Here is a 144,179-nt window from a genome sequence, read left to right on the forward strand (position 1 = left end):
AAAGACGATGAAGGCTGCTGGCGAACTAGAGACACGAACAAATGGTTGCTACCTGACTCATACCTGATTCCCATGCTGACCATGACACACTCCCCCACACACATAGGGTCTGCCCCCATGATTGAACTCATCTCCAAAGTTTGGCACAATGACAAAATCCCAGACTCAGCTAGACGCCTGGTTCAACAATGTCTGATATGCCTCCAACACAACCCTGGTAAAGGAACTGCTGTACCCCGGGGAGGGTTTGGGGTTCCTAGTCACCCCTTTGAGGTCCTACAGATGGACTACATTCAGTTAGAAAGGTGCCAAACCCTGAAGTACGTGCTTGTCGTTGTGTGCGCCTTCAGCAAATGGGTGGAAGCCTACCCAACCCGCGACAACACTGCTATGACTACCGCAAAAGTACTACTGAAAGAATTCTTCCCCCGTTACGGCCTTTGTCGAATTTTGTGGAGCGACAACGGCCCCCACTTCGTAGCCGAAGTTATCCAACTCATCTTAAAAGGGTTGGGTGTAAAACAGAAGTTTCATGCGGTCTTCCACCCCCAATCTGCAGGCTTGGTTGAGCGACATAATGCCACATTGAAACTCAAACTAGCCAAAATAGTTGCCACCACAGGACTGAAATGGCCAGACGCCCTCCCACTAGCATTGCTATCAATGCGTTTCACTCCTACCAAACACCACTTAACCCCCTACGAGGTCGTCTTCGGGCGACCCATGAACCTTTGGACTGCACCAAAACCAGCATCCATTCACGACGTCCCGGACGTCCTCATGTCTGACTATCTGTACAATCTAACTAAAACGTTGTCTGTTATCCATCAGCAGGTGCTGCAAGCCATTCCCGATGCTTCCAGGGGCCCCGGACACGACATCCAAACCGGTGACTTTGTCCTAGTGCGCAACTTCCAGCGCACCAAGAGTCTGGAGCCCCGGTGGACGGGCCCCCTGAAAGTCCTGATCACCACCCGAACAGCTCTTCGAGTGGAGGGGAAACGTAATTGGCTGCATGCACACCACTGCAAGAAGGTATCATCGACCCTGACGACCGCCGACAACATCACCGCCCAAGAGGAACTTCTTGACCAAGACCGACCATTCCTGAGCTGCTACCCGAATACAGAGACACTTGAATTGACTGAATATCCCGATCCCACTGTGCCATCCAAAGAAGGGTATAACCTACGACGAAAGGAGGGAACTTCGGCTAAGCAGACCACGAACTAAGTTGAAATCTCAGAGCGGTAGCCTAGTCACCTCAAAGGCCTCCAGGAGAGAAACTAAACAAAGTCTGTGGTTCTGCCCGCTACCGAGTCCCTTGAAGGTGATGGAAGCGCCCGACATGAAGATGATGGAAGCAACCGGACGTCCGAAGATCCACTACAAAAACCCAAAGACTGACAAAATGCACAGCTCAAAGACTATTGCACTTTTTATTACCCTTCTCCTTTGCCTCCTTCTCATGGTCACTTTCTGGATCATGGAAGAAAACGCACCCGCTCATAAGACATTGCTGACCACTGCTCAACCCACCACCATGAAAGAACACCATCTGATTTCACTTTCACCCCAACTCCAAGAAAGACGTAAGGAGTTCTGGAATAACTCTTTTGTGCAACTGCTCCACCAACACAATCTTGCCGCCAATGCCACTAACTGCTGGATCTGTGGATTGCTACCACATGCCACTGGACATTCTATCCCTTTCATCCCTTCGCCCTTCTCTGTCCATGGCTCCTGCCTCGCTTGGGTAATCCTCCTGCAAGAAAGTTACAAGGACAATGCCACTCCCGGCAAAACTGTGTCGCACTTCTATCATGGGTTCTGGCTGAACAAAACTGGAAAAACTTCTGCTCCCTTTTGTCCTCTGAGATCAAACACCTCTTTCCATATGGACATCCCTGCCAAGGAGCGAGTTGAAATGCAGGTGTTCAACAACCCAGCCAGACCCACCTTCTCTTACCTCCGGAAACGAACGGCCGCCACCCTAACAGTGGCCCTATCCGTCGTCAACATCACAGGTCTGGTGTGCCTCGAAGGCCTAGGAACACAGCCGGTAGGCCACAGTTCCTGTCTCATCACCCGAACATTGGACTCAGTTGACCCACCCTCCTTTGTTACCTCCCCAAATATGTACTTCGTCTGTGGTACTAAGGCCTACACCTGGCTTCCGAAAGGTTGGGGAGGCACCTGCTACATCGCTTTTATCCTTCCTCCAACATATGTGGCTCCAGCAAACCATCACCGGCAGAAACGTGCAAAGGACATTGTACAAGCCGCCTCCACTGGAGCACAGTTCATGGATGCAGTAAAGGGACTTGTTCCACTTTGGGGTCCAATGGCAAACAGCCGTGCCATCCGGCACTTAACCCAGGCAGTCGAAACAACAATGAACATTACAGCCGGCATCCTCGCCAACAACACCGCCGAGCTTCAGGCCATCCGCCTGGTGGCTCTCCAGAACCGCCTTGTTCTAGATGTGGTTCTGGCTGACCGTGGAGGAGCATGCCGCATCATTGGATCCAGCTGTTGTACCTACGTACCGGATAACTCACCCTCAGTCTACAAGGCGATCGAACACCTCCACAGACTTTCCTCAGAGGTTCATCAAGAACAAGAAGGATGGTCGCTTGGGAGTTGGGTCTGGGACACACTGAAAGACTGGGGGTGGAGGTTGTTTTCGTTTATCCTAATACCAATTGTGATACTATGTGGATGCTGCCTGGGTATTCAATGCTTGCCCCCTCTTTGTTCACTTTTCACGAACTGCATTTGCCCTAAGACTCTGAACTTTGAAGCAGAACATATGAAAGCTCTGTACGAGGTAGAAGTACGTAGTATTATGGGGATAGATCCGAACTAAACAAGCTGGCGAGATATGTTAAAAGGGAGGACTGTGGAAATTTAGATCGTAACTGAACATTATCTGCGCCATCTTGTCTCTCTCCAGCGCCGCACGCAGAAACACACGGCGGCCATTTTAGGCACCATGGCCCCTCTCCCCGCTCATTGCCGATCGCCAGCACGTCCCTCTGGCGCTGCGAACATCCCCCCGCGCGCTGACCACCCCCGCTCTCTCATGCATAGGCCATAAACCCTCTCCTTCTGCGCGACCCTGCCATGGAACCACATCCCGCGCCTGACCAACACCTCCTTTCATCTCATACATGGTCATACATCCTTTTGATAACCCCCTTCCTCTGCGCCCGATTGTCCGGGCCGATCCCAGGCCATCACCTAGCCCTGCGGATCCAGTTTATTGCCCCTACTGTAAGGGAAACATCTCACTTCAAATGGATTACAGTTGATCAAGGCTCCCACCCCCTGAGACCCGACCGGTTGCACACACCCCCGGGAATTGGCGGAATGTCCAGCTGTGTGATAGCCATCTCCTACTGTGGGTGGGGTGGGGACTTCCACTGTAGTTATGTGTGGGAGCGGATCCGAGCCGGGAATTCCGAGGATGCTCTTTCATGTATCAAAGCAATCTCAAGAATGTGCCATGTACAATAAACCGTGTAATAAAGCAATAAACTTGTGTATAAGAGGCCAGGCCTCAGAGATGTGGTTAGAGCACCTCGAGACGATATCTTGCTGTCCGATCTGACGTGTTCTGCTCCGACGGAATAAAACTTTGTTTCCTGCCTTCCAGTCTCCGGCGCCTGCCTCTTTTGTTGGTTAGTCTTCGAATGGTATAAGAGGCGATTACCGCCGGGCAATACTTGAAAGGTTATCGACTGAAGCTGCCTCTACCATTTAACAGGCCTGCCCTTGAATCACCCGTAAGATAACCCACCATGTTGGCATATTAGTTATGCAAATAAACCTGCAGCAATTTTCTCCACTAAAAAGGTGTTGTGTGGTTTATTTATGTATTTTGCTGTACGAAAACTGAGAAGGTGTCTTGTGGTTTATTTATGTATGTTGCTGTATAAGAACTGAGAAGTGTTGCCAATATTGGAACTAAGCATAGTACTTTCTCTTAGCGTTGGGTGCACTCTAGACAAAACATTAGGCCAGCGTTTCCCAAAGAGTTGGTGTAGACCTACTGGTGAGTCACAAGCTCATTTTTGGTATATCCCGAAAGGCTCGGTATATGTCTCATTTAAAGCTTGTGCTTGACTTGTAACTCACTCCTCCACCGTCCTAGTGGTGAAATACTTTGTTTACAAATCAAACACAACATGACACCAGCAGAGAGGCCACTCGTGTTCCAGTGGCCTAACAAAAGATCCCACAGCCCACGCAGTGTGGGGTGCCCCGAGCTCTAGAGGGCCCCCGCAGCAAAAGTTAGATGGGCTGGTATGGGAGGGGGGCACACCTCCGTGTACTTTGCCAGGGGGGCTCCCTCAAGTTTCGTTATGCCACTGCCGTGTTCCCAGTGAGTCGTGTGTTCACTGCATTCCCTGAATTGATGTGAAGACGTGGAAACATGCCAGTGGTTAATCTGCTGTAGCATGATTTAAATAGGACAGTGCCGAGAACACACACCCCTGAGAACACAAGCATGGCTCTCCACTTGTCATGTTGCATTTACTTTGTAAACAAGGTATTCTGACCATTGGACTGGGTAGAAATGAGTCACAAATCTAAGCTTTAAATGTGACTAACTGAGCCCTACTAGCCTTTCAGCAGGTAATTATATTAAATATTCTACATAGCCGCCTCCTCCTCTAGTTCTGAAGAGAGTCGGGTGCAGCCGACAAGACCAAGACACTGCAGTCTGCAGCCCAACCTCAGGCTGAGGCAATTATGTGACCTAATGTGGCACATTTTGTGAAAGTATTATTCCATAATTTTGTCATTTTATATGTTTACACTGTATGGGCAAAGCTTTCACCTGATTAGTACCAATTTAACATCTAAATACAGTAATAAGCAACTGAAAGATGACCAGTCAACCTTTGCATAGGGTATTCCACTGCACACCAACATGGGTCCTTACAATAATAGCAAAATGTTGATCTTTTCGGCGCATAAACAATTTTGTTTTGTTAAAATATGCAGATTATCCGGCGGATGATGGATTATGCACAAATCCATAATTTTAGGGAAAACGCTGCTGAATCACATTATTCCAGTAGCCCCGGCTACACCTATAAAGTGTTGTCTGTAACGTGAGTGGAAGAAAGTCCCTTGGGCTCAAAAATCTTGTTATGATCTTCCTGACTGTGCATGAGAGTGCGTGCCATAGAGCAACACCTTGACAATGCACAGAGCTCCCCCATGCACCAGCCAGCAGGGGTCGCAATCGCAGGAAGTAGATTTCTTTCTTTACAGTAGAGTCTCCACCCCTCTCGTCCATTAAACCTAAGAGGATCGCAAATGTTCTAAAACTTGGGTTGTCGTTCTAAAACGTTTTGGAAGCACTGGTTTAGACAAAACTATCTAGTTTACTACAAATCTGGCTTGTGTATTCATGAGGGAACCAAATGTACAATGTAAACATAGGCGTAGGACTAATCAGTGACATCACATGGCAGCTGATTAAGTTGTACTTTGAAAAGCGCGAGATTCAGCGAGCACGCCCTTAGGGCCCGGCCCCCTGGCCCACGCCACACTCCCATAGTCCGGCCATGTAGCCCGATTGGCTACCGGCCAAGGCAATTGCTTCCGGGTTTGCCGTGACGTGTTTCCGGCTGGAGCAGGCAATGAAGGGGGGGGGGGCTATGTAGGCCTAGGGTCCACCATTAAGCACCCTCTTTTTCCCGCACCAGGCCCCAGGATCTTTTCGGGGTTTTAATCAATCTCCCACCCACCAGTCCCTGATATTAGTGGTTTGGGTAAGGATAAGAGGGGAGAGTGGCGGAAAAGATGCCACAGAACATTGATTTGCAGGGTTAACGGGAGGCTTTCTTACATACTCCCGAGGCCAGCACTGAGGGGAGAGACGTAAGCTCTCCGCAGGGAGAATGGGGACACCGGCTGGGGAGGCAAGGGTGCCAGGTCAGAATCTAGCGTTACAACAAACAAATGATGGACAGAATGCTGACAATGCAGACATTCTCCCCCAGTCAGGAGATCTGGGTTAAATCCATCGTTCTTTTGCCCCCTACACCACCCCAGTTTAGACATGGCCATATGCAAATCAGTCTTGACCCTGTGCCTCATGGGAACAGTCCAGCCCGAACTGCCAAGCCATGTCTTCCCTGAACCGGAATCAAGCATCCTAGGACCGGTTTCTGGCAATCAGCCGTCATCAGCCAGGATAGCTTGACTCCAGTGGCGTAGTGAGCACGGGTCCCACGCCTGGGAATACCCATCCCACCTAGGGCGAAAAGCGTTACAACAAACAAATGATGGACGGAATGCTGACAATGCAGACATTCTCCCCCAGTCAAGAGATCTGGGTTAAATCCATCGTTCTTTTGCCCACTACACCACCCCAGTTTAGACATGGCCATATGCAAATCAGTCTTGACCCTGTGCCTCATGGGAACAGTCCAGCCCGAACTGCCAAGCCATGTCTTCCCTGGACCGGAATCAAGCATCCTAGGACCGGTTTCTGGCTATCAGCCGTCATCAGCCAGGATAGCTTGACTCCAGTGGCGTAGTGAGCACGGGTCCCACGTCTGGGAATACCCATCCCACTTAGGGCGAAAAGCGTTACAACAAACAAATGATGGACAGAATGCTGACAATGCAGACATTCTCCCCCAGGCAAGAGATCTGGGTTAAATCCATCGTTCTTTTGCCCACTACACCACCCCAGTTTAGACATGGCCATATGCAAATCAGTCTTGACCCTGTGCCTCATGGGAACAGTCCAGCCCGAACTGCCAAGCCATGTCTTCCCTGGACCGGAATCAAGCATCCAAGGACCGGTTTCTGGCTATCAGCCGTCATCAGCCAGGATAGCTTGACTCCAGTGGCGTAGTGAGCACAGGTCCCACGTCTGGGAATACCCATCCCACTTAGGGCGAAAAGCGTTACAACAAACAAATGATGGACGGAGTGCTGACAATGCAGACATTCTCCCCCAGTCAAGAGATCTGGGTTAAATCCATCGTTATTTTGCCCACTACACCACCCCAGTTTAGACATGGCCATATGCAAATCAGTCTTGACCCTGTGCCTCATGAGAACAGTCCAGCCCGAACTGCCAAGCCATGTCTTCCCTGGACCGGAATCAAGCATCCTAGGACCGGTTTCTGGCTATCAGCCGTCATCAGCCAGGCTAGCTTGACTCCAGTGGCGTAGTGAGCACGGGTCCCACGTCTGGGAATACCCATCCCACTTAGGGCGAAAAGCGTTACAACAAACAAATGATGGACGGAATGCTGACAATGCAGACATTCTCCCCCAGTCAAGAGATCTGGGTTAAATCCATCGTTCTTTTGCCCACTACACCACCCCAGTTTAGACATGGCCATATGCAAATCAGTCTTGACCCTGTGCCTCATGGGAACAGTCCAGCCCGAACTGCCAAGCAGAACGATGGATTTAACCCAGATCTCTTGACTGGGGGAGAATGTCTGCATTGTCAGCATTCCGTCCATCATTTGTTTGTTGTAATGCTTTTCGCCCTAAGTGGGATGGGTATTCCCAGACGTGGGGCCCGTGCTCACTACGCCATTGGAGTCAAGCTATCCTGGCTGATGACGGCTGATAGCCAGAAACCGGTCCTAGGATGCTTGATTCCGGTCCAGGGAAGACATGGCTTGGCAGTTCGGGCTGGACTGTTCCCATGAGGCACAGGGTCAAGACTGATTTGCATATGGCCATGTCTGAACTGGGGTGGTGTAGTGGGCAAAAGAACGATGGATTTAACCCAGATCTCTTGACTGGGGGAGAATGTCTGCATTGTCAGCATTCCGTCCATCAATTGTTTGTTGTAAAGGTCACAATCTAGGGCATGGGGCAGCGGCCCCTGGTTATTCCCTACTCGCCTCCTTGGCAGCCTGGTGGTGGAGGGGTGGGCCCCCTAAATGCCGGACATGGACCAGAGGGCTGGGGGCTCACCGCTCAAGGACGCAGGTGGGTTGCACCTTGCGTGGTTCTCAGTTAAGAGATGCGAGCCAGAGGGCCCCTTGGTGCTGGAGCAAGTAAATATTGCATAACCGGTGGTTTTGATCGATGATGAAAATTGTAGATATTAAAAGTGTAAATATTGAATTTATAAATGTGTATTTTATAACTGCATTTTTGTCATGTTTATGAATGTTGACTGTTATTAAACATGGCCGCTTTTCCCCACATTCTTGGATTGGCAAGTTTTGATTGTGGGATTTCATGAGGTTGGGGCGGGGGACATCCTAGGGGGTCCGGTCTCTATGTAAGAATTTTACGCGTTGTAGCTATCAATGGTGCAGGAGGCGCAGTGGCACCGGGGGAGAACGGCCAAAACGTGCTTGCACCAGGGCCCATGATACCCTGGTTACAACACTGGTATAAAACACGAAACTAGCACATTTTCAATAAATACTAATTTTGTTGAATGGGCTACGTGCCCTAAACAGTACATTTCTAAAGAAGGCCGAAGGAAGAAAAGAGGGATTTTACTTCACACAAATTATAAAACGCGGTGCACTTAAAACAGTAAATTATTTGCCACTTCAAAAACCTTAGCTGCTGCCAAGCCTGAATGACAGTCATTCCCTAAGTTACGGAAATGAAGATGGTAGGCAGGTAGGGCAACAATCCATTCTTCTGCAAATACACCTCCCTAAAATTTCTTGATTGGCGTGTGAGCTATCTTTAAAGTAATTTCAAAAGGATGGAAAGTGAGCGGAACTACAATTCCCATGCGCCCCTTGCACTTCCCGCTCACTGACGCGGCTCATGAACAGTTGCCATGGAGATATTAAACAATATGGATTCCTGCTGCATGCAGCAGATAACTGCGCCTATCGAGTGAGCCTGTCACCAGGGGACGAAGGAATTTTCATTAAACTTTGCTGCTTACTTTGCATGGCTAGCATAAGGTGTTTTGTTTATATTAGCAACATTCTTTTCAACCTCGGCCCGTAAAATACTTTCAGCGGATTGTAGCGCCTAAAACGCTAGAATGTCAGCCCAGTTCGATGAGGAAACTCTGCATGACCTGTATGCCTGGGTCGACGACATCCCTCTGTCCCGACCGAAGAAGAACATCGCCAGGGACTTCAGCGACGGAGGTCTGTACAACTCTTTATAAACTATCTATCTGGAGCTGAAAAAAACACGCTGTTTTTAGTGAGAGGGGAAATCTAAATGCTCATTTTTAACTGCTAGTTCACACTTTTTGTGTAGATCTGGACCTCGCGGTTTGTCAGATGAACAGTGACCGTCTTTTAGCACTACCTAAAATATGTATTAATTGTTGTGCAGGTATGTTCTGCTCCACCCCGCCCCCTTTTTATGCATGTGAATTGTGAGGTTATGAGACGCACTGACGGAGAGATCCGGTTACATCACTGTTGAATGCAGAGTAACTTAACACGGTGTTGTTGCAACGTGCGTGTGTACTTGAATTCACTGTTGTTGTGTGAACGGTGATCGATATGTCCCCAGTGCTATCTACACAAGGTGCTCTCTAGCTTGAGAAACCTAGAGTAACGCAGCGCAAATCGCTGACCCAGCGAGGGGTTACGGGTGGGGCATGGGTGTTCCCACGCTTCCACCCATGGATTGTGGCGCATTCCCAGGTTTACCATTACTAGTAGACCTAGGAATGCGCCAAGATGCTACCCATCCCCAGGGGAGGTGGAACCAGGATAAATATCTTTATTTCTCCTCGTTACTTTCTCTTTCTGTGTGTGATGCGTTCACGGAAAATGCGCCAGAGGATTGTTTTTGTGCAGGAGGATGTCCCTTCCTGCACAAAAACAATCCCGCTTATAACGCAGGCCCCCTTGCAGCACAGTGTAAGGGTCCTTGCATGGGACGAGGCAGCACATTGTGCAGCAGCGCTGGGAAAATACAGGAATGTGCCGTATAATGTTAAATACGACGCATTCTTGCCCTGTCCCTATCATGCAGCGATGCAAGGTGACATGCTGTGCTGCGTGAGCTTTTGATAAATGTGCCCCTTACTCTGTGCACACTGATAGCCAAACTCCACCCAACACCACACCCTGACCTCATGGTGCTACAGCCTGCCCTCTTGGCACTACAGCCTGCCCTCTTGTCACTACAGCCTGCCCTCTTGGCACTACAGACTGATCTCTTGGCGCCAGAGCCTGCCCTCTTGGCACTACAGCCTGCCCTCTTGGCGCCAGAGTAAACCAGCCGTTCTCCCACCCGCAGAAGGACCCCGGCACAGGTATGCACTCAGAGCTGTTAGCCTACTCCCGTGCACTACTGGCTACACTTTTCAGCACATATAACATTATTTCATTTCAACCCTGTATAGTTCCGCAACAGAAACACATTTTGTAAATTATTTTTTCAGCTACTCTGACACTTTTTGAATTGTTTTTTGAAAAATTATTTCTGCAGCTCTTAGCACCAGGGGGTCCAGAATGCTGAAGCCATTTTGGTAGCTAAAAGTATACTTGACACAGCATGTCTCGTGTTTACGATTCACTTCTCTGGCTAACAGGGATACCTGAGTGGCCTTCCAGACACTGCCTGCCTCCATTGGAAGACCCCTCCTTCCGTCTCTGTGCTGGTGCTCTACACTTCTGAATGCTTCTACCGCTCACCTAAGGGTTGTTCTCGAGTTCCCATAGGCACACTACAGGTCAAGAGCAGGAAAACACCTCTTGGTCCAAGGACCACATTTATGTGTTGTGTGCCCTGTAAGTATCTGCCCTGAACCACACCACCTATTTTTTTGCAGTTTTGTATAGCGCAAACTCGAACCGAAGGTATTGGAGCGCTTTACATGAGCACTAGTTACATTACACAAGGATACATTCATTTTTGGTAGGCACAGAGAGAGTAAGGGATTTGCCCAGAATTACAGGATGTTGAGCTGACGCAGTGACTCCAGCCGACGCAGTGACTCCAGCCTGAATCCCCAGTTCCGAAGTCGGCAGCTCTGCCCTTACACCACATCCTCTGCTTCTGTAGCTCCAGCGATGAAAGTTCAGAAGCTGTTGTTCTACACAGCACATTAATAAGAGATGGGTGACAGACTTCAGCTCACTGCAGATGGCTACATAGATACGGCCTGTGCCACCGGGAGGAGGCTGGGCCTGTGGGCATTGACATTTACTGCTTTCTTTGCTGTGTGCATTATTGAGTGAGGTGCCCAGTGCAGCCCTGCATTTTTAACCTAGTACTAGAACATCAAGTTTCAACGGTGACAATACACAAGTGACCGCTGTCCCCTGCACTTGGTTCATTGATCTAGCTGAGAAGAAGGATTACAGCCACTCCAGTGCCCTCCACATGTTCTTAAGTTTTTACCAGAGCATAGATGGCATGTGCGCCCCAAGTGGCCAAGGGTATGTCTTTTGCTGGCTATTCCACTGGATTCAAGCTAGCCTGGCTGATGAGAGGTAATACCCCAAAGCCGGTCCCAGGATGCTTATTTCCGGGACAGAAGGACCTGGCCTTGCAGTTCGGGCTGGACTGTTCCCATGGGGAGCAGGGGCAAGACTGATTTGTATATGGCTGGGTCCAGACTGGGGTTTCATGGCGAGCAAAATAAAGTGCAATACTTACAGGAGAGTGTGCGTGCCTATGGGGCGATGGCAAAAGAGACGCAAGGAAGTACATCCGTGAGAGAGTGAAAAGAGGGTGCTGAAGAGGAAAGAGATGAGGTGTGAGATATGCAGGTGGAGATTTCAGGAGGATGTTGGGAAATACCAGTATAAGCACCTAACGAGAAGACTGCAGAGGAAAGTGGTGTGAAGGAAAGAACAGGCACGCTTAAGACTCGGAAGACCACTACCCCTTCCACGTCCCTCAGTAATGTTTAACTCACACTCTGATATTTTCAGACTTGAAACATTTTCAATTATTCACAAGAAAAACATTGTTAATCATTTACCTTATAAAGCTAACCAGCATTGACAAAGCCAATAGATCTGGCTTGCTTGAGGTAAATGTCTGGATGCAATACCAGAAAGCTCACTGAGGGTACCAACATACTGGTCGGCTGGCACACTATGGGAAGCACAGGATTTTAGTTTACATGTTTTAAGCACACCCTTAATTACATAAGCCACACCTCTTGGGAAGATTCCTTGCTGAGTTGAGTAGGTCACACCCCTTTTATAGACCCCTCACTTTTTGTATCCCACTTAAAGCCCTGGTTACCTGCCTTAAAGACACATAAGACAGGAGGAGATGGGCTCATTTCTGCAGCAACCTCATAAAATCGCTAATGAAATCCTGAAGAGGTACAAATTTACCTGTGGTGAGAAGGGCAGGAGCAAAAGAGGCTGGAGGAAGAAGACAATAGTGACCGGCATGGTAAGCAGGCCTGGACTGGACGTAGTAGGCAACGGGCATTTTCCCGGTGGGCTGAAAGGGTGGGGGCTGGTTTTGGAGCAGTCGGGCCGCTTTTGCAGCTGTGGTGCAATTTTGGCCCCCTGTAACAAAAGCGGCAGCAGTACTTCAAACTAGCCCCCCCTGCCGCACCTCCGGGTCCAGTACTCCTCACCAGCACCCAACCCCCTCGGGGCCGGTCCAGCTAAATTGCCAGGGGTGGTTTGTGTTCCCAGACCGGCCCTGATGGTAAGGGCTAAAAGAAAGGCAAGTAAGGGGGCGTCGCTAAGGAAAGGTGAAACCTGTGTTTTACCACATGATTTCCGTGGTGTAAAAAAGGCCGATGAAAGGGAGAGGAGGGTTCCTGTCCGCTTCCTTCACGTTAAAAAAAGAGGAAGCTGGGTACCAGGTGACTGCAACACAGCACAGTCACTAAAAGGATCTGCATAGATAATTGTCAGGGAAATACACCCATTATCTGTCCCCTTTCAATTGACCCAGATGCCGAGCTAGTCAGTGACATATACCAGTTTTCTGCTTTGCAGTGGCATGAACACACATGTATTACTACTATATAATGTACCACTTCTTATCAGCCACTGAAGGATGATACCTAGAGCCCCCGCTGGGATTTTAAGCTGTAACCTGCAGGCTATACATAGTACTGAGCGATACCAAAGGAGATGAATGACGGAGCGTTTGAGCAAATCAAACACTCACCCCCAGTCAACTGATCTAGGTTTAATCCATCATCATTCTGTAGCTCACGCCACCACCCCGGTTCAGACATGGCCATATGCAAATCAGTCTGACCCTGTGCCTCATGGGACAGTCCAGCTCAAACTGCCAAGCCATGTCTTCCCTGGACCGGAAACAAGCATCCTGGACCGGTTTCGGGTTCATAACCCGAAATCGTCTGTGTCTGTGTGTCTTTTGCTATACATAGTACTGAGCAGCAAGTGCTGAACTCACTGAGCTATCTCTCTCCCTCCTACTTTCAGTCGTTGAAAACGGCAAGGGAAGCTTCATGAATAAAGTCCATAACAGAATTCTGGGGTGAAACGTCATTAAAGTGTTCAGCAGCCGGCAGGCTCACCTGGTACACCATGCCGCAGCCTCCTGGAGTGGGCCACTCTGGAACTCTTTCTTGACTAGCACTTAGTTGTGTTCTCACACCAAAGATCGCCCTACTTATCCGCTCTCATGTATTTGAAGCATTCCCTTTTAAAAACCTGACAACCATCTTCGGTTCCAACCTTTCCCGGGTGTTTTATCGTGTCCTAATCGTGTCCTAATGTTATGTCTCCTTCTCCTTAATTTTTCCATCAGTATGGGTTATTCCGTCTGGTGTAGTTCCCCATTACCTGTCTGCTTTCGGGAGACGGTGCAGACACATGGAAATAATTATGACAGTGTGAAAAAGTAAGCGGGTCCAGATGATAAAACATCTCCCAAACCAAGGCAACTGCCTTACATACCATTATTTGTAAAGCGCACGTTCACCCATAGGTCCCTTGGCGCAGAATAACAGGTTTATTGTTACCCAACTCAATGGCACTCATTTTATTGACCTCAGAAGGATGAGAGGCTGAGTGGACCCACCAGGATTTGAACCTGTGACACAAGGTCGAACACAGGCCTTACAGACTGAACCCATGGCCTCACTCTACATCAACGTACATCTAACACCAAAACCAACATCTCTCCACGTTTAAACTCCTTTTCTGACTCTGGCTGTCAAGGACAGCTATGAACCAAACTTTAGCTAACACCTTACATCCAACACTCCAATCTATGTCACAACTCCACAAAATGCAATTCCATGCTCATGAAGGACAAGTGCACCCGTCGTCCCAGAAATACTGCTTTTCTTTCAAACAGATCTCTGCAAGACGCACCCTGCCTTTCCTGCAAGCGTTTCTCGGTGCTTTATTGACTTTTCAACACACACCATCAGCTGTCGCCGGTTAAATGCTGCCCTCCACACTTGCCTGCGAACCAACTTTGTCTAGATCACTCTAATCCCTTCCCAGAAGGCCTCAGTTTCCCTGATGCCCCCTTCATGTTCTTTAACAAAGCCAGCCCTTCAAGAGGCACCAAGTCCTTCTCCCCCAAGTGAACGATCAGCACCTTGGGGCAACATCTTCCTTTAGACAGTTTCGCGATCATCAGCTTTAACTCGCTCAGCTCACGCCTCTTTACCCCTCTATTATATGTACATAATTGTATCATCAGATCCTATTGGCTCGCCAAGCTGCCTTCACTCAGCTCGTTTCGCTGATCATTGGACAAATGAGTGCCAGCAGATTCATTGTGACGTAACCCGTGACGTTGGGCCTGCATCACAAGCTAGGAGAAAACAGCAAGAAAGAAAGAAACTTAGGACCCATTTAACAGTTGTGGGAAGGGGCATGAGCGCTTCATGCCATCTCAGCATTCTTTTGGTAAATGTACAGAAGGGCACATGCCAGGCACAGTAATCCTGCCAGGAAAAAAGGGGATAACCCAGTAACCCAGGGACCCGGGTAAACCATTAATTAGCAACACAACCGGTTCTTGTGGGGAAGTGTAGCCCTTGATTTCCACGGCAATAATAAATTAAGGAACCCTTCTTCCAAATTTGGGGGCAGATTTACAATAACTGGTGCATCCCTGCATAGCAGCAGGGATGCGCCAGTTAATTTGCATCACAGTAGACACCTCTTGCGCCACCATGGATGCGGCGCACCATGGGGCAAGAATAGACAGATGCATGATGCATCTGCTGCCGTAAAGGTGACGCATTGCAAGCGCGACACAGCTCCAGCAAGGCTCGGGGTGCCCCTATGCCTAACATGCTGCGTCAATCCTTACCCCTGCTTCAAGCAGGCGCAGGGTTTTGACGCAGCATGGCCGTAAAAGTGACTGAGTGAAATCTTGTAGATTTCACTCAGCCACTTTTAGGAGGCGTTCCTGCGCCGGAACGCCCCCCACTGCGCCGGAACGCCCACATGTGGCGCAGGGCTTTACAACGTGACGCATCTCCCTAGATGTGTCATGTTGTAAATACCCCGCAGCATGGCGCTGGCTTTGCGCCGCCGCTGCGTCACAAAAGTGATGCAACGGCAACGCAAATGTGGCGTACGGGGCTTGTAAATCTGCCCCAAGGTATCTATGTGCAATTAATGTATTTATTTCTCATTTCAAAAAAGGAGTATTATTATCTGAAATCAAGATGAACTTTTGATAATTTCAAACCTGACTAAGGTGCTTCTATTAAAGTGCCAGTGCAGTGAGCAAGTGATAATGTGAATTGATAGTGTGCTAGTGCTATATACAATGTTATGTACATGTGACTGACAGGGATAATGTGATGTTATTTATGACATTCGTATTGCGAGTGTCTCGATCCTCAATCAAATTTAATTTAAAAACAGTCCACATTTATACATTGTCGACGTTTCGACCCACTATGCCAAATGAATCAGATAAGGGTCATCATCAGGACCGAAGTTTGAAAGAGACACCGGAAGAAATTGAGGCTATTGTCCTACAATCTTCGTGGGTATATAACTCAAGGAAAACCTCATCCAAGGTTTGTTATGTGAAATGACATGCAAATGGGTAAAATTATTTTATAGAAAGGTCACGGGTTGGAAAAGGGCTATGTTGTTGTTACATCGATGTACGAAGCCTGTTGAATAGGAATCTCTTTTCATATAGTGCAACACAATAAAACCCATGTATTGTCGCCAATCAGTAATCGCCCACCTTGAACCGAGAAACCAAAAACAATTAAATCCAAAATCAGGAAATGCTGTCCAGAGGATCGGTGTATTTTTGTCCAAACGCATGCCGTGTCGGAATGAATCAGAGGTCGCTGTGTTAATTACCAAACACTGGTCCTCATTTTATCAACCTCAGAAGAATGAAAGCTTAAATTTGTCTTGTCATGGTTCAGCTGAAGCCTTATTTATTTATTTTATTTATTTTATTCATTTGTAGAGCACATGGTTTACCACCGGTGTGTCCCCGCGCTGATAAACATACTCTGGGGGGAGATAGCTGTCATCCACCTATGATGCTGGGGAGAGGAGTTGGCCTAACGGCTAGGGCGCTCAACCTTGGGTTCGAGTCTCGGTAATGACGGTAAAACATCCTGTGATTCTGGGCAAATCACTTAATCTCCCCGTGCCTAACAAAAAATGAATGTGTGTCCTCATGTAACGGAACTGGTCTGGTGCTATGTAAAGCGCTCTGATACCTGATTGGATTCGGGTCAAGTTTGCGCTATATAAAACTCTGCAAAAAAAAAAAAAAAAGATGCTATGCTGTGTTGAGCTCACTGACCTGTAAGTCTATCAGGTTTGCCTTGGAGATCAAATTCCAATCTTTGGAGCTGGTGCATAACCCACTGAGCAATTTTAGCATGATTAGAACTTCTGATCTGCAGGATACACTTCGATCTCTACAACACATTTTATTAATTTTCTTTATGTAGCACTTTTGCCACTAGATGGCTGCTTCACAGCACTTGTAAAATAAGATGGATTTAGAGACGCATGGTGGACAGGCGTGAAAGAGCGTATATGAACTCAGTAATTAGGCAAATGGATATGGTGTTAGGCGATATAACACAGGAAACTTAGAACACATTTCACAGTTGTGGGAAGGGGCATGAGCGCTTCACGCCATCCCAGAATTCTTTTGATACATTTACTGAAGAGCACATGCCAGGCACAGTAATCCAGCATTTGAACAATTAGAATTCATGTGTCTCAGAGAATGCGCGAAAAAAGTTCTATTTTAGAAAATATTGCTAAAGAATAATTTTATCATTATGCAGTATAACTCCACTTCAGCAATCAGCTGGAATCAACACAATTTCATATATACTTGTGCTACATAAAATGTTGATTAATTCCCAGTCTATATACACAGAGTTGTCAGACAACTCCGTGCCTGAAAGTCACACCATGAAATAGCACATACCAAGCACTATACAGAGTACCATGAAAATGATAATACAAATATATCCCATATTTTTCTAATTGAGTTATTCTCTCGGTAAGGAATTTATCAGACACAAGATTCCTATGCACAAGTGTAAGAAAACACCATTAAATAGACCATACCTGTAACAAAGCATCTTTCCCTATTCTGTAAGCCACGCCCTCTTTAGAGACCGCCCACCCCCTTGTTAGGCTCTCACAGAATGTGGTGAGACTCTCTACTGATGTCATGGGTTTCTAGCGACAACCCCAGCTATGGTTTCTTCGTCCTCTTATCTGTGAGGGACCCCCTCAGCTTCCTTGGGTGTGGAGTCACCCCTTGAAGATGCCTGGAGCCGGGAAGACAGGGACACTCCGCTTGCTTCCCCACTCCATCTCTGTACTGGCTAATCTGGCCCCGTATTATATATCAGACGCACTGTTCATGGTTGTGCCACGGCGCACCTTTAGGGAGGCGCAAAAATGAACAATGCGCTGGATTACAATGAATGCGCTGCCCTCAGAGCAGCGAAGAGCTCGGGCTGCCCTTAGGACATCGCATTCAGTGAAATATGAAGGGGTGCTTTAATCAACTGCTCCGTGTGTCACTGCAATGCAGGTGGCACCCGCACGCCCTTTAGGGAGGGGACAGAGATCCCCCTGCAGGCGGGTGCAGTGAGTGACTGCACCAGCTTCAAGTGGATGTCTTGGGGCCCATGGGACCCCCTTTGTCCAGAAACTTTTGTCTTCTGCTGACCTCCACTTAATCAGTACTGGAATCCGCGGCCACCATATTTTTAGACTCAAATTTAAAACTCCTTTTAATTAACAGAACCATTAAACATTTTCAATTTTGCTTCTATATATCACTTACATCTCATTAATCTGATTTAATTTTCCAAGCAGTCGCAGATGCCCTAAGTACGCGTTGTAGGCCCACCGGAGTCCCTGGACCACAGGTTAAGAACTGCTGCCCTAGGGAGTCACAGCATGGGGCGGCTCACGCTGCTAATTACAATAGACCGTGCCCTGGAATCATAGCGCCTAGAAGCCCGAGACAGCTAAATGTGTTGCATAGATATTATAAATATAAAGGCAAATAAAGGGAAATCCCAATGTACCAGAAAAATACTGTGAAAGATACTGAGCATTTCTGCAGAACTGTTTGTGTCCACCCCTTGCGAGACACACCATGCAAAGGTTGATGTTTTCAATCCACACACCACTGTATGAATGAATGAATGATGACTATTTATGTGGCACCAAATATTGGTATGAAGGCTTTCTCATGGGACTCTGAGTTTACCAAAGATAGACCACACTCGCATGACTGATTCAAGTGATTATTGTAGATATGTCCTATATTTACCTAGGCTAGAATAGCATTCAGTACCCGGGAGTAACCTCCCATTTAAAGCACTGCTGTATCCTACACCATATCAATGTAGCAGGAACAAATGCATAACATTAAATTAAAACTAATGTTCTCAAAAAGCATTCCCACCATTTCACTCCTTTCGTGATTTTCCCAGTTATACTATAATGTTACACAGCAGAACATAAATCCAGGTGCTTGAAAAAAGGTATTAGAGGGATTGTATAAATTAAGCTTAACTCACAATTCATTATTACAAGCATATTTTAGATCAGTATTTCCTACTTCATTCGTTACTGAAGGAAAAAAAAATCTGTTTTGTTTCCTCTAGTTCTTAGTACTATGCATCTTACCTATATAGAATTATCCTTAAAGATGGAACTATCCGTATTTACGCCACAAGTATCCTAGATTTATCTTAAACTCTGTATTCATGAAACAAAACAAACAAAATAAAATACTTAATTCTGTTTCACACCTTCACACTTCTTCATTCTTCTACAAAAGGCCTATCAGCTGACGAGTGTGACGGTTAGTAGTTGTGTTGGTACTTTTCGGCACTGTCCTTTGCGGCACTGGCGGGCAATTGTGGCGCTAGCTGAAGTGGCATCCTGACCAGGGTCCTGGCACACATATTTTTACGAATTAAGCAGTGGGTGCAATCTTCAGATTAGACAGAATTGCTGTTTGTCCTCTTAAGTAAGGAAAGAGGGGATTAGGAAAATGTATTTTACAATTGTTTTTCACACTCACTAAGTTATCACTAGCCTAGAGAGAGTTGCCAGCTGCATGTAAGTCTTTTGGGATGTCTTGTCTAAAAACTAACATATGAATATACAAAAAACTAACCACAGAAAGTTTACAAAGTAAAGTTAATGAACACAGAAGCCTTTCATGATTTTATTAGAAAGACAACCTTCCTGTTCCAATGTCCTACAGACCAGCATTGATGGAGTTCCCTTAAGTACCAGTGACTACTAAGGGAAAGTGGGACTTTTAAGACAGAAAATCTTCTTCCTTTAGTCAGTATTTTTTGTTTCAGATTGACGAGGGCTCAGCAGCTTGCCCAACAATAAATTTTTAAAAAAGTACAAGCACTGACAAATACAAAAAGCTGGCAGCCGCTTCCAGATCTACTGGCGTTGGAAGGCAGCCGCTAGGCTCTCATGTTAGAGTGTGTTTCAGAATCCGGTTGAATTGGGATACATTTCTAGTTCCTTTTGTGTCTGGTGTTAGCCAAGACATGCTGTTTTCCAAAACATTTTTTAGAAACACATACATATACACACATATGTACAGGGAGCTGCAGTAAGCCCTCTTCATTCATTGGTCTGTTGTAGTGTCATTCAATTCAGCTTCCACAGAACACAGCATACAGTTTGGAGCAAAGCGTCTGCCCTCCACAGCCATCAGTGCCCCTTTGTGTGAGTGACAGCACTCTGCCTAAGCCAGTGCTGTGGCGGCTCCGCCGCTAATGCCCCCACTGCTCAAAAGGGAAAAGGAAATGATACTAACGTATCGTTATAATCGTTTTATTTTCCCTATTGCTGTCAGGGGTGGTGCTGGCTAGAGCAGGGGAGGAGTGGTGTGCACGCCCGAGGTGCGCATGAACTGTTATGACGACCAAGCAGTCATGCCCACTTTGCATGTTCCTACCAGGCTGCAATACACAGCCTGTTCAGGAACATGCACAGGCTCCTTGTCCCCATGGACTGACGCTCAGAACAATCACAACGCTGCACTGTAGCATTTTGATTGGCCCAGGGGAGCCTGTCTGCCCGGGTGCTTCCTGCTGCCATGGCCAGGACAGGTTGATTAAGAGGAAGTGGACGGAGGAGAGGCTGCGGCCAGCCGTTAAAGGTAAGTCCCTTTTTAAAAATTACATTCCTTCACCCTCTCGCCTCACCCCCCCCGTCCGGTAGCAGCTACTACTGGACTAAGGACAGTGTGGTCATCCATATAGAAGAAAGCTCTTTTCCGTGCCAGAGTCTGGCAGATCAATGTGTTCTTTCTTTCAAACAAGTATTCTTAACCTTTCTTTGAACGTTTTGGGGCAGATTTACAAGCCCCTTGCGAGACATTTACGCCACCGTTGCGTCACTTCTGTGACGCAGCGGTGGCGTAAACCATGCGCCATGTTGCGCCTTATTTACAATGTGACGCATCTAGGGAGGTGCGTCACGTTGTAAAGCCCTGCGCTACATTAAACCTGCGTCAGGTTTAATGTATGCAGGGTGGGCGTTCCGTTGGAAAAAGCCTCGGAAAAGTGACGCAGTGAAATCTACAAGATTTCACTGAGTCACTTTTCCGACGCTGCTGCGTCACAACCCTGCACCTGCTTGAAGCAGGCGTAAGGCATGACGCAGCATGTTCGGTATGGGCAGCCCCTGAGCATTGCTGGAGTTGCGTCGTGCTTGCGACACGACTCCAGTAATGCGCCGCGCTCATGCCATCAGATGCGTCACGCATCTGTTTATCCTTGCGCCATGATGCGCTGCATTGTAAATGCGGCGCATCTGTGGTGGCACAAGGGTAAACTTGCGTGACGCATCTTTCCTGGCGCATCCCTGCTGATTTGCAGGGATGCGCCAGGAAACATAAATCTGCCCCTCTGTTTTTAATTTTGAGAGCCCAGCAGCTCCCCATATACTTCTCTCAGGCCGTCACAACTGTTCGCAATGTGCCGCACCCGCTGTGCCCTGCAGGTGGCAGTCATCTTCATATGGGCTTTATACTCAGTCAGAGATTGGTGCCCGTGTGCGCCCCTGCACATACATGTGCCTGCACAAATACTTATCTTTGAATGGTTTACCAAAGCCCATTCATAAGAAACAAACTTTGGCAAAGTCAATTGCTCAGCAGCCAATGACAGACCAGTTGGCTTTCCCCTCCACTTCAGAACTACCTCTTTCTGTTAGGCCAATATCTGTTAAATATTCAGTTCTCCCTCATGGTTTTCCAAAGTCCTACTGCCTCAGTACTTTATCTTTTGGCCTCATTTATCGGAATCCCAGTTCTTAGTTGGTGTTACGCTGTCCTTAGTATGATTCCATTTATCATGAACATTAACTGCATTAGGACAGAGACATTAACTTATAGACCAAGATCTTGATGTGTTGTACTATGCGTGAGATACTCAATATCACATTAGTTATATTGGTTCAACTACTTCCCAATCTCACACCTTCCCTCACTGAAATGAAATCACAAGTCCAACTTGGCCTTGTGAGAACAAGGAATTATTTCAATCGCATCCCTTCTAAATCTGGTATTCCTGATAAATCTGGTATTTCTGATAACTCTGGTATTCCTGCTACATCTGATATTCCTGATAAATCTGGAATTCCTGATAAATCTGGTATTACTGCTACATCTGGTATTCCTGATAAATCTGGTATTTCTGATAACTCTGGTATTCCTGCTACATCTGATATTCCTGCTAAATCTGGTAGTCCTGCTCCATCTGGTATTCCTGCTACACCTGGTGTTCCTAATAAATCTGGTATTCCTGATAAATCTGGTATTCTTGCTACATCTGGTGGTCCTGCTACATCTGGTATTCCTGCTACATCTGGTGGTCCTGCTACATCTGGTATTCCTGATAAATCTGGTATTCCTGCTACATCTGGTGGTCCTGCTACATCTGGTGTTTCTGATAAATCTGGTATTCCTGCTACATCTGGTGTTTCTGATAAATCTAGTATTCCTGATAAATCTGGTATTCTTGCTACATCTGGTGGTCCTGCTACATCTGGTGTTTCTGATAAATCTGGTATTCCTGCTACATCTGGTGTTTCTGATAAATCTGGTATTCCTGCTACATCTGGTATTCCTGCTACATCTGGTATTCCTGCTACATCTGGTTTTCCTGATAAATCTGGTATTCCTGCTACATCTGGTATTCCTGATAAATCTGGTATTCCTGATACATCTGATATTCCTGATGAAGCTGGTATTCCTGCTACATCTGGTATTCCTGATAACTCTGGTATTCCTGCTACATCTGGTATTCCTGTGTAGCTAGCACCTCCTGGTTTCTAATGGCACCACAGCAGCCGCAGCATAGCTTACAACAGGTTTCTCCAGTGAGTAGCTTATGAGCTGCCCGTAGCTCTCCAGCTACCTGTGAGTAGCTACTACATTCAAAGCTTTAGTTGGGTTGAACTAATACACGTATCTCAAAATTGAAAAGTGTGTATTTGAAATAGAAATCTGTGCATTTTCAGAGCCCATAATTTCCAAAATATAGTGAAAGTTAATGTTTAAGTGATAAATCATGCAGCACTGGGAGACATTTACTAATATTATTACCTTGGTGCCAGGGGGCAGCGCAGCTGTGTTCGGTCTGTATTACCCTGGTAAAGCCACTCCAAACTCACTAAGTCTTCTTTGTATTCCTGCTGGCAACTGAGGTGACCACGGCTGGTGATCTTACCCAGGGTGGCCACTAATGTAATCTGGTCTGATGTGTAGAACACTAATAAGATAAGTAGATTGGGATGATTTTCATTGAACATAATTAGCTCTTATTAGTGAAAAGGTAGGAGATCCCCGGCTTGGAGGCATTGTTGGTGCTGGCAGGCACGGAACGTTTGCCAATACCATTTATATGAATAAATAATTTACCACGATATGGACAGGCATGCAAACACCAGCATGCCAAGTACATTTATCCTGGGCACGGCTAAATAATGGTGGCATAGGTTGCTCTAGGTCCAAATAATATTGTCTTGTTATGTAGTTCCTACTAATCGATTAGATCTGCGCATTTGTAGGACAACATAAACTAGGGGCTTGGTGTCTAGACTGATCCCGGACACTTCTACAGGATATGTTGGCCTATAGACCAGCTAGCTCACAGTCCCACCACAAGCCCCCCTGACCTTACCAGGGAGTGAACAGTTTCTATCAACCACTGAACATGACAACCCTGACCCCTCAGGGATCGTGGATACAGTACAGAACTTTTTCGCTCAGCCACTCATGCTCACTTACTCTCAGAGAAGTGTACAGAGAATACACAGTGAGACGTTTTCTATACATTTATTGAACCAACGTTATTTTTGTATAAAATACATGTGCTGCAATGATTAATAGACAGAAGCAGATAAATATGACAACAAGCGCCAAAAGCGCAAATAGTAGATATAGTTCTACCATGGTGCTAAAACAGTGTATATATGCAGGCATATAAAACAAGGAAGTAATTGAGCGTACTCCTACGTACTCTACACTAAGTGTTCCTAGAGTGTGTGTAGGTATAAAGCCAAGAATGCCCCAAAGGGACGATCCAAACCCTATTACCTATGGAAGAGAATGAAGGACCCCTTCTTGGTCACAAACTGGACATCCCTCATGAGATGTCAGACCGCTGCATGGTGAAGTCTCAGCATGCAGGGACCCTCGGTGTCAGCTGAAGTGCCTCCTCTGCTAATCTATAGGGATGCTCATCTTTTATAATAGAAGGCAGCCTTGCGATGTGCGTATAGATTAGTGATGTTATATGTAGATAGCCCTGTAGCCCCGGGGATGAAGATAGAGATGACATTTGTACATAGTGCGAAAAGAGACAATGTACATGATGTTCAGGGCATTCTGATAATGTTGAGCGAAGCTAGATGTGTAAACCAGTTTAGTTTTGGGGAAACTAAAACATTGTCGTGCATTTAAATATGTGCAAAAGTTCACAGCTGAAATGTTATTGTGAGAACAATGTAAGAAATTAGCTGCTTCGCTACATGGGCCTAACCCGGGAATATAACAGTCTGGTCAGTTTCATAGTTTTCTTTACATGTAATTAACAAGCATTTGCAATGCAATAGGTCTCGCATTTACTCGAGTTTGAGCTATTGGCATTGTAAATGACAATACCTTTTATTTATGTTGTGGGTTTTAAAACATAAATAAAAGGCATTGCCATTTACAATACTAATACCTTAAGCTCTCACCTATTGCATTGAAAATGCTTATTAGAGGGTTGTAGGATGACGGGTGTCTGTAGGATGATGAAAAGTACCACTTCTGCAGTGTCGGCCGACGCAGCGTTCTAAACCTAGGCCCGCGTTCCTCTGCAGTGAGACATTTGGCCTGCTATTAAGGACCAGTAAAATCATACCTGCATGCCCAGTCCTATTCTGCCCTTTGCACACACTGTGCTTGCCACGGAGCGGCCGCATGTTAGAGAGCTGCCTACTGTATTATAATGATAGAGGCGCAGAACTGAACAGAAATAATGCATTGTTTCCCACAGAGACGCAAACACGGAGACCTCCAAAATCTCTGCACTTACCACACTATTAGGTGGATTACCTCATGGGCAAGGAATGCACTGCTCGGTGGAAGAGCACAACCCATTTCCTCTGTTGACCTTGGCAGGGTGTCCTCCGGCACTTTGTAATCACAGCAGAGATTGAAAAGGCAGAGCAGGTCTCAGCTGTCAGCCTAAACTAACAATTGCTTCTGCATACTTTGCTTGTAAACAGAAGAACTTTCTCTAATTTCTCTGAGCCCGATTCACAAAGCCTTATACTCACAGCATATTTCCTTATTTCCCAACTCCCTGCGGTGAAGTATTGCAGCCAGTGCTCACACATTTGAGTAAGGGTGTGAGAAGAGGCCACTCGCGCGTCCTGCGGTGGTATCAACTTACAATCCACAGCATGCCCCTTGGGAGAAGGACATGGAGGGGTTTGGGGGAAATTAGCGATGATGGGGGGGCATAGTGCAATGTGGTTGGATGGTACGGGGAGTGATCGACAGGAAGCGGGCAATCCGCCTCTGCCTAACAAATAAAAACGAATGGATCCGACCTTGTGCGTAACGTAACTGGTGCGAATGTGATGTGCAGTGTAGTTTGTGCTCACATAAAGTGCTCTAAAACCTTCGAGTCTAGTTCGCGCTATAGAAAGCTGCAAAGGCGGTCCCTAAAGTGAAAGAAGACCGCGCTGTAAATAACAAACAAGCGGCCGCGAAACTGAAAGTGATCGCAATCGCGATCAAACATCAAAGCGGCCGTGCGGCCGCGAAACTGAAAGAAAACGAATGCTTTCAGGCTGCCAAATGGTGCACGCGCCCGGAGCACATGCACTGTAGTTGGCGGCCTGAAATGCACTCGTTTCCACTTCCAAAAGTCGCTTACTATAAGTCTCGCCAGAGCAGCGCTAAAGCGCTGTCTCAGGCGAGACCTAAAAATGAGGTCAAATCTTCATTAAAATTGTATATCTTAGCTTCCATTATTTTTAAAGTTTACCATCATTTTTTACTAAAAAATCCCAGTGCCTTTAATTTAAAGTACAGCACTGATAGTAAATCACTTAAGGGTGTAAAGTTTCTTTCTTAATTACTTTCCTGATATCACACACATCTTTTCAAATAATGCTAAAAAATCTCTAAAAGTTCAACGATCTCCCTGTAGAAGAGAAACGCCCCTCCGACCTCCCGCTATGGCCCAGCAAGCTATGCATAGTTCTCCACTTATGAATTATTTCAGTTTTTGGAACATACACTGACCTGATTTTGTAAGCACATTTTTGTGGCCTTGTTCATTTACTATAAAATCTTAAACTGTGCTTACCCCTAAAATATACCTTTATGTGTATGCTTGATTCCCTGCGACCATTCCCAGACCAGCTCTGCTTAGGCACCCACTTGCTAACATGTTTATTTTATTGGTATGAAGCATTCACTATACTAATGCTGTTGCCAATTTATTTTGTAGAATTTTTAAATGTCTGTCTCTACAGAGTCTCCTACCTGTCAACATACCTCTCTCATTGCCTACTTGCACTAATTTTGCTAATAATTCATTTTAATAAATCGAGAATATTTTAGCTCTTGTCCTTAGATGAACTAGCAACTAAACATTTGTGTGGTAATGTCTATGCGGTGAATCAGCCCTAGAATGTATGTGACTTACAGTAAACACATTTCAAGTTTGAGATGCGTCTGTCATCCCACCGATGACGAAAGACGGGCTGTGAGTAAATGCACCCCAGCGTTTATCTCTCTCTCTCTGTGCTTTGATGCTAGTTCAGACGTCCATACAGAACGAGCAAAAGGGCCGTTCAGCATGTAGCCCCAGTCGGCCATAATCCTAAAACGTTTTGTTTTCATTCCAGTGCTGGCTGCAGAGGTTGTAAAACATTTCTTTCCAAAACTTGTGGAAATGCACAATTACGTTCCAGCCAACTCCATGCAACAGAAGCTCAGCAACTGGACCATTCTCAACAGGTAAACACAAGGAAGAGGCTTATTTGTTTCGCTTTAATCAGAAAATAAATTGCGGGCCTTTGTAAAGTCCGATACTTCAAACGGCCCTATGGGCGGTAAGCAGCTGGGCCTGTGAAACACAGAGGGCTTGCTGTTTAAAAGTTCTCGCTGCTGCCACTTGGACCCATGCCAGCGTTTTCTGGGCTTTTAGGCAACAGCTCTGTGCATTCTGGGATGTGTAGTTTTTCTTTTATTATAATAGGAATAGAACTGCAAACATCATGCCAAGCACTATTAGCCCAGTGAACCAGCTGCGACTGGAGGCTCAATGGATTGATGCAAGGTTCCCCAAAGTCGGTCCTGGAGGGCTGGATCCATGCCAGATTTTTAGCATATCCCCATTTAGATAAATGTAGTTATCTTAAAAATCTGGCATGGATCCACCCACCAGGACCAAAACTTTGGAGAACGCTGGATTAATGCAACCACTTAAGGGATCTTTGCTTGACCCAGGAGTCACTGGTTCAAATTCCAGTTGATCCTCCCGCCCTTTAACCATTCAGATTTTGATCAAATTAATGCTAGTGTTAACTGTGTTGTTCTGTTATCTGTCAACAGCACCAAGGTAACCCTTAGGGTCAACATGTTCTCTAAAAATACACACGTTATTGTTGATTGGTTGACGGCACCACAGCCAACATATTAAATATTCTTTGGAAGTAACATTTGGGGCACCTAACACCTAAGATCACTGAAAAGCCTGTATTTTCTTGAAGCTGTATTGAGCAAATATTCTGCTTCAGTGATAGCTGTCCCTAGATGATGTAATGAAGTTAGCAGTCTAGTAGTTGGGGGGCGGAGCGAGTTGGGTGGAGGGGAAGAGGAGGGGTCAGGACAGGATGAGGGCAGTTAGAGTAGGGACAGGGCTGAGGCTGGATGCAGAGAATAAAGCTCCAGTTGTAACTACAAGTAGTGTCTGTGATTATTTGTAGCGCGATGCTACAACTGGCGACGAAGGTGGGATGACCAAGCCCCACTGCTCACAGAACCCCACGAGCTGCCAAGTAAACTTAAGCTGCCGCCTGAGGAGAAGAGGCCAGCATCAGGGGACCTTGACCCCCCCAGAGACCGTGAGGGAGCCGAGAGCGGCCGCAAGAACAAGCGCTGACTCGCTCGAAAAGAATCAAGCTGATCGCGCCGAAGCGCGACTCACGCCAGAAGCGTGTGCCTTGGGTGAGGCTGGTAAGCGCAGAAGTCGGGAGCCCACTCCGACCCTGCCTCGCACCCGAGAGCGAAAGAGAAGTGCCCCCGCGTAGAGGACGCCGTCCCTGAAGGCCCGCTGGCGAGCGCCGCTGAGCGCCTTGAAGTCCGGGCTTGAGTGCCCGTCGATGTCGAAAGATCTCACGCCTGATGCGTGAGTCTTGGCACGCTGTCGCAAGAAGAAACGCGGGAATCTGCCGAATAAGGCGGGAGCCCACCCCAACCTCACCTGGTAGTAGCCGCCGTTGGGGAGAAGCAGGTCCTGATGTGTGCTACCCTCTGAAGCTGCCCGCCGGTGAGTCCAGAGTGAAAGAGGACCGAGTGAGCCATGAGAGAAAGCCTCGTGTGCATGCAGTGACAGCGGCCATCTTGGGGTCAGGCACTTTTCAAGACAGACCCCTTGATTGTTGTAGAGCGCCCATTTTGAAGTCAGGCATACAGCAACAGAAACAAGCATTGACAAGAACAAATAAACAAGCATTGGCGAGAAGAAATAAACAAGCATTGTCAAGTGTAAATAAACAAGCATTGGCGAGAATAAATAAACAGGCACCAACAAAAGGGTGAAAAGAAAACAACGACACAATGGTGACCCCCACCACCTCACCACAGCGGAAGCCTCTTGTCGCGGGAGGATCACACCTGCGAGCTCCGGAACCTCAGACCGTGACCACGGGAGGGAGTATGGGCCCCGAGTGGCAAGAATGGTTAGAAGACTTCGAAGATTATATCGAGGGATCCAAAGTGACGGAAGACAAAGAGAAGTTAATTGCCCTCCGCAACCTAGCAGGCCGGGAAGTAAGCAAAATCATCAAGGATCTTTCGCCTGCAGATACTGGAACCTATGACAAAGTGCGTGAGGCACTGAACAAGAAGTTACTCCATAAAAGAAACGTGGACTATGAGCGCCACGCATTTCACCAAGCGCGTCAAGGGAAAGAGGAAGCAATGAGTGCATTCATCACCCGGTTACGACGGCTGTCGAGACACTGTGAGTTTGAAACCTTCTCGCCTGACGCTGCCATCAAATCGCAAATCATAGCCGGCTGTCACTCAGAAACACTCAGGAGACGGCTACTGAGGAAACCCCACGAATTGGAAGAGATTGAAGAAATGACTCGTATATACGACCAAGCGGAGGAACACGCCGCCACCATTGAAACAGGACACAACGTCAGCCATGAGCAAGCACACCGCGTTCAAGAACAACCTCGTAGCAGAAGGAAGTATTCGCAGGAGAATAAATGGAGACCTAGTCCGTCGTCTCGCCAACGACGCCCGGAGTAAAGGAGAAGAGAACCAGGGCGAAGGGACCGAAAGCCAGAAAGGACTAAACGATGTTATTGGTGTGGATATGACTATCCTCATATAGACACCTGTCCGGCCATGGGTCAGCGATGCAGGAAATGTGGGCGATCCAACCACTTCGAAGCAATGTGCGGGGACTATCACAAGGAAAGGCGAAGTGAAACAACGAGATCGTCACGCTCAGACACAAGGAAACATCACATACGAGCTGTTCAAGGAGAGTTCATGCGGTCCCCAGGCTCATCACATTCCAGCCGGGAATCACGCAGGTCACGATGGGAACGCAGATCCCCATCTCGGGACTCGAGATCATCTTCCTCCAAAGACTCGACCTACACTGTGGAATACTTGAACATGATTGCGGACCCTGATCAACTGAAAAAGTATCCACGCCTAGACATTAGAGTGGGGAATCACGACACCAAATTTGTAATGGACAGCGGAGCCTCGCTGAACTATATTCCAGTTACGGAACACGAGAAAATGGTCCCGAAACCCCCACTAACTTTTGCACCGGTCCGCGTCTTCACGTGGATGGCCAAAAAACCACTCCCCTGCCTGGGTAAATTCCACACAACACTCACCCATGACGACATCACCATACAGGCGGTCATACATGTCATCAAAGGGCCTGAAGCCGACTGCCTACTTAGCCTCCCCACTGCAGAGCGTCTTCGTCTGGTGGAAATCTTATTCAAAGTCAACGACAATCAGAACTGTGTCAGCAAGTTTCCCAAATTATTTCGAGGCTTAGGCAAGCTGAAAGGTTGTCAAATTCGGCTGCACATTAACGAACAGATCAAACCCCTTGCGCAGCACCCACGACGTGTTCCATTTCATCTTCAAAGTGCCGTCGAGGACGAACTTCAGGAACTTCTATCCGCAGACATCATTGAGCGCACGGATGGCCCGACCCCTTGGGTGTCGCCGGTGGTCATCGTACCTAAAAAAGGGACTCCCAACAAGGTGAGACTGTGCGTTGACATGCGCCTACCCAACACCGCAATTGAAAGGGAGCGACACCCTGGACCGCATCTGAGCGATATGATTGCTGCACTGAATGGCGCAAGGGTCTTCTCGAAGCTAGACCTGAACAAAGGTTATCACCAGCTAGAATTAGACACGAAATCTCGCTACATCACCACGTTTGCAACTCACCTAGGACTTTTTAGGTACAAGCGGCTGAGCTTTGGTGTCTCGTCTGCCGCGGAAATCTTTCAGGAGGCAATCCGTCAAATAATTCAACACATCCCCAACACCTTAAACTACAGCGATGACATCCTGGTCTATGGGTCTGATGTTCGTGAGCACGACATCGCTCTTGATCGCGTTTGCCATGCCCTGTTGGATGCGAATTCGACGCTGAACAGGGAGAAATGTGAGTTTCACCAGGCCACTTTGAAATTCTTTGGCCACATTTTCTCAGACGAGGGCATGAAGCCTGACCCGGACAAGATCGCGACCTTGAATAATACCAAGAGCCCGCAGGATGTCAATGACTTGAGGTCCTTCTTAGGGATGGCCGGCTACTATGCCCGCTACATCCGTGACTATGCGACCATCAGTCACCCCCTTCGGATTCTTACCAAGCTTGGTCAACCGTTTGACTGGACCCCTGAGTGTGAGCGGGCGTTCCAGGACATCAAGCGCGCTGTAGAGTCGGCTGACAGCCTCTCATACTTCAACCCTCAACGGAAGACTGAGATCACCGTCGACGCCAGCCCCGTTGGATTGGGGACCATCTTGGCTCAATATGATACTGACTCTGACCAGAGGCGGATCGTTGCCTATGCCAGCCGCAGCCTGTCTGATCCCGAGAAGAAGTACTCGCAGCCAGAGAAGGAAAGTCTTGCTGTAGTCTGGGCATGCGAACACTTCCATGTCTTCATATATGGCAAGCACTTTACCCTGATCACTGATCATCAGGCGTTGATCACCATCTACGGCAACCCGAAATCCAACATGCCTCCGAGAATTGAAAAATGGGGTCTCAGACTTCAGGAGTACACTTTCACTATTGTTCATAAACCGGGGAAGGCGGAGAACCCGGCTGACTACATGTCCCGCCACCCTCAGCCATCTTCAGAATCCAAACCATCGATTGCTGAGGAGTATATCCACTTCGTGGCTGACCAAGCATTGCCACCTGCCATTCCCATGGACGTCATTCGGGAGGTCACCGCCCAAGACACTATCTTGCAAATGGTACTCCACCCGATCCAAACGAATAGATGGAGGTATAACCCGAAATAAGAAGACACAGACTCTACAATCCGGAAAGAGATACAAGCATTCCGGCACGTCTGCGATGAACTGTCGGTCACCACCGATGGAGTCATCCTAAGAGGTCAACGACTTGTCATCCCCAGTCAACTACGGCAGGGAGTTATCAATCTGGCCCATGAAGTCCACAGAGGAGTAGTATCTACGAAGCGAGCTCTACGGGAACGCGTTTGGTTCCCCTTTCTGGATCAAATGGTGGAGTCTACACTAAAGGATTGCCACCTCTGTCAGTTGACCAGCAAAGGCAATCCACCGGCGCCACTACAAATGACCACCCTACCCAGTGGAGTGTGGCAAGAAATTGCCATGGACTTTTATGGACCGCTGCAGTCTGGAAAATATGTGGTTGCCATAATTGACGAATAATCACGATTTCCCATCGCACAAATAATATCGTCTACAAGCGCCTCCTGCACTCTCAAGGTGCTAGATGAGGTATTTGCAACATGGGGTGTCCCCAAAGAAGTCAAAACGGACAATGGGCCCCCATTCAATGGACACGAATTCAGTGCCTTTGCGAAACACATGGACTTCAAGCACAGAAAAGTTACACCACTCTGGCCACAAGCAAATGGCACCATTGAAAGATTTATGGCTACGATCAAAAAGACATTTCAGCAAGCTACTGCTGAGAAGAGAGAACTGCAGGCAGCTCTGAATGAAGTTCTCAGAGCTTACAGGACAACTCCCCACTCAACCACCGGACAATGCCCTGCAACCCTCATGCTAGGGCGGCCAATGAGAAATCGCATCCCGACATGGGAAGGTGCCTTGCAAGCGGTATCGCCAAATCGCATTCACCAGGAAATGGCTGTGACTGACAAGCATAGCAAGGACAGAATGAAATCGTATGCCGATGCCAAAAGGAGAGCGAGGTCTCCATCCTTGCATGAAGGGGATCATGTCTTCATCAAACAGGAGCAGCAGAGAAAGACTGATTCCCGATTCCGTGACGAGCCACTGTTAGTTACCCAACAGAAGGGCACTATGTTGACGGCGGAATCTGAACAACGCAGAATCACCAGGAACATCTCCCACTTCAAGAGGTGTCCGCGAGACATAAAAAGACCTGGGATGAGCCCGACTGGCACTCCCACACTTGAAGAACCTGACCTTGGTGATACAGAAGGCAGAGGTCAGCAGAGTGAGCCCGTGCCGAATGTGTCCACTGGGAACATGTCATTGCGGCCACGTCGTGATATCCAGCCACCAAAGAGACTCATTGTAGAGATGGACTGAAGCACTGTTTGTTTGTTTTATTAAGAAAAGGGGAGATGTAATGAAGTTAGCAGTCTAGTAGTTGGGGGGGCGGAGCGAGTTGGGTGGAGGGGAAGAGGAGGGGTCAGGACAGGATGAGGGCAGTTAGAGTAGGGACAGGGCTGAGGCTGGATGCAGAGAATAAAGCTCCAGTTGTAACTACAAGTAGTGTCTGTGATTATTTGTAGCGTGATGCTACAGATATGACCCCTGACCCCACACCTTTTGCCTGTCTATGTAAATAGGGACATTAGACATAACCCGACCTGCTCAACACCAAGCCTACTTCCAGCTTGTCCAGGCTACACATTAAGACATCCTCCATTCTGTATAGCGTCTCTTGTGTCTCATTCAGATACATAGGGCCTGATTATGAGTACGGCGGTCCGAAGACCACCATACCCACGGGGCAGTTCGACCGATGCCTCATTGGCGGTCTGACCTCCTGATTACAAGGTTGGGGGTTGGACCATCACAAGCCAGACGTAAGACTGCCGCCACCGCTAGGATCCTGGATCCCGACAGGGCAAATGTGGGGAAAGCAGGGATCAATGGCGGTGGTGCAGATGCCGGCACCACCGCACTGATCACGACCTGCCTTTCCGACGACCTTTTTACGCCGACCATGAAAAAGTCGGCAGAAAGACAAGGAAGGGGCCCCAAAGAGGGGCCCAGGGCGAATTTAACCATGAGGATTGTGCATGGGGGCACATGTTGTGCTCCCCTCTGCTTGCTCTGTCGTGCGTGCACTGTGTGCCATGCATGGCATGGTTCATGTTACACAGTGCACCGACGTGCAAGCGGCGCTGCCATAGCGATGGCTTATGCTTCAGGCTCTATCTATGAGCTGAAGCATGCTGCCACCGTGACACCGCCAACACAACATTGCCAGCCCGGAGTTGTACTCATAATATACCAGTCGGGGTGCTGCCGGCTTGGCAACGTTCTGCTGACCACCACAACGGTAGTCCAGCCAATATTGTAATCAGGCCCTCCCTTTGTCCTAAGATGGCTTCACTTGGGTTTTTTAATCTCCTTCAGCTCTGACCCATCTCTGACCAAGCATCACCTCATGCTGTTGGGCATTGTCAGAGGGTTTCTGGTTGAAAGAAGACAGGCTTAAAGCTCCCAGAGACTGGCACATGCGCCCTCTTGGCGCATTCTCACATTCAGATTTCCCTTGGCTTTGCATCTTGCGCCACTCTCCACAAGTCAATAATATGTTTCTTCACGGACCCAAAACGTCTGGAAATTTGTAGAACATTTATATCATTATTAGTACATACGTAATTGATGTTGTAAAACTGAATCATTTTATATGGATTATATATAAAAACACTTACTAGCGCAAGGTGTTTTTATTTATTTATTTATTTTACATTCCATATCCCATCATTTGTCACTTTCACCTCCACAATCCCCCTCCCCCCCGCCTTACCGCGCTTACCTGCACGGGCCGCCACTGATAATAAAGCAATCAATATAGAATAATGTCCTATGTATCGTTGGATACAAGTTGTAGCCAGTACTGGGAAACAGCTGGTTCAAGCACCTTAAAAAGGGATATTTACAATCAGTTGCTACCTGGTTCTTTTTTTTAAGTGGTAAAACAAAGCTTTGCGACCAAATGCCTTGATGCACCTGACAATACTTCAACCCCTGTGGTAACGTTGACCATTTGCAGGAAAGTTTTAAGCCGACTGAACTTCTCCGTCCCATATGACGTGGTCCAGAAGGTTGCCCAGGGCTCGCCTGGGGTGGTGGAGCTCGTGCTGAAGACCCTGAGACAGAAAATTGATGAGAAACAGAAGCAAAGCAAAGAGACGGGGGACACTCCTCGGGTGAGTGAGACCTCTGGGTACATAGGGCGCACCTATGTTGCCTACAGCTTAGAGATATGTATGGTTTTCTGACTTGCTTGAGTCTTGCTGTTAATGGTAAAGATTTAGGACCTTATTTATGAAGGGCTTGCAAAGCAGTTCCGTAACTTTTTTGTGACACTGCTGCGGCATAGACAACGAGAAGGTGATTCTATTGAATTTTGAGCTTAGTTTCCCCAAAAAGTTGTAAGAATTTATAATTTCGGGTTTGAATTACAATGTTGTTTTCACTAGTGATTGTGATAACTGGGTATTTATTAAATTAAACGACTATTTTATGATAAACAAATTAGTTTTTCTTTGTATTTTACATCTGGTCAATTGATGTGTTTTTGAATGTCAGATCAACGTAGTTATTTTGCCGGGTCCATATACAGAGTAAAATATGTAGGGATAATATTTATTATCTCTTTTACAAGAATATTATCATTCTGGGGAAGTATAAACTGATATAGATAGATATAGCGGTGTAAGAAGCATCGCGTCTTAAATCGAATACTCATTTCCATCTTAAGCTAATGCAGTTTTCTCCTGAGTTCTGACCAATGGTGGAATTTTCTTCGCCCCATCACCAGGCGCCCCCTGCATTCTGTACCACCCGCATTTTGGCCAGTAGTCTTTGACAACCCTCAGTTGCTATCATCCAACCTGGTACTCACAAGTGGGCCTAGAAACATAGGTTCTAGCGTTGATGGGATAAAGCGAATTACACCATATTGATCGTTGAGCTGTAACACCTCCCAGGCCATTCAGATCCAGAGGCATTACCACCTTACTGTACAGGGTTTTTAAATAAGGCTTCTCAAAAATAGGTAGCCTGAGCCTCATGGTATCTGTATTTGGGAGCCTTTATAAGGCCTGGATCCTCATCTGCAAAGTCACTGGCCAGACGTCTCCGTTAGCTACCCGCGTAGGTCTTGAAACCCGAGTTCAGGCAGAAAGGCTGATGGTCAACACAGCTTCATATGTCACTACATAAATCCTCTGTGCTAGGAGGCGCAACAACAAACATTTCAAAGAATTTGGTAAACTAACTACTGTATGTGTTTTATTTTTTGCAGGAGCCAGGCCAAAACGCGGAAGAGAACAATCATGAAGATTCAGGTGAGACAGAATAATCTCCTCCGTAGTATGTGGAAGGCTAAGTAATGGCAACCACCCAGATGTTCAAAGCAATTTTGTGTTTGCAAACGGGCCCGTTTTCGAACGCAAAAGGGCCTTTTGAAATGTACAAATCCCTATTTGCGATTTGGTAATCTATTACCAAATTGCAAATTGGGTTTGCGATTTGGTATTAGTAAGGGGTGTGTTAAGTCATCCCTTCCTACCACCAAATCGTAGTGGTATGTATGAATATTTTGCGACCAAAACGTGTTTGCCAAACATTTGCATTTTACCACCTACTTCAAGTTCGTCATAACCCATTTGCAAATGGGAAGAGGTCCCCAAGGGACCCTCTTCCGCTTTGTGAATGTTTGTAAAAACATTTTCTAAGAGTAGGCAGTGGTCCCACGGACCTCTGCCTACTCTTCAAAAATGAAAAGAAGAATTAACATTTTTGTTTTTGAAACGCATCCTGTTTTCCTTTAAGGAAAACGGGATATATGAAAGATTGCTTTATTGAAAAGCAATCACAGACGTGGTGGTTTGCTGACCCCTGCAGGCCACCATACCTGGGATTTTTGTGATTCCCAATGGGTCGCAAGCCGATACCTACCTCATTAATATTTATGAGGTAGGACTATTTGCAACTCACTGGGAATCACAAAATGTGTAATATACACATTTGTGCATGTGTGTTTGTGATTACCAAATAGCGAATCACAAAAAATGTCTATTTGGGATGATTACTTATGTACATCTGGCCCCTAGAGCCTAACCTGCATGCCAATGTAATGGAAGGAATCAAAGGCACATAGCTTATCACTTCACAAGTACTTTAGCAAAACTATGACTTGGACGCAGGGTTTTTGACTTTGCTCACCCTCCTATGTAAGAAATGTGCATTCGCTGTAAAATGCAGGATTGTTCTGTGTGTGAGAGTAATTACACAATGGTTTAAATGGCACCTACTCATTTTTTATTTAATTCTTTTATAGCGAACGTGTCCCAGCATGGGGGGTCAGAATACTTTACATCACACACAGAGGCACAATACACCAAATAAAAAGTGTGAATATCGAAGCACAGGAAATGTTACATAAGACAATGAGCATTATAAGGTGTAGGAATTACATTTTGTCCATATTTATAGATATTATATGTTAAAAGTGAATGGTCAGGAAAAACAGATAGTCAGGGCATAAAACGTAATGCGGTGATCGAGGTTGTCTGTACTAACAAGACTTTATTTCAACCCAAAGGAACCCTTTTTTGCAAACTTAGAATAACATGAGAAACAATAAGCATGTACACCCATGATTTACACTTTGCATGTAGCTCCTTGATGCCAGTAAATAGATCACTGTGCTATATTACAAGGATTATGACTTACCAGAAGTAACAAAAGAATTTCAGTGTCAAAAGCAGTATGCCACTTACCTATCTATATAAAATACAAATCTGTGATCTTCATGTTCTACAATGTGCTTTGCAGCAGGCAGATTAACCCTCTCAGTTACTTTGTGAATCAAAACTGTGACTGGACAAAACACATAACTCTCCCAGAACTGCCTTAACCACCAGAGTTATTTTACTGCTTTTATAATCCACTTAAAATTTCTGGACACACATAGATCTCTGCAGCAGGTGTCAGAACCCTGTAAGATATTTTAAAAGGCCGCCTCTTTGTGGCAAATAAATCAAGCTAAAAATGATTTACTGTCACATATGTCCTTATTGACAATGTATTTGCAGCAGAATGTTTCTAAAGAGGGCATGAGCTTCACTCCTGATGCCCCCTCTTTCCTCTGTCACATCTTGCCCTCACTTTCCCTCTCGCCCCCAGCCCCCAATTAGTAAATTATAATCCAAGTCCAGCACTGGATATCAGGGATTCTCTGTGACAATTCCAACACTGGCCAGAATCTCTGCTTAGAATTCCTGTAATTATGGGTTACCCCTCGGAATGGGGAGTAACCGTAAAGACCTGGAATTAACAGGCAGAATTCCACATGATATTCACTATGTCGGGTGGTTTGAATGTCTACTAACTGTCTGCAATTACTCCTGTGCGGGAAGGGGTGGGAGGGAGTGATAGGTGAGTGGAGGAGAGTAGCAGAGAAGGGTTTTGCAGAATTAATTCAGAGCCACCAGTCTGCTAAAACTACAAACCTGCCTGTTTTCCCATCACACCCTAAGCTCCACTCCCAATCATAAGACAAGAGCAAGTCTCTGGTCATTCATTACACCCGGTATGGGACTGTGTGTCAATGAAAATGTGCCTACATGGGAAGCATTTTTTGTGTCGCGCACAAGTGACCGGAGAAGTGCTCTTGTCTTTGTCTTGGGGCGTGGCACTTAGGGCCCGATTATGACTTTTGGTGGTGCGAGGGCAGGAGGCACGCCACCGCCACTCCCCCGCACTACCAATCATGTTGAGCCTGAAACAGTGCCGCTGTGGGACCACCAGTGAACGTTCCTGCACAGGAAGAAATGCACCACGTTGTGCATTTCTTCCTGTGCAGGAAGTGGGGGTGCAGAAATACAGGGGGGCACAACATGTGCCCCCCTGCATGCACCCCTGTGCACAGGGGCTACTTTCCTCACCGCCAGCCATTTCATGGAGGAAGAACCTCACAACAGTACTGGCGATGAGGAACGTTGTAAATTGCTTGGCGGTGCCTCAGGGCACTACCAAGCATATTGTGGGCCTCAAAGTGCTGCGGGACCACCAGAGAACGGAGGCTGCGGCGGTGCAATGGCGGTCCGACTGGTGAAGTCCTAATAGGGTGGTCAACCACCACCGTGCCCCCGCAAGTCTGACGGTCCTTGGACTGCCACACGCATAATTAAGGCTTTAGTGTTGAGATGGATGATAACAATGTGAGAGAAAGACACCCTGGTTTATCATTGAGGTAGGCTGGTGGGTATGAATTAGCTCTGTAGATCTGAGTGTTTGTGATTTCCTACTTTCGGTAGCTTCCTGTGTGTGTTACATCACATGGATTCCCACCTTGAGATCTTATGCAGGTGACAATGGAGTTTTCGTGGAGTCTAAATGAGCCAGTCTTTGTTTTCTGGTCTGGACCTCTTCCAGTGCAGCTCTTCAATGTAGAGTCGTCTTCATTGCTGCATCTGAATATGTTATGGTAAATATTTATACAGTTCTGTTGTATTTTATTTTATGTAGGTTATTCACCAAAACAAAAAAACAACGCCCCAGTCAGCAATGCACAGCCTCCTGCGAAAAGTGAACCTGCTGGGTAAGTTCTCACCCCAACACAAATAGATTCACATAATTAAATGCATTTTGGGTACAACCTAAGAAGGTGAGCTATGGCTCCTGTGTTGGGACAAACATGAAGAAGTGAACATTGTGGTTACGCTGTGTTGCATCACGATCGTGTATTGTGGTATGTCATAGAGTGATTGTCCACAACAAAGGTGTCCCTTCCGTAGCCTCTTGATGTTGCCAGGCAAGAGAATGGGTGTGGAGACAGGTGATGAGAAGTCATTGGAGAAGAGTCAGGTCTTGCAATCCTTCCTGAGGTGCAGAAAACTGTCCCTACAATAAAGGTAGTGAATTCCATAGTTGAGCGTCAACAACACCAGAGGCTTGTCAACAAACGCCAGACAACCAACTACAAGCAACCTTATGTAGGATCCCAGAGTGGCCTGTGTCTGTCCAACCCACTCTCCAGGATTAACCTGTGAACTTGTATAGGCATGAAGTAGGACCTTGTACCCCTGCGGTGCATCCCCCCACCAGTCTTCAGTGTTGTCCTCGGTGCATCGCCTTTCTATATCTCGACTCTTTCGTTTTTAATCTCTCACCACCACATTTTTCAACAGGTCATCATTTTGTATTACCCCCAAGGAATTACACTTGTTGTGACAGATAGTCATAGGGCTGATTACTCCAATGTATTTGCAACTCTTTCATTGGGATAGTTTTAATCTCCAGTTCAAAAGGTGTAAGAAATAAATATTTAATGTTCTATGGCAAGCGTTGTTCAGCAATACTCACCTTAATGTTGAAGACATTTGCTCTTTGTGGGAGTGAGCAGGCACTCCAGGTGTCCATTTATGCAAAAATTATCCACTGTTATGGTAAGGCTTTCTGTTGTCAAAGATGAAAATGGGCGATTTCTTCTTCGTTATGCTGACATGCGAGCCCAATACTTACTTTCCCACGTACCTGCTTCCACAAACTAGATCTGTCCACAGCTATTTTGTTCTTCACAACTGCACATTTGACTGATACTTTGGCATATCCCACAGTTTTATGTTACCAAGTGTTAGGCTACATACATATCAAAACATATGTTATGTGTGTTTGTAAACCACACACGACACCCGCGAGGGTATCCTGGCGCTGAGCCGGTGTGTGCCGAGCCCGGTCTATGGCAAGTTGGCTCATTGAAAAGCCAGATCTTCTGATTCTTGAGGAGGAGGCTCTAATGTGGAGTGGCAGGTTATTCCTTGATACAGTAGCGATGTAAGAGAATGCCCGTCCTCCTGGTCGGGGTCTGTGTGCGTAGGTGTCCTGCGGAGCAGAAGTGTCTCGTTGGTTGGTGGAAGGAGAGAGCATCTCCGTGACCCCGCCTCTTAGACAACGCTACAGAGAAAAATAAAACAGTTATTAATACAGGTTCATTATCATTTTAATTTACATGATTTGGCTGCTGGTGTAGGGGTGACGCTCCTCTGGATTAGTGGAGGAGCCGTCGCTGCAAATACGTTGGGGGCATAGCAATAGTAGCTCACGGGATCTGAGCAGATGTGCCGGGATATATGGCTGCAACTTGTTAACATGGTCCCTTCCCATACAATGATTTAAAAACCAAACACATAAGTTTAAAAGGTGCACGCTTTGGGAAGCCAGTGGAGGGGCTGTAATAGAGGTTCAGAGGAGATCGCGGGGGAAGATTATAGACAAGGCGCGCTGGTGTGCTCTGTACAACCTGAAGTCTAGAAAAAAGGCCCTCATTCATTGCGACCATAAGGGAATTCCCATAGTCCAGGCAGCTCACTATCAACGCCTAGACTAGGGTTTCCCTTGAATATAAAGAAACCCAGTGAATGGCTTTCCTAAGCATGCACATCAGGCCGAAACGGGTCTCAGAGATAGATTTAACTTGCCCATTCATGGAAAGATTGTCGTCCAAAAGGACACCCACATTTCTTACCAGTTGTTTAGGAGTCGGGGACAATGCACGTTTGGATGGCCACGAGTGGGTAGACCAGACTGAGTAAGCCTAGCCAAAGAATAAGACTTCTGTTTTACTAGTGTTAAACTGATAAAAATTAGCAGTCATCCAGGAGGGAATTTTTAGCTTACAATAATTTTATTCTATTTTAGTAAATTCTAGATTAGAATCCATAGTGATGACAAGTTGCGAGTCATCAGCGTATAAAATTGTATCAAAGCTGCATGACATGATAAGCTTGGCCAGGGGATCCACATATATGTTAAAGAGAGTAGGGCTCAGAATCGATCCCTGTGACACCCCTTTATCCAAGATTATAGTTTTAGAGTTGTAGGAATCCATCTGTACTGTATTAGTTCACTCCGCTAAAAAGTTTTCCACCCATTGCAGAGAGTTTCCTGCTGACACCAATACCACCCAATCTCTGGATTAGGATTGAGTGGGAAATTATATCAAGCACAGTTGATAAATCAGGGAGAATCAGCATAGCCGAATTCGCCTGATCTAAGGCAAGTCTGATTGTGTCAGCGGCCTCCACTAACGCTGACTCCGTTCTATAAGAGGCACGGAAGCCTGACTGGGAGGAATCTAACAGGGAGTTTGATTCTAAAAAAGATACCAGTTGCTGATTAACCAAGGACTCTGTAACTTTGGCGAGAAAAGCGAGCAATGATATTGGTCTGTAGTTTTGCAAGTCTATAGGGTCAGCCATAGGTTTTTTGAGAAAGGGTCTGACCCGAGCGGCTTCCCATTTAATGGGAAGGGTTGCCAGATTAAATGAAAGGTTACATAGGTCTGTGATAGGAGCAAGAGGTATTGGAGCCAAGGTGACTATAATGTGAGGGGAAGGGATCCACAGGAGATTTGAATTTCATCCTATTAAGCAGATCCAGATACTTGTTCAGGGGTAGAAGAATTAAAAAACTTCAAGGTGTTAGGCTGAGTACTAGCTAAGATTTCCGGAAAGGCTTGTTTTTTCAACGCCTCATTATTTGAGGGACATTGGTACATGTTATTGAGCTTTTGTTAAAAGTGTACTGCAAGATCATCACAAAACACCTGGGATTCTGGGATAGTAGAGATACACATTGTTGCATTGGTCAATTCCTAAACATTTTTATAGAGCTCTTTTGAATAATTCCTTGCAGAGTTTATTCTATCAACTATGTAGGTCCTTCTTGCAGTATTGGTGTTTTAAAAATATTCTTAATGTAAATTTAAAAATGAGTTAACCCTCATCTGTTTTAGACTTTCTCCATTTACGCTCATTTTTCTTACATATGTTTTTTTCCCCTCTTAAGGGATTAATTGAACCATGGAGCTAGAAGGTTTTTTGTTTTAATATTACTCGATTTCAGAGGGGTGATAATGTGTAACTCCTGTATAAACATGTCCTTGAAATCATTTAGAGCAAGATTCATATCTCCATACTCCCTCAAAGGAGGGGGGGGGCGGTAAAGACAGGGGAGAAGACAGCAGGAACTGCCTTCCGATAAGGTCTGGTAGATTTTAAAACATTAGGATTGACAGCTCTTGATTTCTATAGGACCAGATGGAGATTTATGGAGATGTGGTCAGTCCACACCCGAGCAAGCGGGGGATCAACCACTAAGGGGACGACTCTGATCCGGGTCGGAAAGCACTCCGACCGAGTCGGATCCTGAGTGTTTTCCGACCGAGCCAGACCCCTACAGTCCGACCGAGCGAGTACGATGCGCACGTATGCTGTCGGACTCGGTTCGGTCGGACTCCCATAGAAGTCAATGGGAGCCAGTCGTACGACGCGTACATGGGCTCCCATTGACTGAATGGGTACGTCTCGAACAAGTGCACCCCCTATAGTGGGTACGCGTCGGTGCCATCCACACCGTACATGCCTGTGTTGGGGAGACCCATAGGTCTCCCCCTGTGTCCGAGTCGTAGGGCTGCTGGTGTCAGGGGATCCGACGCGGACCCCCAAATTCTGACTCCAGGAGCTTTTGCGAGCCGGACACTCCGGCTCACACAGGCTGTCCGACGCGTGCATCGTACTGGCTCAGTTGTAAATCGCATCCATTCCACGCCACGGTTAGCTTCCGACCGGGACGTACGGAGCGGTTCGGACCCGGAAACGACTAGGTCGGTGAATCTCATGTAGCTCGCATCATACTTGCTCGCTCGTACAGCTCTATGAGTCAGCCGGAAAACACGCGTACGGCTCGTAGTTTTTCCGGCCGAACCCGATTCGGTGCCCTTCCGACTGAGATCGGAATCGGCCCCTATGTGGGTAGGACCTACCATCTTTTGAGGGAGACCAAGGGATTCCAAATCTGCAAGTAGACTGATAGAATCAGGATCAGAACTTTTGTCCACATGATAATTAAAACCTCCAAAAATGGAAAAATTATCCGCTGCTAGAACATTCGCAAGGAGGTCGATAGACCAGAGCCCCCTTCCAGGTTAGATTTGAGGTAATTTCCAGTTGAAAAATAATCATCTCCAATCAGGTCGTGAAACAGGAGTTTAGACATTTGGGGCCTCATGTAGGTAGCATACCAGTTACCACTTCTAAAATACCGAACGATACCGAATCGGTATTTTAGAAGTGGTAACTGGTATGTAGGTAATGAGTCGGTATTTTTTACCGAATCGTTACTAGTCGGTAATTACCGAATCGGTATTTACCGATTCGGTAATGAGGCATACCTTCCCATTGATGGGAAGGTATGCCTCATTACCGAATCGGTAAATACCGATTCGGTAATGGGGGGAACACATACAAGGGTGGCAGGGTGTCACATTGACACCCTGTTGCACCCCTGATTCGGCCATGTGTGCACATGTGGCACACATACATGCCCTAAGGGCATGTATGTATGCCACATTGCACACTGCTACGCGCGTAAAAATGCATTTACACATACATTCATTATTTACCACCAACTATAAGTTGGTGGTAAATACCGACTCTAAAACACACACACACACTCCCCCTACATCTCGATTTTGCTTTCGGAATTTACCGAATCGGTAAAATTACCGAATCGGAAAAGTTACCGATACGGTAACATTACCGATTCGGTATTATTACCGAATCGGTAATTTTACCGATTCGGTAAATTCCGAAAGCAAAATTTGTCCCCCTACATACCAATGGCCAAAATACCGGTCGGTAACGGTAAAATTACCGAAAATCGGCCGTTACCGACCGGTATTTGGCTACCTACATGAGGCCCTTGATCTTTAATGGGCTTTGTGCAGCAATAGATACCACCCCTCCCACCAGTTCTCAACTGCCTGTCAAGTCTGGTTAAATTATAGTCATCAGGGAATAAAACTGCAATAGATGGGGAGGCGGTAGAGTGAAGCCATGTTTCAGTAATAAAACATAAATGTGGTTTGATAGCGTCTAGTGGATCCCAGAGCTAAGAATCATGCTTCGGAATAGAGCGTGCATTAAGATACAAGCCGTGTAATTGAAAAGAGGTATGCCTAAGAGTGTCAGGTGGAGTACTTATTCTTACAAGTTAGAGGGCCCTGCCCCCTGGTATGAAGAAGCTCAAATTTAGTTTGGGGGGTAGCATGAAAAATTGTCCCCCTAAAAAGAAATATTGACAACAGAGATAAGTTTTCAAACTACACTTAAGAATCTCAATGTTCCATCAGTCCCAACAAACTCAAGAAACTCAACGCCCAGTTTTGGTTTTATTTATTGCAAATAATATGCACATTATTCCTAGATAGGAATGTAGAACAGTTGGTCTTGACCAACAGAAAAGAGCACAAAAGATCCTGGCATGTTTTGTGGCTGCAATACAAAGCAAGTGCCACACTGACATACTGCTCAAATAAAACAGAGCCCAATGACTGGTACTGTCCTATGTGGACATGTTCAGAACACTAAGAATCCTTGGATCCACTGTGGGCTCTGCTTTACTACTGCCAGTCAATGGGGCAGAACGCCATAACCAATTAACTCTCAGCCCTCGTTTGCCATCTGCCCTAGTTGCTCTGCGACCCTGGCATGAGGTTGGACAGTTCAGCAACTGTGAGCCACGTTTGCTGACAATATAGTAAAATGGTTCACAAATCCAATTTACCAAAACTCGACCATCCAGCATGGAGGGGGGTCTTAAGCCATGCCCAAAGTAAACACTTAGGGTGTCAGTCGGCCAGTTTACAAAGTCTTAGGCGCCTATTAGGATGGTGGGCGGACTACAGCCCGCCCGCCACCCTAGCGGTGCTGGAACCGGCCACCAGTGGTGCGGCGGTCCCGCACCGGCAATTAGGATGCGCCGCAACCATGGCGGTCGCATCCCGCATATACAACATTGTGGCCAGCGTGGCTGTGAGCAGCACCCGTCACAATGTTGTAGATGCATGTTGTGCATTGGCATGCACAACGTGACAGGCACCGCGCGTTGACTGCCACCTTGTGCATGCCAATGTAGGGGGATACCATGGGTACCCCCACAAGTGCAGCGCCCCACCCTCCTGGGGGCCCACAACGGGCCCCCAAAGTAAAAACCGCATGCCTTTTCATGGCGGAGTCTCCGCCATGCAAAGGCATTTCCCCGCACCCATCATAATATGGATGGCGGTGCCTGCAAGGCACCACCACCATATTATGGGCCTTTTCCGCCCGGTAGGCAATCGTGAAGATTGCCTACCGGCGGAAAAGTGGCAAACGGTGTTTCCCCCTGCCATGCTAATGTGGTGGGGGGTAATACCGATTCCTTAAATGCAATGTAGGAAGCACATTAAAGAGTGCTTGAGCCTTAAGAAATCGATAATTACCACCAACTTCAAGTTGGTGGTAATTACCGATTTCCTTTAAAAAATCACTTCTTTGTTTTTTGTTAAGTGCCATGTGGCACACAATCATGCCCTTAGGGCGTGTATGTGCGCCACCTGTGCACACATGCACATTTCAGGGGTGCAACAGGGTGTCCTTTTGACACCCTGGCACCCTTGAAAGTGCTCCCGCTATTAGCGATTCGGTAATACCGAATCGCTAATAGTGAATGTCTTCACATTCATTCCTATGGGCCTCCAAGCCCATAGAAATTAATGGGTAGGTATTCCTTATTACCGAATCTCAATTACCGATTCGGTAGTAAGGAATATTAAGGATTCGGTATTTTTTACCGAATCGTTACCTACATAGGAAATACCGATTTCTTAATAGTGAATCGGTATTTCAGATTTCCCTACATCTGGCCCTATGACTTCAGAAGATGATATTGGAGTCATATGGATCCTGGTGGGTGGTCGACCACACCACTGAGGCTGTGGAAGTCCCACCTACACTAGCTAAGTGCCTGCCATGTTTAGAGATGCCTGTTAGCTGGTGCAGGTCTTTCCACTAAAAGTTCTCCAGCCAGCACTGGGGAAACATTTTCAAAAACAATGCTGGCTTCCATGTTGCGGTGGCCAGCCAGCATTTTTTGTTGAAGCTAAAGAACCCCAAAACCATTTTCCTTGCAAAGCAAAAATAGAATAACCCTGGCATGCTGGAAGCTTTTTCCCACTGCGTGGCTGTCATTGCTTTTTCCTCCTGTTCAAGAGGTGTAAGAAATAAATATTTAATGTTCTATGGCAAGCGTTGTTCAGCAATACTCACCTTAATGTTGAAGACATTTGCTCTTTGTGGGAGTGAGCAGGCACTCCAGGTGTCCATTTATGCAAAAATTGTCCACTGTTATGGTAAGGCTTTCAGTTTTCAAAGATAAAAATGGGCGATTTCTTCTTCGTTATGCTGACATGCGAGCCCAATACTTACTTTCCCACGTACCTGATCCACAAACTAGATCTGTCCACACCTATTTTGTTCTTCACAACTGCACATTTGACTGATACTTTGGCATATCCCACAGTTTTATGTTACCAAGTGTTAGGCTACATACATATCAAAACATATGTTATGTGTATTTGTAAACCACACAAGGCACCCGCGAGGGTATCCTGGCGCTGAGCCGGTGTGTGCCGAGCCCGGTCTATGGCAAGTTGGCTCATTGAAAAGCCAGATCTTCTGATTCTTGAGGAGGAGGCTCTAATGTGGAGTGGCAGGTTATTCCTTGATACAGTAGCGATGTAAGAGAATGCCCGTCCTCCTGGTCGGGGTCTGTGTGCGTAGGTGTCCTGCGGAGCAGAAGTGTCTCGTTGGTTGGTGGAAGGAGAGAGCATCTCCGTGACCCCGCCTCTTAGACAACGCTACAGAGAAAAATAAAACAGTAATTAATACAGGTTCATTATCATTTTAATTTACATGATTTGGCTGCTGGTGTAGGGGTGACGCTCCTCTGGATTAGTGGAGGAGCCGTCGCTGCAAATACGTTGGGGGCATAGCAATAGTAGCTCACGGGATCTGAGCAGATGTGCCGGGATATATGGCTGCAACTTGTTAACATGGTCCCTTCCCATACAATGATTTAAAAACCAAACACATACGTTTAAAAGGTGCACGCTTTGGGAAGCCAGTGGAGGGGCCGTAATAGAGGTTCAGAGGAGATCGCGGGGGAAGATTATAGACAAGGCGCGCTGGTGTGCTCTGTACAACCTGAAGTCTAGAAAAAAGGCCCTCATTCATTGCGACCATAAGGGAATTCCCATAGTCCAGGCAGCTCACTATCAACACCTAGACTAGGGTTTCCCTTGAATATAAAGAAACCCAGTGAATGGCTTTCCTAAGCATGCACATCAGGCCGAAACGGGTCTCAGAGATAGATTTAACTTGCCCATTCATGGAAAGATTGTCGTCCAAAAGGACACCCACATTTCTTACCAGTTGTTTAGGAGTCGGGGACAATGCACGTTTGGATGGCCACGAGTGGGTAGACCAGACTGAGTAAGCCTAGCCAAAGAATAAGACTTCTGTCTTACTAGTGTTAAACTGATAAAAATTAGCAGTCATCCAGGAGGGAATTTTTAGCTTACAATATTTTTATTCTATTTTAGTAAATTCTGGATTAGAATCCATAGTGATGACAAGTTGCGAGTCATCAGCGTATAAAATTGTATCAAAGCTGCATGACATGATAAGCTTGGCATGGGGATCCACATATATGTTAAAGAGAGTAGGGCTCAGAATCGATCCCTGTGACACCCCTTTATCCAAGATTATAGTTTTAGAGTTGTAGGAATCCATCTGTACTGTATTAGTTCACTCCGCTAAAAAGTTTTCCACCCATTGCAGAGAGTTTCCTGCTGACACCAATACCACCCAATCTCTGGATTAGGATTGAGTGGGAAATTATATCAAGCACAGTTGATAAATCAGGGAGAATCAGCATAGCCGAATTCCCCTGATCTAAGGCAAGTCTGATTGTGTCAGCGGCCTCCACTAACGCTAACTCCGTTCTATAAGAGGCACGGAAGCCTGACTGGGAGGAATCTAACAGGGAGTTTGATTCTAAAAAAGATACCAGTTGCTGATTAACCAAGGACTCTGTAACTTTGGCGAGAAAAGCGAGCAATGATATTGGTCTGTAGTTTTGCAAGTCTATAGGGTCAGCCATAGGTTTTTTGAGAAAGGGTCTGACCCGAGCGGCTTCCCATTTAATGGGAAGGGTTGCCAGATTAAATGAAAGGTTACATAGGTCTGTGATAGGAGCAAGAGGTATTGGAGCCAAGGTGACTATAATGTGAGGGGAAGGGATCCACAGGAGATTTGAATTTCATCCTATTAAGCAGATCCAGATACTTGTTCAGGGGTAGAAGAATTAAAAAACTTCAAGGTGGTAGGCTGAGTACTAGCTAAGATTTCCGGAAAGGCTTGTTTTTTCAACGCCACATTATTTGAGGGAGATTGGTACATGTTATTGAGCTTTTGTTAAAAGTGTACTGCAAGATCATCACAAAACACCTGGGATTCTGGGATAGTAGAGATACACATTGTTGCATTGGTCAATTCTTAAACATTTTTATAGAGCTCTTTTGAATAATTCCTTGCAGAGTTTATTCTATCAACTATGTAGGTCCTTCTTGCAGTATTGGTGTTTTAAAAATATTCTTAATGTAAATTTAAAAATGAGTTAACCCTCATCTGTTTTAGACTTTCTCCATTTACGCTCATTTTTCTTACATATGTTTTTTTCCCCTCTTAAGGGATTAATTGAACCATGGAGCTAGAAGGTTTTTTGTTTTAATATTACTCGATTTCAGAGGGGTGATAATGTGTAACTCCTGTATAAACATGTCCTTGAAATCATTTAGAGCAAGGTTTATATCCCCATACTCCCTCAAAGGAGGGGGTGGGGGGTAAAGACAGGGGAGAAGACAGCAGGAACTGCCTTCCGATAAGGTCTGGTAGATTTTAAAACATTAGGATTGACAGCTCTAGATTTCTATAGGACCAGATGGAGATTTATGGAGTTGTGGTCAGTCCACACCCGAGCAAGCGGAGGATCAACCACTAAGGGGACGACTCTGATCCGGGTCGGAAAGCACTCCGACCGAGTCGGATCCTGAGTGTTTTCCGACCGAGCCAGACCCCTACAGTCCGACCGAGGGAGTACGATGCGCACGTATGCTGTCGGACTCGGTTCGGTCGGACTCCCATAGAAGTCAATGGGAGCCAGTCGTACGACGCGTACATGGGCTCCCATTGACTGAATGGGTACGTCTCGAACAAGTGCACCCCCTATAGTGGGTACGCGTCGGTGCCATCCACACCGTACATGCCTGTGTTGGGGAGACCCATAGGTCTCCCCCTGTGTCCGAGTCGTAGGGCTGCGGGTGTCAGGGGGTCCCACGCAGACCCCCAAAGTCTGACTCCAGGAGCTTTTGCGAGCCGGACACTCCGGCTCGCACAGGCTGTCCGACGCGTGCATCGTACTGGGTTAGTTGTAAATCGCATCCATTCCACGCCACGGTTAGCTTCCGAACGGGACGTACGGAGCGGTTTGGACCCGGAAACGACTAGGTCGGTAAATCTCATGTAGCTCGCATCATACTTGCTCGCTCGTACAGCTGTATGAGTCAGCCGGAAAACACGCGTACGGCTCGTAGTTTTTCCGGCCGAACCCGATTCGGTGCCCTTCTGACCGAGATCGGAATCGGCCCCTATGTGGGTAGGACCTACCATCTTTTGAGGGAGACCAAGGGATTCCAAATCTGCAATTGGAATGATAGAATCAGGATCAGAACTTTTGTCCACATGATAATTAAAATCTCCTAAAATGGAAAAATTATCCGCTGCTAGAATATTCGCAAGGAGGGCGATAGACCAGAGCCCCCTTCCAGGTTAGATTTGAGGTAGTTTCCAGTTGAAAAATAATCATCTCCAATCAGGTCGTGAAACAGGAGTTTAGACATTTGATCTTTAATGGGCTTTGTGCAGCAATAGATACCACCCCTCCCACCAGTTCTCAACTGCCTGTCAAGTCTGGTTAAATTATAGTCATCAGGGAATAAAACTGCAATAGATGGGGAGGCGGTAGAGTGAAGCCATGTTTCAGTAATAAAACATAAATCTGGTTTGGAAGCGTTTAGTGGATCCCAGAGCTAAGAATCATGCTTCGGAATAGAGCGTGCATTAAGATACAAGCCGTGTAATTGAAAAGAGGTATGCCTAAGAGTGTCAGGTGGAGTACTTATTCTTACAAGTTAGAGAGCCGTGCCCCCTGGTATGAAGAAGCTCAAATTTAGTTTGGGGGGTAGCATGAAAAATTGTCCCCCTAAGAAGAAATATTGACAACAGAGATAAGTTTTCAAACTACACATAAGAATCTCAATGTTCCATCAGTCCCAACAAACTCAAGAAACTCAACTCCCAGTTTTGGTTTTTTTTATTGCAAATAATATGCACATTATTCCTAGATAGGAATGTAGAACAGTTGGTCTTGACCAACAGAAAAGAGCACAAAAGATCCTGGCATGTTTTGTGGCTGCAATACAAAGCAAGTGCCACACTGACATATTGCTCAAATAAAACAGAGCCCAATGACTGGTACTGTCCTATGTGGACATGTTCAGAACACTAAGAATCCTTGGATCCACTGTGGGCTCTGCTTTACTACTGCCAGTCAATGGGGCAGAACGCCATAACCAATTAACTCTCAGCCCTCGTTTGCCATCTGCCCTAGTTGCTCCGCGACCCTGGCATGAGGTTGGACAGTTCAGCAACTGTGAGCCACGTTTGCTGACAATATAGTAATATGGTTCACAAATCCAATTTACCAAAACTCGACCATCCAGCATGGAGGGGGGTCATAAGCCATGCCCAAAGTAAACACTTAGGGTGTCAGTCGGCCAGTTTACAAAGTTTTAGGGGCCTATTAGGATGGTGGGCGGACTACAGCCCGCCCGCCACCCTAGCGGTGCTGGAACCGGCCACCAGTGGTGCGGCGGTCCGGCACCGGCAATTAGGATGCGCCGCCACCATGGCGGTCGCATCCCGCATATACAACATTGTGGCCGGCGTGGCTGTGAGCATTACCCGTCACAATGTTGTAGATGCATGTTGTGCATTGGCATGCACAACGTGACAGGCACCGCGCGGTGACTGCCACCTTGTGCATGCCAATGTAAGGGGATACCATGGGTACCCCCCCAAGTGCAGCGCCCCACCCTCCTGGGGGCCCACAACGGGCCCCCAAAGTAAAAACCGCATGCCTTTCCATGGCGGAGTCTCCGCCATGCAAAGGCATTTCACCGCACCCATCATAATATGGATGGCGGTGCCTGCAAGGCACCTCCACCATATTATGGGCCTTTTCCGCCCGGTAGGCAATCGTGAAGATTGCCTACCGGCGTAAAAGTGGCAAACGGTGTTTCCCCCTGCCATGCTAATGTGGTGGGGGGTAATACCGATTCCTTAAATGCAATGTAGGAAGCACATTAAAGAGTGCTTTTGAGCCTTAAGAAATCGGTAATTACCACCAACTTCAAGTTGGTGGTAATTACCGATTTCCTTTAAAAAATCTCTTCTTTGTTTTTTGTTAAGTGCCATGTGGCACACATTCATGCCCTTAGGGCAGGTATGTGCGCCACATGTGCACACATGCACATTTCAGGGGTGCAACAGGGTGTCCTTTTGACACCCTGGCACCCTTGAAAGTGCTCCCGCTATTAGCGATTCGGTAATACCGAATCGCTAATAGTGAATGTCTTCACATTCATTCCTATGGGCCTCCAAGCCCATAGAAATGAATGGGTAGGTATTCCTTATTACCGAATCTCAATTACCGATTCGGTAGTAAGGAATATTAAGGATTCGGTATTTTTTACCGAATCTTTACCTACAGAGGAAATACCGATTTCTTAATAGTGAATCGGTATTTCAGATTTACCTACATCTGGCCCTATGACTTCAGAAGATGATATTGGAGTCATATGGACCCTGGTGGGTGGTCGACCACACCACTGAGGCTGTGGAAGCCCCACCTACACTAGCGAAGTGCCTGCCATGTTTAGAGATGCTTGTTAGCTGGTGCAGGTCTTTCCACTAAAAGTTCTCCAGCCAGCACTGGGGAAACATTTTCAAAAACAATGCTGGCTTCCATGTTGCGGTGGCCAGCCAGCATTTTTTGTTGAAGCTAAAGAACCCCAAAACCATTTTCCTTGCAAAGCAAAAATAGAATAACTCTGGCATGCTGGAAGCTTTTTCCCACTGCGTGGCTGTCATTGCTTTTTCCTCCTGGCTAACACAGTAGTTTACACAGTGTTTGCGAGCGGGAAAAAGTGTCCGAAGGACCATCTATTTAGGACAATAATAGCTGCGGCCCTCTCAGGGAGCCAGAATTGGCTTTTGTGTCAGAAATTACAGTACCCCACCTTTAAGTGAGGTGTAGGAACCATGAGTATGGTGTATGCAGGATATCCACTGTTTCAGACCACATGTCCCACAAACACCACACTCCAAACGATACCATATTTATGGAACAATAAGGTCAAGAGAGAAAATTTAAACTACTCTAGCATCAGGGCAACTGGCTGCATCCAATGGCGACTATCCTAAGACGTATATTGACCACGGAAACATCCATCGGCCTCCGGGGCTGGAAAGGAACATATGCAAGGCAGCATGAGGCAGTTCAGGAATGGCACAAAGCCACTGCTCCAACAAGCCACCAATTCTCTCTCTGGGTTCCTGAAACTCTGCTCATGTAGCTGCTCTTCTGTTGGTTCTGGTCAACTGAGAACCAAGGCCATCACGACTCACCCCTTGAGGCAACTCTCATGAAGCGTGGGGCCACACTCTTAATCCTCCTGGTCAGGGGTCTGCTCCTCTCCTCACATCAGTTCACACCGCTCACGCTTCTTCCACGCTAGGTTCCAGAAATTGGGCTTCCTCAGAGTTCTAAGACTTCACCCGCCTTCAGGGGATCAGCAGCAAGCAGAGCCCTATTTCTGGAAATTGATTTCTGGGAGTTCGTACAGAATCATCTTCCAAAGTCCAGAGGAAGTTCAGTTGCTGACTGGGTGAGGACAGTTTTTAGGTTTTGGGGTGTTGCCAAAACCAACGACCATGTTGAACACTTCTTTAACAGGACCGATGCGTCTTCGCAGGCTTTCTGGAGGGCGAAGGGAGTGCCGGGAACAACAGGGCAGGTTTGTAGATAGGTTTTGAGAAGCAAATCTAGTTCTGTGTGAATGTTTGTGAGAAGGGCTCTGAGCAGCCCTTTCCAGATTAATGGCAGCCACCACGTTAGAACATTCAAACTGATGAACGTCTTTATTTCCATGTATTTATTTTAGTTTTTCTATAATATTTAATAGACCCTTTTTACCTGTCCCTCTTGCGTGTCTTCCTGTTTGTTCCCTGCCCTCCTCCTCCTACTCTTCTGGATAATTTCATCTTTATCCTGCTGTACAGATACTCTATCGCACGTGCCCGCCTTCACCCTTGCGCCACCATTTTGGAAGTGCCTATAGTTGTCACTGTTGTCATTTATATTTACTGCACTATTTCAGACAAATATATAACATTACATTGTCTATATGAAGGTCCCGAACATCCTATGTGTCCAGAATATCTTAGTGTTTTTGTCTATCCTTTTCACTCTTAATCTCTGAAATGTATATAAAGAAGCACGGAACTGCAGGAAGGTGGAATCTGACTGCATGGTTGCCCCCACTTGTTCCTGGTGTTTTGCTGGTTTTTGACTAAGTTTGGCTGGGATCCTGCTATTCAGGACCCCAGCCTATCTGCTTTCCCCTTTAAATTGATTACCATTATTTTAGTTACACTCCAGTTTGGATTCTGGGGTACCCTTATAAGTCCCTACTATATGGTACACTATGTACCCAGGGCATAGGTACCCCAGAGGCCTACCAGGGGCTGCAGCATGTATTTTGCCACCCCTGGGAAGCCTTCCAAAATAACACCACAGGACTGCTACTGCAGCCTGGGTAAGGTGGTGCAAGCACCCCTTACTGAGATATAGGTTCACTATATCTCTCTATATCACTGCACATATAAACCTAGCAGTCACCCCTATCGCAGGCCTTATCAATCCTGAAGGCAGAGTGCTGAGTTTTATTTGAGAGGGTGCCCATGCATGAGCAGAGCTCCTCTGCAGCCTTCGGAACCTTTATTCCGGGGTTGTTTGTTAAGCAACCATATACTCTTAAGTGCATTATAACCAAACGGTAAATGCTAACTTTGGGATGGCTGCACGGAAACATGTTGTGTTTGGTGTCAAACACCTTGGAATCATACTCCCACACCAGCAACTGGTGTGGGAGTATGATCCCACCCTTCTAGAGGGAGAGACATGACAGCACCGGTATACCCGGTACCAGCTAACAGAGCCCTGGCATCACAAAATAGATGCTGCCAGCCACAGACACGAGTCTGTCCTCCTGCTGCTGGACGAAACTCTGGCAGGGGAGGCCTGGACAATAGGTTTCCTGTCACAGGGAGGTGTCACCACCTCCCAGACAGGCTTAAGTGTATTGGGGCTGGGTGGGTGCACTCCAAGAGTGCTTTGAAGTCTGCACTGGGGGCACATTTGGTGTCCCTGTGCATAGTCCAGCTCAAACCGGTTGCAGGGGCTACCAGCCCCTGCTCTGGTGCAAAACTGGACAAAGGAAATGGGTGTAGCCACCCCTCTTTCCTGACCTTCCCATAGGTGGGTCCCTAGAATTTGTCCAACCCCTTTCTTGGGTATAAGAAAGGAACCCCTGGCTACAGGACTTAAGATTACACCTGGACGAAACTCTGATACAGAATTCTGGAACTTCGACGATCTACATTGAACTAGATGACTGAAGAATCTCCCTTGGAGTAAAGGAGTTACTCCCCTGCAAGGCAGGCACCAAAGACGCATGTGACTGGTTTGCATCTCCGCAGCTCCCGCTGGACTCCGAAGAATTTTGCAACACAGGAGGTGGGTTTCCGTATCCCTCGTGGCGTCCGTGCAACCCGAACCCCTGGACACCGCGTCACTTTGCAGAAGCATCAGCTTTCCAGCGACTCCTGCAGCTGAGCTTTGGGTTACTTGTAGTCCTGACTCCGAGCAGCATTTCCATCGAAGATTGCCTGCCTACACTCCACGGGTGTCCCATGAGCTGGCCCTTTGTGTTTTCTCTCGAGGTCCCTTCGCGATCCCTAGTCCGTCGACTGGTGGGTCCCTGTGAAGGCAACTCTAACTCTAATTGGGCTTACCTGGTTGCTCCAGATGTGCCCTGACTCTCCATCGCTTGGGGAGTCCCCAGGACCTTGCTGGTCCGCACCGAAGCATCTTTTCTCTTCCTGCGTGGCTTGCTGTTGCCAAGGCTTGTAGAGTTCAATTCGAGCACCGATAATGCAGCACTCGACATCCTTCGTGGGACAGCTCGGATCCAGCTTCTGGTAGTCGTCGATGCCTCCTGGTCCTTGTGGCTGCAGAGTCAAGCTTCACCTCTTCACACCTGAAACACCCAACATCGGTTGGCATTCGTCTTTCGTGCCCCTGGTCACTGGCAAGTGACCCAGACTCTGTCCCCTCTGCTTTCAGGTTCTTCTGATCTTCGATACAGGCTTGGATCACACGGACACTTTTCTTCTTCCCGGCAGCAGCACTTTGCAGCAGATCGCCATTGAAATCAACGACGATTTCCGACACCATTTGACACCTACGCACCCGGCTTCCCTGGGTGAGGTAACTCGAGTGCTCCGGTGCTCCCGTGGGTTCTGGCCCTAGAACCCCCTAAGTCTAAAGGGGTTTGCTCAAAGTCCTCTCCTAAGTGTCCTTAAATTCTAAAATTCCAACCGCTACTTTCCCATAGAATAGTACGGGGCTCGCGCCTGTGTTCTCTCACTGCACACGTCCCCCGTGGGTCTCCTGTGTCACTACCTTGTGTGGTTCCTTGGGGTCCCAGTGATTCTACGTGCTCTAGGCACTGTGTCTAGTCAAGTCGTGGTTCTTATACCACTTTCTTAATATATGGTTTGGTCCGCCCCTAGGGCCCATTGTATATTGTGCTATTTACTGTCATTTTAGAACTGTACTATTGTGTATCTTGGACTGTAATCTCATAAAGAGATTAGTAGTGAGTGTTTAGAAATAAATACATATGTTTTATATATACCTTGTGTGATTCTCCTTTCATTTAGTGATTCAAGAGGTTATAATCTGGTAAACCAAGCTGCTTTACACTCCTTGAAGACTTAGCCTGAAGGCTGCTCTCCATAGCTACCACTAGGATAGCTTTCAATAAAGGTTATCATTAAACCTATCATCAATAAGGGTTGTTTGGACTTGTGCAAGGTGCCCACTATAACTAGTGGACTGCATATACCAGGCCAACTTCTCACATGATCCTTGAAAAAAAAGTAGTTAAAAGTTATTTAACAACGTAAACGTTATATATGTGAAGTGCATATCCAGCCCCTGGTGCATCTTGGCGCTGGATACGTGATGTTTATTATTACCCAACTCGGAACCCGTGACCTTCAGGTTAAACACAGATTCCTGGAGTGGAGTGGGGCGGGGTGGGGTGGAGTGGAGATGGGTGGGGTAGGGGAGTGGAGTGGAGTGGAGTGGAGTGGAGTGGAGTGGAGTGGGGTGGGGTGGGGCGGGGCGGGTGGAGTGGAGATGGGCGGGGTAGGGGAGCGGAGTGGAGTGGAGCTAGTCCACCCCCTACCAGATCCGGGCAGGTATTGTAAGACTCCTATGTCAAATAGGTGACATCAGTTTCCCTGAGTAACTGCTTTGTAATATGTTTGTAATGAAGACGTAAAGTTCTTCTTTTGTAATATATGAACGATGATGTTTCTAACTCCTATTAAAGCCAAGGTACATGCAAACCCTTTATAATAAAATGATTAGATCTGCTTAGAAACAGCATCGCTTCTCCATACGTCTAAGATACTTATTTGGAACGACCTTGCAACCTACAAGACACATGTTGAAGATATTGTCCAAGGGGCTGAATCCGCAGGCTTTACATACATTGCTTGAAAACTGGTCAGTGTGTAGTGTGCAAGAATAGGAATATTTAGATATTCAAATCCATTGTCTTCTTACTACTTATGTAACTGCAGAATGTGCACGTGTAGCGCTGACTCCCACCCACCCCAGTGCGTCCAGGAGTTAGGCGCAGGTTAAGCAAATGTATCTATTTAATGCATACTTTCAAGAAATGTGCAGCACAGGCCACGACTTCCTGTATAAACATGCTGAAAGTGGGCAGTCTGGTGCTCCCTCTAAGACTCTGTGCACACTTAGCATGATCCATTTGGGTATAACATAGTTGCCCAGATGTCTGCAAAATGCATTTACAAACCTCTGTAGTTACTGTTATGAATGGCTCTGACTGCCACAGTTGTTAATATAAAAAATGTAACCTAGTTACTCACTGCTGTGACGCAGTAAGAGTGGGAACAAAAGGTATTTCACGCTGTTACAGCGCTAACAGTCTCTCTGACAGTCTGTCAATGTATCTCTGTCTCTTTGCTCCAGTGGAGAGCAGAGAGCACAGCTTCGGGGGGGGGGGGGGGGGGGGAGGGACGGGAAGGCACGGGTTGGCATGAGGCCAAGATTTTGTTTTACATTTCGAACAGGGAGGAGAGGCCAAGTAATGTATGGGCCCCCTTTTACTTCTCTACCCCTGAGGAGCAGATGAAAACAGTAGCACAAGATTTTGGGTGCCATACATAACATACAATCATGCATGGGTGAAAAGTAAATAACACATGTTTTTGCCTTATGATTCTGAGTGACATACACAACTTAAGCGTCACTCTTTGTCTATTTTATGTCACACAGAAGCCCTCGGTGAAAAAAATCCCTTTAATGTACTGTTACCCATCCATAATCCATGTGCAATATATCACTTCCATTGGTAGCCTCTGTCGTAAATAACCACATGGAAATCTGGTTATTCACCGCTGTGACATAACCGTAGGAAGCAAAAGTTGTTTCCCACGTTTGTTACAAAGCGTTCCGCTGGCTTTGGCCAGGTTTGCAACACAGAAATATTATAGACATACATACATTATACATACATACAAGAGTGAGTACTCGCATCCCCTGTAATAACTGTGACATGCTCTGTCATCATGGGTCTCTGCAGACCCGTGTTGGCGGGCATTTCAAAGCTGCGCTGCCTGTCAGTGCAGCACATGTGTTACTCCCTGCTCTAGGGGGAGGGGAGAGCACTGCTTCGGTGTGTATGGGGGAGGGAAGCCATGGGGGGTGTAGGGATGAGTGGAAGGCAGCCATGTTATTTGTTTTTTATATCTCGCCTAGCGATGCAGCGCCATGCACTGCTCGCTAGGCGAGATCTATTGTTGTGGACTTGCTCTCGATGGGGGACAGGACATGTGCACGCGTACGGCACGGCCTGGACTGGAGATGTGCACGCGTATGGTGCGAGCAGGAGTTGTAATAACGCCGCAAGCTGTACGCGTGCACATCGACTGTCTGTGCGGAAGCTTAACAGACAGGAGATGTCCACACATACGGCTCGCGGCGTTATCACAACTCCTGCTCGCACCATACGCATGCACATGTCCTGTCCAGGCGCGGCGTGCTTTGTCAGCTGCATGTATATCAGCCGGCCGGTGGTCACGTAGAGCATGCCTCCCGCTCAACCCCACTCACCGGCTCTTGTGGGGAATCTGTGCTGCTCCCCGGCTGGTCTCCTCGATGGCAGGGGGGACTCGCCTCTTCACCCGGTCACTGGCGCAGCAACACGCGGGGCTCCGTCTTGCTCACAGGAGCCCCGCCTGAAATCCTGCTCCGGCCGCAGCATGTGGCATTCACGAAGGCGGGGTGGGCTCCTGCCGGACTTCACTCTGCGAGGTGGGCTCCCGCCTCGCTTCTCCAACATGCTGGACTCCCTCAGCTCATGAGAGCCCCGGACACTTCCGGCCGTGCGCTCCATGCCCCGCCCATGTCCCAGGCAACGTTGCCTGACTTCCGGGTCGCGCTGAGAGCGGCCCGGAGAAGGCTTCCAGAACAGCTCGGGCTGCAGCGGCGAAACGCGGAGTGGGCTCCCGCCTCATGAATAAAACACCAGGTGGACAATAAGGGGTAGGCTCCCTCTCAACTTAAAATATAAAGCGTTTATTCACTTTTTTTTTTTGAGTGGAATATAAATTATCCGATTTAAACAGTTGAGGCATTTTGCTTTTTTGATCAGGGCACATTCTCTCAAAAATGTTGTTTTCCTACAGTGTTGCCCTGTCTCTGCGCGCATATATCGTCTCCTCTCCGCGCTCACACGCTCCCACCGCGCGCTTGTTTTCTCTGTCACTGTGATCCAGAGTGAGTGGGAGTGTTTTCTTGTTTTCTTTTTGATGTTAATGAATAAACAAGATCTTTTGGGGCCAGCGTTGTTATAGTATTGTTTTCCAGAAGTTGACAAAAGCGGCAGAACACACATTTTTCTGCAGTTCCAGGATTCCTGCGCTGGGAGTGAGTTCTGTGCGGACGTGCTCTTGTGGCGATCACCAAGATGACCTGGAAGGGTGAGGGGGGGGTCGTGTTTACACTGATAATAGACCGCCTGCACAGGGATCGGTGTTTGCCCAGAATGTCGGAGAGGATCAGAGACTGAAGCTGCCCTCGGAGTAAGGGGCGAGGAATGTTTACTCCTAAGTTGTGTTATTCACATTTTTATAGCGCACAGACTCTCCCAGTTTGGCATCGCAGCACTTTCAGTATGCGCGAGGTGACTCTCCACTCGTTTTGTGTCGGCTTGTGCAGGAGTGCGCTGCTTGTGAAGGGGTGTGGTGCGTCACTGTATGAACGAGACCGTTCATGTCACGTGACCGTGTCCGCTTCAGTGAGCTGTGGGTCAGTATTCTCGGTGGCTGATGGCGGAATCTAGGGCTCTGCATCCGGGCACTTGGGCATCTTCCGGGATGGTGTACTGTACATGCCCACTGCTGGTAAAGCGCTGTGTGTGGAAGTTAACCAACGGTGGCAAGAGTTGCTGAATTTTGTAAGAACCCATCAATGCGATGTTTGTGTTGTTTTGAGTGTATGCCAGTTCTGTCTTTGTTTATCCTTTGCAATATGGTAGGGTCTCAACTGGGTGGCTGGGAATCCAATTGATACCGTGGCTAATGAAACACACAACCCGCTGGTGTCTCTTCTCCTCAATCACATAAAAATACAGCAGACGAGCACAACCGTTCACCTGTCTGCAAATATGCTAGATTAGACACACATTAAGACTTGAATTAAGTTAGTGAATCGGAAAAAAAGTATAAAAAAGACAAAACCAAATCGCGACTTTTTTTTTGTTAATTTGTGAGCTTGAGCACATTTTTCACTGCGTTAAAACAAGTAACATTTTGAGGCGGCAGTCACTCATAGATGGAAAATTAGTGATAGCAGCAGATGAAACAGCGCACGGTGTAACAGATCCGTGTAGCCATACTATTCCGGAAGACGCTCTCCCGCTTAACAACGTTTGGTATAGATAGACAGAGTGATACCCTGTTTTTTGGACTTAAAACCCATCCTTATCGCCACGGCCAGCTGACCCGGTGCTTTGTGTCCAGGCTGCCAGTTTCTCAAGGACCCACTGTTTACATTCAAGAAGGTCTGCGGCGCTTGGACGCGAGTCTGCCAGGCCGAGCAGACATCTAGCTGTCACTCCTAATTGCATCTGGAAGTTGTTTCTGATTGATATTACAATATGTTTCCCCCTGTTACTTCAGAGGGCCTTCTGTTTTGTTTTTGGACCAATGCACTAGGTCTCGCATTTGCGAGAGTTTTTTTGGCACTGTAAATGACAATGCCTTTTATTTATGTGTTTTGAAAAACCTGCAAGCGGTGCATAGTCATTGCTTACTAGAATCCAGCCTGGCAGTAACTGCGCCTCTTTTGCTGCCAGCCCTGCTTCTCGTAAGTACAAAGTGCGTGTTCACGCACCGCTTGCAGATTTTCAAAATACATAAATAAAATGCATTGCCCTTTACAATGCCAATAGCTCAAACTCTTACAAATGCGAGACCTATTGCATTGCAAATGCTTGTTGTATATGGGTTGGAGAAGAATTGAAGAGAGGGTGGTGTGGATAGGTGGCAGGATAAAGTGTTTTTATTCAATTTGGGCGGAAGTGGGGCAGATAAATTTAGAGATTGTTGGGGTGGGTGGCCAGAGAGCCCAGTATTATTTTTTTTATAGATTTATCAAGATGAGTGGGAATAATGCAAATGCTGAGGATGGTGTGGGACGCGAGGAATCTTGTTTTAAAATGTGTGTGGTAGAGAGAACGAATGACCAGAAGGTCAGGGTTGGAAGACGGGGCGGGCGCCAGATGCAGCTTGGCCATGCACTGAATGTATTCATGACTCCACCCCTCGTGCACAGCTGATGTCAGTGGGGAAAGATTATATAGCAGGACCATCAGGGCCGGACTGGCCGTAGCGGGCACCGGGCAATCCCCAGGTGTGCCGCACGGGTGGGGCCTGGGGCCGGTTTTGTGCCCCTGGGGGCCGTTTTTTGTTACAGGACCGTTTTTGCAGCATAGCTGCAAAATCGACCCTGTAACAAAATCGGCTGAAAACCGGCCCTGGCAAAGAGCTCGGCGGCACCCCCCCCCCCCCTCCCCCCCCTCCCGGGGCTAGGGGGCCGGCCGAGCTCATTGCCAGGGCCGGTTGTGGTTCCCAGTCCTGAGGACCATACATAGCATAAAATTATAGATGGGTAAAAAGTGAATTATGGGGACGTTTTTCATCTTGCTGTTCTTAGTGACATCGCTTCACTCTTGTTGTCTATTTGATATCACACAGAACACCTTCATTAAAAACATTTGTAATTCATTTACCCATCTAGACATCTATAGGCCTTATTATGAGTCTGGCGGTCAATGGACCACCAGACTCATGGTGGCGGTCTCCGGACCGCCCTATTATGACTAGGGTGGTCGGGCAGCTCTGGGACCACCGCATCTGCTGCAACCACCAGGGAACTGCCGTTTCCTGGTGGTTGTGCAGTGGTCCTGAGGTTGCAATATGCTTGGTGGGGCTGCTGAAGCCCCACCTAGCATATTTCGAGTTTCTTCACCACCACACTTTTAAAGTGTGCCAGTGAGGAAACAAAGGGGCCCCTACAAGGGCCCCTTGTGCCTCACGCCATGTGGATGTACACAGAGGGGCACATCATGTGCCCCCGTGTGCATGCACACCAGTACCTGCATGGCATAAACTGGAGCAGTCCATGCCTTGCAGGTACTTCCTTTGATGGTCCTATTCTGGTGTCTATTTCATAGGCACCGCCCTGGGAACGCCAAAAAACAGCCCGTCAGGCAGAAAAAAACTCCTAATCTGGCAGGCGGTTCAGACATGGGTTTGGCGGTGCCAGCGGGGAGCGCTCCCGCCCCTGCACCACCAAACTCATAACGCGGCCCCAAATCTCTTGAGCAATACAGGCATGCCAGTCAAAGCTGTATGTGTCCATTTTGATGTGTACCGTCCACCGTACTCTTTGTGAATCTGCTTCTAGAAGAACACGCATGTTTGCACGCCATCTTTAGCAGAGTCCTAAACGGTTGTTTTTTCTCGCCTCCACACCACAGAACGACCAAAGGGCAGCACGGGTACGCGCAGGCGATGAACGGCGAGACCAGCTTCCGCATTCAGCTCGCTGAGAAAGAGCAGGCGCTGCTGGCGTCACAGGAATCCGTGCAGGTGCGCACTACTCTTCCTTCCTTTTCACATCACCAAAAAAATACAAAATTTGTTTCTGGAATCTACTGTACAAATTACACCTGAGGCAGGTGAACCTTGCAGTGGAGTGTGATAATGTGCAAACTAAGTATGTTATTTCGACAGAAAAAAAATATTTTCCTTTAGAATGTGGAAAATGAACAAGTATCCTACAAAGTTGTGAAAGTTTTCAAGCCAGGCTTAAGTGTGTTTACATTCTACTTACCTACTCACGCAGAAGACACTTTACATCACAGGCCTAAGAGGAAAGTAAATAAACCAACACACTGAACGTTAAGAGGTTTGGGAGGCGGGGAACCTCCCCCCAGGCCCTTTTATGCCTGTTGTCTAGAGCTTGGTTTCACCTGCCCAACTGCGCCGCTTTAAGCGCTACAAAACTAAGAAAAATCGATGTTAATACATGAATTTCATTTAATTGCTGTGCAGTTGTTGTTTTTAGTTTAACTCTTTTAATTGAGCACTCCTGCATAAAGATTAATAGTTGCAGAAATAACTGAAATACCTGTAACATTATCAAGAGACGAGGAGGAACAGTAAACTGCTCACAGGGTTTACACACAATAACGTTCTTCTTTCGAGTTGGCCGGATTCCACTTCACTGCATGGTCCCAATTTCAACCTTCGTTACCCCGTCCTACGGATCCTTGTTTGTGCCGCCCGACTCTGATGTCATTTACTCCTGGCCTCCACCACCTCTATAGGGAGTTTACTCCTCCTTGTGAGAACATATCTCTGAGCAGTGCTCATACCGGTCTAGAGAGGATATTTGTGTCGCCGCTCACAGGGGCCTTCGGGTGGTAACCAGTGCTGTGGGATGGACTGGTGGAATGGAGGCCACTGTGTGTCATGGGAACAGCACAGACGGATAAAGGATGCTGCTGTACATAAACTGAACCCAGATACACGAACATCTACCTTAAAATCTTCTAATAAATCCTATTGCATGGCCTCTTGGTAACGCATTGGTTCAGGTGGAGAGGTGTGGTGCAGCGGCCAGAGCAGCTGACTTCGAAGCACAGGGTTCACGGTTCGATCCCCGGCTCCGGAGGCAGCTCAGCTTAGGGCTCTGGGCAATAGCTCACTTAATTTCCACTACGGCCCCCAGCGCCTTGAGACCCCTAAGGGTGAGTAGCTGCACTATATAAAAACGGACTTACATTTTTGGCAGTGAAGCGCAAGACTCGTACTTGACATCCCACGCCGCACCCGCATCACACCGCACCTCAGGAAGCTTCACTGTCTCCCCATTCACAAGCGCAGCCAATTCAAACTTCTCACGTCGACGTACAAACCCTACACAGCACTGGACCAGAATACCTGAACAGCCGCAAACACGCACTCACTCACCAGACACCTCTGCCTCACTCACTCGCGCACATGCCCCGCATCCGCAAAAACAAAACTGGAGGTCACTCAATATCCTACATCACACCCAAGACATGGAACGATCTCCCTCAACACATCAGAGCCTCCTCCTCACTTCTTGAGTTCCGCAAGAACCTGGAGACCTGGCTGTTCGTATAAGCACCTCGGGGACCACCGACCTACACACCTGGCCGAAGCGCCTGGATACCCTCCAGGGTGATTAGAGCACCATACAAACCAACGTAACATAGCATAAGATGTCATACCTAGTCGATTCCATGATCACAAATTCACGAAAGTGCCAGGGGTAGCAGAAGTGACATCACCCATCCTCTGACACCCCCAATCATAATACAGTATTGACCCCTTTGTCCCACCCTTAGGCCTCAAACAGCCTCCTATCCACAGCTTAGGTTGAGGCAACAGCTAGGAGCAGCAACTGCAGAAAGCTGAAGAGGAACCTGAGCGTCCTTTATCATTTCTGTTCGGTTGTCTTCATGACCTCTGCCAGGAGTAGCAAGGGCACTGCCAGTCACTCCAGAGGGCAAGCCAGAAGCAGCAGCCCCAAACGAAATCCGTGCTTGAGTCATCCCTTTGACTTAAAAAGGTAATGGCCCTGATCCAGGTGATTGCAATGCCTGGGATGAGCAGAAGCAGAAGGCTGGAAAATTCCAACCAGAAAATCCAAATAATCGAGCACTGTCAAAGCCAATAGGTCGGGCTCCCCCAGTCATCTCAGGTGTCTCTGTATGCCTGGTTCTGTATTGAGAACACTGTCCTGTCCAGGTGCACGACGTCCATTCAAAGGGCTTGTGTGCTGGTGGTCAGTGAGAATTAGATATTAGTTTTGTGCAGTATTTTATGAAACATCACTTTAACTGATGTATTTCAATACCTTTGAAATATATTTTGTTTCATTCTATACCAATCACTCTCTTTACATGTCTTGAAAACTTTGTATTACCTGAATGACAGTAACTATTGTAAACGCTCTGATGCATCTCTGGGTCTGGTTCACACTATAAAAACCGGAAGAAAAAAAACGACTTAGTGGAATTATGTAGCGCACAATACATTGTTGTCCTGTATGAATATGTATCCCTTCAATGTTTGTCTGTTAAAGTACATGTGCATGCTAGACTATGTTTTTCTAAATGAGCATGGGTTCTTTCCTGGGCTTGTATTATGCAAAGTGCCCTGAGGGGCAAGGGGTGTGTGCGCCAACTTTGTACACTGCTGGGGAACCTTGCTATTACAGAAGGGGCAGCAGGCACTGCCTCACTATGCCTCACTTTTCTGTGCCCCTGCCATATTACGGACATGGTGCAGAGGCAACCTTGCCCTTAGGAGGCACACTACCACTGCTCACCAAAAAGTGTGCCCCATGAGAGCAGCCATCAGAAGGTGGCAAAGGCATTCTCATGGGAGGTACAGACATCCCCCTGCAGGTGGGTGCAGCCCCTCATTGTACCCACCTGCGAGGGGATCACTGTGGCTACTTTAAAGTTCAGGCCTGTGCCGCCTACATAGAGAAAGCACGAAACGGCTTGGAAGCAGCCGCTCCGTATTTCACTGAATGCGCTGCCCCTACGGCAGCGGGCGCTCGCGGCTGCCCTGGGGCCTTGCATTCATCGTAATAGGGTGCAGTATCCCAGTCTGCACCAAGCACATGGCCCATGGTGCAAACAGGGACAGTGCACCCTATGCATAATACGGGCTTGGTCGATTCTCTTCGCACATATTGAGTTGGCCTCTTTAATGTGATGTTGTGTGGATATTGTATGGCTGTACATTTCTTTCTGCCAATGTATCTTCCCATGTGTAAATGTGCATTCTTTCGTGCAAATGTCAGGGCCAGATTGGAAACCAAGATCACTCCTGGTAAAAATGTTCAAACCAGCCCCCAACAGAAGAGGCCACAACTACAGTTAGACAAAGAGGGCATGACTGAGTCATGGCAGACCACTCCACTCTTAAAGCAGCCCCTATCCTGCAGCCTACTGGGGAGATAACAGAGTGGCAGGCGAGCCGGTATAGCTCTGCCAATGGTACATTGTTAGGTTCAGCATACATTATACGTATAATACATATACGTGCAAACATGCATTGGTTAGAATACATTCCTTTTCGTTTTTCATTCTGTACTTTCATTAAGGCAAATGTACAGTTCATTAAACTCAGTTCATGTTAGATACTCAGGCACGCAACGCCCATTGGGCTGAAAGGGCTCCAGCCCCTCCCCCTTCTCTCATGCGTCATAGCCTGGGCTGCTCTAAGTTCAAAAGAAACAGAGATACAGAACTCTGACTCTTGTTGTCTGAGCTGGAGTGGAGGCCTCAAAGTCAGCCATGTTGGAAATGTTTTTTTGGGCTTCCAAAGGTCATTTGCAAGTTGACGAGACTTTGTTTGATTTTCTTTACATTCCCCGCACCTTAAAGTCTCTGCTCTCCCATCCTCATGAGTCCACTTGCAAGGTAGCCGTCAAGGCTACTTGAAGTGTGGAGGGGAAGTATCAGAAGGGTTGAGAGACCCTTTTAGCACTTGCAGCCCCCTGTGTGTGGCACTGAAGCGCTCTTTCAGATGAGTGGCAGGATCCACCGTGGGGGAGCACGCGGCTGGCAGTGTGGTAGTTGTTCTGCTCCTGTGTGAAACCATTGTAGTGCCCCGAGTGACTGGCCAGACACGTGCTCTTGTCTTGCCTTGGTGCATAGCGCCTAGCAGTGTGATGCAGGCGGCATGAGAGACAGGCTACAAGTACAGGGTTATGGGTACAAGGATAATAATACAGGATACAGGATACTAGGATAGGCTACAGGCAAAGGGTTATGTGTTTTACTGCGTTTAGGATACTGGCTTCTGGGTGCAGGGCCAAGAGTGCCGGGCCATGGCTGCATGGTCACAGGGGGAGGACAAAGGGCACATCATTAGGGGCTAGGGCTACAGTGCTAAGGGGCATGGGTATGTATATATGGTGATGGCTCCGGGGTTAGTACAAGGTTAACGGTATAGCGCGAATTGTAGAAGATTAAGGATCACGTGTAGAGGGATAATAATACAGGCTAGAGGATGCATGGGAGGGCACACAGTTCAGGGAGTAGGAATATGTCTACACGTTTCAGGGCTAAGGTGACCGGATAGTAGGTTCCACATGAACCATACATGTGGATGTATGGTTCATGTTATGTTATGTTGTGTTATTTTGTGTTATGTTATGTTAAAATCACTTGATAAACTGCAACAAATCATACGCCTAAGGTATATCTCGGCACTCAGCCCACACAAACAAATAACCAATTACTAGAACAGCCACGTTTTCAGCATTTTCCTGAATTTGGGGAAATCGGCACAACACAAAGATGGAGAGGCTGTTGGTTCCAGGCAGTGGGGGCCGTACCGTCTCTACCATCGAACACAGGCGACAATCAGAAACTCCTTATCGCTAGATCTTTTTTTTTTATATATATTTTTTATTTGCATTTTCAGCCATAAACACAGTACAGACTGCACATCACTTGCCTTTTGCAGAATAAAACACAGTTTGGTTTCAGCAATAATACATAATCACAGGCTGGACCACAAGTATGGGCCCGCTGATATCTCAGTTCGATGTACATTCTCAACGGTTGCGTCTACAGCAGTACATATTAACCAAAAGAGCATTAACAGAAACTTAAACAATATCTAACACCCACCCCCCTACCTTCCTTCCATTTCATAATATTTCAGTCTTGTGTGTTACTACCATTAGTCCAGTATAGTGTGCCTGTCGATCAGTCAGATGTCGGGGTGTGTCTGTCCTGGGTCCCAGTGGCGTCATCCCCCTGAATATCAATGCCGTCCTGAGAGCACGGACTGAGATGAGTCTGACCATCCTGCAATTCAAAGATCTTAGACGCCCAAGCCAATCTATCGTCCTCCGCTTTTTCATTTGTCCTAACAAAGCGCATCCAGACCAATTCCGCCATTGCCCATTCATTTATATCCCTTACCCAATCTGAATGCTTCGGAGATCTGTGTTTCATCCAGGCTATAACCACCCGCCTCTTGGCAGCGCTAGATCGTAAAATGCAGGAAAGCAGATAGCGATGCAATTTATCCTTTGGGTAGAGAGAAGCACTGTCCATCAAGGACTTGAGGGTGAGTCAACAGATCTTAAACGGGATGCGCTTTTGGACAGGGAGCCAATGAAGGTCTCTCTGAATAGGAGCTCAGGGGGAGCCTAACAGGAGATTACAGACCAGACGGGCAGGACAGCCGTATTTTGCTCCACCTAGAGCTTAGACAGTAAGGTGTCATTGACTGCCATGAACAGTGCATTACTGTAGTCTAGGTGACTTAGAACCAAGTGTTTTCCTGGCAGAGGACGGTAGCCAGGGAAGGACCTTCCTCAAAAGTCTCATAGTAGCAAAACAGGTGCCGCAAGTAATAACAATGTGGCTCTTCGTGGAAACTTCCTGGTCCAGTTTAAACCCCAACTTTTTTACAGCATGACATGGTGAGGAAGCTGCCCCGCCATGTCCGCACCCTGCCTGACGCAGGACAAGGGGATATGAACTTGATCTGATAACTCCGTTCCAGGACATCCAGGACCCATTGGTCAGATGTCGAGAGATGCCAAGTGATCCAGGAAAAGTTGCAACCTCCAAACCTCTGGCAGTACTCCAGGTGGAACGATCCGGGAGTCGGCATAGGCAGGAGCGCTGATTACCAGGTCTCGCATCAGGAGGGGGCTTCTTCTGAAACCGCCATTGGAACCCCTTCCCAGCACTCTTCTGGTTCCGGAACGTAGTCTTTTGCAGATGAAAAGGCTGACGGAAAGATATAGCATTGACCTGGAACGACTTCTTACGACGTGCCTGATGTCGGAAGGACAAGGAATGCTTCCGCTCTTTGAACACCTTGTGTAGTTTCTCTTCAAGGACTTTCCCAAAAAGCCGAGGGCCAATGAACAGCAAACGCAGAGCCAAGGAGAGTTGAGCCGCATCAGTGTTCCACCCCTTCAGGAATACGTTCCGACTTGCAGCAATGGACGCACCACACAACATGGCTGAAGCATGCACAGAGTCAAAGGCAATATCTGAGAGGAACTCAGCCTGACGTTCCATGGATTCTAGCAAGTCAGGACAACTGCCACCTTCTTGCATGATGGCAAATAAGGTCTTAAAGTCGGACAACAAGGACTGAGCGACATAAGCCCCAGACACCCCAGACCGGATGGTGAGATGTGACCCAGCATAGGCCTTCTTCAAAGAAGAGTCAATCTTCTTATCCACCCCATCTCTGAAGATATTATCATCAGCCATAGAAGGTCGTCCCACCAAACTGGCCACAATCGAATCAACATGAACACTCTCAGGAATGATATCCTCCATGTCCTGAAGGGGTAGAGTTTTGACATGAAGCGAGACATCATAATGTGATCTCGATCCTTCCACTCCTCCAAGAGGACTTCCATCACAAAGGGATGATTAAGAAGAGTCTTAGTTGCCTGCTTCCGAAACTACGGCAACACCACATCCCTGGATGTGCTGGCAACCTCCGCATCAGGGAAACCCATGTTTTTACCGACATGGGACAGAATGTCCGGCAACATATCCTTGGAAATATATTTCCCTTTAAGGTCAACTGCACCAAAGGAGGAACCATCGGAAGACTCAGAGCTGGAAATATAGGATTAGAGGTCACGACCCCCACCAGAACGTACACCAGCAGACTTCTTGGAGGACTTCAAATCAGACGAGGTCTCCAAAATCAGCCTTTTCAAACAAACGTCATCATCACACCTGGCCTGCTTACAGAAGGGGCGGAATCCACACTGTCCCCTGGAGAAGACGAAGAAGACACAGGAGACACATGCCTGCACTTCTGGTGATGCTTCCCCATAACGAAAAACAGTAACTGAGTCAGCAGTAACAACAGTTTGAAAAATGAAAATGTAGAAGCAGCCTGCACCAATTCCAGCAAGCGTATTGACAGGCAACCCAGCCAGCCATCAGCTGACTCTGAGAGGGGGCGTGGCCTACAACACGCTGAAATAACAACATTTCCTGGCCACCGTAGGCCAAAATGCAAGGAGAGGAATTCCCGCTTTACTGCGTAGCGGAGTAGCTGTCCTCCTAACAGCCGGCATCCAGTGAGGCTGACTGACCCTACTCGCTGGCACTCGGGCGGCTCAGTACCTACCTGCTACCCCGTAGCACCACCCCATGTCCTACCCATAGTCAGGTCCAACAGAGGAGGACGGAGGACGGCACACGCAGCTCCAAGGGAAGCCGTTGACTCTGCGCCTCCCCTGAACTGTGTCCCAGCATGAATGCGCCTCTTGCTGCAGCACAGTAAGTAACCGTAGGCAGCTGCAGCAGGTCCCGATCCCCACCACTCCCACCTATAGCGGAGTGGAAGGGGAACTGCCAGGAAAACCACTCCCGCACTGCAAACAGCGGGAGAAAAGAAAAACCGTACCACGGCACTAGTGTGGTCGGTATGACAGACTTCCCGGTGCAGCGACAACACCACCAGGAATTTGTGGAGAGGTACAACTGCCAAGGATCATGCACCATAAAAGGGAAAAGAAGAAGCCAAAAGACAACCGAGGCCTGACAGGCCCAGCAACTCAGGCGACCGGCGTCACTTACCGAGTCCAGGAGGCCACACGTCCTGACTCCAGCTGCTTCAATGAATGTCCAAAAGCACCCCAAGCGCTCCGCAAAGGAGTCAACAAAAAGACATCCAGTAACAAAGTAAGTGCCAAGCAATTACCACAGCATCCCCTGTCATGTCCAACGACAGGAAACAAAACAGGAAGGGCTTTCTGCTGGCTATGTGGTTATAGCCCCTGGCAGGAGGGTGGGTGGAGCCTAAAAGCGTTTTCTGTTTTGTTTCCTGTCAGTGGAATATACCTCATTAGTTATGACTGGGACGAGGGACGTAGAGGTAATTACAAGTGCCTTGGATTGTTCTTGGCACTAAGCCCCGCCCCCTCCGCGCCCCACTCCCTCCTCATATTGTGAAAATGTTTCACAAGTTGGCAGGCTGGTTAAAGGTTTCACTTAACTGACTGAGTGTGAGACGTGTGTGCAACAAGAGCTGGCCCGGCTCTCTAGAATTACAAGACAAAGGCACTCTTCAAAGCATCTATTTTTATCTCAACAACTGCCACAGCATTGTGCAAAAGGTGTACACGTTTGCAATACTAATTCACCTCAGTAACACAATGCTGTTTTCATGCATGTTATGGCAAACAGTATTTTGGATATGGCTATAATAATTAATAATTAGAAAATAGACTGACAATTCATTAGAAGAATGTTCCACTTCACTTGTATTGGCTGTTGTTGCACTATATATTAGGGAAAGCCCCCATTTCAAGATGGCGAATTAATTGAGATTTCTATAGCAGCCAATCATATGGAGTCAATATCGATCTGCTTATATTTACTATCAGTGTGCTCTGCTTCCAGTCATAGGCAAAGCGCCGAGATTCACTCTCATTGTGGGTGCAAAACACAATACATGTGATATCCATGTTCTAGAACTCTCACTCTGTAACATTTAGAAAACATTTCACTCTAGGGCTGCCAAAGGACCACTGGCATATGTTTCACGTGAGCAACTGCGCTGAAACCGTCCACCCACGTCTAGGAGATTCATTCTAAATATGATGCATTTGTTAATTCTTCAACCTTAATACTACATAGGGACTACCTTATTTCCGTAGTTCTTGTTTCTGGATTTAGGTTCTGGTGTAGTTTTATCAACATGTTTAAAGCTGTCTTCATTCTTTTTCAAGCATTGGTCATAAAGCTGGTTGTTTTGACACCTAATTGGGTGCATATATTTTGCACAAGGGAACTCCTTTTGGGTCCTTATTCTAGTTGCTCCTAATATTACTACTCAAGGCAGAAGCAAACAAGAGCCTCATTGGGTTGGTTTAGTCAAATGTGCTATGTAGATGCAACCAAATGAGGAGCAAAACCCTTGAAAGATTCAGGGGCATATTCTCAAGGAGTTATCGTAGAGTTATCGGCACTTTATCGCAGCCAAAGTCGCGATAAACTTATCACCCCATTCACAAGCCAGTGCTAAAAGCCCATAGCACCATTTTACCTGCGATAGCAGCCGCAAAAAACATCGCCACAGATGACCCCAGCAACTATTGCTAATGAGATGCAGAGTAGGCGTTCCCGTGCAAAAAGCCGCGTCAACACCACACCGCAACATTCTCAACAACCAGACAGATCGGCGATAAGTCCACAAAACATGTGATATGGAGCGTTAGCAGCAATAAACTAACACCTGCTCTGACCTGGTGTAAAGTCGGACGGCAGCCAGAAAAGGGAGCCCAGCCCACAGCCACACCTGAAGGACAACAGATGCCATGGAGCTACTGATCATGCAGCTCGGAGCCCCAACAGGCCCACAACACCCACCGCCACCACCCCCAGGCCCGCCACCAACTCCTGGACCCCCCCTCCCCCACGCCACACCCCGGACCACCACAGAGGCAGCGCAGACACAGACCACGGTCCTTCAGAAAATGCACCAGCCTCACTGACTTAACATCAGAGTATGTCATTGCCCACTACAGGCTCAAAAGGACAACCTTCCTCCGCATCCTGAACATCATTGCCCACAGGCTGACTGTACCAACACAGCGGACAACCAACAACCCTCCGCAGACAAAGCTGCTGGATGTGCTGCACCTGTTGGCCTCTGGTTCCTTCCAACCAACAACCGCAAGAGTTGGAGGAGTCTCACAGCCAGCCCTATCAAAGTTCCTCACACCTGTCTTGGATGCTATCATCAGCTTAGTATCCCAGTACCTATACTTCCCCAACACTGCGCAGGAACAGCTGGAGACCAAGCAAGGCTTCAACGCCATAGCTGGATTCCCGCACATGTTGGGGGCAATAGACTGCACACATGTCCTACTTGTGCCCCCTGCCGACACTGCACACAATTACCGTAACAGAAAGCACACACATTCCGTCAATGTGCAGGCAATAGTGGACCGTCAGGGACTCTTCACCAATGTCGTCACCAACTACCCAAGCAGTGTACATGATTTATACATCTTTTGACAGTCCATCATCAACCGGCGCTTTCAGGATGGCACCTACGGAAATGCACTGCTCGTTGGTAAGTCCCAAATGAACACACCACACACCTCAACTCCCCAATCATACAACTCACAACTCTGGGAATGCACATGTTACAAACCCACATATAACATGCCAAACAACATGCCCACCCACCAGACACGATAGCACAACTTACCGTGGGAACTTGGCCTAGCCATGTACATGAGCCATCCACGGCATGGCACCTCAGCCACACAATAGCATATATTGTGGGAAGAGGAGGGAACTAGGCGTGTGCGAAGGAGGCGATGTGACCGATGAATGAGACTGCACACGATGCCAAGTGTGGCATGGATGTGTTGGACAGACCACAGTATGCAGACCACACACATATCCATGTCGACATACACCCCTGGTGATTGGTGAAGTGGACAGTGGACGCAACCATGTCACCCCAGCCAGTGGGGGAGATCAAGGAAATGTAGCGTGTTACATCCCCCCCTGTAAGCGTGAGAGGAGTGGGCTGGCCCAGCGTACACCAGGCCAGCGTAGTGTTGTGAATAAAAAGCACGTAGCCCTGGGTGTGGTCCTCTTCCGGAATGCCCAACATCTCTGCCAGGTTGGCGCCTCTCAGCCCGCCACGAGGCCTACGCTGTGAGCGTTGTTGCCTGGGATCCTGTGCGCCTGCTGCAGCCCGGGCCGCTGGTCCCCGAAGCCGTCATGGCCACCCCTGCGCATCCAGGCATCACTGCTCACCTGCTGACACCGGCGTGTGTCAAAGAAGGCCCACCACGTGCCGGTACAAGCTCCAAGCCCGAGGCCCCCGACCTTGGCAGACTCCTCGGACCATCACGGCCTCCACGACACAGGTCTGCGGAACTCCTTTCTCGTTGAAGTACTCCACCGGCATACACAGCGGACAAGTAGGACACACATTTGGAACTGAGTCTTGATTACACCATGGCAGAGTACATGATTTAAGGCTGAGTTCATGTCACTATACTCCCTCCGATGTGGTGCCACCAAGTCTGTGCATAGGACTCCCACCAAACGGGTCTGTGGGCCCTTGCTGACTCCAGCCTTCGTCCTGCACTGCGGTCCTGCAGGCCTCACACCAATCCAATGCAGTCCGTCACAGGCAAGACACGGCCACCTCACCGGCTGCACACCCGCTCAGCTCTGGTGCCACTACCTACGTCAGCCACAAATCTAATACAAATGCCATTCCAACGTCGTGTGTGAGAGATCCAGGAGGAGATGGCTGGACAGCGGTTGGCCCGCGCCGACCGCTGCCCCTGGTCGACACTGCGGCCAACTAGGTCGCACTTTTGGAACGGAGTCTTGATTTCTTCATGGCAGTGTTCATGTCAGAGTACGCAAGGAGAGGAGTAAGAGGAAGACGCGCTTCAGTCCGGAAGAGAAAAGGCTCACCTATACGGAGGTGATGGGACACTACCAACAACTGCACTGGTGCCACTGACTGTGCAGTGCATGCCTACCACACGTGGCTGTGGGTCCCTGCTGACCTCTCCCTCTGGCACAAACTGCAGTGGAGTAGGTCACACATTTTGAACTGAGTCTTGCTCTCTACATAACAAAGTCCATGTCACTGTACAGGCCTCATCGCAGACTGCATCCCCTTCCAGCTCTGGTGCCACTGAGTGTGTGCCCTGAAATTCATGGGCAATCTCTGTTCAGACGTCGGTGGCGTCTGAGCCCATGGGCTGGAGGCTGTCTTCATCTACATGTAGCTGATACTGACAAGGTGGAAAAGTGGGGTCTGTAGCATTCAACTCCGCCATCTGCCTGTTTCTGCTTGCTTCTGCCCTCTGCATCATGCCTTGGAAGGACACCTTCCACTGTCCTCCGCAACCCTCTGCGAAATTCCCCTTGGACATTGAGTACACTTACAGCTCGCGTGGCCCTACCTCTGTGCACCGCAAGTCACTGTCCCGTGGCGGTGTGCCTGTGCCGGCTGCTGTGCATCCGGGGCCACAAACTCTGTGCTGCTCAAGTAAGGGACCCATGATCTTTGTACCTTGTACTGCTGATTGTCTGCTCACTGTTGTGGTCTTTGCCAGCACTAACCAACCCCTAAGTGGTGGCTTACACTACCCAACACCCATCCAGCACAGGTGTCACTGGAGATGTGAACCTGGCAATAAAAGGGGCCTGGCGTACGTGCCCATGGCAAGTCCCACAAACTCACTCAGTGTGTCCGTGTGGACATCATGTATGCATGAGGGACCAGGGACATTCCACTTTAAATTGTGCTGTGTACAGCGTGCGCAACCATGTCACCGCAGGCAGTGGTGTAGATCTGGGACATGTAACCGTGTCGTATCTCCATGTGAGCGTAAGCGTGGTGGACAGGCGCATGACAGTACTGCGTAGGGGTGTGGCTCCTTCACACGTGGATCTGGGTGTGGTTCATTGTAGGCCTTGCTGAGTATGTGGCTGATGCATGTGTCTCTGTTGTAGTGTCTGAGCCCCCCGTCACGCAATCGACAAGTTGCCATGTGGTATGCTCCCGGTGTGCTTGCTCGGCCGAAGGGGTACATGGGGGAGGGCATGCCCGCTCGGGGTCAGGGATCACACATGCCAACTGTTGTGTGTGTCGCTATTATCGCAGCATGAGCCAAAGATGTACCCTGAACTGCATGTTGGGTTCAGCCAGGCAGGTGCTCTACATCTGTGTCAGCCCTGTCCTTGCAATGGGCCGACACACACGTGGACGGCCACATTCTGCGCAGTATCATCACTGTGTTGTAGTCAGACTTGTGGACATGCGCAGACAGGCATGACAATGGTGTGCCGTAGGGGTGCATGTGATGGAATCGCGCTGCGCACACTAGTGAATGTGCTCGGGGGGAGGTGCAGCAGTGAGGCTACGTAATACACAGTGATGCCGCTCATTAGCAACACGCAGTACATGTCATACAGGAATCACTAAGTCACACAAATCACACACCAATGAACCAGTGAGCCTGCCAATTCATCATGCAGTACGTAGTCTTGACTCATGTCTCTCTGCACTGTCACAGGTGACCAAGGATATGCACTTTGCGCTCGGATGATGACACCCCTCAGAACCCCGAAAACACAGGCACAGAGGCAGTACAATTTGGCCCACAAATGCACCAGGGGCATCGTGGAGCACACATTTGACATGTTGAAGTCACGTTTCAGGTGCCTGGATGTCACAGATGGAAAGCTCCTGTACAGCCCAGGCCTCGTGTGCAAGATGATCGTTGCATGTTGTGTGTTCCACAACATATGTGTACGCAGCACAGCCTCATGGATACGAGTGCTAGATGCACCGGACGATGATGATAAAGATGAGGCAGGTGAACCACGCCCCTCTGCAGCCGCAGCAGAAATAGCCCGTAGGGACTACATCATTGACAATTTCTTCTCTGGATGAAGTCAGATTGTGAGGGTCCTTAGCAGTAATGGCACAGTACGTTGACTGACCAAAGACACAGAATGTACTAATAAATGCATTCCGAAACACATTCTGTGCGTGCATGTCACTCATCTGTACAGGCACTTCACTCAGACAAGTGTGGGTACGACATGTTGTGCTGACAATTTAGGAATTTTTTAATGGATGGTGGGTGTGTAACCTCTGTGCAGTGAGGCTGTTTAGGGTGTCACGTATTCGAACTGCCAGTTCTGTGTGTCACAGTTGTTATGGTATCCCACTTTTCAGCATTTCACATGTGTCCCAATTCATTCCATTTTGGCTGTTATTTGTGGCCTACAAGTGACAACAGGGCTTCTTTTGTGCTCTGATATGTGCCGCCATGATGCATGGATGCACGCTGTGACTCCAGGCCCGTGACATGGGCGACATGTACGTGGGGGGAGTCACTGCCCTTACATTGGTCCATGCTTTCATTATTGTTTGGTCATGGACATGGCACGTCGGTGTGCAGGGGGTCTTGTTTGTCCCTCTGCAATGTGAAGAGGAGATGCGGTTTCACAGTGTGTTTCATGTTTGTTTCCGCATTGGCGCAGGTTACATACTGAATGCATGTCAATGTACGTTGTGGCTGTTTGTGGGGAACTGCCTTTCTGATTTGGACAATGGTCATTTGTTCTGCGTCACAGCTGTGGGGTTGTGCTCTTACGTTGTCATCTCACCGTTTGTTTGGTCTGCTTTTATGGTGTATTTTCCCGCCAGACATGTGTGAATTGCAGGCCTGTGGCTGGTTTTTGCTGCTTTTTGTATCGCGCTTGGCCTCATCGCAACTTTTTTGCGTTCGTGTTTCGCAGTTTTGCGGTGTGGCGCCGATTTTATCGCAGTCATTTGACGCGTTATCTGGGGACTATCGCATGGTGCCGCCGTGTTGTGAATACTTGGTTAACACAGCGTAAATTTCCTGTGATAGACTGCGATGTTGGAGGTTGCGGTAAGTAACTTTTGCGATGGTTATCACACGTTCTTGAGAATATCCCCCTCAGTTTTGTTTATTTTACTCTATCACCGTTGTGTGAAACAATGTGCACTGGGTGTTCTATTTTTTGTGTTTAGGGAATTTAGAGGTGCTTATCCAGTATCTTTCATTCCACTTTTTGAAGTTCCGTGTTTATCAGTGTTTCCACATTCTGAAGGGAGGCAAATTTTGTTCATTCTTTAAATGAAGTGATTTGGTGCACCACCACCACTGCAGTTTTGTTGCATTTGTAATGTATTAATGTATTAATGCATTTTGCATCCATCTTACGAAGTGGATAAATTAGTGGGAGCTTCTACCTCTCTCATATTCTCTAACCAATAGTAAATACTGCCTAGGCACTGCTCTGAAGAATAGCAGTTCCTGCTGCTTTCAGAGGCAAGTTCTGCCTGTTAATGCTGTTCCTGTGACTACCTGAACCCTCCTGTTACAATAAGGCCCATCTGGGTTGATGCCACACTGTCCATTCCTTTGCGGGTCCTCTTCTCACCAATCTAATTCCAAGGATTTTTACATGTTTTTGATTTTTCTAGTTCTTTTAGTGCTGGTGCTATTAGCCCTTTGGTTTTGTGTGAAAGAGAGAGGATGGATTGGTTAAAACCAACTGGAATTGGCTTACTGACAAAGTGGCTACACACTGGCACTACTTTGGCGTTAGAGGTCAAAAAAGGTTTTTAGCTAGATTGTTTTCCCTATACACCTTAGATCAAAACTATTAAACAGGAGTGCTAAAAAGCACACTTCCTTACGTTTCTAGAGCAATTGTATCTTCACAAGGTTCTCAGAAAAACTGTGCAGTGCCCTGTACTGTGTGTCAGCTCCATCTCAGTCAGGGTTCCTTCAATGATAAAACTCCTTCTTTGTCTTGGTTGATGGGAGAGGCAAGATTGGTTGCACCACCTTTGATCTAGAGAGGAATAAAGCAGAAAAATTATCAGAAAAAATATTTCTAAGTTACCACAATAAACTCAGATTTTTATTTATTAAAGTGCGTACATATGGTTAAAACTGAAATCTGGAACTTTAACAAGCATTGGCATAGCCAATAGGTCTCGCCTTTGGGACCTTATAAGTGTTTAGCCATGCAACAGTTGCATAACTAAATACTTATAAGGTCCCAAAAGCGAGACCTATTGGCTATGCAAAGCGGCCATGAAAGTGAAAGTGATCGCGATCACGATCAAACATCAAAGTGGCCGTGCGGCCGCGAAAGTGAAAGTAATCGCGGTAAAGCACGTGCGCCCGCGCACATGCACTGTAGCTCTAGGCTGCCCTGGTAGCACTTTTTGGAGCCCTCTCAATAAGTCTCGCCAGACTAGCGCATGCGCTGGGTCAGGCGAGACCTAAAAAGGGCTTGATGGCCAAAAGAACTATTCAAGTAATCATTACTCTTCACCTGAACCATGCACAGCAGGAACATGAAGGCAAAGACAGGTTCTGCCTCCATTGCTTTGCAAATGAAGATTAGATGTTTAGGATCTTGACTTCCTTTTACAAGTAAACAGGTCCCAAAACCTATAACAAATGGGAAGCTAGGATAGATGATGCAGAGGGCCTTAATGCTTCTGCCACTATGAAGTGGAGAGACCTCCAGGTCATCCATCCTAGTGAGAGTAGCAACAACTACTCCTCAAGAACTCTACAGGGACAGCACATTTGACACTATAATATGGCTATTTATGTTGTCAAAACACTATTATTTTGACCTCTGGTTATATTTTATGAGCATGCCCCAAAATAAACCCGTGCCTTTTACCATACGCCTACCGTAAGTGTTTATCACCATGCGAATAGTATATGAAACAATTACTTTTAATTGGACAACATTTCAAATAACATGCCATTATGTTCACATAAATAAGCATTTTTTTTTAGGTCAGATCAGATTTCTTTTCCAGAAGGCCATGTTACATTAAACTGGAAGATACGATTTTTTTTTGTAAAATCTCTGGAATTTTCTGGAAAAAATAACTATTTAAAGCAGCAGGTACTTAACAAGACAGAAGATTATTTACATCTCTTGTTGTGTAAAATCAATGGATTAACCTAATGTTCAAGAATTTTTTTCTAGGTTTTTTAGGGGGGTTCTATATTTTATTACTAGGAAGCCTGTTTTACATTTGACATATAATTGTATGACACTGATTTCTGCTCCCACTGCAGATTTTGCAGGCAAAGGTGCGCAGACTGGAACAGCTTCTCCACTTGAAGAACGTCCGGATAGATGATCTGACCAGGCGGCTCCAGGAAGCAGAAGAGAAATCAAAATAAGCCTCTTCCGGGTCACCGCTGACATAAAGACACCCGCCATCAGAGAGGATCTCTTGAAGATTGCGCTTTCTGGGATGCAGGCGCTGAATGGATCTCTGCTGCTCAGCATTCCTGGGAATTAAAAACTATAATCCTAAACCGTGACAACTGTGAATGGGAAAAATGGGATAACTTCGCTAAACTAACTTGCCCATATTATTGACTTGATCAATACATATACACAGTATTTAAATTATTGATGAATATTTGCTTCTAGATTTAAAAAAAATAATACTCTGTCTCTTTTATGTATTTCACTCATATTTTATTTACAGGATGCGTTGCTATGAAAGCTTTCATTTTGGTAACTCTTTGCTAAATATACCCTATTTATTATGTAGTTCACTCTCTAATTGTGCAAGCATCTAGCAAGCGTGTGTTATATCTGCCCATCATGTTTATATATATGCGTATTATTTGTAATTGAATATGTTGCTTTTATAAACCGCACAATGAAGGTGAACAAGTCTTACATTAAACAAGCTTTGGCAATGCCATTAGGTCTGGCCTATACATTTAAAGTGGTCTTCAGTTATTGGTGAGTTTAGGTACTCATTTCTCCATAAGTGCACACGGTCACTCTTCTAAAATAAAGAGAGGAGTAAAGAAAGGAAAAAGGGCCTATACCAGCAGAAAACAGAAAACTAATAAAGGAGTGACTCACAGACCCTGGCCCTGAAATGCACCTATTTTCCGATGGATCTAGTCATGTTTTCAAGCGAAATGCTGCCACTCATGGGACGAAAGAGCGAAATAGACGAATGTCCGAATGGCGCTGCTCTAGAGGGCCACCATGTATATATGTCTGTATCCTTTTGTAAGACGTTTCTGTTTTGGCACAAGCCTTAACCCCTTCCCCTTGATGTTCGTTACTCCATATGACAGACCTTGGAGGTAGAAGGTTTGCACCGTGATAATCCTTGGTACACTGCCTTTAACCCTTTCGCTGCGGCGGGAATTCCGCTGCAGCGCTGGGGGGTGCGGGGGGCAGCGCGGTGGCGCTGTGCTCATGACGGAGCGGCTCCGTCATGAGCCACGGTTGAGCTGTGCTCATGACGGAACGGTTCCGTCATGTCACGGCCATTGGCGGCTGCTCCGCCTATGCGGCGCTGTTTCCCCTCCTGTGCGGGGGAACAACGCAAATGGGCGGAGTCATGACGGAACCGTTCCGTCATGAGCACAGCTCAACCGTGGCTCATGACGGAGCCGCTCCGTCATGAGCACAGCGCCACCGCGCTGCCCCCCGCACCCCCCAGCGCTGCAGCGGAATTCCCGCCGCAGCGAAAGGGTTAAAGGCAGTGTACCAAGGATTATCACGGTGCAAACCTTCTACCTCCAGGGTCTGTCATATGGAGTAATGAACATCAAAACCCTGACTACTAAAGCAATCTGTGAAATTCCATTTAAGAGAATAGCTGTCTACAGACCTTAACACAGTGCAATTACAATCCACCTGTAACGGCCTATTGGCTTGACCTTATGCTAAATCAGGCCTGCAGACTTTGTTGTAACTTGTCATGACAATCAGAGTAAGTTAGCATCTACCATAACCTTTCTTGAATATTCAACCAGGCCTATAGGTTTTAAAATGAACTTCACAGCATAACTCCCTCAGGCCACCTACGTTGAGTGCAAACTTTTCCACACTGCACCCATCAGGCTTGCCGTCATAAAATGTTAAAAATGCATAAAACTACAGTTGGTAAAACAATATACAGCCCTAGGTGAATGGTGAAGTTACATTGAACAGATGTCCTGCCACCGCCGCTAACCCCGCCCCTTTTTTTCCTTCTGTTCCCTCCCCGCTCCCGCCTCCCAGCTGCTCCGCCCCCCCGCGCACTTGGCCATATATGGCGACCGTGCGAACGCGCAGCGGTCACGCGCAGCGGGCGCGCCGATTGTGCGCCGAAGGCGCGCCAAAGGCAAGCCCGTCTACGCCCGTCCGCGCCTGGACCGCGCCCAGTGCCAGGACCCCTGGCCCACGAGGACCCCGGCCAACCCGCCTGACGTACACCGCCGCCACCCTCAGCGCACTCAACACCGGTCGAATCCCAGGATGCTACCAAGCCACCCCACGACGCACCCACGGACCCTTCAGCTGCCACGCCTGCAAGTTCACCTGCATCCAGACCTGCAGCGCCAAGCCGAAGCCGGACACCAGCAGCAGCCACCTCAAGTGCATCCTGCTCAACACCCGCTCCGTCCACAGACACGCCATCGAACTCTGGAACCTCCTCGACACCACAGCCCCTGACGTGGCCTTCCTCACGGAGACCTGGATGAACGCCTCTTCAGCGCCCGACATCGCCATCGCCATCCCAGAGGGATACAAGATCACCCGGAGGGACCGCACTGCCAACCAGATGGGAGGAGGCATCGCCATCATCCACAGGAACACCATCCGCATCACGACCAACACCGACAACACCCTTACCACCGCCGAACACCTGCATTTCCAGATCCACACAGACCCGAAGACCACCCTCAGAGGCACCCTGATCTACCGACCTCCAGGACCACGCACCCAATTCAGCGAGGACATCGCCGACTTCGTCAGCCCGCACGCCCTCCCCTCCGCTGACTACATCCTCCTGGGGGACCTCAACTTCCACCTGGAGAACAACAACGACCACAACACCAGCACCCTGCTCGACAACCTCGCCAATCTTGGACTCAAGCAGCTGGTATCCACCCCCACCCACCTCGCCGGACACACACTCGACGCAGTCTTCTCATCCAGCACAGACATCGCCTTCAGCCACGCCACAGAGCTTCAGTGGACGGACCACAGCTGTGTCCACTTCACCTTCAAAAGAACGACGACCCACCACCGCCAGCAACAGGTTGCCCGCAGAAGCTGGAACAAGATCACAGCCGACCAGCTCGTCACCTCCCTGAGCCAACACCCTCCTGCCAGCTCAGCGAACCCCAGCCAGGCCGCCGACAACCTCACGAAGTGGATCAGCAACTGCGCGGACGAACTCGCCCCACTGAGGACCCCGCCCAGCAGACCCGGCAGCAAGAAAGCCCCATGGTTCACCGACGAACTCAAGAGCTCCAAGAAGAACTGCCGAACCCTCGAGAAAGTCTGGAGAAGGGAACCAACACCGGACAACATGACCACCTTCAAGCTGGCCACCCGGAAGCACCACCAGCTGATCCGCGCCGCCAAGAAAACCGCATTCAAGGACAGGCTAGACAACAACGCACACAACTGCAAGGAACTCTTCAACATCGTGAAAGAGCTATCCAACCCCAGCGCAGGAAACAACGACATCACCCCATCGCAAGACCTCTGCAACTCCCTCGCCTCATACTTCCACAACAAGATCGCAGACATACACAACAGCTTCAGCACCCAACCAACGCACACCACGACCGAACCACCGCCCCCCACCACCACCCTCCGCACCTGGACCCCGATCAGCACCGAAGACACCATCCGCATGATGAACACCGTCCACTCCGGATCTCCGACCGACCCTTGCCCTCACCACGTCTTCAACAAGGCCGACGCTGTCATCGCACCCCACCTACGGGACATTATCAACGCCTCCTTCGACACCGCCACCTTCCCTGAGAGCTGGAAGCACGCCGAACTCAGCGCTCTACTCAAGAAACCCACAGCGGACCCCACCGAACTCAAGAATTACCGCCCCATCTCGCTCCTCCCGTTTCCAGCCAAAGTCATCGAGAAGACCGTCAACAAGCAGCTGGCCGCCTTCCTTGAGACGAATGGATCCCTCGACCCCTCACAGTCTGGCTTCCGAGCCAACCACAGCACCGAGACCGCCCTCATCGCTGCCACCGACGACATCCGAGCCCTGATGGACAACGGAGACACAGCGGCCCTCATCCTCCTAGACCTCTCCGCGGCATTCGACACTGTCTGCCACCGCACCCTAGTACAGCGCCTCAGCTACGTCGGAATCCAGGAGAAGGCACTGGAATGGATCATCTCCTTCCTCGACGGAAGAACACAGAGAGTCCGCCTACCACCGTACAAGTCAAAAGCCTCCGAAGTAATCTGCGGTGTCCCTCAAGGATCCTCCCTGAGCCCCACCCTCTTCAACGTCTACATGAGCCCCCTCGCGGCCATCGCACGCAAACACAACCTCAACATAATATCCTACGCCGACGACACCCAGCTGATCCTCTCCCTGACCAACGACCCCGCCGCCGCCAGAGCCAATCTGCACGAAGGGATGAAAGATGTAGCCGAGTGGATGACGACCAGCCGCCTGAAGCTGAACTCAGACAAGACGGAGGTCCTCATCCTGGGCTCCTCGCCCTCCGCCTGGGACGACTCCTGGTGGCCTCCCGCCCTGGGCTCCGCACCCAAACCAACAGACCACGCGCGCAACCTGGGCTTCATCCTGGACTCCTCCCTCTCCATGACCAGGCAAGTCAACGCCGTATCCTCGGCGTGCTTCAACATCCTACGCATGCTACGGAAGATCTTCTGGTGGATCCCCACCGAGACCAGGAAGACCGTCACCCAGGCCCTCGTCACCAGTCGACTGGATTACGGCAACGCCCTCTACGCCGGTACCACCGCCAAGCTCCAGAAGAGACTCCAGCGGATCCAGAACGCCTCAGCCAGACTCATCCTCGACATCCCACGAACCAGCCACATCTCCGGACATCTGAGAGACCTGCACTGGCTCCCCGTCAACAAAAGGATCACCTTCCGCCTCCTCACCCACGCACACAAAGCCCTACACGACCAAGGCCCGAGCTACCTCAACAACCGAATCAACTTCTACGCTCCCAAACGCCACCTCCGATCAGCCAACCACGCCCTCGCCGCCGTCCCCCGCATCCGAAGAGCAACAACAGGAGGAAGGTCCTTCTCCTACCTGGCCGCCAAGACCTGGAACTCCCTCCCGACCGACCTGCGCCTGACCCAAGACCACCTCCCCTTCAGGAAGAAGCTGAAGACCTGGCTGTTCGAGCAGTAACGGCACCCCGCCTCCCCCCAGCGCCTTGAGACCCTACGGGTGAGTAGTGCGCTCTATAAATGTCCTGATTGATTGATTGATTGATAGCACAGTGTAATAACAACCCCTCCTCCCCCACAAAGGCCTATTGGCTTTAGCTTATTTTCTTCACAGTAAGTACTCTGAGCTGTGTTTGTCTTAACATTTCATAATAGACAGATCAGACCTCCGGCTTTCATCATATCCCTGTCACAATATCCACCTAATGCCTGCTGGGATGAGGGTAAACTTTCCATGAACAACCATCAAGTATATGGGCTTAGAATTAGCAATTTGTGAAAAGTCCAGTTGGCAAAACTATAAATAACCCCTCCCAAATGGGCCTGTTAAGTATTGTCACAGTACAAATCTACGGCAAGTGTTTGTCAGAGAGATAAGTACCCCCGAACCTCTCGCCTACTACGGTGTCTTCAGACTTTAACACAGTGTGATAACAATCCATCCTTAAATGCCTATTGGCTTTAACATAAGATTTTCACAATAAATAAGTCAGGTCAACGCCTTTGTCTTAACATTTCAGATTGACCAGATCTGACCTATGGCATCTGGCATTACACTTCCCAAAGATCAGTCAGCCGTATAGCAGATATTGTTGTCACCATACCCAACTAGTGTCTACTGCATGAGGTATAAGCATCAGGCAAATAGTCATAGTATGAAACATATGTACAAAATGTCACTTTACAAAATTATATAAATCCCTCATAAGAGGGCATAATGAATTATCAACAGGCCCCCTGAAATTATACAATTCTGCGGCCACTGCATTTTTTTCAAAATTATGGATTTGCCACTTTTGCCACCATTCTCCATATGCTGTAATTCTTTTCGTATTTCTGCAATAAAATGTTTCTAATTCAAATGGATCAAAAGTTACTATAAAGGGACCGACATGTGTACAATGGCAGGCTCTTTCTAAAGGTTTTCAGTTGCCACTGCCTGTATTCAAGTGTTAAATTGCTACTTAAGAGGGGATAATTTATCCACACAGTATTAAGTGGTGTTGAAATGACAATATAATTAAATAATACTGTCACTGATTTTGCTGCATTATGCTGCATAATTAATACCAAGCCACCTCTAAAGGCACATTGGCTTTAACATATGCTTTTCACGATAAATAGCTTAGGGCCATATTATCAATCACGGCGTTAACATTATCGCCGCTTTAGCGGCAGAAAACTGCCGCTAAAGCGGCGATAATGGGCTTGATAATATGCTGCAGAGAATTCCCATAGAAGCCCATGTTGACACCAGAACATGGATTTCTATGGGAATTCTCAAGGGCATATTATCAAGCCCATTATCGCCGCTTTAGCGGCAGTTTTCTGCCGCTAAAGCGGCGATAATGTTAATGCCGTTTCTTGATAATATGCCCCTTAGGCTTGCTGACTGTGACCAAACTTTTCATAATAAACACATTTAATCATCTCCTACCCAGGTACACTCCTTCCCGCAACCTTCGTTCCGCCCACCTTCAACTTCTGATCACTCCAACCTTCAAGCTAAAACGTCAGGGAGGTTGCAGGTTTGCTGCCTTGGCTCCCAGACTATGGAATTCTTTTCCACTTGAGATTCGATCATGTACTAATCTGCTGAGCTTCAGGAAAATGCTCAAGACATGGTTGTTCACGCAGGCTCCCCTTTGGTCCCGGCACGCTCTAGTGCTAGCGCCATGAAACCTTCTGGTGTACGTGCGCTATATAAGAAATTGCTAACATAACATAACCTATGGCATCTGACATAACTTTCCCAAATGAACCAGTTAAGCCCAAACCCTTTATCTTTGTCTTGTCACCATAAGCAAATCAGGCCAGCTGTTTTACGCCTACGCTTTCCCACAAAACAGCCATTAGGCACAGCGGCCTAAAATTACATAAATGGGAAAATTGCTGTTGGAAATCCAATACACAAACCCTCCTAAGAGAATTAACATGGATTATAAAAGTGAAAATCTTTTCCCCCCAGGGTTCCCATCTACAGGTTGTAACACAGTGTAATACCAATCCACCATTAAAGACCTATTGTCTTTAACGTAACGTAACATAATAAGTAAATCATGCTTACTGCCTTTGTTGTAACACTTCATAATAAACATCAGATCTATGATATCTGACATACTATTTCGCAGTTAACCAATCAAGGGGCATATTAACAAGGGCTTTATCTCCGCTTTTTTGGCTTTAAAAGCCAAAGAAGCGGAGATAAAAATATCGCCCTATCAACAACAGGGTGCTAACATGCAAAATCGCATGTTCGCACTCTTTTTCACTATGCTTCCCTTTGCATCTCTAATGAGATGCAAAGTGGGCGTTCCAGAGCAAAATAATAGGAGAAATGTCGCTAAGCGACATTTCTCCTATTATCAAGCTTCACGCTAACCCTGCTAGAGACAAAAAAAGCAGCGCTAACCACGGTTAACGCTGCTTTTTACGTCTGCTAATTTTCAGACTTAGCCATGTAATCCAATGGGAGGTGGATTACATGGCTAAGTCCACCATGGGCTATCAACAAGGATATCCCTATCCTTGTAGTTTTATCGCTGCATTACCAGCGATAACCTCCCAAGATGCCGCTATCGCTGGATTTTTTATCGCCTAGGCGGGTAGCATTGTTAATAACGCAATACCCAGGCGATATTATCCAGCAATAGCGGGTGTTAAAAAAATTAACGCTAAGCGCCCTTAGCGTTAATTTTCCCTGTTCCTTGTTAATATGCCCCCAAGTCTTTATCCTGTATCACTGGCTTGTTACCATCACCAGCTCAAGCCTACTCTGTTCATCAAAAGCATTTCCATAAAGCAACCACCAGGCACACAGCCGTAAAACTGCAAAAAAGGGCCAAAATTACAGCTGGCAATAGAATATGTAGCCACTCTTAAGTATCCCTAAAGAAGAGAAGCTCTTCTACTCCCAGGGTTTGTCATTGGGGTTAACAAATACCAAAACCCTTGCCTACTACAGCTCTGTGAGATTTCACACAACAAACACCTGTCTTCCTACTATAAATCCATTGCAATAACAATTCAACCTTAACCATCACTCAGGCTCTAGCCTACCATCCTGACTGCACTGCCCTCTCTGCCCATTAAACAAAGGATCCAATTTAAGGCTCTTTGTAAGGCCCATCCAGTGAACTATAAAAAAAGGCCCTCAATTGACACGGCCTCTGGTGCAGTCTTACGTTCCCATGAGGGCACTGAGATCCGCAACTTCATTCAGTATGTTAATCTCAAAAGTCCATAAGTGGAGGCCGATCCTTTGTTTACCAGGCCCCAAATCTTTGGAATTCCTTGACTATTAAGATTCATAAGATTGAAAATGAATGTACGTTCAGGAAGATGTTGAAATCCCGGCTGTCTGTATAAAGGTTACAGGGATGTTATAGTTCGTCTCAGATTTCACTCATACAAAACCAGTGAAATTATTCTACAGTTCTAGTTAGCCTCGCAATGTTCTGCTTATGACCTCACATATTACATCACTCATGACATGGTCAGTGACATCACTCATGACATCACTGATGACATCTTAAATGAAATCACTGATGACATCGCTTAGGATATCATCCACAGAACCACTCACACACCCACTTACACCCCCATACAATATTTCATACACACACTTCCATGCAACCACTTACATTCCCATTCACAGGCCCATACAGTCACACACCTACTCAATGATCCATAAAGCCACTCACACATAAACTCACCCATACAACCACTAACGAAAACCACTAACTGACACATACAGTCACTCATGCACCTACTCACTGACCAATACAGCCCCTCACACGCCCAGTCATACAGACAAACAGCCACTTACACACTCACTCATACACCCATACAGCCATTCTCACACTAATCAGTCACTCAGTCACTTACACACCTACTCATTCGCTCATACAGTCACTCACACAGCCACTCATTCATCCGTACAGTTACTCACACATCCACTCACTTACTCATACATATACTAAAACATGCACTCACGAACCTATCCAGTCACTGAGCTAAGCACATACTCTCCCATTCAACCTCTCTCACACTCACTTACCGATTCACTCACCCATGCTGCCACTCACATGCCCATACACCCACTTACACACCTATTCATGCACCCATACAGCCACTCATGTACATTGTTACTCATCCATACAGACACTTATGTACCTGCTCAGTCACCCATTCAGCCCCTCATGCACCCTCTCATTCACCATTTACAGCCAGTGGCACACCCAATCGCTCACCCATACAGGCACTCCCGCAGCCAGTTATCTTAGTATAAAAGTTAAACACTCAGTAACTTTTAGAAAGCACTCGCAATCACTGGATGGTGTCATCAGTGATGTAATTTCAGATGTCATCAGTGATGTAATTTCAGATGTCATCAGTGATGTCAATGACCATGTCATGAGTGATGTAATATGTGAGGTCATGGGCCCATGAAGAAGGAGTGCCGTTAACTCCGAAACGCGTCGAACCTAGTGTTGATGAAATAAACACACTTTGTATTTGAGGCCACGGCTCCAGTGTTGGTTCTTCCGCCTTTAATCGAGGAGTTTGACGCATTGGTTTTCAGTGGATATATATATATATATATATATATATATAACTTCCACCTGATGCTGCAGTTCGCGGTTCCCTGCCTTCGGCGTTGGTGCCTGTCAGCGGGAGCAACAGCCGCTTCAAATTTTTGCAAAATGTCCAAGTAGACGCCCCAATCGGGAGAACAGAGGAGACAGCACACCAGGAGAAAGCACAATAATTTATTGTGCACTATGTGAAGGACGACGCGTTTTGGCGTTAGCCTTTGTCAAGTATATGTATATATACTTACATAAAAGGGTATGCAGCCAGCCCTCTTCATCTATTGCCATTCACATTTTTCTTCGCCCCTCTACTCCATGTAGCACTGGGTCAGCCCACTTCAGCCATTGGCTATCTTCACTGGGAGTGAAGGCATTCTACTCTTTCACAAAGAACACGCCCACACACACAAAGTAGTTCCCTTCCGTGCCAGGGACTATTATGACAATGTGTGGAGTTTTTTTTCAGACTAAAAAACATGTTTGCTTACAATATTTTTTTTTATGTTGGCGAGGTGCCACAGCTCCCTTAATAACGAAGTTTTGCAAAAACATGACAAAACAAAAGACGCATTGACAAAGCCAAAAGGCTGATTGATTGCCAGATCCAGACCTGTTGGGTTTGCCAATTCTTGTTATGCATTTGCATGTGGGCTTGTACCACTACAGTCTGGTTTTATACTGCAATGCAAATGTCCTCAGGTCCAAAGACACCAACAATCAGCAGAGGAGAAAGATGGAAATGCTATGATTAGGAGGTATGTGGGGTGTCTTTTGAGGGAGGTAGGCTCACCTCAGTTTTGTAGGCTCTGCTGAGGAAGATGAGGAGGAGGCAGTGGTCTATAGAAGTTCTTCACAATCCAGCTCGCTCTGGTTTAATCCAGTTTGCAAATCTGAGATTTAGTTGGGAACAACAACCTGAGTCCACCACCTCTGGCTCGAATAATGGGCATGAATTAGGGGTAACGAGCAGTAGCAGCTGCCGCCCCTAGCATCTCTCTTGGTAGCTTATCTAAGAGGTACTGACGGCAAGGGCAGGGTCTGTAAGAGCCATTATAATTTTATGGAGTTTCCACTCTTTGGGCCTACCATATCACATCTGCAGCAAATGAAAGGCTGGTGAGGGTATTCCCTTCAATCTACCTGCTTCGGTCCTGTTCCCTTATTACAGCTTTCCATCGCCTGCTAGTGTAAATTACCCAGTGTTGTTATTGTTCGTATTGAACCCGCACCTTGACATCAGGAGCCTTCAATGTGACTCAGTATTCATGGGTCATTCAGTCCAGTTCTATATGCAGTGGTGGCTGGTAATTAGAGAATTGAGGGAAGCAGGGGGCCACACATGCACACTCACTCACACCCATCCATTCACACATGCAAACACCCATTCACATCATGCACTCACATATACAAAAATACATACATACACACACCAAACATTAAATAAAAACATAACACTTACCTTCAGCAGCATCTCTGGAAGAAAGCCTTGAAGGCTCCAGGAGGGTTGGAACCGCTGCTTCCTCTCATTGGCTGCAAGACGTCAATCCCTAACTCATCACAGAGTGGGATGGGATCAGCAAGAGTTGCTGACCCCACTCCACTCTGTGACAAGTTGTCAGTGTTAACTGAAGCATAAAAACTGAAGCGCCCAGGAACAAGGCTCTCCATAATGCTCCCTCTTGTCATGAGGGGAAGGGCCTCAAGGTGCTTTTCCAGGCTGAAGAGGTCACACCCACAGGAGCTGTGACATCTTCGGCCTGGCATAGTTCTACTCAAACGGCCACGCATTTATTGCATGTCTAGCACCTGACTGCCTGACATCAACATAAAGAGAGTCTGTCAGGCTGACTTTTCCTCAGCCTTACAGACACTCTTTATGTAAGGGAAGAAGGTGGGAGGGCTCTCCGCCCCCATGACAGGCCTCTGCTGTCTATATGCTTAATGTATGAACTATCTACAGATGGTTGTGGACACAGCTCATACTTCAAATGTCAGTTAGATTGAGAGGATTCCAGTCCACTAGAGAGTGACAGGTGGGGGGGGGTTTAAGGGTATAGTGCGGAACATCAAGAGAGGGAATACTTAGGCTCTCATTAGGATTTTCCCATCATTCCTAATGGGGAGGTAACATCCCCTAACTGCCCCTTTGGGAACCACAGCAAGGGTGGTAGTACCACACACGCGATTACCAAGTGTGGTAATGCCCATTTTACTGAGGACAAACCTGGAGGAAATTGTGCCCCGTGAAAACAATGGATTGTGTTGTTAGTTTCCAAGAGGAAATCTGGGTTATAACACATATTTATGCATGTTATTCCCTATTGCTTAAGGGTCTGGAGGAGAGGGACTTGTGATCCTCTGATAATAGGGGACTGTGGTATTACCAATTGCCCTAGTATTGCTAACACCCTGGGCAAAATTGCCGCCCTTAACACCGGACCACCTGTAGTGGGCCCTTGAGAACATCAACAGTGTACAAACCTAGTTCATGCTCATTTCTTGAAACAAGCAGCTATTTTTTAATAATTATGCTATGCAAAATATAAAATTAACTCAATGTAAAAAAGCATTGATAGAGCCAATTGGTCTCACTTTTATCTCCTATTGTGTTTGCAAGTTTGATCTAAAAACATTGATACATTGCATACAGTTACGGTGTTTGGAAGCAACGCTTACAACATGGCCCTTTCTAATGCCAAATCAGTATGGCATTACAATTTTTCATTTTAGAAATCAACAAAACTTTAGAAATTCCTAAAATGGCATTAGTACTTTGAAAACATGATCCGTGACTTCAAACGGAAAACCTGAATGTTTGAGACTGTAAAGACTGTAAAGAGGCTTTCTACATTGGGTCCTTTATTCTTAAATTAACATTCCAAGTTGGCGGACAGGATTTCACAATTTTAAATTAAAATATAAAATATGCATGGTAAGCAACTAGTTTTGTAACAGTGAGGACCTACTGGGCCCTACTTGGCCCTCACAGAAATACGTTTAAAAAAGATAGGGAGCAGTGGGATCCGTTCCTTGGCCGAGTGAGAGCAAATGGGCAAAGGCAAGCAGTGTGTAGCTACCTACAAGGAATATTTCAGGAGGCCATCGCTAACCAGTGTTATTACAAACTTTGGAGCCTATTTATGGTGGTGCAAGAATGAGGCAAACCTTAAGACAGATTTTTGAGGCCACGCAAAGCCATTTTGAGTGACTCTGAGTGGCTAAAAAACTCTGGAGTAACACAACGCAGCACAAATCACTATGTTGCGTTACACTGCCCTGGGAAGACATTCCATGGGCGTTGCTTGGGTGTTCCCTTGCAACTCCCATTGGTTTTGATGCATTCCCAGATTTACAACAATTTGTAAACCTGAGATTGCACCAAAATCTTATACCTTCACAGGGGACCAGTAACAAGGAGAAATATCTGTATTTCTCCTTGTTTCTTCTTCTTTCTATGTGTGCTGGTTTCTGCAGTACACATTAAGAGAGTAACATGCCTCCCAGGATTGTTTTTGTGCTGGAGTATGCCCCTCCCTGCGCAAAAACAATCCTGTCCTGCATGCAACACAGACACCCATGCACCATGGTGCAAAGATGCCTGCATTGGTGTTATGCAGCCAAAAGGGCATAGCACAGGGGAAATGACAGGAATGCACTAGATTGCATTAAATACAGGGCAAGCCTACTCTTTCCCTGTCACCTTCCTCTGTCACACAGTGAAGCTCAGCAAGGTGACTTGCTGCAATGCAGTGCATGAATTCTCCATAAATAGGTCCCTTAGACCTAAAAGCCAACTTCACAACTACTAACCCAGTTTCAGATGCCAGTGAAGCAAGGAGACAACAGCCATTACATCCTCCAGATTACTAACGATAAGGGCACCTGCCCACTCATCTTGTTTGACTTATGTGTTTTGTTTGTCCGCAGACCTGTGTTCGCCTTCCAAATGGAGGAGTGTGGCTCAATGGTTAGAGCGGCAGACCCTGAAGCAGAGTTCTGGCCAGGGACCAGGGTTCAATTCCCGCCTCGGCGGGGCTCGGGCTCAATTTCCTCGGACCTGTCTATTCTCGCCTCGGTGCCTACTCTAATCACGGGCCCCACGCTGCAACTCTGGGTAATAGCTTGCTTAGCCTCCACACCGGCCCCAACAGCGCTAAGGATGCCTGGCTTCACCCTGGGGGTGCCCAGGAGTGGACACTTCGCAAGGAAAGCCAGGAGGGGTTCCACAGCGGTATGAGTATCAGCGCCAGGAAACCGCAAAGGCGACACCGCAAGGTGCCCCCTCTGGTGACAGTGCGCTCTATAAGTACCTTGACATTTACATTTACAATGGTATTCAACTATATCATTTTTCAAGGTGTATATGATGAACAGGTCCCAGGTCCCAAGGTGGGAACCTCCATGCCTGAGCACATCTCTATCTCGTGTGGGATCCCTTGCCACTGATATTCAGCCTAATTATATATATATATATATATATATATATATATATATATATATAAAGTATCACCGTCCCGTCTATTCTCCAAATTCCGGAAAAAACAGGTACAGACCACAGCGTGTTGGAGAATTCAGTGCAGTTTTATTGCTCAAAGTTGTCAGCAATTTTGGCTAAGTAGCAGCATAACGCGTTTCGACAGTAAACAACTGTCTTGATCACATGACATGCTTGCGGCCAATCAGAGCTTTTATATCGGTGACCAAACAGTGAAAACAGACATTAGTTGCCGCCAAATTTTTGAAATCTCATATGTAACCATAGTACAAAATATTATTTAACATATTATTGGAGATTTTACAAATACGTATTTGTATACGGACAAATGTGCAAGGATCGCAGTTTACAATAAAAGAATAAATATGTAAACATAGTGAAAGTGCAAGTGCTAAAAATCTATTAGTTTATAAAAGATTAAATTCAAACACCGATAACAATAATTAAAATACATCTTGATAAAATATCCATATTAAAATCATATGAAAATTAATCAATGTAGAGAAGCTAAATGCCTATGCTGTGCATATATGTATTATATAGAAAACTCATACAAAGGCAAAACTGGAAATGAAGTAAATAAGTAAATGAGACTGAACGTTGCTCATATTCTATCTGCCTCATGTGAGGTTGTGATATATACTTCACATACCAGCTATGTATATCATATAACGTGCTAGTGCTAGAGAGATATATTTTGTAAAGTTGATAGTATAACGTGCCTATAGAGAGTTTACAAGTAATTAATACGCACAGATAATAGCAGGTGCTACATAAGTATAGAGCCAAATATATCTGCCTGTATCGGCGATCATATCATTAATAGATTGTTTAAAATCCTAAGTAAAACCGGAGCCCCAGTAAAACCTATGATAAAAAACACATCTAAAAATTCAATAAAAGCCTGATAACATAGCACAATATAAGGGTTTAAAACATGGATGGCAGATATACATCAGGGTATTAAGACAGTATTAATGTCCCAGATAAATAATACAGGAATAAGTTACAGGAAATGGTGCAATTCTTCACTGTTATTCAGACCATTAGGAATTTTGGAATCTAGAGTTAAGATGTAATATGACTCTAGTTGCCGCAGTTTTTTCTCCCTATTGCCCCCTCTGATGGATTTGGGTATCATATCTATGACGAAGTAGCTAAGGTCATTAAGATTATTGTTATGTACATGTTTAAAATGACGTGCTACCGGGTAACTGGGGTCTGAATTAACTATTGCTCGCAAGTGCTGTAGGATCCGATTGAAGACTTGGAGTTTAGTACTTCCTACATATCTGAGTTTACAAGTACATTGTAAGACATACACTGCAAACTCAGTACGGCATGTGAGCATTTTGGAAATAGTGATAGGATTAGATGTCACCATTCCTGTAACTTCCTGAGTATTGATGCCGAATTTGCAAGCTCTACATGAGCTGCATTTAAAGAAGCCTTTTTTGGTAGTGGTTAGCCAGTTGCTAGTGGCTTTGGTAACTTCTGGACTAGATCTTACTAATGCATCTCTCATGGAGGGAGCTCGCCTGAAAGTAATTTTAGGCAATTCGGGCACTAATTGGGACATAGTGAGATCTGTTTTAACAATAGGCCAATTTTTATAAATAATCCTTTTAATTTGTTTATTTTGTTGGCTGTAGGGTGTAATCAGTCTAATTGCATTTTCAGATTCTGTCTTTTTAGTAGTGGAAATTGTTTCATTATCTTCTACATTAGCACTGCATGTGTTTGCTTTGTTCATAGCTATGAGGAGTTCCTTTTTGTTATACCCTCGATGGATGAATCTATTGAATGCCTCACTCTGGCATATCTTGAGGTCCTCATCAGTATTGCATATTCGTTTGATCCTCAAGAATTCTCCATAGGGGATGCTTTTGATCAAATGATAGGGGTGAAAGCTCGTAGCATGTAATATGGCATTACCCGCAGTGCTTTTTCTATGTAGTTTCGTATGGATAGAGTTGTCCCTGATGTAAATTTCTGTGTCTAAAAACTGTGTAGACTTTTCATTTATATCTGCCGTGAAATATATATATATATATATATATATATATATATATATATATACTGAAAAAAACAAAAGTTACAGGGACGTTATAGATGGGTTCTGAATTTTCACTCACAAAACCATAGCAATTCAGCAGTTATAGTTATCTCAGGTAACCATAACTTGTGCCCTAAGACAACTATAACTTGCCACCCCACCGTACACAGATTTAGCATCATGAATTTCTCTGGAAATGTTGCAGCTATATTATCAATGGTGTGGTAGAAGATGTCAAAAGTAATGTAATATTTGAGGTAATGAGCAGTGTATGGTGAGGGGGTGAGTGATAGTCACCTTAGGGTATGAGTTATAGTAACTTGAGATAGCTAGAACTGCTGAATTTCTATGGTTTTGTGTGTGTAAAATCTGAACCTAACTATACTTTCCCTGTAACCTTTATTTTTTTCAGTGAATTTATATGTTTTTTCAAATTCTGTTTTCTAACTATAATGTCCCTGTAAGCTTTGGTTTTGTGCGAGTGTGTGAATGGATGGATGTGAGAGTTGGTGTGTTGATCTGTGAGTGGGTGTAGTAGTGGTTTTGTGGCTCTGTAAGTGTGTATGTGAGTGGCTGTATGGTTGTGTGAGTGTGTAAGTGGGTGTGTGAGTGGCTGCGGGTGCCTGTGGGTGGGTGTGAGTGGCTGTATGGGTGTGAGTGGTTGTGTGGGTGTGTAAGTGGATGTGTGAGTGACTGTGTGTGTGTGTAAGTGGGGGTGTAAGTGTGTGAGTGACTGTGTGAGTGGCTATGTGGGTCTGTGAGTGGTTTTGTGGGAGTGACTGGCTGCGTATATGGGTGTATGAGTGACTGTGTGGGTGTGTGAATGCATGAGTGGGCATGTGAATGGGTCTGTGAGTGGGTGTGTGAGTGGTCCATGAGTGGGTATGTGAATGGTTGTGTGGGTGTGTGCATGGGTGTGTGACTGACTGTGTGGGTCTGTGAGTGGTGTGTGAGTGGCTGTATAGGTATGTGAGTGAGTGGATGTGTGAGTGGCTATATGGGTGTATGAGTGGTTGAGTGGGTCTGTAAGTGGGTATGTGAGTAACTGTGTGAGTAGGTGTGTGGGCCTATGCATGGATGTATTTTATTTTAATAGGTGTCTGGATCCATGGATCCACTGCAGATTCACATGGATCCTCGCTCGTGCAAAAAGAACATTTTACCATAATTTCTTCCCTGTCCCCACATCACCACCTAGCAGCTATGCCTTTAGAAGCTAGTCCATCGGCTCGCAGCTCTGCGTCTGCGAGCCATCGGGCCCGCAGTTCTACCTCTGCGAGCCAGCTCATTAGCTCGTAACTGTGTGTCTGCTAGCAGGCCCGTCGCTCTCTGTGTGCGAGTTAGACCACAGCTCTCTGAAGCATAGCCCCCAACAACCTTCTCGGGCCCACAACTCTTCCTCTGCGAACCACTGGTCGGCTCGCAGCTCTTCGTGTGCCAGTCCTCGGGCCCGCAGTTGTACCTCTGCAAGCCAAGACTGGAAATATATCGCAGCTCTCTCTCCCCACTTCACCGTCCCCCTGCTATCCCTTTGCAAGCGGACAGCTCACACCTTTTCCTATACCAGTCGGCCCATAACTGTTCCTCTGCGAGCCGGCCCGCAGCTCTTCCTATGCGAGTCAGCCAGATTTAAAAATTGGAAATAGTATTGAATGTGTTATTTGTGTTGATTTCGTATTGTGGTTGCAAGAATTAGTCTTTTTTTTTTTCTAAATAATCTAGGGCCATATTATCAGGAAACTGCCGCTAAAGCGGAGATAAGGCTTGATACTTTTCCCTAGAGAATTCCAATAGAAGCCCAGGTTCTGGTGTGAAGGACCACAAACCTGGGCTTCTATTTGAATTCTCTAGGGCATATTATCAACCCCCTTATCGCCGCTTTAGAGGCAGTTTCCTGCCGCCAAAGCGGCAATAATATTATCCCCTAATAATATGGCCCCTAGTTGATTGTTTTTTTTCCCAGCTGTTTATGATGATACTACACTGACATCACTGTGAAGAGTGAAGTTAAGTAGAATCTGAAAACAGCAGAAAAAGGGAGAAAAATATGTATTCAAAATGTTAAATTATGTTGTATTATTTGATAAGTAACACTGTAATTTCTGAAATATATATCACATTACACAACAGTTTTACAGTTTATTTTATTTTCTGCACTGGAAAAGGTAGAAAAAACAGTACTAATGACAAATAGCAAAACAGTAGTTTAATATTTAAAAAACCTTTGAAATTCACTGAAAAAAACATAGGTTTTACAAACGTTATAGTCATTAATTGGCATTTAAAAAACCTTTGAAATTCACTGAAAAAACCATAGATTTCAGGGACGTTATAGTTTGAAATTAGCATTTAAAAAACCTTTAAAATTCACTGAAAAAAACATAGGTTTTACAGACGTTATAGTTAAAAATTAGCATTTAAAAAACCATTGAAATTCCCTGAAAAAACCATAGGTTTAAGGGACGTTATAGTTAGTTGGACATTTCCCTCGTACAAAACCAGAGAAATTCCACCGTTATAGTTAGTTCAGCTAACTATAACTCCCGCCCCCGTAATGCACTGCTGATGACCTCACATATTACATCATTCATGACATGGTCAGTGACATCACTGATGACATCACTGATGACATCTCAAATGACATCATACACGTGAAAATCTGATGCACCTCCTAACACCTGAATATAACCTTTGATACACCCACTCTAAAATACAGACTACCATTTTCGAAAAAATAGACACATCAATACCAGTTACTAAATACGCACTGACTGGTTCCTAGGTCTACACACACATCCACTCATTCACCTATACAGTCACTCATACATGCAGCCACTGATCAATACCACACTATCATATGCACTAATACACCTATACAGACACTCACACACTGCCACATATCCAGAGTTACCGACACAGCTAGTCAGTCATGCAAAGAATCAATCATACTTCCATTTACTCACCTATACAGTTATACAGACGCCAGCTCACTTACTCATACAGATAATCACTCTGTTATAGAATCACTGATACAAATACACACTCGACCATGCAGCCACTCTCACAATTACTGACTCTCACATATAGTTATTTATATACACCATCACTCACATATACTGCGTTTTACATATGTAGTTATTTGCACATGTACCACTGAAACATCCATTCACTCACCAACACACCCATAGACACAGCCACCCACCCATACAGCTGTTTCCACATGCACTCTTGAACTCATACACCCAGTGAATCAACCACTCACACATCTATGCACAGAGTAACACACCTCCCACCCACGCACACAGACACTCAGGCAGCCATACAAATACTCAGGCAAGCAATCAATAACTCATATAGACACTCATGCAGCTACTCACCAACCTATGCAGCAGCTTACACAACAACAGACAGACTGATACAGCCTTTCACACAATTTAGTCACTAACCCATGCATTCAGTAAGACACATTTAATCACTCACTTATACAGTTAGTCACGCACCTACTAGATCCTCCATACAGACACTTATACAACCACTCATTCTTCAATACAGCTTGGCATACATATAAAACAAATTTAAACTTTACAGAAACACACAGTCACTGGATGATGTCATCAGTGATGAAATTTGAGATGTCATCAGTGATGTCATCAGTGATGTCACTGACCATGTCATCAATGATGTAATATGTGACGTCATCAGCAGTGCATTACGGGGGCGCAAGTTATAGTTAGCTGAACTAACTATAACGGTGGAATTTCTCTGGTTTTGTACGAGGGAAATGTCCAACTAACTATAACTTGGCAATCAGTCCCTCATCCCCATCCAAACTTGGATATCTAAGACATACCTCAAGCTGAAGCCCCACCCAGATGAAGTTTGTTCTGATAGCTTACAGCAGCAAGCAACTTCAGGTACAGAAATGGTGAACAAGATGAATCTAGATGACTTCGCTTCACGATTTTTGTAGCTGCACACGACAATAAAGGTTTCCAGATGTTTGACAAGAGATCTTCAGTGGCTCCCTTTTACTGCCCACGCCACCTTCAAGACCTCTGGCAAAATCTACAAAGCACTACACAGTGGCACCCCACTGTATCTCGCATCCAAAATCAAACTCCCTAGAAGGCTAGCCAGGCAGCAGTAACGTCACTAGAGTTTAGGCAAAGAAATGCAAGACAGAGAAAAAACAATATCCAAACTTCTCATTCTAAGAAGAGTATGTAATGTTATCTCCATCTGCTAACTCCACCTCACCTCCAATTCATGAAAAAGTAAAAAGCATCCACTGCCTTACATCTCTATTACTGATGTTCCAGAAGAACATCTCCAAGCCCTTTTCCCTCTTTATGCCTTGCCACCACGGCTACCCTCCTTTACCCATTTCCAACCCCTGCTCCCTTATGATGTGCTACCCCCTCTTACTGTTCTGGTCTCTGTTACTTTGTAGTTTGCACATATATGCTGAAATGCAAACTGCCTTCCAAGTGGTTAGCACATGGGTAGTATGCAACAAACAAATCCTTCTCATCGAAGCTGGGATGTGAAAACAATGCAGCAAACATGCTCAAACACTGAAAAGGTAGCAGTCAGAGGACTCTACGGTTGCAGACATTTGCTTCTGACTAACGACTATAAGCAGTCTCTAACCCTTTCCCAGAGATCTGCACCTTACCAGTCGCCACAGACCAAAACATTGATTGTCGAGTAACAGGACTATCAGTTTGAAGTGGAATCCTAGAAATAATATGCTGACAACACTTACAACTGTTTATCTCAAAGTCCAAGATCCACAAGTGAGAAGTGTGGCTCAATGATTAGAGAGGCAGACCCTGATGCAGAGGTCTAGCCCGGGACCAGGGTTCAATTCCCTGCCTCGGCGGGTCTTGGGCTAAAAAATTCCACGGACCTGATAATTCTTGCCTCGGTGCCATTCCAATCATGGAGTCCCACTCTGCAACTCTGGGCAATAGCTTGCTTAATCTCCACAACGGCCCCCACAACGCTAAGGATGCCTGGCCTCCACCTTGGGGGTGCCCAGGAGTGGACGCCTCACAGGGAAAGCCAGGATGGGTTCCACAGCGGTATTCGTACAAGCGCCTTGAGACCCTTGCGGGTGAGTAGTGCGCTATACAAGTATCAATTTACATTTACATTTACAATGATACTTAATATACTGGGCAATGTGGATGACCCACAGTTAAGGTACCTAGGGCCCTTGGGAAGTGTGGGACGACAAAGGTCAGCCCAACTTAAAAGTAGCACTAAAAGGGTTGTATGCCACATTATGATTCTGTGTTCCATCCTGACGAATGCCACACATTCTTTTGAGCCAAGAGTCAGAAACATGTTGACGGTCTAAGGTGGGGATGAAGTACTGGTTCCCCCAGTCTCTACTCTGGTTTTTATTATCAAGTGATATCTCTTTCAAATTAAAAGGCACTTTTGATGTATCCCCTTTGGTTTTTATATATTCCCATCGTAGGTTAAATGAGTGCAGGCCCGCTCGTCTTCAAGCCGGGTTTTTGAAGAGTGAGAGGAGTCCTATGATGAAGCATACCATCTGGTGATGTGTGAGGACATCCCTTCATAATTTTGTGCGTGTCCATAGATAGGCTTGAGATGGACAATCACTCTTAGAGGAATAAATAAACATTTACCCAAGTGACTTTCTAGTGCTTGACAATGTGGATTACTGTCAGGCAACAAGTACCGAGAGTCTTCCGAAGAGTGGGCCAATCGGAAAAGTGAGTAAAAGGTAACATGACCACCTACACAACAAGTTATACCAGGAGCAATAGGTCTGTGTAAACAATTGTAGTCTGGTGAACTTAAGGGAATGGTTTAGCAATGACTGACATCATGATTCCATGGTTGTGCAAGCTTCAACGACATCGGTCAGGGATGCTTTCTGCAATATCATGGCTTGCTGGGTAATTGCAACATTGTATCTATATTTGACACTTTGTATTGGTTCCTGTATCACACAGCATGCACTGCTGTTGTCATTGCGTTAAGGCCGGATAGCACAGACTTGGATACCGCTTGAATTTATTCTGCCAAGGAAGCCGGGTATATGTTGGAAAACGGTGGAGACAGCAGAAACCCCTGAGGTGCTCCACGTGTGGATGTGCAAAGAGGGATTGGTGTGGTGGCAGAGTAACTACCTGGCTTCTATCAAAGGAACACCAGAGTTTGGTAGGCCCAGCTACACAAACATCTCAAGAACTGGCATGAAACCATACCAGGTCAATTAGCAGGGAGTTGCAACTTCAACAGAATAGAGAAAACTGCCCTATGGCTGCCTTGGGATCTAACAAACACTGAAAACTATCAAATTAGTATCAGCCTATTTTTGTAGCAGCACATCTATGTTTTTACAGTTCTAGGAAACGCGTGCTGTAACAGACGGATCCTGGCAGGGTTGTTTACAAGCTTGAATCAGTTTTACCGCCATTTTATGAGTCATTGAACTAATTAGGCAAAGTGAGGAGCATGTGCTGAAGTCACATAACAGTTACAACTCTTGTTTTTCTTCGTATTTTCAACAGAATTAACAACCACGCAGAGGATGTGCAGAGAGTGGAAATGTGCTCCGTAGATGGGCAGACTGTTGTAATCAGAGGGTAGGGTCTTTGTACAAGAGTCTGGAGTCCCATAGGTAGGGAGTACGTTCTTTTTTATTTTATATATATATATATTTATTGTCATTTTAAACATATTGCTTGTTGACATACATACCAAGTATTCTTATGAAAAAGTTACGTTGTTAACAGATTACATGGGGATGACATACACAAGCACTGAGACAAAATAAACGAATAGGTCAAGCAAACAAAGAAGGCAATGACCTCGCTCTGCATTGGAGTCCACCTGTCGTATCCCAGGCCTTGGTGCATATATGGTTATAACTAAGTCTACGTTTGCTGGGCTAACGCCTCTTGCTTTATATGTACCACAGGTACATGCTGAAGCCTTCTCTGTGCCAGTTTGTGATGTAGTTTGCAGCCAGTTTAGGAAAGGGCCCCAGGTGTCTTTTGGGCGAGAGGCCGCTGGCATCAGCTCCCAGAAGGCAGTGATCTGTTCCCTGCAAAACGTAACATCTGCTACCCAATCATTGAGCTGAGGAGGGTACGGCCCACCCCAGTTCATAGCGACCCTATGCTTTGCCAATAACAGCAACATTGCCAATAATCTACGGATCCCCACAGGCACATCTTTTACTAACCCAATAGGCCCATCTTTGCCCCTGGCCTAGTTTGTATGGGAAGTATCTCGCTGATGGTTCGAAAGATCTCCTCCCAATACGCCGCTAATGGGGGGCAGCTCCAAGCCAAGGGAGTAAATTATTTATTAGATGTTAGGCCCTTAGGTTACAGCAACAGCAGGTAGGTCCTCTCAGGCCTCCATCCTCGCTCCTAGTGTCCCAGTCTCCTAGTTCCCACTCCACACCCCACTCCAACATTGTGTTACATCATTCACTCTTAGCATTCCAGACACCAGCTCAGACATACAGGGAGTGGGGATGCACACAGGATACTACACCGACCTTGTTGGGCACAGCCAGGAAAATCCATGCTGAGATCTTACAGGTCATTCTCAATACCACAGCAAGCACTGCGGATCCCTGCGAACCTGTTTAGCAATCTACCGTAGCCTTCACGGTTCTAGGTATGCTGTTCTGATTTTTTTAATTTCTTTTTCAGTTTAATATAGTGCACACTAGGCACCAAGAGAATTGGAGCGGTTTACAAGAGCACCGGTTACATTACACACGGTCAGATTAATTTTGTTTTTCAGGGGGCGCAGCATGGAGCTGTCTGACCTGATGTTATGTCGGCAGTCGTCCATCCCACTTGGTCTCAATCTGCTCACGTTAAAGACTTTGTAACAAGCCCTTAATATACCTCAACGTAATTGTTGACACCCCATCAACCCCCTGTCCTCCTCCCATCTTCCACACACAACCTGCCGTCACACTGCAATGACCCGCCACCCCCACATCAAGAACCAAATGTTCTTTCTGCCAAGGGTGCTGTCCCGATCAATCCGTAACGAGTTTAATTGCTCCAAGGAAGGGCCTCGAGGAGATGAGGTACCAATTGGATTTGTGTCATTAGGTACAACATGTTCCATGCCTGTACTTCATTTAGCAACTACAGTGGTGCGGGTGAGTGAAAAATGACAGATTAGAGAAAATAATTAAAATAAAACCACTTACCTTGTGCTAGCCGCATCACTAACTGGGTGAGACGGCGAGCACAAGGTGAGTGGTTTTATTTATTTATTTTACATTCCATATTCCGTTGTTTGCCACTTCCACCCTCCCCCCCCTCCTCACTCCCGCCTCACCCTACAGCGCTTAGCTGCACCGGCCGCCACTGGATAGCCCCTTCAGTGCATTCTGGAGGTGCAGTAATTGTTCCCCCTTTACTAAAGAATTTTCTAGAATACAAAAGTCCCTAGAAGTCAAAAACTGGAGTGGTATATCATCATCATCAGAAAAACTTTATTTCAGCACATTTGGCCATAAAAGCACAGTTTAAAATAATGATTTAAAATATAGTAAAATACAAATAAAAAGGAAGGAATAATAAAAATAATCTACATTTCACGCTCAGGAACAGCAAGTCCAGAAATCAGCCATCTTGAAAGACAGAGCATAAAGTGCATGTGCAATACACATTTTAGGGTTCTCTCCAAACGATTATTTTTTGTCCATTATAAAATATGATTAAAATTGCAGTGCATATCGGATAATAACAAGAACCAGAATAGGAATGCATTTGCTCGACCCAATCAATCAATCAATCAATCACGGAACTTATATCGCGCACTACTCACCCGTAAGGGTCTCAAGGCGCTTGGGGAAGGGGGTCTGCTACTGCTCGAACAGCCAGGTCTTGAGCTGTTTCCTGAAGGCCAGGTGGTCCTGTGTCATCCGCAGGTGGACGGGTAGGGAGTTCCAAGTCTTAGCTGCCAGGTAGGAGAATGACCTTCCTCCAGCGGTGGCTCTCTGGATGCGAGGGACAACGGCGAGGGCGAGGTTAGCGGAACGTAGCTGGCGGGTGGGCGTGTAGAAGGTGAGGCGGCTGTTGAGGTACCCTGGGCCTAGGTCGTGGAGGGACTTGTGTGCGTGGGTGAGGAGTCTGAACGTGATCCTCTTGTTGACAGGGAGCCAGTGCAGGTCTCTCAGGTGGCACGAGATGTGGCTGCGTCGGGGGACGTCCAGGATGAGTCGGGCGGAGGCGTTCTGGATACGCTGAAGTCTTTTCTGAAGCTTGGCTGTAGTACCGGCGTAGAGGGTGTTTCCGTAGTCTAGTCTGCTGGTGATGAGAGCCTGGGTGACCGTCTTCCTGGTCTCGGTCGGGATCCATCGGAAGATCTTTCGGAGCATGCGGAGGTTGTGGAAGCAAGCTGAGGAGACGGCGTTGACTTGTCTGGTCATCGATAGGGAGGAGTCCAGTATGACGCCCAAGTTGCGTGCGTGGTCCGTCGGTTCAGGTGCGGTGCCTAGTGCCGGGGGCCACCAGGAGTTGTCCCATGCGGAGGGTGATGGTCCCAGGATGAGGACTTCTGTCTTGTCCGTGTTCAGTTTCAGGCGGCTGGTGTTCATCCATTCAGCGACGTCTGTCATCCCTTCGTGCAGGCTGGCTTTGGCGGTGTCGGGGTCTCTGGAGAGGGAGAGAATCAGCTGGGTGTCATCGGCGTAGGAGATGATGTTGAGGTTGTGTTGGCGTGCGATGGCAGCGAGGGGTTTCATGTAGATGTTGAAGAGAGTGGGGCTGAGCGACGATCCTTGCGGGACGCCGCAGATGACTTCGGTGGCCTCGGAGCGGAACGGGGGGAGGCGTACTCTCTGAGTTCTGCCGGAGAGGTATGAGATGATCCATTCCAGAGCCTTCCCTTGGATGCCGGTGTCGTTGAGGCGTTGTACTAGCGTGCGGTGGCAGACAGTGTCAAATGCTGCGGAGAGGTCTAGGAGGATGAGTGCCGCTGTTTCGCCGTTGTCAAGCAGGGCTCGGATGTCGTCGGTGGCTGCGATGAGGGCGGTCTCGGTGCTGTGGTTGGCTCTGAATCCGGACTGTGATGGGTCGAGGGATCCGTTCGCCTCGAGGAAGGCTGCCAGTTGCTTGTTGACGACCTTCTCGATGACTTTGGCGGGGAAAGGAAGGAGCGAGATGGGGCGGAAGTTCTTGAGGTTGGTCGGGTCCGCTGTTGGTTTCTTCAGCAGAGCGCTGAGTTCGGCGTGCTTCCAGCTCTCCGGGAAGGTTGCTGTGTTGAAGGAGGTGTTGATGATGTCTCGGAGGTGGGGTGCGATGGTAGAGGCTGCCTTGTTGAAGACATGATGGGGGCACGGGTCGGTCGGAGATCCGGAGTGGATGGTGTTCATCATGCGCGACGTGTCTTCGGGGGTCACCTCGGTCCATGTCAGAAGGGGGGTGGCGGCGGGGTGCGAAGGTTCAACCGATGGGTGCGGGGGTGAAATGTCGAAGCTGTTGTGGATGTCGGCGATCTTGCGGTGGAAGTACGAGGCGAGGGAGTCGCAGAGGTCCTGTGAGGGAGTGATGTCGTTGTTGCCGGTGCTGGGGTTGGAGAACTCCTTGACGATGTTGAAGAGCTCCTTGCTGTCATGGGCGTTCTTGTCCAGTCGTTCCCGCAGAGATTTCTTCTTGGTGGTGCGGATGAGCTGGTGATGTCTGCGAGTGGCGAGTTTGAGTGCTGTTATGTTGTCGGCGGTCTTGTTGAGGAGCCAGGCCTTCTCGAGGGTGCGGCAGGCCTTCTTGGAGTCCTTAAGTTCGTCCGTGAACCAGGGGGCCTTCTTGCTTCTGGGCCTGATGAGGGGGTTCTTCAGTGGGGCGAGGTCGTCGGCACAGGAGGTCAGCCACTGCGTGAGGTCGAGGGCAGCTGTGTTAGGGTCCGTAGTCCTGACAGGTGGGCTCTGGCTGAGGGAGGTGGCTAGCTGGTCGGCGGTGATCTTGCTCCAGTTTCTGTGGGGAGCCTGCTTCGGGTGATGGTGGACCGTGTTCTTTCTGAAGCTGACCCACATGTTAGCCCCCATTTATCAACATGGTGATTTAAATAAAACCAAGATATTGAGAGGCAATGATCTATATACATTCAATGTCAGCGAGTACTAGTCAGTAAAAATAATTCAATCATCTCTACACCGACCAAATAAGTACAGTGTGTACAAAAATCATCAATTGGGACATGTATCATAAGCAATTGTCATTCCTGATTGCTGACTTTTTTAACATGGCTCTGCGTATGCACCACATGGTAAATAAAAAGCGTGAAATTGAGAAAACAATGGGCATATGCGTGTCAGTTTTTAGAATCCTGTACACGTCGCAACAGTGTCTGGACCCCAGGTTCCTACAGAGTTGAAGTAGCCATCTCAACCTTGCCTTCCTGTACCCCTGGCAGAAAAATACCACATGGAGTTCAGACTCATCTGTGTTGTTGCACGCAGGGCACTCAACGTTTGTGTGACACTCCCAATTTTTTGTAAATGAACACAGCGGGAGGACTCCATGCCTGAATTGCAAATAAAGCTTTTTAGCCAAAAGCAGCTGTATGTCGTCTAGCACTGGTTCTAAAATATATACGTTCTTTACTTCCAGAAACTCAGCAGTCAGTCGTCCCACTGAGAGACTCCTCTCAAACTGGGTGAGTTCATAAGCTCTTTAACTCTCTACCAGGGCTTTTCTGGAAGTCGTTTGGGTGATTTAATCTGCAGTTTTCCTCAGACTACCCCGGCCCAATTCCTCGCAATTTTTTTTAATATGCATCAGCCATGGCAACTTCCCTGCACCTCCCAGCCCCATGATGTCAGTCAATTCTTCTCTGTAGGGGGCTAATTCAGGGGTGCACCACAGGCGACACCAGTATAATATAGGTCTATGGGCAGCTTCTTCCTCAATAGGTCTAATCCCTAGATCCATGCGGAGAGGTGTTCATGGTGTACAAGGAGGCAGTCCCATAAATTGTCTAGCAAATGAATTCTCAAGGCAGGCTAACTGGCTAGATGGACAATGCCCCCATAATTCTGCTCCATAGAGTGCAGCAGTCCTGGCCTGTGCCTTGTAAATTTCCACCACTGTGCTCACCAGTTTATCAGAGCAGGGCACATATAATTTCAAAATACCCCCGTAGTCTGGGATAGTTTCAAGCTTGTTTTACTGATTTGGGCTCCCCAATCCATTCTCTCGGTCAGGCGTTATTCCCAGGTACTCAAAGATGGTTACCCTCTCTAGAGGACTTCCATCCAGGGAAGGGTTTGGGCGAGTGGTGTTATATATGGAATGTTGTCACATTGCTACAGTTCTGGGGCTCAACACATGATCCGGATCATTTGATTAGGGACTTTTCTTTCCTGCCTACATTAAAAGCCATGTACTTTGTTTTGTGTAAGATAATTTCTAGTCCCCGCTGTTTGCAGAAGGCGCTAAAGTTGTTGAGGGTCCTCTGAATACCCATAGGAGATTTAGCAAGCAGGAGCGTATCATCTGCAAACATGAGGGGAGGAATTTTGAGCCTGGGAGTATCGATATTATCCCCAGCATTCAATGATTCTATTAGGCCATTAATAAAAAGACAAAAGAGAGTTGGAGCCAGGACACAACCTTGCTGGACCCCTCTCTCCAAAGGCAGAGGGGATAACAGTTCACCATTTTTACCAAATCTGATTCGAGCAAAGCTGCCCTCATGTAAACATTTTCATAGATGGCAAAGATACTCTGGGACTCCCATGTCTAACAGAGTTACCCAGAGTTTGTCCCTTGGTACCAGGTCGAAGGCAGATTTAAGGTCTACGAATGCAAGGTAGAAGCTGACACCCTCTATATAAACAGTTTTCCAATGTAACATCTGTAGCCTTAGTATCTGGTCAGTTGTTGATGTCCTTGCTCGAAACCCAGCTTGGAGGGGAGTAAGGATGTTTTGTTCCTCCATCCAGTTCTGGAGACGCCCTAGTAGGACACGTGCAAATATTTTTGGGATTAAATCTATCAAACTAATCGGACGATAGTTGACAGGTGAAAGCGGGGAGCCCTTTTTGAAGATTGTTATTATTTCAGCCCCTGCCCAGGTGTTAGGAATCGCCATGCCTTGGAGAAGAAGCGAAAAAGATCGCCAGGGATCTTATTCCGCCCTGCAGCTTTGGCTGGTTTAATCATGACCAGGGCGTCGGTGACCTCTCTCTGCAAAATTGGGGGGGTATCTGCAGATATCCGGCCCAGCGACAGTAGACATCTGTTCTCTAGCCCTTCCCCGTCATTGGCCTTTGTATAAAGTGATCCAAAGTGGGCCTTCCAGACGTCCTCACTGATATTCGGCTCGATTGCTGGTTTGCCATCCTGAGACCCTGAATTGATGATATTCCAAAAGGTCCTCTGGTCATGATTTTTTATAGCACATCTGAGCTCATCCCATTTTTGCGATTCCCAACTTTTTTTGGCCATGGCAATAGTGTTCTTGTATTGTACCCTAGCTTATTAAATCGCTGGCCTAGCGCTGCTTTTGATGGCGGAGACGAGGCCAGATTTAGCCACGCGGCAACTTGAGTTAAACCGTGGGTGTTGGGATTTATTAGTCGCCCTAGGCTTTTTAGTTTGGTAGAAAAAGACAGCGATTGAATTAAACATCTCTTGGTGATTTTTAGAAATTATTAAATTGTAATTCGGAGTGTCCTTTATCCCTGCGGCTTGATGTACATACCATGAGGTAAGGAAGGATTTCTTGGTAGAGAATGGCCAATTTTTCTTCTGACTGAGAAAATTCACCCCAGCGGACTCTCCTCCCACCATTGGACTGGATCAGACAAGTATCTGGAGCTGGCAAATTAACAGATGACTTCTTGACATGAGGTGGAGTTAATAGTAGAGTGAGGGCATTGTGATCGCTATCGTGGCGAGGGCTGATTTTAAAATCTATCACTCTATGCCATGATTTAGTGTCTAACATAATATAATCGGTAATAGAAGTATGCCCGTCTATTAAAAGTGTGATTCCCAGGAGGGTCAGATGTAGTACGTCTGTTACAGGCTCTCAGTGAGAAGTTTAATGTAAAGGTGATGATCTGTAATACTAGTGGGGTCCATGCCCTTATTGGGGGGATATTGGGCTCTGGGATTGACCAATAACTATCCTCCTCGTAGAGAGTACCCGCGGCCAAGCCATTCAGGGGTTCAAATTGACAGTTAAAGTCTCCGCCAATGATTACCCCAAGGTTTGCGTTGATGGTTGTGAGACAAGCAGTCAGTTGTTCAAGTGCTGTGGACTATTTCCCTCTAGGTTCTGGTCAGGAATATACATTGATTAAGACTATGTCTATTCCCGTATGAAAGGTGAGGAGTACACAAAGGATGTCACGAGAAGAACTCTCTAGCTGTTTTGCCTCAGAGCCCAGGAGGAGCGTATCATCTGCAAACATGAGGGCAGGAATTTTGCGCGCCCTTTCGCAGTGCAGTGGTATATGATGTATGGCATTAGAGGAACTTTTGTCCTATAGTGACCCTCATTTGTAGGGTATAAACATCATATTTTAGGAAAGAAAATACCAGATTCATGCTTGGACTATTCAAATAATCCATCTAGTGCAATAGAATTCATTTGACAAATGGATCAGTATTTCAGACCTAAGACCCTCAGCACAAGGGGAGGGTGGGGGGGGGGCAGAGAAGCGCACATGACTATCAGTGCCCCATGAGGTGACTTAGCTAGTTGAATATTTTAGGATGGAGTTACTGGGTAGGAAAAGGTATGGCGGCTGACCGAATCACTGAGTCTAAGTCTGAGGCAGAAGGACCACTATTTCCCACTGATACAATAAGGAGTGAGTGGCAAACAAAGGGACTTGACTTTAGAACAGGTAGGACCAGGAAGCTGGAAACTATGTGCCGGTAGGTGCTGGACCAGGAGGTACAAGAAAGTGGGGACTGAATATGGAAGGCTCATAGGTCTGGTGGTTGATTCTTTTCTGCGCAGGCAGCTTGAATGCGCACTGGTGGAGCTGGGAAGGGTGACCGTGGGTCAATTAGGTGATTGGAAGAGTTGATTTACATCCATTTTTGCTTTGGTTTAGTCCATAGTGTGATGTAAGCAGCTGCTGTGTTTTTGCGTTAATATGCAGACCTAGCTCATTAAAGAAGCCTTTTTCACAAGTTTTGGGGTCTGCCATTGACTGTGCCAATCCGCCACCATTGATTGGGGCAGAGAGCTGTGGTAAACACAACCACGGAAGTTTGCAAACCCTTTATGAAACCGTCTGCACGTTCTCTGTGCTGCAGAATGCGTCACCGTCGCTTTGACTGCAGACGTCATGATCCACCATGGGTTCAGAGGTTAATATAACATGTATTTGTAAAGCTCACGCTCACCCAAATTCTGGGTCTCTTGGCGCTGAAATAACAGATGTTTATTGTTACCCAACTCAATGGAACTCGGAAGGAGGAAAGGCTAGGTGGGCACGTCAGGACTTGAACCCGTGACCATGAGTTTAAACAGATCAATGGAGTCTAGGTATTAGTCCACAGAGCTATCAATCCGGCAAATCCGGGTGTGGGGAGGGATGTAGTGTCCTAGCATGGACACGTTCTAGTGTTCAGCAGTGTGTATCCCACTATACACCCACCCACCACAGACGTCACTGGGTCAGGTGACGCTGCTAATAAAAGGGCCGAGCGCACGTGCTCGTGGCCAGTTAACCCACTACCTAACTGAGTGTGCTGTGTCCGTTATTATCTAGCATGAGGGCCTAGGGCCCCAACACCACATTGGCGACGAGGGGGCTGTGACCCAGCGTGCAGCAGCCCATCTGATGTCAAGGGGGAGAGGGCAGCCGGCGCGAAGGCTCCCAGCAGGCGAGAAGCGCCCGGCCGCCGCAGGGCATGTGAAGAGCCCCAGGCGCAAAGACCGGTCGGAGCCCACAGCACCGCCGCGGGCGTGCACAGTGCCCCTGAGTGGAAGCGTGGAAGTCGGGTGCCCACCCCGACCTGCCGCTGTGCCCGGAAGTGCCCGGTAATAAGGCAAGCCGATCGGAGCCCACCCGAATCGGCCGCGACCTGCCTGGAGGAGGAGAAGTGCAGACCGATCGGAGCCCACCCGCATCGGCCGCGACGTGCCCAGTGAAGGAAGAGAGGAGCGGACCGATCGGAGCCCACCCGCATCGGCCGCGACCCGGCAAGTGGCGCAAACCACGCGGAGCCCACCCGCGGGAGAACAGTGGCCCGCCGGCCAAAAGGTGAGGAGCCGCACTAGAAGTAACGGCCACGGTCCGCGGGAGCCCACCCCGCGTCCGAGAGTGCAGTGGAGCTCCGTGCGAGGAAGCCGGACGAGAGCTCACCCCGCCGACTGAAGGTATGCCGTGCCCCCCCCTCCGCAGTGTGTGAGCTATGAGACGCTGCTGCGGTGGGGGCGGAATTTGCATAAAGTGAAAGCGGAGCCCACCCGCAGCACAACACGCCGGGTCTACTCTTTACCCCCCCCCGCTCAGCGTATGGAGAAGTGAGCGAGGCTGCCGCGGGAGGGAGGTGCACAGGGTACTGACAACGCTCCACAAAAGAACAAAACGCCCGTAAAAGCGGCGCAAAGGAAACCTCTGCGAGTGGCCCCTAACCCCTCCCTGCCGCGCGAGGACTGCATGTAGCTGCCGCGGGCAAGGGAGGGCGATCAAGAAGGCAAAGAACGGCTGCCGCCGGCCATGGGAGATATGCCCCACCTTGCCGGACCCCCAGCAGTGCTCACACGAGCAGCAAGCGGCCAGCGCCGCCGAAAACAAACTCAAGCGGAGTGCGCGATGGCACTGACTGCCACCATGCCCCCAGGAGTCCCAAAAAGGTGCTGGAAACCCTAGCATGACAATGGAGCATTTCTCCCCCCCCCCTCCGACTCGCACACACAGAGTAGTGCCTTGACCCCTGCAGCTCTCTGCCAACGCCTGTGCCCTCCTGCCTCTGAGTAAAATAAAAAAAAATTTTAAAAAAGAGACTTACCTGCTGTCCTGGACTCCACTGCCCTGCTGCACCTCTGGCCCCATCTGGACTCCACTAGTCTGCCTGGCTCCAGCTCCCCTCCAGCCCTCCTACTCACGAGTGAAGCCTGGAGAAAAGGAAAACAAAGCATAGAGTTCTGGCAGCGCAGAAGGTTGCTGCTGAAGCCAAAGAAAAGCAACACTGCCACCCAGTGGCCACTGGTGGTACTGCAGCACAAAGAAAATCAACAAGCATGCAGCAAGCCAAGGGAATCCAGCAGCCACAGGAGACCGACGGATCGCAGCGCAAGGAAGAAGAGGCAGCAAGGCAAGTACCGCAAGGTCTGACGGATGCGCAATGGTGAGCGCACGGGAATGCGACGGAGGCGCACAGGAATGTGCCAGAAGCGCAGGAACGCGACAGAAGCACAGGACGAAGAGACGGTGTGCCACAGGGATGAAGCGCCATCCCGCAGCGACAAGGAGGAAGAAAAGGAAATGGTGTCAAGCCACATCCACCCCAGCGAGGACTGCGCTGTCGCCGCATCAAGTGGAGCGAACCCTCGAGAGAACAAACGGACTCAGCGCAGATGTACCCCGGACGCGGAAGGTACACTGCAGCGCCTACAGGAGAGGAACCCACTGAAGAGGATGGGCGCAGCAAGTATCCGACACTGGTGGGCAAGGATGCAGAGCAACACCCAGTGGCGCCAAGAAGCCACCACATCAAGTGATCATGGTACAAGGAGCAACGCTACACTGAAGATGTACCACGACGGTACGAAGAGAAGCACGCACCAGCGCCTGACAAGGCAGCGGACAAAGGTAGTCACACCACACGACACACCTCGTGAAGCCGACCAGCCAAATGGTCGCACCACAAAGGCCCAGCCGACCTGCCAAACGGTCGCACCACAAAGGTCAAGCCGACCAGCCTAATGGTCGCACCACAAAGGCCAAGCCGACCTGCCAAACGGTCGCACCACAAAGGTCAAGCCGACCAGCCAAATGGTCGCACCACAGAAGCCGACTCGCCAGGAGTTGCACAAGGAGGTGACCGACGCACGGGTCAATGAAGCTACAAAGCAAGAGGTCTGACGACAAGACCGAAGATATCCTGACAGTGATCGGCAGCGCGGACCGTCAAGTGGTCCAAGAAGCTCAAGAAGAACCAAAGTAACTGGTGAACAGGAGAAGAACGAAGCGGACCATGAGTATGGCCCCACGAACTTCAACCAAAGTTACTGGTGAAAAGCAGAAGGTGAAGAGAAGGTCACGACCCCAACTCGGAATGCTGAGGAAGATGAAGAGAGTGTTCTCGGACGAGGACAAGACCAGGGGGAACACGTGCAGAGTGCGCGCGCTGCATGGAGAAGCCTGGCCAGATCAAGAGGAGAACAGAAATGGTCAAGAGTGGGTCGTGAAGGGAAGAAGATATCTGAGTGGTACGTTTGCCACTACAAGAAAAGAGAGAAGATATCGGAGTGGCACGTCTGCCACTACAAGAAGAGAAGGAAGATGACATCGGAGTGGCACGTCTGCCACTAATAGAAAAAGGGGAAAGAAAGATCTGAGTGGCACGGTTGCCACTGCAAGAAGGAGAAGAAGTCAGAGTGACATGACATCCTCACGGAGAAAGAAATAGAGGAAGGAGAGAAGAGTGTGGCAAGACTACTCACACCTAAAAGACAAGGAAGGTGACAAGCGTCAGAACACAGTGCGCAAGTCCTGAAGAACACCCGTGGCACGGAGAAAAGACCATCTGTTTGATGATGCTTTCAGCACACCTGGGATCTGCAGAGGTGAGCAGGCCGGACCATTCGAAACACCCACCTTTGGGGTTACACGGACACTGGTCAATGCCAGCCGTGGTGATTCAGGGGCAAAGGCCTCAGGGATGCCGGTGAGAGAGAGTATCCCCGCGACGAGAGATGGTCATCAGCCGCCCTTCAGCAAAGGTCTCAGGAGGATGAAGACTTCGCGTGCTAAAGACAGGAGCCAACAGCCACCCTCCAGGTCTGACTGCGGAATCTGAGGTGAGACCTGTCGTCTCCTCCGCACCCGTACTTATCGGCATGGGAGTAACACGATACAGGACACTTAACCCAGGCCAGATCTGAGGAAGAGGGCCTCAAGGATATCCCGTGGCAGGGGAACACCTGTGAGAGGGGCATCCTGGTGAGAGGGGTGTCTTGCGAATGACCCGTCTTTCTGCAAAACAGAGCACACGCCACAGATAAAGAAAAGGACTGGACGAAAAGATAAACGGCGATATCTAGCGCTGAACCAAAAGAACTCAACAGCTGCGTTTGTTGCCAAGAAAGTAAAGCGAAGAAAAGACTGTGATAACAACTTCAAGGCAGAGCCGTCAAACAGACTAGATCCATCGAGCACCCCTGACTGGTGCCACAGTGAACTGGTGATCGCCCGCGACAGGAAGAACATCGTCCGCGACAGGAAGAACATCGTCTGTGACTCCCGGCTGCTGAAGCGTGAGCGACTCTGCAGAAGTTTAGTCACTGTATTACCTCTGTATATATATTTTCTTTCTCCCCTAGGTTGGACATTTGACTCCGGGTTTTGTTATTAAAAATTGGGAGGAATGTAGTGTCCTAGCATGGACACGTTCTAGTGTTCAGCAGTGTGTATCTCACTATACACCCACCCACGACAGACGTCACTGGGTCAGGTGACGCTGCTAATAAAAGGGCCGAGCGCACGTGCTCGTGGCCAGTTAACCCACTACCTAACTGAGTGTGCTGTGTCCGTTATTATCTAGCATGAGGGCCTAGGGCCCCAACACCACAGAGGGAGAGTCCGCCCCAGCTTCTCTAAGGCTCCATCGTTTCCTGGCGCTGGTTTCCTGGCGCCGCAGTTGTTCCAGGGGATAAGAGCCATAATAAATGTTCGTACACGGACTATAATGTTTTAGAGTTTGGTTTGTTCCATGGTTCTCAATTATATTGTTTAGCACATTTTCGGCGCGGACCAGACCTAAGGCTGCAACCTACCGGCGGTGCAGGACACTTCCCTGCTCGGACTCTGCACACACTTCAATGCCTCCCTCCAAAAATGTTTTCGTTTCTATTGATTTTCAAAGGACTCACTTTCCAAACTCAGTCGACCTCATCCTTCTTAGACAAAAATAAAAAAAGAGAGGCTTGCCAAATGCGAGACAGCATTTTCCAAAATAATATATGAAGTTGTGCCCTCGCAGCCCTACAGACACAAGGCACGTGTCAGACACTAACACACTGCCGCAGTGTCGAACTCGTTTCACAGTTTCTGTTTCATACAAATGAGACCAAACACTGCCACCCAGTGGTGCTGACATACCTTGCCCCTCAGCTACGGCCAGGACCTGCTTGAGAGATTCAGCCGCCCACTCACATCCAAAATCAGGTAAATCAGAATTTACCACAAAATAGTTTGATCTATCGATGCACTGTGTCTAGAGTTGGTACTAGCTTTAATTGATCAAATCACTCGAAGCTTTGTGATGACAAAGATTTATTCTTTTTGAGTGGCAGTGCAAAGTTAACAACTGAGCTGAGAAGTGTGTGTTCTTACTTGTAATTGTATTTACATAGAGGCTTATTTACAAGCCCGTTGTGCCACCGGTGCGTCACTTTTTGTGATGCACCAGCGGCGCATTTTCCTGCCCCATATTTACAATGCCACGTAAAGCCACCCTGCGTTGCTTTTCGTGTCCTTGTAAATATGGCCCCTTTTCACACAGCACTTTGCATGAAAGGGTTCGTACCATGGGTGTTGCTGTGGGTGTTTTCACGCAACCCCCATAGCTTCTGCCACATTCACAGATTTACAAGCTTTTCATAAACCTGTGAATGTGTCAGAATGCTATGCCTCACGAGGAGAGGCATAGGGTGGCGAATGAGGAGAAACGTTTCATTTGTCCTCGTTTCTTCCACTTTCTATGTGTGCTGTATTCTGCAGCACACATAGAAAGAGGAAAGTGTCCCTTCCTGCACAAAAACAATCTTCCCTGAAACACAGACAGCCTTGCACCATGGTACAAGGATGCCTGCATCGGCGCATGCTACCCAATTGTGCACCAGTGCAGGGGAAAGCACAGGGATGCGACATATTATTGTAAATATGTCACGTGCCTGTACTTTGAAAGTGACTCAGTGCGGCGCAGCCAAATGGCTTGCGGTGCTTCGCTGAGTCACTTTCTTGTAGATAAGGCCCATAGTGCTTACTACCCCTGAGGAGGTGTTGAAGGGATGGTTATGTAACAAAAATTGCATTACAAACAGTAATTACTAAAATTACATCTATAGTTTGGAAGCATCATTTTATCGTAAAACGTTTTGTGCATTTTGAAGCAGTCTTTCTTATACTGTGTGTTATGCAAGTATAATAATGACTAACATATTCACTGTGCTTTCTGTCTCAGGCTGTGACCTTGTGGCACTAAAAATACACAAGTCACTACTCCCCACTGCACCAACCAAGATTTAATTTTGTGTTACTCTGGTTACACACAGACCTTTCCAGTGCATTTATTAATAGCCGTTTCATAATGTACTATAGTGCATTTCCCACTGAGTAACAACTTTTTTTATTTTTCATTTGAGATGTCTGTTATTTTATACGTACTACCTGATGGTGGAAGACCTAAAAAACATAGACTATTTTGTTTTTATCCACACGTTTGACCCTGCCCCCACGCTCACTGACCCCGCCACTATTGCATGCAGCATCACAGTTCCTATACTTTTTTAATGCATTCGACCACTGGCTGGCTCTGTTATGTTTCATTCAGGTACCCCAATATAGGCTCAGGTAGTGAATAAACCTTTCACCTACATTTGCCCTGCCATTACGCTACATGACGGCTCTTAGTACTGACCATTTACCTAGTTACGATAATGCCTAAATGACATGGGGTTTTCTCCGAAAACTAGCCTTATTCATTATGCATGAGGATTCTTGGAATCTCAGCAGGACTACCATCTCCTGCATAATAACTATGTATAAGGGTCATTCCTTCCGTCATCCTAGTCCGACATGACACAGCAAGGTAAATCCCCTGAGGGTACCGCTTTGGGTATATATACACCATATCTTTGCTAAGGCAGGGGGAGGAGAAGAAGGACTTCCATGCTGACACACTGACGCAAGACGCTGAGTTTTCTGCAAGCAGACACTCCAGCTCGCAGTGGTCTGACATCCCTAGCGGGGTGTCCATCTCGAGACCAAGATGGGGTCTCACAGTCTCTCGATTCAGTAATGGGGTTGGCTTTATCCTAGGGGAATTCTTGGCTCTACATCTACATACAAGCTAGGTACACTTAGTACATCTAGTAAGGGCTGCATCGTAGGCGTACCATTATTACTGTCATGTATTTTTATACTTGCCTGTATTCATTGTTTTAGCACTATGGAAGGAATCTACCATCCTTTTATTCAATTGGTGCTTACAATCATCTATATCTGTTTCTGTCTTATGGTTGTTTCAGCACACCAATTTTACATTAGACTGACGCTGGATCAGTAATTACTTATTGGAAAACATCCCCACCGTTTATTCTGTGTCCTTCTCTGAGACAAAGTGAGCACGAGTGATTGAGCGAAAAGTACCGTACTGTTTCCACGATCCCTGGAGGGACAGGGTTGTCATGTTCGATAGTTGCCAAGAACTATTCTCTCTTTGGTAAGAGGTGTTTATAGTGGCACTGTGAGCTAGCTGGTATACAGGCAAACATACTCGGTGGGGGTGTCTGGAACCAGTCTGGACACCAATCCCGCAGTGTATGTTGTCTAAGCACGCAGATCCTCTATAGGTTTACAAGAACTGCACGACATGGCGCCGCTAACGTTGGTTTGGTACTTATTTAACGGTCAAATCTGAGTAGCTCAATCATGCTGTTCTCAGAGACCCCTACTCACATTTACCCAGAGACGTCTGGAGTGGGAAGGGAACAATCCGCCATAGCTGAGTAGGCATATCCTATGTATTGGCTGTAGGTTTATCATGCTTGAAGGACAAATAGTTCTCTGTTGTGCATAAAACCTTATCTCAGTTTCCTTGAATGGAATAATGGCTGACGAAGACCCCGTTGCACCAGCACAACGTGCAGCTGCAGCAAGGGAGGAAGAACAGGAAGGTGAAATAAACATTTCAGAAAATGTCAGAACTGGTCTTACTTTAAAACTAGCAGATTATGGAGTCACAGCTAAGGGTGGGAAAGTAAGTTTCGTGATTGAGACACATGAGTCATACAGAACAGAGGTATTCTATTCATGGGTTAAATTCTCACCAGCAGATGCACGTACAAATGCATTTCATTCTTACACTGAAGATAAAATACCATATGAATACTGTCCGTATGAGGACATTGAAGTTCTGCTCACCTACCAGGAGCATATAAACTGGTTTAAAGGCGCCTTCCCACACACAAAAGACAAAATAAGACTGGGTCCTCTCAGAAGAGATGGAGCCACTTGGCCAGTCCTAGCAGCTTACACACCGCATCCAGACATTAACTCAAAGCCAGTAGCAGACTTACGTCCACTTCATAAAGAAATAGTAAAACTTCACAGAAACGTGACACAATTTGTGATGAGAACACTCAAACTTCAGCCAGCAAGGGCTACACAGACAGGACCAATTCAGGGATCTGCAATTAAAATTACTCCACAAACACTGAACGCAGTTCTGGGTCAAATGCCCACTAAGCGTGAGCAAATGCCATTCTGGATAGCTCAGAAAATAGCACAGTTAGAGGCAGTGTTTCCACACACAAGCCCTCAAGAAAAACACAGAATGTTAACAATCTGCTTGCCATTGGGGATAGCTCCCCAGATAGAGGATTGTACCTCTTGGGGTACAGTTTTTGCTGCCATATATACCAGAGCTCATGGTATTCCCTCAATAGCAGTAATACCAGATGTATTAAGACAAATACAGAATGAGTATGGTGCAGAACCTGCTCTGAATTTAGGGAAAGAATTGTTAGGCAATTTTGCCCAGCTATCAACCATTATACTAGCAAAAATAAAAGGGGAGGCACCAGCAGTGGCAATACGCCAACGCCTGAGGGATTTCACTTCTTTACAACAGGAACGTGAATTACCTAAAATTATCGAAGATACCTATGCCGAATTAGGTAGAGATAGTTTGGGAGCTAGAGCAACAAAACCTCAACTCATTGGTGGTCCTGAAAAAGATAACACCAAGCAAGCACCCGATTCTTCTAAGAAGAAATGGGATAATAATACTAAAAAACAAAAGAATAGACAAAATAGGTTCCAATCAAGGAGTGGGTCTCCTCAACAGGAGCCCTCCGAAAGGATATATAGCCTTAGGAATAGAGATAACATTAAAAAACCTGCCAGGTATCAGGATACTGATACACGTTCCCCTCGTTCCTTTCAGGGTTCACCAAGAAACTCTGAGAGGAAAGGACGGTCAGAACACAGACAAGAAGAGCGTACAAAGTCCAGAGACACGCAATGTGCTTCAGACTATACTTCCAAAAAAGAAGAGAAACAAAAATCAAAACCTCAATTTAAAAAGAAGAAAGAAGCAGGTCTTAGACATGCCCAGAATTCTGAGGACTCAACTTCTGAACGGGGAATGGGCTCTGATGATGCTAGACAGCGCAGCAAAAGTAACAATAGCTCGTCAGAACCTGATGGTATTTTTGGTGACGGCAGAGTTGAATGAGCATATCATGGTGGAGACACCTAATACGAGGGTAAGTGTCCCACATAGGTTACATGAAATAACACTCCAAATGGAGCGGGACAAACCCAGAAAAATTAAAGGTCTCTTTTGTGAGAACCTGACTTATGGATATGACATTATTTTGGCTGAAAAAGATTGTCCACCTGAAAGTGTTATGGAGTGCCCAAAGGGAGAAACTGTAATTTTTTCTGCTTTTTCCGACCTCGTTCCAGTACACTTAAAACATTCATACGCACAGGAGTGAGCAGTAGCACTCGCTCCAGCATTATATCGCAACCATGTTGGGTGAGATGTTGAGTCACTTCACCATGTAATCCCAGTAAAAACTACTCCAACTCCACAGAGACAGTACCCAATAAACAAGAAGCAAAAAAACAAGTCAGGGAGATCAGAACGTACACAGTGCCGCATTGATGAATAACATTGTGCGGAAAAAATACAAAACAACATTAGATATCTCATATGGATTTTTCTGGCAAAACATAGAGCCTAAGAACAGATATTTGACAGCATTCTCAGCGTTAGGCTCTCAGTGACAATTTTTGAGACTGTCCCAGGGTATAAGAATAGCCCTGGGTTGTTCTCAGCTAGGGTAACAGAGTTTCTTCAGAATTTGCATGAAGAGGCATTGTCCTATGTAGATGATATTTATCTGATGGATGATGATTAAATGGATCATTTGACCAGGGTGGGCAACATCATTTTGGGGTTCGCCTCTGAGGGCTACAAATTCAATTTAAAAAAATCAAAAATAGCAAACCTAAATGTCCTATTTTGGGGATATGAGCTTTCAAGTGAAGGGGAAAGTCTGGCAGCCAACTTTTTAGAAAAGTGTGCGCTGCTCCAACCTTCTAAATCTTTGAAAAACTTACAATCCATATTGGGATTCTTAAATTCTGGCAGAACTTACATTTTTGATAACGCAGAAAAAGTAACACCTTTTTATGATGTAATCAGACCTGATTTTTCAGTGAGACATTGGACACAGGAACACACAGATATCCTTTGTACCCTACAAGCGGACATTATAGCTTCCAAACACCTACACACACATGTAAACACCACAAATTTGGTGATCCATGTTATAGCGGGTCAATCTGGGTACACTTACCTAACATTCAATGAAAGCGAAACTGTACCAATAGCATATAAATCACACTTGTACACAAACGCAGAAATTAGTTTTGCTTCAACAGAAACATTTTTGACAGCAGTACAGACTGCTGTAGTGAGAGAAAGAGCACTGGCTCTGGGGAAAAGAATAATCTTCGTAACTCTAGTACTGGCCTTAGAGGCTGTCACAAATGCAAGTGTTCGAAATGCTGAAGCTTTACTTCCAATATGGATACAATGGGCGAATTCTCTCACTGCAACAGATGTAGATTACAAATTTTACTCTACACTTAAAACGCAAGCATTCCTGCAATACGAACAAGAATATCCTCCCCCAAATAAAATGATGCCTCTAGATCAGTATGAATATATAATTTACACTGACAGATCTGCTCAGCTGGCCATAGGAAGTAAACAACAATACAGCGCCGCATGTGCAATTGTGAAGGGACGTATGCAGGAAGGCAAGTTCCATCCTAGCAGTACGAAGACACAGTCTCTAGGAGACTGCATGGCACAGCTGGCAGAATTAAAAGCACTCTTACTGGCATTAATAAATACGGACCGAGAATTCCCCACACTGATCGTGTGCGATTCATTTTACTGTGTCCAGTCATACAATGAATATCTTCACTACTGGGGTCAGAATGGGTTTAAAGACTCAAAAGGTTGCACAATCAAGCATAAATTGCTATGGGAACAGGTAGCTGAGTTGAAAAACGAACTACCAAGAGCTCACGTGATACACACGCTGAGTTATCAACGTGATAGCGTTCACGTTGAATGAAACTCATTGGCTGATGAAGCCGCAAAAGGGGCAGTACGAACTGCTGCCATAGCTGCAATCACTTGTTCTAAAATTATAATAGACAGATACATATTGGTAGCCTTCATTGCTTCAATCAACAACTCAGCTGTACCAAAGAAATCTCCACTCAAGTACTCTTACAAGTTAGATGCAAATAACATTCCGTATGCTCAGATTCCAGGAGTGGGGGATAGAGTAATACCAAACATGGATCGCAGATTAGGCTTAATATCAGCTGCACACGAGGGTCTGGGTTCTGCACATGCAGGAATTACCGCAATAATTTCTTTACTAAAACAACGCTATTGTGGCCAGGGTTAACTAAACAGACAATTAATTTTGTCCTAAAGTGCGACATCTGTCAGCAGATGAAGGGTTCCACCATAGCACATCCAGTGCAGACACCATTATTGACATCAGACAGACCACTCGCTTGTGTCCATTTGGACCACTGCTGCCCCCTACAATCAGATGGGGCTTACAAATATATCTCGGTGGCAGTGGACTCATGCTCCAGATTCCTGTGGGGTTGGCCTCAGCGCTCGGCTGACGCTCAAACTGTTATAAAAGATTTGAAAGTCTTCATATGGACATACACAGTTGGCACATTACATTCTGAACGTGGCCCCACGTTTAGCTCTAAGGCTTACAAGGAAGCCATGGGAAGTTTGAGTGTAGCACTGCAGTACTCCTCTCCATAGCATCATGAGGGAAATTTGGTCGTGGAGAGGAAAAACCGGGACTTAAAGCAATCTTTAACAGCAAGAGTAAGACGTTCGGATGGTAGTTGGGTCAATCACTTATATGGGGTCCAGAGGGCTCTCAACAATATGCCAAGAAGTTCCCTAGCAGGTGTCACTGCTTACAAAGTACTATTTGGGACGAGGATGTGGGTACCTGATCTCGATTATGAAAGCACAGTGGCGGATTAAAAACCTTTTGACATCAATAAACGTTTGACTGTTTTACAGAATCTAAATTAATTCCGGGCAGTACAAAGCAATGTGCAAGTAAAATGCATTGCCACTGGGGAAGTCAAATCTGTCACGACAAGACCTGCTTGAATCCCAAAAGTGGGGGATCTGGTCAGAGAAAAGATTGTGGACAAAAACAAAATTGGACCATCATACAGAAAGCTTGTCCCTGTATTGGCTGTCGAAGGAACCATCTATCCATGGCATAACCGGGGTCATCCGGTCGACCATAAATCCTATGATTGATGGCTGCGAGATGGGACGCCCAATAGTACTTTCTAATATCAGGGAGACTGATGCCCCCGTCATACCAGTTGAGGGTCAGCTTGGTTAGTGCAATTTGGGGCTTACCATCCCACAGGAGATCTCTTTGTAGGCTTTCTATTTCTTTGAAATAGGACGCGGGAACCGGGTCCATCGCGTTTTGGAGAGCGTATAGGAAGCGGGGCAATGCCATCATTTTGAAAAGGACCGCTTTGCCTAACAATGAGAGGGGTAGGGACTTCCAGTGCTTGATATCACTTTTAAGTCTCTGTATAGGTGGTCCCAGATTGCAGGAAAATCGGAGCTCCGAGCTCAGCGTGACGAAAATACCCAGATAACGGAAGCCTTCCATCACTATTTGAATCGGGCAGCCCCTCGGAAGGGAGGATGATTCTCCCTGAAGAACCTAGATCACCGATTTCAACCAGTTTATGGTAAAACCGAAGAACCGCCCAAATATTACGAGAATGTCAAGGAGGCCGATCAAGAAGGCTTTTGGGGAGGTCAGGTATAGTAGAATATCATCTGCGCATAACGATATTTTGTCCTCCTAACCCGGGGACCACCGCATCCCGCGAACAACCTGATCCCTGCGGATCCACGCCGCCAGGGGCTCCAGGGCTAACGCAAAGAGGAGCGCAGACAGAGGGCACCCTTGGCGTGTGCCACGGCTTAGGCGGAAAGCTGGAGACTTGCGATTATTCACAACAACCTGGGCCATGAGGCAGGAATACAACAGTCGGACCCAGCCTGTAAAGACCGGACCGAACCCCTGTTTATCCAGTACAGCGAAAAGGTATGGCCATTCAACCATATCAAACGCCATTGTGGCGTCTAGGGATACCAAAATGGCGGGTTCAAGTATGGTCGGTACTCTGCCCAGGACACCATGCAGACGGCGTAAATTAAGGGCGGTATTGCGATGCGGCATGAAGCCTGACTGGTCGGGGTGCACTAATGTATTAATGACTTTAATCAAACACGTAGCTAATAGTTTTGCGAGGACTTTGGGTTCTGCGATTAGCAGGGATATCGGTCTATAGGACGCATATCTAGTTTTGGGTTTGCCCTTCTTATGAATGACCACGATATTTGCGACCCGTTGGTCATAGGGTAGCAGCCCCCTATCTCTGCTCTCCATGAACATAGAATGGATATACGGGGCTATCTTGTGTGGTCGCAGTTTGTACAATTCAATGGGAATGCCGTTATGTCCTGACGCCTTCCCTGAATTCACCCCCGTATCATCCGTGAGAGGGGATTCGAGAAAGTCTATATACTCATCCTAGAGGGTGGGAAGCCTGATATCTCTAAGTAAGTCACTATTTTCCTCATCCGAGTGCCTACAGGTGGTGCAATACACCTTCTGATAGTAATCCCCGAATGTATCTCCTATTTCCTGCGGGTCTGTTATGGGGACGAAGCCTTCCCCCTGCAGTTCGGGCACCAGGCGGGCCGCCCATTCCCTCCTATCTAGCCACGCAATTAGTCTCCCCCCCCCTTGTCACAATGCTCATATATTCTGCTCTGCGCCGCTCTTCCCTGCGCTCTAGCTCTGTCTTCTGCTATTCTTCTAAAATCATCTTGCTTCAATTTAAGGAGTTGGAGTCTTTCGCGTGTCACTCTCTGAGCTAATTCTTCTTCCACTTTCAATACCTCCTACTCCGCACGCACTAAATCCGCCCTCCTCTCCTTTTTCTTTCCCGCGATCAGGGACAGAGCTTCCCCGCGGACAACTGTTTTATAAGCTTCCCATAACGTTTGGGCTGAGTCAACAGTTCCCTCGTTTTCCTGAAAGAAATTGACAGAATTAACTTAGAAAAGCTTTTAGCGGTTGTTGATAAAGGTATGACCACATTGACATCCAGGAATTTTTCACTAGGCAACATTGTATCTTCTGCAATAGATATACTACAACAGGATTTGTCCATATTACAGAACGGACAGTCTCAGCTACGTTCTATTATGATGTTGAGCTGGACACTTCAATCATTACGTTCAAGTTATGTGCCTTCTCTGCATATAATAGGACTATAAAGAAGATAACAATGGCACAAAGAGGAGCAAAGTATACAATGCTGCGTATTGAAAAACTAGACAAATTACCTTTCACTGTGGCCGAGTCGCCATCCACAGAATGGTTAATTCATGGCCATGTAGCATTACCGGTCACAACTTTTCAGTTTCAGCATTGCCTAGAACAGGCAGGCACATATGAAGAAATGGGTAAGGAATTCATCAAGAAATCCTGGGATTGGCCTTATACATTTTTATGCAGGAGTGGGGACATGGAAGTTGCTAGAACTGGGGGTCTCTAGTTGGCTGAGGTAGGTACCTTAGTCCAAATAGGGACCCTTGCTTCTAGTCAGGGAAAGGAGGGACACACTCTTAGATAACCCCTGCTCACCCTCTGGTAGCTTGGAACGAACAGCCAGGCTTATCTCCAAGGCAATGTGTAAAGTATTTGCAACCACACTTCCAGTAACACAGTGATAACACCACAAATGGACACCACACTGATTTGATAAAAATAGCGGTATCTTTATCAAGAGAAATACAATGAGACCAAACAATAGAAATCCAACATATGCGGATTCGTAATATTTCACTTTGCTGGTTATTAGGCCAACAATCACTTGTAGGTTCTTGCAGAATTAATGAGCAGTTCAAGATGATCTAAAGCAGTCCTAATGCAATGCCATGCAGTTCGTAATGCAGTTCGTAATGGAGAAATAAGACAGTCCTTAATGCAAGTACTAATGCACTTCGTAACGCAGAAATAATGCAGTGCATAATGCAAGAATAATGCAGTGCATAATGCAAGAATAATGCGGTTCGTAATGCAAGAATAATGCGGTTCTTAATGCAATAACAAGGCAGTTCGTAATGCAAGAATATTGCAGTTCGTAATGCAATGGATAATGCTATTCGTAATGCAAGAATAAGGCAGTTCGTAATGCAAGAATAATGCAGTTCGTAATGCAAGGAATAATGCTATAAGCCAATCTGCGTGGTCAGCTCGGGCACCACTATGTCCCAACAACAGAGACAACGGTCGTAAACTTAAAGGGGTGCCCCTGTACTGCTGGGCAGGTACGGGCTGCTCAGGCACTCAACGCTTCTAACACGGGCATCGGGAGAGAGATCGGAGCACTCCTGTACTCCTCCTGCATGCTTTCCCAGGCCACATACGCTTGCGGCTCCTGACCGGAGTCCAAGCCTTATCTGGGGGGTGCGCTGCCTCACTCTCTCTCTCGCCCCGCTCGTCGGATATCCTACTGGGCAGTCCCAATGATGTTGCAGCTCCGTTGCTAGGCGACGCTGTAGCCGGACGGGTTGCGGCGCTGCCTTCTCCTTCGTTGACGATCTGGGCAGATTCCTCTTGGTGAACAACGATCACTATCCCTTTCACCTTGCAGCTTCCTTAGCTTCAAGAAATCCTATAGCACGTTGCGGCTCGGGCCGGCGATCCTTAATCACAGCCTCAGTTACGATGACGGCTCGGGCCACAAACAGCAATGCAGCAGTGTGGACGATGTTTCACGCTGCAGGGGCAATGCGATCACGGGCACCTCATAAACAGCACCACATACCACACGGCAGTCTCAGGTGTGCAAAAGCACACGCACCAAGCGTCGCAGAGACACGGTTGAAAATTTGATGTTCCCGAGTTTCCACAACAGGGGACCAGCTCTCCTCGGGCCCCTGGAGACAAGTTACTTCAGGACACAGCACAAAGTAAAGTCCTTTCAAGCAGGGGGACACAGCATACAGCAAAGTCCCTTGTCCTCTCCTTAGTCAAATCAGCAAACTGCAGGCCAGCCCCAGAACACACAGCAAGGGCAGTCTTTCTCTTCAGTCTCTTCAGCTATTCTTTTTTGGCAGAGGTTCCTCTTGATCCCAAATTAATTTTAATCCTTTTTCAGTCTTGAGTTCAGGGGTTTCAGCTCTCACATTGATACCCCTAAATGCCTTTGAAGTCTTTGTGTTCAGGGGGCTCTGAGCCTGGTCCAAACCAGTTCTGGGTGTCTTCCTGCCAGTGCTCACCTTCTTCCGTTGATAGTGAGGGTCTGGGCCTCAGACACTCCGCAGGAGGTGGAGCCATTCTTTTGTGGCAGCAGCACAGCCCTCTTCACATCAAAGGGGCTACTCCTCCCACCACACCAAATGCAGGCCAGCCTGTTGCTGTCTCACCTACTCCTCACTGGTGTCAGGACACCTCCCCAGACCCTGTCACATCCAAACCCAGACAGTCAATACACAGCCAGACAGAAGCACGCAGGATGGTTAGGACAAGACACTTCTCAAAGCGTGGTTTCTAAACACACAATTTAAAAACCATCTTCACAAAAAGATGTGTTATTACATTCTGAGTTCAGGCACACTAAACTCCATCTCTCCATCTTATGCCTTTGGGAAGATATGCTGGGAACATGTGACACAGCATTCCCCATTCTGTCCTATGGGCAAGATGGCTTTGCAACAGTGAAAAACGAATTTGGCAGTATTTCACTGTCAGGACATGGTACACACCTCAGTACATGTCATACCTTTCACATACACTGCACCCTGCCCAGGGGGGTACCTTGGGCCTACTATAGGGGTGTCTGAAGTGCATAAAAAGGGAAGGGTAAGGCCTGGCAAGTGGGTGCACTTGTCAGGACAACAAGGCAGTTAAACTGTGCTCAGGCACTGCAGTGGCAGGCCTGAGATCTCTGTTTAGGGCTACTTATGTGGGTGGCACAATTAGTGCTGCAGGCCCACTAGTAGCATTTGCATTACCAGCTCTGGCACACATAATGCACTTTAATAGGGACTTTACTAGTAAGACAAACATACCAATTAGGGACAACCAATTACCATAACACTTCATACAGGGAGCATTTGCACTTTGACACTGATCAGCAGTGGCAAAGTGCCCAAAGCATCTAAGTTGGCAACACTATGTCAGAAAAAGGACTAGGAGGAAGGCAAAAAGTTTAAGGAACTTTAGCCAAAAAGGGCCACGTCCAACAGAAGTGTTTCTAAGTGGTACATACTGCGAAAACTCCTTGAGTGGATCGCGCATCTGCCAGGATATCATGCTTCACGGGGCCTGTAATGGTTCAGTTGCAAACTTATCCTGTCATTTGAAAGGTTCCCCAGCTGCCGTGATTAATCCGGTATTCAAGTTGCTCTCGAATGGGAGATGCTGAATGATCAAGGTTGTTGTGGAATGCTTCCAGGCATCGCATATCTTGTCACTGTAGGCTTCAGGGTTACTTGCTGTATGCAAGTATTGTTTCCATCGACCCACACAGTCAGGAAGGTGCCGTTATTGCCTTCGTTAAATGTTTCCTTTATACGGTTTGATACTCTGAGCCGAATGAAAGCCATGCTTCTATAGAAAACTGTGCCCTTAACCTCCGCCCGAGAGACTTTTGATCTCCAGGTCGCACGGTCCTCAGCTGATATACAGGCACTTATACGAACAAACTGACCTTTCCATTTCACAGAAATGGTACAATGTATCTTTAACATGTCTGATACGAAGGGTATAGTACGCAATGGTCGTCCCAGTCACCAAGGAGATGGAAAAAACGCTCTTGGAGCTCAAATACCGTGATCGCATGGTACTCCATCTGGGCACACCTCAGCTTCGGGAACTGAGCGAGTCTTGATTCCTATCATTTTGACCAGTCTGGATTGACTGTGTTCTGCCTGTCCTCCGATGCCTATTCTGCAGACAAGAATGTGTGTTGGATCTCTGTCCAACACTTCCATCAGTTGCGCCACCAGACGTGGATGCTTTACTGGACCAGTTAAAGGCCCATGTATTGCTGTGTCCTAAGGGTATTTCCATGTTGATGTTGGCATTCTTAGAGCCATCACGGGATGCTTCAGCTCCTGTTGGAACGGAGACTTGCTCCTCTACAGGCACACAAGTCATGGATTCCGTACAGGCTTCCCCAGCATCGGCTGTGGGCAATGCAGAGATCATCTGTGCTCGAATGACCTGATCTGTGAGGTGTTGCAGGGATCGTCATCTCCGATGGCAGGCAGCAGTGATGTTGCATCTCCCACACAGGACACAAACAATTGGCTCGCCGTGTGCTGGGAAAATTTGGCCTTTTTCAAAACAACAAAAACTTGGAATTTTAAAACAAAAACACTTTTTATCTTCTCTTGCTGAAAAGCATGGCTTTCAGGTACTCATATATACAAACATATTTTAATAGTCTTCTAAAGCTCATGCTAGAATTTCTACCATTTTTTATGCATTTTCCTTTTTTCTTAATGCTCTTGTTAGGTGTCTGCGTATTTGTTAAAATACACTTTTAGGCCTTGTTAGTATGTCGTCCAGTCGGATGAGGAGTGGGTGTTATGTTTCATATAGGTTCCCCGATATAAGCTCAGAAAGTGAGTAAACCTTTCACCTACATTTCCCCTGCCATTACACTACATAACAGCTCTTAGTAGTGACCTTCTACCTAGTTACGGTAATGCCTAAATGACATGAGTTTTTCTCCGAAAACAAGCCTTATTCATTATGCATGAGAATTCTTGGATTCTCCGCAGGACTACCATCTCCTGCATAATAACTATGTATAAGGGTCATTCCTTCCGTCATCCTAGTCCAACATGACACAGCAAGGTGTATCCTCTGGAGTGTACCGCTTTGGGTATATATACACCATATCTTTGCTGAGGCAGGGAGAGGAGAAGAAGGACTTCCATGCTGACACACTGATACGACACTCTAAGGTTCCTGCATGCAGACACTCCAGTTCACAGTGGTCTGACATCCCTGGCGGGGTGTCCATCTCGAGACCAAGGTGGGGTCCCACAGTCTCTCAATTCAGGTAGTGGGGTTATCATAGGGGATTCTTGGCTCTACATCTAAATACATGCTAGGTACACTTAGGTACATCTAGTTAGGATTGCATCGTAGGAGTACGCATTATTACTGTCATGTATTTTTATACTTACATGTATTTATTGTTTTAGCACTATGGTAGGAATCTATCATCCTTTTACTCTATTGGTGCTTACAATCATCTATATTTGTTTCGGTCTTATGATTGTTTCAGCACACCTATTTTACATCAGATTGACGCTGGTTCAATAAATACTTATTGAAAAACGTCCCCGCCGTTTATTCTGTGTCTTTCTCTGAGAAGAAGTGAGCACGAGTGATTGAGCGAAAAGTACCGTACTGTTTCCACGATCCCTGGAGGGACAGGGTTGTCATGTTCGATAGTTGCCAAGAACTCTTCTCTCCTTGGTAAGAGGGATTTATAGTGGCACTGTAAGCTAGCTGGTATACAGGCTAACATACTCGGTGGGGGTGTCTGGAACCAGTCTGGACCCCAATCCTGCAGTGTATGTTGTCTAAACATGCAGATCATATATAGGTTTATAGGAACTACATGACAGCCCTGCTGCCCATCCCTGTGCGGATTTGGCATGGCGGGAGGTTGACAAGAATTGGAGCCCTGCACGCTGTGCTGCCTGACGCCTTATTGAGTACAGTTCACTCATCACAATGTAGCTTGCATTGAGCGCGCGGACCTAGGTGCTCAGCTGCACTGGCTGCAGCAGTCTGATCACAGCTGAGACTGACTCACTCAGCCCAGGGGGCGAGCGGCAATTACGTTTCTTCTTCTCCCTGCTGCCTGTGCATCCAGTTTGGTGCCTGCCTCATTGACGATACGCGACCACTGGGAGAGGTCGCACAGTCATTGCTGCAGAGGGGTAGGATCATGTGGTGACTTAACTTTGAGCTAAATTGATCCTTATATATGTATTTTTTTAATGTGAGGGGCCCCCTTTTTTAATGTGAAAGACCTACAGCACTGTGCAAGCTGCTGCCACAGCTGCTCTCCCTCCCAGACAGTGCCTGCCTCAGAATATGGCTGCCCCCACTGCACCTTGGACAGCCCTCGCCCCCAGGCAGCAGCAGAGAAAGAAAGCAGTGTGCTTGTCGCAGGTGTGGAATGATGTTCAGCAACCTCCAGTCCCATGCAGCTGTAAAAGCCAAGCCGAAATATAGTATGGTTATCCTCGGATGCCGTGCACTAAAGTTGCAGCCCATGCATTACAGCCATTATACCCGGGGCCACTGGAATTATGCGATTGTACTGCCATGGCGATTTTCACATAATTATAGATCTGCTTGCCACATAATTCATCAAGTGTAACAAATAACCAAGGTTACTCTTACCCAATTTCATAGTACTCAGTTTACTGACCTAAGAAAGATGGAAAGCTAAGTTGGGCAACCAAAGATGTTTGATCTCATTAGCAGGTAGTAGGTGGATTCTAAGCATGTCGTCCACCAGTGTTACCAATGGCCATCAATGCGTGTGCGCTCAAAGAAAGGGGAACCTTGGTAATGGTTCACACGGCATGCTCACGTAAGGAAGCCAGGACCAGCTGCAATTTCTGTTTTAAGAATGTAGAAGGAACCTGGGCCAGATATACATAGAGTCAGGTTTGCGATTACCTAATAGCACATGTTTGCGGTTCGCTATTATGAAATCGAAAAGAGCTATGTTCAACAGTGTGTTTTCACTGTTTGCTATTCCCAGTGGGTCGCAGCTTGATCTACCCCATTAATATTCATGAGGTAGGTCGCACTTTCAGACCCATTGGGAATCGCTAAAACACTGGGATGGTGGCCTGCTTAGGACCCCTTCTGGTTTGCAAATGGTTTACCACCTACTTGAAGTAGGCAGTAAAATGTGAATGTTGCACAACATTCACATATACCACTGCAAGTCACTATTAGGAAGGGATGCACTCAACACACCCCTTCCTAATAGTGAATCGCTAACTCATTTTGCTATACAATTGGACCTTTGATTATTGTTGCAATTCTGTCTTTTCTAATCAAGGGCCTGCTATATTTTGGTATTCAGTCTATTTTTTGTTCATCTGTAAGGCATAAATTGTTCTGGGACTGGTGATTAAAGTAAACATGGATTGTAATTTGTGCTTCTGTTGGTTGCAGCCCATTGAATTGTTGACCACGCGCACAGAGCCATCAAGACATTTGACGTGAAATACAGCATTTAAGGGTAGTGCATTAAATGATTACACTGTCACAAGCAGCGTAACAATTTAATGCACTGAACTGAAACTTCTGCATGTTAAAGAAATGCTGTATTTATTGCATGCAATTGTATATTACAATGTGTGGCGTTTATAAGAAGTAATATCCTCTAAATATGACCCGTCTTTGCCCCGCACTCCATCAAGTGGGCGACAAAGCCGGTAAACAACAAGAGAAAAGTGGTTTATTGTGGTCGCCCTATATGTGGCGTAGGTTGTGATGCTAGATAGAGCAGTAGTGTAGTATATTAAAACTGCGTGAGAGGCTTCAGTACAGCACCCATCCTGAAGTATCTCAAGGTGCTACATCAATCCCGAATTCCCGCTTGATCAAATTGTAGGATCCTAGGTATTTGCCTTATTTCTCTGTGCCAATATGACCTTCATCGTCACATTTGGAGGGATGATAAAGGACTAAGGGGGGGGGGCACTGAAATAAGACAGTTGCCCCGGATCACACAATGCGGTCCAGCAGGGAAGCCAGCATTGACCGCAGGGGTCCTGGTTTCATGGGGTGCAATTCAGCCACTTATCGGATATTTTTAAACATAAAATATGCATGCACTAAAGACCATGATAGTAAAGAATTAGGAGCAAGTCCGTAATAGTACACCTTATATGTGGCCCAGTTTGTTATCATAGACGGGTCAACATTACAGTCTTTTAAAGTATCCACACGAAAGGTTTTTGTACAGAGCACACCTTGAACTAAAGTATTTCAAGGTGTTCTCAAATGCGATTATAAAAGACAAGGAAACATTATGAGATAAGGCACCACACAGTTTGGTCAAGCAGGGAATTGACCTGGGTTGATCCCAGGTTTTCTGGTTTCATGTTGTGCAATTTAGCCATTAGATGGGTTTCTCTGGGTTTCTCTGCCTCCCTCCCATTTTACATTAGAGGGGGAGATCCCAAGTGTTCCAGCCCTGTGTCCAAACCATTGGGAAGGTCAGACTTAATTTGCAAATCAGAAATTGTACTAAATAATCAATTAATTTTCCTATTTGTCTTTGAAAAGGCTGTAAAAACTACTTCTTTGGGGCAATTTCTTTAAAGATATTAACCTGGAAACTGCACCATTTCATACAAATATTAAAAAATATTATTTAGAATGAGAACGCCCCCCTAAACACCAGTTGGAAATCCCAGCTTGTTTGCTGTGCTTGCTCACCAAATTTCATCAATTGGTCCTCTGCCCTACCACTTTCAAACTCCACCAGCCACCACTGATTCCAACTGCACACAACCATACATCTTACTGAAACACAAAGGCAGCAAATCCACCTTTTTCTTTTTTTCAGTCACCAAGAGAACCACTAATTGGACAGAGAGAGTAGTTTAGGGAGTTTAATGTCCACCAGGGAACAAAAGATGGATAAGTTAAAAGACAGTAGAATAGATGTCTACCGGAGCACTCTTTAGGAATGTATGAGCCAGAAATATTTGAAAACCTGCTGCTAGTTAGGCCACATGAAGGGAGGCAGTTGGATGATTATCGGGAAGTGGGGGCCAGGTTTAAAAATAACTTTTGCAAGCCTGACAATTTGTTTCTATGGTGCCACCACAGCAAGCAGTGGACACAATTTACATGTATGTAGTGGTGGATCATGTATGTAGTATCTCTTTGAGTACTGGCAACTAAATGTTAATTTGAACCTTTTACTGAACTACTGATTCAAGACCAACTGGTACCTAGATGCTCCAAGAAAATTCATAAGACTATTAACGAGTAAAAACTTGACACTCGATTAAGTGTTTGAGGCGATCAAGGGGGCTTTGGGCCACGCTTCGGTGTTGAGCATGTTTCTGCCTCATTTGGAGTCATCATCATGGTGGATTCCAGTGAACCTGGCCTTGAGGCTCTACTGTCACAGATGCTTAGAAGAAAAGAACAGACTGTGGCTTTTGCATCTGAGACACTATGTACACCAGACCGGTCTTAATCTGTTATCTAGAATAAGATGCTAGCTTGTGCATGGGCGATAGAAAAGAACGTATGCGCGGTGAGCCAAATTTCTGATTTGTACTGATCACTCGCATTTGGTACCCAAACACAATGATGAGTATTTGTAACAAGCAAGATAAGGAATCAGGTTGAGTTCAACAAAACAATCCGCTTTTCAAGTCGTTGCAAAACTTTAGGCAATAATATTCTTATGTAAATGGACAGCGAGGCTGTTCCATAGCTCATGGGCCACAATGGAGAAGGCTCTTCCCCCTTGTCGAGCTCAGCAGATGGAAGGAACTCCTAACAGAGAGGCTGCAGCCAAAGGAGACATCCTGGACAACGCTGGATTCTGATTAAATGATAGCTGGCCTGGGCTGTGGTAGGTAAAGCAAGAGCTAGAGAATGACAGTAGTCTATGCATGATAGCTTTGACAACAGTGAGAGTCTGAGGGAAGCAGAGGGAGTATCTAGTAGAAACAGAAGGAAGTACGATTGATTATCTGGTTTATACAAGACAGAAAGATATCCAGGATCACTCCTAGTTTTTTTGCAGACACTTTAGGAGGTTGGGTCTCATCTAGTTCAGGGAGCCACCATGAGAGGGACCATATCACAGATGCCACCCACAAAGAGAAGCACCACAGTTTTATCTACATTCAGTTTTAGCGAGTTATCTCTCCATCATAAGGCCGTTGCAGACAAACAAGCATGGAAATTGCTGTCAGACTCAGAAGACCCAACTGCAAAACAGACAACGATCTGTGTGTCGTCTGCATCAGACATTAAAGAAAATACAAACACACTGATAAGGTCCGCAAGGTGGGTAAGGTACATTTTAAAGAGCGTAGTGGTCAACTAAGAGGCTTGAGAATGAAATGGCAACAAGACAACTGATCTCTTACTGTAAAACCCTCACCTGAACCCTACAACCCTTTCAATGCCTAAACCCCACCTATTCAAGATCGCTTAAAACTTCACACCACCCCTAAACGCCACTCATCCCTGAACCCTACAAAACCCTCACCACCCAAGAAAACCACCCATTCATGACCACTAAAGCCCCTCGCCACCCTTAAACTGCTGTGTATCTGAACCCTACAAATCCTTTCTACATATAAATTCCACCTTTTCCTTAACCCTAAAAACCCTACAGCATCCTAAAGTCCACCCCTTCCTGAACACTAAAAGACCTTCATCCATCCCAAACTGCACTCATCCGTGGGGAGAGGGTGTGGCTTAATGGCTAGGGTGGCCTACTTTGAAGCTGAGGAACCAGGTTCAAGTCTGTCGGGAGGCTCAAACATCCTGTGATTCTAGGCAAGTCACTTAGGGGCATATTAACAAGGAAAGGGTAAAATTAACGCTAAGGGCGCTTAGCGTGAATTTTTTTTAACGCCCGCTGTCGCTGGATAATATCGCCTGGTTATCGCGTTATTAACAACGCTAACCGCCTAGGCGATAAAAAATCCAGCGATAGCGTCATTTTGGGAGGTTATCGCTGATAATGCAGCGATACAACTACAAGGATAGGGATATCCTTGTTGATAGCCCATGGTGGACTTAGCCATGTAATCCACCTCCCATTGGATTACATAGCTAAGTCTGAAAATTATCAGACGTAAGAAAGCAGCGCTAACCGTGGTTAGCGCTGCTTTTTTTGTCTCAAACAGGGTTAGCGTGAAGCTTGATAATACGAGAAATGTCGCTTAGTGACATTTCTCCTATTATTTTGCTCTGGAACGCCCACTTTGCATCTCATTAGAGATGCAAAGGGAAGCGTATTGAAAAAGGGTGCCAACATGCGATTTTGCATGTTAGCACCCTGTTGTTGATAGGGCGATATTTTTATCACCGCTTCTTTGGCTTTTAAAGCCAAAAAAGCGGAGATAAAGCCCTTGTTAATATGCCCCTTAATCTCCCCATGCCTAAAAATGAATGTGTCAATCTGTAATACAACTGATGCTAATGTAAAGTGCTCTGATACCTTTGGGTCGAGTTTGCGCTACATAAAACTGCACATAAAAAAAACCCTCACCTTCCTAAACTCCAACCCCGTCTGATCTCTAAAAAATCCTCACCACCCCTAAACTACACCGGTACTAAACCCTAAAACCCCCTCATCACCACTAAACATCACCCATCCCTGAACCCAACAAACCCTCAATACTCTTCACCTTCACCAAAGAGTGTGATTTTGGATCTTTCATTAAAATTATCTTTCCTTTGAAGTGTTTCCTTAAATTTTCAATGTATATGTATTTCCTTAAAATTGTCTTTCCTTAAAACTGTCTTTCTATGATTTGGATTCCTCTAATGTGGTTTCTCAGTTTTTGTTTTCCCATTATTTCACACACATCACCATGGTGTTTTAAGAGGGATAAAGGCTGCTGTTGCACGTCCAATGGAGTCCTCATTGGGCCCAGTTCATGCCCCTGGACACATAATAGCCAGAAAAAGGGATTATTTTGTGGGAGCAGCAGTCAGGTGGGACTCTCCCATGGTTGAGGTCAGGAGAGGAGAAAATCAGGCCTCCAGTTGAACTGCTGAGTACCACAGGTAAAGCAAGGTCCCCACCTGAGATGGAAACAATACATTACTGTGGGTGTGAAATTGGTAAAGGTAAGAGGTCCCCACAGTAAGCACCTGACATTGGGGGTGAAGGGAGAGATTATTGGGTTTGCTTATGTGGGAGTTTCAGTTTTATTTTTGTGCTTTCTTGGTGTCAGTATTCTAAAGACCTGGAAATTTTAAGAAAGGGCTCCAAAACTCTCAGGTTTTGAAGTTCAATGTGTGAGCTGCTAATCCACTCCAGGTTTTTTTTCAGGGCATTTGTGTACTTGTAGTCCTATATTTATATTGGTGTAAATAGGATTACAAGTACCCCAATGCACAGAACAAGACTCTAATTTCAGAGATGTGTCGTTTTTCGCTAAAAAGAGGGAGATTTAATTTTGTGAGGAGGACACTAGGACCTGCAAGACAACATTTTCACAGGTCCACAGCCCGGACTTAGAACACCACTTCCAGCCCCAGGGAATGGACAGAAACTCTGGGGGAGGAGTAGGTTATTGCACTGCTAGATACAGCAGAGAGAGCATGGATGGAAACAAGCTCCCCTGTGGTAGAAGAAGACATGTTAGAGTGAGAGCACGAATAACACAACATTGGCAAAGCCAATAGGTCTTGATTTTAGAGTTGTCATGGTTGTTTTGCTTTGTCAAAGTTGTTGTAATACTTTTTTTGTAGGTGGAGCTGTGGGCCCTTGCCAATACATAAAAATTATCTAAATGCAAAAAAATGCTTTTGGTCTCAAAAACCACCCATTGCCGTAGTGAGGGAATAATTAACTTCTTTGAGTGTGGATGTGCTCCTTGTGAAAGAACAGAATGGCCTCATTCACAGTGAGGTTATCCAATGGCTGAAGCAGGCTGTCCTAATGCCCCATGCTGTATGCTGTAGTGGGAGGGAGAAAATGTGAATGACACAACAACAGACCAATGGATGAGGAGTACTGGCTGAAAGCCCCTATAAATAAGTATATCATATATATCATTTTAGTAAAATCAAAAGGCTTTGGCTAACACCAGACCTAATAACAATAAATTAAGGTCTGCGTGGTCATTTACCTAGGAGCCCAGCTAACCTCGACACTACTCAACACTGGACTTGACAAGCTGCTCACACAGGCAATGAAGAAACTTACATGTCCTGGCTCTGTTTTATGTACCATGGGTGTGTTATGGTACAACAAGGAGTAAGTATCTGTCTGCGATTTGCTTTAGCACTGAGGGTGGGAAATGGGAAATTAAGAGCAGATACACAGTGCACTGCCATGGTCTAGTTAATTTTAATTGTGTTCTAATTGTGCCCTCAGGGAGGTGGAAACTTTTCCTACCAACTTTGTCCTACAGCTTCTTCCTGCCAGGCCTGGAAAGGACGAACGAGGTTATTTTTGCTAAGTCCTTGGAGAAGAAGCCTGCCCTAAGGGGTCACAGCTGCCAGCACAGCCTCGTCGCCCCAGAGGATGGAGGAAGCACAGAGGGAAAACTGGACCGGGCCAAGGACTTCTTGGGAGATGCACCAAGTGCCTAAAATAAACTGTCTATGCAGTTTCAAAATATTCTGTTCTGCCTATTGTTGAAACAAAAACGATAATAAGTTGCTATCCAAAGTTAATTATATGGCCGCCATTGTGGTGATCAACATTTAGTCTGCTTCAACCGGGTAAAATTCTTTATATTTCATTTCATGATAATTTCTTATAGTAATTAATAATTTTACATTTTTACATTTTTGCAGACAGTGCTCTGATGACTTTTCGGTGTGGTTGGCGCTTTATACAATTCAGAAAGTACAAGAATGTAGAGAAAACGAAATATAGACGTTGGCAATCCCCATGACCCCATAAATGCATAGAATCCGTAATTAAGAGCACATTCTATGCAAGGGTTCTACAAAATGAAGACATGTTGTGTAAAATGCTAAAGTGGGGTGCAGTCCCATAATATCCTATAGCCGCCAAAGTTGTGGGATTATTATCGGATCGAGCAAAGCGCTGGTGGGAGTGGATGCAACAAAGTAATTGCCAGCAAGGAAGATACACTGGCCCAAGTATTTAGAACCTGTATTATCAACATCCCCCCCAGCTCTTGTACCCACCCCCACCACAAGCCCCCCCCCCCCGAATTCCAAAGCCCATGCATGAGTACTGCATCCAGTACAGTTATATTATTTCAATTCGATACTAGTATTCATGATCTCATAGCAAAATACAAAAAACAGGACTTCAAGTCCCAGAATGCAAAGCAAAACTGGATTGGATGAGCTACTCACATATGGGCCTGGGAATCTTAAAGTTCCTTAGCCCTCTTGTGTGGCTACTGCGATCAAATACAAAACAAATCTTCCACTTGAGCCGAACCACGTGTGACATCGACACACTTATGAAACAAGACAGAAATCTAATATGTCCCCAAACCAATTTTACAGCTTCACCGCCCACAGTAACAACCAGGAAGCAGCCAGCAGAGAGGCACAGCTTGTGAATGTCAACACTGCGATGGGAGTAGTGCAAACAGACCTGCGAGCACACACACAGCTGGTCGGGGTTTGTGTGCTGCTCTTGCATGACGTCTGCAGGGGTGTCGCTTTATTAAGAATCTGTGAATGATCCTAAGCAGAATATACTCATTTGTAAAGCGCGTGTTGTTCCAGGGAGTCTCTTGGCGCTTTATAACCCATGTTTATTTCTACAGAGGCCAGTGACCTCGGAGGCTGGAAGCCTGGGTGGGCCCAGCATGCAGTGATCCATTCACCCATTAGACCCAGGCCTTGAACCCGGCTGATGTATGGGAGAAATATCAACACCCCATACCATGTCTGGTGAGATAAAATGGTGCAGTCACGCTACACCGATGAACAATTACAAGGAAGGCGCAACACAATACATACCACTGCTGAGGATGCCACATAGGCACTGGAAGAAGGGGTGCCGAAGCACCCCCAGAAAGAAGCATGCTGGAGTTCAGAGGGTGAAAGAGGGATACAGATGGATTTACATGTTGTGTTGATCTAGTCACGTTTTCTGTGAGCTCAAAGACAAAGGTCAAATGTCAGGCTCTGTCTCCTGACAAATTGCTGCTTATTCAGAAACTGGTGTGTGCTTTTATTTCTCTGACTGCAAAGTGTGAGCAGTTTGTAAAAGTGGCCTGGGTGTCAGTGCTGCTGGGGGCCAGGGAGTGAAAGGGAAGGCTGTATGGAGGGTGCCTGTTGTTTTCTAATACACAACAACATTTAAATATGTGTGAATAAACTATATACATATTCCAAATATATATCCGCCATTAGGAAAGCACAATTGAAGCAGGTTTCTTTTGTGTAATTCTGAAGTGTGATGGAAACAAAGATTTTAATAGGATCAAAACAAATCAAGACACTTTACGTTGCAGATGCGCATACGATAAATATTCCCTCAAACCTGATTTCTACACATTATCGTTTGTGTGCTGTACAGTTTCTCCAGCAAAACTGCGTGTCTTTGAAAACTTAGTGGCCTTTTCCTCAAAAAACGGAAAATGTTCTGTCTGTAAATGACAGTGCGCTACCTCACCAGTGCCCCAAAATGCACAATCCAGCTAAATACCACCCCCTTACCACTCTCCTGCTGTGGCACATATGCTACACTTGTTCTTTGTGTGACGCTTGGATTTTTCACAATCCCTGTGACTTCAGCCATATAACATTAATGGCAGCACCCCCACTCTGAAAATTGTCCCATCGCTACTGCATTTAAAAAGGTAAGTCCATGTGTTATGGAACAGGAGAGGTTGAATGTTAGCCTAGAGTAAATGTTAGACCCTGGACTAACTTTAGTGCTAGCTTAAGGTTAAGAGTTAGGGTGAGTGTCACGGATAGGGTTGGAACTAGGATCAGGCATAGGGTTTTAGAAAGGACTACGTTTTAGGACTCAGTGTTGGGTTTCTGGAGAGGTTCAGGGTTACCAGCATGTAATGAGGATATGTCCTATGAAAGGTGTAGACTTCCCTTAAGTGTAAATAAAGGTGGGTTACTCGAGTAGAGAGATGACAAGCAGCATTTGTCTCAATAGGTGACCTTTGATAGAACAGGGAGTGATGGAGAATGGGAATTATTGATGAATGTTTTGAAGGCAGAGGGTCAAAGGGCTGTAAACTACAGCTACAACTGAAAATATGTATAAAACAAGGTTAAAAGGTAGGTATTATATAGGTAGTGGGCAATCCACATCTATAGTTAAATTTAACATTCAACATCCTGTGATTCTGGGCAAATCACTTAATCTCCCCTTGCCATAAAAACAAAAAATGAATGTAAGCTTGTGCAATGTAACTGGTGCTCATGTAAAACACATCACTACCAGCTGGGAAATTTCGCGCTGTATTAAACCGTAAAAAAAAACTACAGAAATGAGTTCAAATTTCCACGGGAGAAAAAGAGAAAATCTGGAGAAATCACGGCAAAAATCATATTTTTGTTTCTGAGACCAAATGCCAAATATAATGAGTAAAAAACACACAAAACTGCACTCCCTGCATTTATCATCATTATTCCTGAATGTTTAGAAAACCAGCTCATTGGAATATGTTTGGTTTGTGCCCCTCTTGTGCACACCTCTATGCATCGCAGGTAAACCGCTTTACCTGGCGTACCCAGCTACCCCAAACACAAGCTCCACATCACGAGAGGAGAAACAGAGACCCGAGGTAAAGCCAACCTCCTTCTGGAAGTCCCCAGACCCTAAAGTCAAAAACTCTCAACACGGCCTTCTCATGCCAATCTGGAACCTCCTACCTGGAGAACTTGACTCAAAGAAAAGTTCATATGGTCAAGAAGGATCTAAAACTTCACCCTTTAAAACTGACCCTCAAACCTGAAGAACAATGTTCCTCATCCTACCACGCCTGGTGTTCTGCTGGTACTGGAGTTGAGTTTTAGTCAGTCATAAAATCTTTATCCGGATTTGCATGAATCCATAAAAGCATCAGAATTTAAGAGCACTATATCACAAAAATCATATTTCACATTTCGTTTAAAAAATTGCTGCATAAATGCTATGATTCGATGAAAGGCGCATACAGGCGATACCAGTAACAGCATCACTTAAGATCTTGAATATTTTAGTCTACAGTTTCTACATTTCATTTTTTAGACTGTACCTTATCAAACAAGTTGATTTAAAGTTAACTTTCATTCAGATCTCTAGCTTAAATTGTTTTATGCTCACCCGATGTATTAGCCCAGGAGACCTGTTCAGATCTCTTTCTAAGTGCCAAAATATTCCTTTAAGAATTAAGGACTGCCCAACAAACATCTTCACCTTCTAGGCGCTGTTAATAGCGTAGGCTGTCCAGATGAGATCTAATATTCAGTTTCCGTAAAATGGGGATTGAAACCTCTCGCTGTGTTGTATCCCCTTGTAACATGGATAGCGCCCCACCGTCCATGTGGTTAGGTCCACGTCATTTAAATATCTTTAGCAAATAAATAAAATCTCTCTTCAGCTACAATTTGTGAGTGCTGATGGCAAGGCTTTGTCTCACATGTGCCTCCTGACACCTCTTAGCAGCTTTTCTGTATCCTACTCGCACACTTCTCCTCACTTTTTGTCGCCTACTATGTGTGTCACACAGATGTACAGTGTGAGGTGTCTAGGTGCTGTTAAATAACAACATCTGCCCACCTTCTTCCTGGGCTGAAGTATAGGGCCCAATGAAAATTGATACTTGTATAGCGCACTACTCACCCGCAAGGGTCTCAAGGCGCTTGTACAAATACCGCTGTGGAACCCATCCTGGCTTTCCCTGTGAGGCATCCACTCCTGGGCACCCCCAAGGTGGAGGCCAGGCATCCTTTAGCGTTGTTGGGGCCGTTGTGGAGATTAAGAAAGCTATTGCCCAGAGTTGCAGAGTGGGACTCCATGATTGGAATAGGCACCGAGGTGAGAATTATCAGGTCCGTGGAATTTTGAGCCCAAGACCCGCCGAGGCGGGGAATTGAACCCTGGTCCTGGGCCAGACCTCTGCATCAGGGTCTGCCGCTCTAACCAGTGAGCCACACTTCTCCACTGAGGAAGAAGCA

The 144,179-nt window shown here is 46.8% G+C and overlaps 1 protein-coding gene across 1 annotated transcript; it reads left to right on the plus strand.

Moving 5' to 3' along the window:
- The first annotated feature begins 8,817 nt into the window (after positions 1-8,817).
- SPEF1 (sperm flagellar and cilia associated 1) lies at positions 8,818-81,131 on the plus strand. Its single transcript, XM_085643354.1, has 7 exons — positions 8,818-9,122; positions 26,829-26,940; positions 34,712-34,868; positions 35,969-36,011; positions 39,199-39,271; positions 63,161-63,272; positions 80,380-81,131. The coding sequence occupies exons 1-7, from the start codon at positions 9,014-9,016 to the stop codon at positions 80,485-80,487; spliced, it is 714 nt and encodes a 237-aa protein (XP_085499480.1). The 5' UTR covers positions 8,818-9,013; the 3' UTR covers positions 80,488-81,131.
- Positions 81,132-144,179: the final 63,048 nt, after the last annotated feature.

The sequence above is a fragment of the Triturus cristatus genome, chromosome 2_2, assembly GCF_964204655.1.
Source record: "Triturus cristatus chromosome 2_2, aTriCri1.1, whole genome shotgun sequence".
NCBI classification, from domain to species: Eukaryota; Metazoa; Chordata; class Amphibia; order Caudata; family Salamandridae; genus Triturus; species Triturus cristatus.

Bases quoted from the DNA above. Each gene is read 5' to 3' on its own strand.
- SPEF1 (XM_085643354.1), top strand. From the start codon at position 9,014: ATGTCAGCCCAGTTCGATGAGGAAACTCTGCATGACCTGTATGCCTGG. The intron at 26,941-34,711 runs GTAAACACAAGG...GACCATTTGCAG, and splicing joins AACTGGACCATTCTCAACAG to GAAAGTTTTAAGCCGACTGA. The intron at 39,272-63,160 runs GTAAGTTCTCAC...TCCACACCACAG, and splicing joins GCGAAAAGTGAACCTGCTGG to AACGACCAAAGGGCAGCACG.